Genomic DNA, 144,179 nt, shown 5'->3' on the forward strand with positions numbered 1-144,179 from the left:
TTTCCTGAGAACCAGCCTAATTTAGCAGGGCCTTTTGTCCCTGTGTTTAGCTAAAATTCACTTCCTTTTATATTACAGTGCTATGTAGCATAGAAGCTGTAGGGAGTATATAGAAATGAAGTAAAGAATTTTAATAGCTGTTTTCACACTAAATGGGCTTCAGTACTGGCATTCTCATTTCTCTATAGAAGCTGAGGAATTGGAATGACAGAATCTCTTGTATTGTAGTTGTTTAATGTTTCAGAACTCTAGCAAAAGAGTAAGATTAAAAGGCAACAAGTCAAAACTCTCTGTGAGAGAAATTATGGTGCCAGAAATGGCTGACATTTGTACTGATTTTAAATTAACATATGGCCAGAAAGAATGGATCTTTTTTGCAAAAGGAACATGATTTGGTCCCTGGAAAAATATGAAATTGTACTTCGTCTATATTAAACTGTTCTAAACCAGATGACTTAGTCATTAATATAATATTACTTAATGTTATAAACTAATGTGGATAAAATACTTTGATGCCAAAATTTCTGCTGTAATGAGTGGGAAAGGAGTTTAGAAAAGCTTACAAGGAATTAGTCCACAGGTTGTTAATGAAGCACTTCCTCACACACACCTGTGCATTTAGCACCTGATTTTTATTATCCTCTTTGGTAAAGCTCTTATTTGACTAGGAGTAAATCTTATTATGTAAAATACTTTATTGAATACTTGTTTTCTTTTTTATGTGCTTTGTTGACTTCGTAGAACCTTTAGGTGGGGAATAAGGGAACATCATGAAATAGAAAAATCAAGGAAAAAATAGCAATAAGATCACAAACAAGAAATATGTTTATGTTAAAAAGAAATATAATTCAGTATTTTTAAAGAAATAATGTTTCAGTAATATTAAATAGATCAACAGGAGTAAATATGTTGTTATTTATATACCAAAAATTGCAAGCAAAATCAGAACAGCTCTGTTGTTGTTATGACAAGTGCTCTGTTTTACTGTCTGCCCCATGTTTTCTTTTCCTAACCACCAAAATCACTCAAGCTTATTACCTTCCTAGCTTCTGAGACAGCCATTCTTGAAACCACTTCATCTCACTGAATGAGTCTTCCTATTTTCTTATGTCTAACCCTACATAATTTACTAATGGGGCTTGTTCTTACAGAAATAGGATTTTACAAATGGAACCCAGTTTTAAATAGGTGCCATACAGAAACTGTGAAAGAATTTTTTTTTAGTTGCCTTTTGATGGATTTTTAATTAGTGAATATATTTCTGGAATTAGGAGGGAGATAGAATAAGATCCAGGGTAATTTCTGGAACTGTGAAAAGTTATGATAATCCTTTGGGATTTGGTGACTGAGTCAAAAGGCAGGCAATCATACTACTTTGATACACTTTTTCTTTTAAAAAATTTCAATAGACATAGCAGATGTTTTCTAATGCAATTTGAGTGCCCCAATTAGTCGTAGGTAGTGGGTTGCTTTTTTTAAAGTGAGGAGCTGGATGGGCAAATGAAAGAAACTATATCTCAGCTGACAATCTGTAACTGAAGGAAAACAAATGGAGTAAGTGAAGAGAAAAAAAATTAAATGAAATTAGATCTTCCTGTGAAAAGTGTTCTTTTTTTCTTCTCAGAGTGGAAAAATGGTCATTAGAAAGGTGTTTTTCTTGTTTGAGATTGTAGCATTGATAATTAGTGGTGATTCTAAAGTGTCTGATTTTGTATCACCTGTCCAAGGAAAAGACATGGTTTCTGTTGCCTAAGCCTTGAAAATAAGGAAATTATGTGTTTCTCACCTCCTAAATAGGTTTTATATTCAGTAGATTTAAAATATATTTTTAAATTCTGTTCCCTGTTTTTGATCCAATAAACCTTTAGGTGCTGCTTCAGGAGCTCTTTCAGCTCTAGAAAAACAGTTAAAAATATAGTCTGGATTTGGTTACTTATTAGTTTCCTGAGGGGAAGGACAAATCTTGTGACTTTTGCGTCTCGGGTACATGACCACAACTCTCCATATATTGATGTGCTTAATATGGCTGCAGCACACCTAAATGTTTGTTCACTGCCAGTCTTCTAACAGCCTAAATCACACACCAAGCATTAAAACAGAAGGAAAAAAAAGGAAAATTTTTACCCTAGCTCATTCTTTCTATTTTGAGTAAAGTGCTACTGAGTCATGGGCACTGGCCCTGTGACTTCATTCTCTGTATCCCTCTCAAAGTACAGTACTGGATATTGACATATCTCTTAATTCCTTTAAGGTGTTTCCTAAAGAAACTGAAGTGAAGGAGAAATTAATAAGAGATAATGCAACTTAAAGGGTCATCCTTCCAATAGGAAGCATCCCATTTCTCATTCTAACATCTATTGAAACATAACATATTGAAACATAACAGGGATGCATGTCATTAGTTGGAGAAAAGTGAAATAATTAGAGCATCTGTGCCTTTCTTCTGGTGGAACTAGTGTGGGCTTCTAGTTGTCCCTTAAAACATTTTTTGTTTGTTTGTTTGTTTTTGGTTTTGGTTTTTGTTGTTGTTTTTAGGTTCTGAATACATAAACTAAGAGAAGGTATGGAACTCACTGGCAAGAATTGGGCATACCTAGACAAACTGCCAGTCTAATTTGCATTTTTCTCCTCTTTCCATATGATGTTTTTATTTATGCACCTATTACAGAAAACAGTTAAGTACTGAATTCATCTAAAGGAAAAATTATTCAAGCAAATTAGAGATTAATAATGGATGTATTTTCCTTTTCATCTACTGTGTAATATTACTAATTGAAAAAAAAAGAATCTGAATTTAATATTTATGCTGACTCATACCAGCTATGCTCCTAAAATAGCAAAGCAGCATTATTATCTACAATTCTAAAACTAAGTTGCCATGCCATTGATCAGGCATTATTTAAAAGGCTTAAGCAGACTTCCCAGGGAGGCTCATTTCCATCCAAATCAAACCTATAGCGAGTGTAACTTCACCTTATTTGTAATGCCTGGTGGGACACGCAGGGCTCCTGTTGTTTATGAAGTATTGCAGTGTAAGTAATTTGCCTGCGTAAGAGATCTATAGCTGGAAGGTCAAAGGTCTTGATGGCCTGTGACCCAGAAACAAGAAATGTTTAGCCTTTCTGTGTACATAAAGTTTGGCCACTTCAAAACCTTTTGAATGTGCCTGTGCTGTGCTGTGCCCCTGCAGCTTTATGTGACTTTTCTCTCAACGGTATTTGTTTCAAAAATTCCTTTAAAAATCATACCTTGCAGGAACTGCTTGGCCTCACAGAGGGTGAATAAAAAAGACATTCACTGCCACGTTTGAGCTCTTGGGAGTGAATGATATACTTGCCTAAATATTTGTGGCCTTATGTTACGGTGAAAACAGTACCTTAAATTGTGATTTCAAAGACAGTATTTATCTCCGTGGTTTTAATTACCTGTGCAGCTTTGGTATGGTAGATGGCCTTGTTGGTTTTTTCATCTTCTGTAAAATCTCAGTTTACAATAAATGCATTATGTATAAATAACTTGTTACCTACAAAAATAACTTGGTTTGGTCAATTTCAGGTATCTCTCAGATGAAGAAAGGATTTTGCCAAACAGTCTGGAATTTATCCCTGCAGCTGCTGGATCAGGCAAGCAAGGGAAGTTAATCCAAAGATATGATAAAAATTTGGACAAAACCAGGGATTTTAGTGCAGTCTCTTTCCCAGTCTTGAGTGTGATCTCAGCAACATTTTAACTCTTTTTATTTAAAATTAGCTAACCATAGTGTGATGATCTCTCAAGGTTCTTGACAATGAGATTTTTATAGTGAGTTGAATGTCTCTCCTGCCTTCAGAGGGGCTGAGTGTTTTCAAAACATTCCTTTTTTTTTGGTAGGGTATGGTTATGCCACTAGGGAGCCTGTTAGAAATAACCTAAATCCATTTTGGGGCAAAATGGTTCTGAAAATGGTCAATCAAATATCCATAGGACTCCGCTTTGTAGATCTTTTCACTGATGAATAGAGGCTGGCAAAAAAATAGGGGTTTAAGAGGAAAACCTGATTAATCTGTAGGGCAGCAAATTGTGGGTTAATAGCAAGAGCGAGGCTCTTTATTCAACTGTTGTTCAGGATACAAATTCACATTCAATGCTGAGTAGAAAAGTTCTCCCTGAAATTACCTCAGCAAAGAGCTTCTCTTACACAGCTGTGCTGGTCTCTCGAGCTGTGTACAGGTGAAACATCAGGACGTGCAGTAGGCAGGTGATGGTGGAGTGCAATCAGGATAAGAGTTTACACATGAGAGCTTGTAGCAATTCTAAATTAAGTCACCCAGACTTGTTTTTTAATGGATATTTTGCTGGGATAAAGTATCTGTATTGCCACAGTTACATACTTATTTAGCTGATTTAAGGTATAAACCAATGAAATTATTCAATTTGACTTAAGTTTTTATGTAGGTTTAATCTCTGAGCCACTGCCTTCTCAAATTTTCCCAAGGTTCCTTTTTTTTTCTACAACCTTTTCTTATGGAAATGGTGACTAGAGAAAAACATGTTTTGACTATTTAAGCTTTTAAATTTTCTTCTCAACATTTGGGGAAAGAGTAGAGAGAAAAACCATCATTATAAAATTTGACTGTAAACAATTAACAGTAGAATATGTAAAGCAAATATGTTGAATTCTTGACTGCATCTTGTTATAAATTAGTTATTAATGATTCAGTTCTTTTTTGCTCCAATTACCTCAAGCAAACATTAGAAAAATATTCCAAATAATTTCATTATTCTAATTATCTTTTTGTGTAAAGCCCTGTGATTGGACAGATGTTTATGAAGTTAAGCAACTAATTCAAATGGTGGGGATGAATGTATTTTTTCATGGTGTTTTAAAAGGTCTCTGTCCCCTTGAAGCTTTTGTTAGGTCTGAGCTGGTTAAAGGTAGGATGACAACAGAAAACTGGATGGACAGACAAACGAGTATACAGTTCTGTATGCAGTTTATAAATGATTCACATTGCTATTTCATTTGTTTTCATGATATCTTTAGGAAAACTGCTGAAAATAGGAACATAATATGTTTTTCTAACTACATCTTTTTGCATAGCATACCACATTTTGGCAGTGGATACTAGTGTAGTCTTACATGGAAAATGTAAGTTACTTAGGATGAGCAGGTTTATTGTAATTCTGAGACAGACAAGGCATTTCTGCCTTTACTGATTGTCACAGCTTAACTTTAATTTTTATAGCTGACAATGTTTTATCTCTTTTGTACATGCATCTCAGTCCCTCATAGATTATAGCCAACTATTAATTTTCTTTGAAGGGATGGGGACTTACAGGTCAGTGCTGACTTTAAATTACCATTTATTTTTAAAGAAACTCAAGTAGTCAGCAGACCACATGGACTGCTTTTCACTTTGGAAGATACCCATAATTGTAATGCTATTTGTCATTTTAGGACTAGGAATATGACCTAGGTTCCCAAGCCCACATAGCAAATAAACACTCCATGTCTCTTGGGAGCAGTACTACCACGCCACTACTAACTTTGGCTCATTATACTGAGTTTGTTGAACATTTAGCCCTTTCAATGCACTGTGTATGTGATATATGAGAATGAGTGAGTGGGTGTTGCTTGCAAATGTCCTCTGTTCATCCATAATATAAACAGGCCATCCTAACTGGTCCCTAGGTAACCAGTTTCTGGATCAGTGTTTAAGCTGCAGTCTCCTGGAAAGATTGTGTGTTGGACCTGGTTCTGTTTGTATTAGAAAGTTATCTAGGGTTTGTAGAAATTCTAATGATTTACTGTACATGATTCTAGCATATATAACTTAATTTGGATGCCCTGATAACTCCTTTACCCTATATATCATTGATGCTTAAGCAATAAATCATTCTAATCCTGGGGTTTGACCCCTACAACATCTTTTCTTTGTCTTTTGGAGGCTACAGCCAGCAAACTGAAGTTCATTAACTCATGGCCTAACAGTATGGTACTTTGTTGCTTTTCCCTGAACGCCTTCTCCTTAATGTTGTTACCATCACTTTTTAAAATATTTATTGATGATTCATGTAGAGTAAATAAGCTCACTATAGTATTTGAAAAATGTTTCTTCCCATTTTAAGTTCTTATCTGAGTCTCCTTGCATTAGAAAACAGCAAATGAGAACGGGGTGTGGGAGAGTCTGTGCGTTACCAATTGTATTTTTGTCATTATGCTTACATGTAATGCACTTACCACCTCTTGCACTGAGGTTGTGATTTTTTTCTAGCTGTTCTGCTTTGTATCCAAATGACAAATTATCAATCTTAGCATAATGGAGCCTTCATCTTACATTTGATTTTCCGTTAGAACTTGGAAAAAATGATCAGGCACTCAGTATAAACTAATTCAAATTTGATTGGGATTTTTTTTGTTTGGTTTGGGGTTTTTTTGGCATTTGCAGAAAGAGGACTTTGAAGGTGAATTTTAGGACTTCCCCCTTACACTAAGTTCTCAAGGTGTCCTCATCTTCACAAGGTGAAGTCCCTGTAGCTGATGTGTGTGATGTGTTCCAACATGTATTACTGCCTGCAGAGTTGTGGCAGGAAACTTCACTCTCAAAGTCTTGTACACACTTGTAGTCAGTCCTCTCTTCTACTCTGTTTACTGCAGACCATGCACTATCCAGCTCTTGTAATGTTTATCAAACAAAAGCATTCTTTTCACCACAGACTCAACCATGATCGTTGCTTTCCTCTCTCATGATTTCTGTATTGTCTTTAGTATTAGACCTGTGCTTCATCCATAAAAAACAGTACCATAATTTCCTATCCCGCTCTAGCACAGATCGATCCCTAAGTAGATGATATCCTGAATATAATTTTGTAATGTTTCCTTATGTTTAGTAGGAGTGAACACCTCCTGTTTCTCTGCACCCCAGTCACCCCTTGAGCACCACGTTGCACCAGCAATCATGTCTGTGTAACTCAGGCATTCCTCTGGAGCAACACTTAAAATGTGCAAGCAGAATGCAATATACTGTAATCTGGGAATTGGTTATGACATGGATTTTTGGAAGACCACACTACTTGAGCATTTTCATTCTATAGCAGCTGCTAGTTACTCTTAAATGGTTATATTAGAATAAATGAATGGAAAAAAATCTTAATGAATTTCAGCCATGACCACAGATGTAATTTGCATCATAAAACATTTTACATAGTGGTCAATGTGGCATAATATATTGTTCAACATATGTTGACATGTACTAGCAACTTATGTCAGAGTATTCCAAAAAGCTAGTAGAACTTCTTGACTCCTCTTATTAATTATATTTCACTTCTATAAAGTTCACAATTTTAGTATTAATTTCAGAACTCTTCTTGTTAGGTAGTACCTCAGAGGCACTTCAAATATTAACCAAGAAGTAAAAAAGTTGCAAAAATGAGGCTTATGACCTTATGCTTTGTGGTTGCTATTCATTTGGACAAATCAGCTTGTGAGTTCACCAGTGCATATGGATCCATTTATGTCATTTGAACTGCACTCCTATGGATATTCCATGCTGTGCAACTGAAAAGGAGAAGCAGGGAAGTGGAAGTACAGGAAGCCACAACTGGCAGTTTGATAATTTGTATCACAAGAGCTCTTACCTGAGTTGCACAGGACTTGTACAATGAACACAGTTAAAATTGTACTGATATTTCAGAGACCATATTACTTATAAATTTTGGTGCTGTGAGCTTCAAGAGTAACACATATTTTCTGGTTTACAGCCAGTATTTCCAAGTATTTTTGATGCCAAAAAAATACAAATAAATATTACATATAACCTATACCTTCTGAGAAAGGTTAATAGGCCTTTCAGATCCTTGTCACACATTTTGTATTTTGTGGGCTAGGAGAACAAGGTAATCTCATTAAAAAATGCACATAGCACTGATGTGTAAATACTCTGTTTTCCTAGGAAACATTACAGGGAGTTGGAAGAGGGAAAGCAATAAAATAATTATTTTGATTTTACAGATTTAAAGCTGATCAGAGCAGCCTAACACCATATGTAAGAATTTGTTATCTTGACTTTTGTAACCTAGAACTTTCATTCAAAATATCTAATATTCAAAAATAGCTATATCTAACTGGAGGACTTGTGGTAATGGTTTGTTTCAATGAGTGCTGCACTCACTGATTACAAATCAATCTCTTCTTTTTATTAGTACTTGCTTTGGTTTGTTGGTTGTCTTATATTTCTACAACATTAAATGCTGTCATTTCTACCATTGATTTTTCATTTTTTTAAGCTTCCTGAAGCCAAATATCTGAAGTAAAGGCAACATAGGGATTGCAACAAGCTCCATTTTACTTAGTCTGTTAAGATTTTCTGCTCTTTAACTAACCTGAAATTCAAAGTAAAGATCACTTAAAATTATGAGTTTGTATAATAGAAAACTCAAACTGAAAACTGTAAATCTTTTGGGAGCTGGCAGCAGGAAACATCTTGACCACAACCCAACTGAATATTTTATCTCCTGTATGCACATCGCTTCCTATGAATGTAATTTTCCAGAAATGACCATCAGTTGAATGACTGTGACAGATGTCACCATCAGTTGCTCATTGGGCAAAACGGCCTCTGATACAACATCAGCAGCTCTTGCAGAAGATCACTCTGCTGCTGCAAGCCTTGGTTCACACAGGGCATTAATATAAATTACTCTCCATTACACAGGAAAATGCTATGGGGTTTATGTAGCGTGACAGTAACAGAGTGCCTGATCTTATTCTAGCTACAATTACACCGGTAGTCCCTTTCAGGTGCTACAGTGTGTTGTTGAGCCACTTCTTGTCTACAGAATGAAGTCCTAAAGCATTAGTGCGTCTTTATTGCTGAAGAAGATTCTGGATGGTCTGTATGAGTCAGGGTAAAATTTAGGAAGAACAAGTTATTGCAGCATCAGTATGCTGTCCTGGAAACTCTAACAGTATTTCTTAGCAAGGGCTGGTTGTGTGATATTAGCAAACTGAGCACTTTTTTGCAAATATTGCTTGATTTCTACTTTAGATATTTAGGAAAGCATCTTTAACTTTAAAATTGAGTCATAGGCTTGGCACAAAAAATTGTATGACTTGCAATATGAAAGCAAACATTTGTTTATTTAGATTTCTCTTCAGGAGCAAATTTTTGTAACTATATAGGGAATATTTCTTGACTTAATGATTAGTAATAAAGGAAGAAACCAATGTTAAAAATTATTAGGAATGTAATAAAGAAATTAAATAGAAAACACCTCTGTGATTACTTTTATCTGCAACAAACATACAAGAACTGTATACAATTCTTTTTTACTAATTTCAGTTATGCATAAAAAAAGTTTGGAGAAGGATGACATAATCAAACATAGAAAACAATCATCTTCATGAGCAAAAAGCATACTGGCTAGGATCCTTCACAAAAAAGAAAACTAAAGAATTTAGGGAAAGAAGCTTGCAAAATGAAGTGTGGAGGAAAGGTGGATAGGGATTTATTTCAGTTCTGTCATAAGAATGAGAGGCATAAAATAAAACTGGTAGTATTCAGAGCAAACCAAGGAAGATGTTTCTTCACACAACTTATTGAGCTGCCACATGGTGTTATGGATAGTGAAAATCTATGTGATCTCAAAGTGTGACAGTTCAGATTCCTGGAAGAAAAATAAGAACTGCTACATAGAAAAATAGATAATTTTTTGGCTCAAGAAGTTTGTAAGCTGCCTCTTGCTGAGGTTTAGATAATATTCTGAGAAAGTATAGCTATGTGCTTTCCTCTTCCTGAGGTTCCTGCTGTTGGTCCCTGTAAGGGTCAAGATAGCAGACTAGAGAGACCCTTTCCCTCCAGTATTTCCACTCAACATACAAGCCGCATCTATTCTAGAAATAGTAATATCTAACAAGAAAACAGAAAGTAGGAAAGTCTTTTGCATAATATGTCAGAGTTTACCTCTAGAAAAAAAAGTCTTACTTCCCTGAAAAAGAACCATTTCTGTGAGGATACAGCTGTCTGAAAAAGGCCTTAAAATGTTCATGTTTATTGCTCCTCAGTCACTTTTGGTTCAAAGAAGTTATTATTTCTCACTTGACCTATATAAGCAATATCATCTGCGAAGACAGTTATATGTTGATTTGATCACTTTTAAAATGACTAATGCATTGCATCAGAGAGAATTTTGCATCTTCTGAAAAATATGCGTTCAAATTCTTTCATGTCCTTACTGCTTTCCTTTATCAATATTTTACACAGTTTTCATACTTATTCTGATTGGACCACAATATATTCATATTCACTTTTTTGAAGTAGAAAATAAAAACCAAAATTCTAGTACTGTCTGTTACATACGAGCAAAAGAATTAATCTAGTTTGATACATGCTGCCTAATTTAGTACTGTTATTATTCTTGTCTCTTCTCTTGATTACTTATTTCTTATTCTATAGTTTTTTAAGTTAAAAAGAGTTAAAGAGAGGTAAAATAGTTTCTTTATTTATTTTAAATGGAGAAAGATAAATTCATCTGTTAACTGCTTGGGCTTTTCTTTCTATTTTTTTTTGTGTTAACTGAGATCACTCATTATTTGTTTACTAGTTTATTAGGTCTCTTTATTCAGAGGAATGCTTTTGTTTGTTTGTTTGTTGGTGTTTTTGGCATTTTCCCTATTTTTTTGCAGCCAAAGGTTTGGGATTTTTGTCTCAAATGCAAATTCCTTTCAAAGAATTCAATTTCAGAGGCACACAAAAAAGTTCTTGGCTAGGATTGCATTTTCTTTGCAACACTAAATTATACATTTCACAATTTTTCTCTGCCTGGTCAAAGCAGTGTCATTAAAATTACTTAATATGCAACCTTAAAACTAAATGTTCAATCTTATAAACTCCGGTACCTTCAGTCTATGGGCTGAGGTAATGCACTGTCCATTACCCCAGAAAATAATAGGCTCCCCTCTTTCTCAATTTGTACTTATTATATTTTATGTGATACCAAGGAAAAGAAACTTGGTAATATGTGGTTTTGGTTTTTGGCTCATGCTCTATGGTGGTTTGCTGTGGGTTCCCAGTAGTCATCTTTAACTGTATGATTGGAGTTTTACAGAGGCTGGCAAGAATTCCCTGCTTCTGATGGACTTGTATAGCTTTGCAAACCCTGCAAAATGACCTTTACAAATTTTTATTCATACAAAATTCAAGAAGGAACTATTCCATTTCTTTTAACAGAAAAAAAATCTGATGCTTGGTATCTGAAGAGAAAAATCCTGGGGTTTTAGCAAATTTCCCATATTGTATAGCGTTTGTTTTCATTATTCCTCTTCTTCAAAGTTGCAAAACATTATTTTACATGTTTTATTTAAGGGAGGAGGAATATTTTGATGGTTTTCTTGTTTTGCTTTCAGAGCTAGGTATAAATACTTCCAGAGGCATACAGTGGTATGTGAGGTTTTCCCTGTTCCATCAGTTGTGATTAAAGGGAAGAAAATATAGGAAAAAAAAAAAGTTTTTTAACAAAGGGAAAGCAAACAGTTAAGGCTTGCCCTCCACTTCTGAACGTACATACCTGTAAGTTTCCACAGTTTAAAGAGAAGTATTCTTGTAGGAGCTGTTTGTTAAAATAGTACAAACTGTCAAGATTCTTGGCTTCTTTTCTTCTATTCAAAATAAGCACTAATTTTTAAAAGGAAAATAAAGCACTTTTGTAATGACAGAATCAGCTTAGTGAAAACCTCATCTTGTCCTTAAATTACATTTTCATTCCTATAGAATGAAGAAATAGAAAGATATGTTGCTGAGTATGCCAAGCTGGCAAAGGAATGCTTCCCTTGCTTTCAATGCAGGACTGAACATGACGGAGAATTAGTGATTGGTTTTGCAACACAAAACACTGATGCTATGTTGCCATCAGTTTTGCCAAGATCAATGCATTTGTAAACCCAAAATGTCTCTAGATTTCTTCATGTTCTGCCTAAAGAGCAAAGCTCTAGGCATGAAGCTTTCACACTGAGGATAGTGGAAAATTTTGTTGTTAATTTTCAGTAAATTTTGGATTTCATTACTATCGGAATATCGCCTTCCCTCTCATCCCCATCCCCAAGGCAAATAATGAGCACAAGGCTCTAAATTATATGCAAAGTGTAACTTATAAACAGTGTGAGATTTACAGGTAAATACTTGGTAAATTTTTCTGCTAATTCAATACAATGTAGGTGTTACTTCATTTTAACACTTGGTTTTTGTATCAAAAATAAAATCCTACCCAAGAGAAATGGGAAAAAATCACAGAAATGAAGATGGAAAATCTTTAGAGTAGGACAAAGCAATTCTGTCAGAGTTAAATATTGGATGCCAAAAGAGGAAATTACCTTTAAAATCCCATATTTGCAGGATCCTTAGAGTTTTTCTGTAGGTAACCAATCTTGAGGAACATTTTGGCTACATGGTTTATTCATCTCATTTTAACTATTAGGGTAGCATGCATTTGACTGAGCAGCAGGATATCTTTCATGTACAAAACACTAAGAATTAGTACATTGCATTCCTGTCAATCTATTATTTAAACAAAAGCAAAAAGAACTTAAAGGCCCTAGGAAAACCTACTAAAGGTTTGTGTTGCTTCCTACCAATACAGGATGATTACAAGTGTGGGAAGATATCATGCTGAAAATTTCTGATATGCAAGTATAAATAAGTATTTTAATAAAATATAAATGTACTGTAAGAATGTCAGTGACATGCTTTCTACTTTCCATAGATGTCTTGTGTCCCTCTGCCTGATCTTTGGAAACAATAACTGTGACACTGATGTATTCAGCGCTATTGTGCCTGTTGTATTAGGAAAAAAAAAGACACTTCAGAATAAGATATTCTGCTTAAGACACATTTGGATGAACCTGGGGTAAATCTGCCTGGGAAAATGGGATTTAAGTGTCTAGAAAACAAGATTAGCCTTTTCCATTTGATCTTTGGTGAAATCACGTTGAACTGAGATGTTTTAGAGTTGACAGCTCCTAGTGAATTCGCTTTTTCTTCACATTACAGAATTGGAGAGCAGAGGCCACAGGCCCTGCTGCCCTTTTATTGTCTTATAGCTCTGTTGTGTCAATTCTCATGCAAGAACTTGTGCTGCACATATTGAGTAGCTAAAGCTTCACTAATAGTATTTGACGTTATAATAGATGTCTAGCCAAAATTATAGAAAAAGATTAGATGGATTCAAATCTCTGTGATTAATAGGATATGTTACTTCACGCCTTTTTTTCTTCTTTGAAGTAAGAATACATAATAAATGTCATAGTGTAATTATAATTTTTGCAACTTCCTAGAATTGTTATCTCAAATAGGTGGCGAGAAAGGTAAAGACAGCTACCTCTTGCTTGTTTTAATAAAAGTCAAGCAGAAACCTCTGTAGTTAATAAAAAAGTTAAGTGTTACTTTATTTTCCTAATTATGTAATGCTGATGGCTACATACATGGTACCATTAAAAAAAATCACGTGGCAGACCAGCAAGATTCATGAGAAAAAATTGCAGTGGAAATATTATCTTTTCATAATTTTGTAAAAGACAATCAGCACTCAATATATGAGATAAAAAGTACAGTGCTTCTGAAGAACACATATCTCATGTGGAAATTGTACTTTGGCTGGTGCTCTCTTCCTAGCCTGTTGTTGGTTCAGTTGAGCTGTTTGGATTTACTGCACAAGAAGCTTGCAGTGAGTAAGTATGGAATTTCTTCATTCCCAGGTAGGCATTTACCATTTGCAATAAGAATACCTATAGAGAAATTAGACACAATTTTCTGAGTCTCAAATATTAGAGAAATCAATTGTTGCTCTCAGATAAACTAAATTTAGTGGCCCATAAAACATGATACTTGTGAAAATCAGACCACTTATATGGTACAATTGAGATTTAGCTATAAATGAAAGAATACATGAATACCTGGAACACAGCTGTCTCATTTCCGTTTAATTCTTGTGACACGCACAAAGAAAAAACAGTGCTGTTTAAATTATAACCATAAACATGGTTCCTACAGAAGGAATGAATCAACTTGTGTGTAGTTTTCACATCTGGTTTGCTAAAAAAGCCATCTTATAATACATTCAGAGTTTGAGGACTACTGCAGTGATGTGTGAGTAAGGGAACTCTGCGTGCTTCACTGGTTTGTGAAAATCTGAGACTCTTATTGAAATCACTATTCCACGACACTCTTTGAAAACCTGATCTGGACATACAATCACTCCTTCATAACTGCATAACTGTTTTTTGGTCTACCTCAACTTTCTAAACTTTTTCCACACCTGCTGTGTCTCAAATGCTATTTCCTTAATTTAATCTGTTTACTTTTACAGTCTGTAGATCACACAGCTTTTTTAATGGCTTATTTCCCAACAGATGACTGCATCCCAAAACTCAATCAGAATGTCAGATCATCTAGCAATATCCTATTTCTATATGGCTTGATTTTGACAGTCCAAACATCTCAGATAGAAATCAAAGTACTTTAATAAAAATCACTCCGTAGGCAAGATGACAATATTAAGGACCTAACAAATTTTTAGTCTGACTTAATCAATTGCAATGTGATTTTTTTTCATTCACTCATTTGATAATTCTCCAGTAAAACCTACTGACATGTCCCATCATCTTTTGTCACAACTTTCAATTTTTGTTCAATAGAGAGCTAAAAGGATGAGCAATACACCAATTTTAATATGAAATCTTTATCAGTCAACAGTCAAATACTCCCCGTATTTTATCATATATGCCACTATAATAATTGCTCCATTTTGATAATCAAATGGCCATGCTGGAGACTAAGTTCCTCTAAGTCCCTCTTTCCACCTGTATTTATTGGGCATCCCCTTACAGCATTGGATCTCCCCAGGGACAGATATTCTAATGTAGATTCTCAGCATGAGACTTCTTTTCTGTAACTTTAGGGATCTCAAAGTTAGCATATAGTCTCCTTCTGTTACTAACTGAGAGAAAACATATTTTACCACATGTCCTAAAGTGCCAAAGAAATAAAACTACTTCCTCTTTGGAAGGAGCCTGTTTTGTTTTTCATTGACTGTAATGAGCCATCAGACACTTGGCTTTAGACTGGAGCCTTAATTCTGGGATGACAGAAGGGAGGTGACGTCCTCTCCTATTTGTTTTACTCTTTCTGTTGTTCAGTTAGTTTTGATGAATATCTGCCCACACATGACTACTGTTGAAAACAATTGTAGTTCTCCATTTGGATTTCATATTCTTTGGTCACTAAATGTTGGCATAATGCAATAGGAATATCAAGGCAACAATTCCCTTGAGGCATCCTGGCATTTGCTTGTATTTGAGGATTTCTATGTATTCTAAAGGCTGGAACAAATACAGTTCAACTGATGACCTTAAGAAAATGTCAAGAAAGCAGAAACATTTTTTTTTAATCTTTGCATGGTAAAAATTAGTAGAAATAGCCTGTAAATGTCTATTTAAAGATAAACTATCTTTTTAATGAAAGAAAGTATTTAAACATGCTTTGAAATGTCAAACTGACAGCTCTGTTTTGTTAAAAGCAAATGGTTTGGCTTTGCATCTTAGGAAGGGTGAAAAAAGGAGTTTGCTTATAAGGTCAAGTGTTCAAGCCAACCTGAAAAAATGAGTTGTGTTATAATTACTCCCACTGCTGTGCCAGCATGAAGTTGACTGATGAAATGAGTCTTCTTAATTATGAACTTTGATATTGTATATTTAGGGTAAGCTTTTGAAAACTAACCGAGTTTGATGGCAGCTTTTTTTGACCTTGACTGAGAGTAGATTGAGCTCAAAAAGTTGTTTTATTCCTACTGGCACACAGCATTATAATTTAACAAGGGATCCATTACACAGTATTACTAAACAATAGGTCACACAATGTGCAGAAAATCCTTTGAATCTACTGTACATCTAGACTGTGAAGTTCTGTTTTAAAAAAAGGGAACCAAATCAAATGACTTTTCAAGATCTCTTATGAATATTAACAGCCTTGCTGTGAGTATTTCTGCTCGAATACCCCTCTTTCTCATTTGAGTCTTACCCCTTTTGGTTTAGGTGATCAACATATAGGGAAAAGGGCAAGATAAGGAATAGGGACGTAGAAAACTAGATGTGATTTGAAAGAAGGCTATTACAATGTAAAAGGATATTATTACAATTAATTATGGCTCCATATTCCCTCCAGTTGCCTTAAAGGTTTCAGTGTAAAACTGTGGGCTATAAATATTAGCCTGTCAGATGAACAGTTTCAGAATTGTGTGGAAACAAATATTTCTTTGGACTATTTTGATTTTTGTGTAGTTTTATCAACTAGAATACTAGAACTCCATAGATCCACTAGAAAACACCTATTTTCATTTTAAAATCTTAGAAACTTACTAGGAGTAACCCAAGAGCAAAAGTGTGTGGTGAAGCCATCTGCTATCTGCAATGCCTTAGAAGCAGAAAAATGCTTTTAAAACTATAGCATAACTTGTCTCATCTCTCTTGTAGCTGCCTTTGTAGTCTCAGCAGCAGCACCACATAGTTAGGGTTCCCTGAACTTCACCAGGTTGCATACCTACTATGGCCTGGTCCCAGAAAAAAAAAAAAAATCCTGTCTCGTTTCTTCTCTTTGCACATAGCTGAGCTCATGGGCTTGGAGAGGTTGTCCTTGACTGTATACTAGTCTACAAAACAGATTAAAGTAAGTTACCATCAGGTAGTCTGACAGAGCGACCTCAGCTGGGGCAACTCAGAACCCAGCAACACACTGGCCTGTTCCCTCATCCCAGAGCCCTTCCATGGCAGAGGTGCTGCTCCTGACTGGTAACATCTCAAGGGAGCAGAGAAATGTGATGGAAGGATGACTCGGACTTTGCTCTATTCTGCTTAAGCGAGATATCTATGAGTGGCCATACAGTTACATAAAAGGTAATTTTTTATCACTCAGAATTATATGGCAGAAAAGTAAGCAAAGGTAATGTCTGTGCATATCTGAAAATTATTTTAATGTAATGATCCACAGTTTGGAACCTATCATTTTTACTTTTTGTAATAAAATATTTGCAATTTCTAGCTTTTAAAAATATACATGCTTGTCTCTCTGCCTCCTCCTCCCCTCTCCAGATTAGCTGGTTACCCTGGGAAGATGCCATCACTGCAGGGAGTCTTACTAAGAAGCTGGGGTTAGTTTTAGTTTTGAATACACTCAGGCTTATGTTCATTATCAATAGAGAAGATTAGGTTGAGTTCCACAGCTGGAACCTGCTCCTGAAAGTGGTCTGTTGATCTACCCTTTGCACTTAAGAATTTTATACTGGGACAGATTAGTTGAAGTGTCCCTGTGGAGTATATCTGTAGGTTTGTGATGGGATAGGAATTCAAAAAATAGATTAGGCCCAGCATGCTACCTGCTTTTTACGTCAGTAGTAGCTGCTTGAATTCAAGTTAGAAAGAGATAAAGAAGCAGAAGGACGATGGATGTGCTCTACTTTGTGCCTGCTTTGCCCAGTGATGGTCTCATACCAGTTGCATGCATCAGTTGCCCAGTTTAGCCTGAATTGTTGAACATCAAGACTCAAGACAGATTAACAGGTTGTGCTGAAAGTAGGAAGCAGTCAAGAACTGGTCTAAGCATGTCTCTTATCGCATAAATTCATTACTGATAATAGGGGAAACTAGCATGGCTGAACTAGGACCTCTGCCACCCAGTGTTAAGTGTGTAGGAAAATGAAATTTTCTGGCCAGACAGTGAAGGAAGGAATTATTTGGGGCCTTTGATGCAATCTCCATATCAGTGCACCTTTGTTCTTTAATTTGTTGTCATTGCTTTTGCTTGTTTGTTTTTTCTTAGCAGCTTTTGAAAAGTGAAAAGGTTAGGATTGAATTTTGAATTCTTAGGGATGTTAGTTCCTCATCTTTCTAGGTCTGTATCCAGGATGTATCCTGAGGTCTAAAAACAACAATAATGCTCTTGACTCAGCACAAAACATACAGCTTTTTCAAGGGAACATGTCATGGTTTTTATTAAGCAATTGTTTAGCAGAGAACAAAACCTTCTTAGTAACCAAGTTAAGCATGCTGCAAATTCAAACTTAGTAACTTGCTGACTGAAAGTTGGTATGCAGGTTTCTCATTTTGCTTTTTCTTACTTATTATTGTGAAAAAAAAAAAGAGGAAATAAAATAACTGAAACTGCTGTTTTACTGCTTTTCTGTGAGATATATCCAAAAAGCTGGTACATGCAGTTTGGTTTAGGTTTTTTCTTTCTTGACTGAATGATTAAATCTAGTTTCAATGAGGATGGCAGTAGCACTCTTCATTAATTTCATTGAAAATTATGAAGACTATTTTACAGATTTGATTTCCTGTGTACTTCCTTTCAACCATATCTGTTGGACTGACTTTTGGAGTAATAATGATGTGTAAAAATAAATATTTTTGTTATGACTAAGCATAGTGGTCTGAACATGAGACTGTAAGACAAGAACAAATTTAGTCTGTGGTTTGGACCTGAATCAATGAGAAATGGATTCAGTTTCCCTCATATATAAGATATGTCCTATGGGCTTAGATAAACCATCTGTCTAGACTGTTTATCTATTTTTTTTCTTTGTCTCCAACAGTTACAATTGAATATGCTACTTAAGAAGAGCACAGTGAGTGTCTGCTACTACAGTCAATTTCCTTCATGCTTTCCCAGCATCTGTATTCATTGAATAAAGTATCCAACATTGGACTACTCCTCCCTTTCACCCCTTCAGCTCCCTTTTACTTAAAAATCATTTTATGGTCCTCATGTCCAAAACTATGTCTGATGCATTTTTAAACCTCACAGTTTAAACCTCTCATAACAACAAATTCCAGAGGTTCACTACCTGGCATATCAAGGAAAACAAAAGAAAAACCCAACAAACCCAAACCAGTATCCAACCCAAACCACAAATCTCTCTTTCATAATTTTTATCTCCAACTATTTTTAGCCATGTGAAAAATGAAGTTGGACCTAAGAAAGAACCTCAGACCTGAATGTCCCCACATTTTGGTATTTATGGTTTCTGAATCAGTATGATGGGCTGAAGCAAACCCTACAGTTTGGATCAGAAAGTCAGGAGGGAGTTTTCAACCTTTAAACTTTGCAATAGGTCAATAACAACATTTTTTCTGACCACAAGGAACCAATGGCACTACAGGGGAAATACACCTCTACTTTGTTATATGTAAAGATGGGACCTAGGGAGCAAGGACAGCAAAGACTGACTTAAAATTGGAAGTAATTTTAATGAAGTATAAAAATGACTAGAGAAAAAAAAAAAAAAAGGAGGTAGTTCCCTTTCTCTTGAGAAATGAGAGTGTTCCAATCTGGAAAGAGTCAGATCTACAGCTACAGGAAAGGGAACATCTGGCTGGATAGAAAATCCTCAAAAAACATACAAGAATTACATCCCATTGCAAGCTTAAAATGAATCTGCCTAAAAAGCAAATACCACATGGGAATGTACATGCAGAAGAATGTTTTGGGGTGTTTTGTTCTGCCCAAAACAGTCAGTTTTGAAGTACATTTTTTCAGTGTTGAGCATCAGCATTCAGTGAAGTCCTGGATAAATGTTACTCAAATGTCAGTTATAAGCGTAACTTTGGAAAACAAAAATTTATGAAGACTTTGAAAACACTGATCTTATTTTGCTTAAAAATACAAGATTAGGTAAGGAAGGCTAAGTGCTCCCATCTGTAAAAGGCTATTTTATATAGGAGAAAATAATTGACTTTTGTAAAAAAACCCCATTAAGAAAAAATGAGGATCATTAAAATAATGCATTTACACTACTTTGGGTTGGGAAGTGATCTGGTCTCAATACTGTTTGACAATATTTTTAAGGTTTTAATAATTCAGCATTTTACATTTGTAGGGTTTAGCATATTCCTAATTTCTAGGATAGGCAATATATTGAACAGAAGGTTAGAAGCACTGAGTAAAAAGAGAAGGAATGAATCAGATATCCTAGCGAAGAGGAGGTATACAGGAGCAAAATCAGGGGACACTGCATCTCTTTAAGGAAACAATTATTTCTGCAATTGTTTTAGAAATTACTTAGAAATGTCTCTTGAATTGATTTGGTACCATCTTGCCCCGCTATACTACCAAATTTTGTAAGTATAACTGGGAAGAAGAAAAGTTTTGAATAAGCTATCTCATAGTTTGTCACTTGGAAAACTACTGCAGGAAGGTATGTATCATGCTAAGTGTTTGTATGTTTAGTGGTCATGTGCTGTTAGCTCCTAATATTTCTGTTGAATCTAAGACTGTTTATTTAGTGACATGGCTTCAGCTATACACAGTTTAGATTGTGCACAGCTTTCAGTTAAGAGGCAGCATAAATTTGCAATCAGTCATTTTATTGTTTATGGTCAGAGGTTATAACAATGAACATCATCAGTCTACAGGATGTTAAATTAATATTCTATGGATACTTGTTGTGTGAGACCTTACATCACAAGAGGGAAGAAAAACTATGGTAAAAAGAAAAATCATAATGTTAGTCAGCCGAATAAAATGTGTGCTATAGCTTTCTCCATTCTAAGCTTTAGACATATGTAATTTGCTTTGGCTAATTCAAACACTTTTCTTGAGATGCAGCCTGGTGCTGTCCATTTTTGCATCATATTACCCCTTTTTTATAGCAAGGGTTGGAAGAGTTTTACACTATTGCAGTCTTTTAGTCTGTAACACAGAGAAATTCTGATGTTAGATGCCAATGGTTTTGATTTTAACAGTTTAAAAAGGGAATCCCTGAGAACAAAGAAATCCCAATAATCCTGTAATCCTTGAATATCAACCAGTGTCAAAAAGCTGAATTCTAAGGATTCTTGTCTTGTTAATTAATTTTCCAAAGGGACCAATTTTTATACTAAACAAAACAAAATTCTACATAACAAAGTTCAGGCTGCTAGGTCAACCATTGCAGAAAATGATCTTGCAGCAACGATGTCTTTTCTCATTGAACTGAAGTTATTTGGCCTGGAAATAATGTGAATGAATGGATAAAACTACATTTCAGGAGTTCTAGCTGGAAGCTTGGTGTAGAATAGTTTCCCATGGGGTTTTACATCAGAGAGAGGATGTCTGATCAAAGCCAAGGAAAATATTTCAGTAGCTATTGATGATCTCCAAGCCACCATGCTTAGATCCTTTTCTAGGATTATATAAGGAAATACTGAATGAGGGCCCATACCAAGAAAAAGATAGAGCTTTAAATGTGCTTTTGATGAGTGAGGAAGGACATTACTCTCACAATCAGTAAAAGTGGCGGTACTCCTAAATATTTTCATTAAATTATGTTTTATGCAAATAAGAAATGTAGAGAAGCAAACTGCAGCCTCAAATCCACAGTATCCCCCTTTTTCAGTAGCTAAGTCTTCTGTAAAGCTGGTTACTCTGAGTAGATAAGCAATATGAAAAGAAATGTGTAATAAAACTTTGGATTGCATGATTCAATGGCTGAAAATGTGTCAGTTGTTGTGTCTAGTTTGGCACTGAATTGGAATTACCTTTCCTTTTTTTTTTTTCCCCTAAACATTTACAGCTAATTTATGGTATTTACACCAGACATTGATATTTTAGACACTGATCAATACCCGATTTTTTTTAAGCATGAGAGGAAGGATGGTGGAGTCCCATCTGTAAAGGAACTAAAGAAGCTCACTTAGTGCCTTCATCTTTTGGGATGACTCCAGAATGGCACTTCCACAGTCTTTTGAATTGCTGCACACAGGGAGCAATGTTTTCTACCTTTGAGATGTACACTAAACATAAATTCCATGGAAACTTACCAGTAAGACTGATGTGTATTAAAACAAAAACAAACCATGGTATCTGATTTTAACTCTTGGGTATGCCTCCGTCTGACTGTTTAATAGGAGAATGAAAAGGAGATCGTTTTAACCGAACACAATAATTTAAAGATAATGGAAATCACTTTCTGTGAAAATATTTGTTAGCATTTATTTCTACATTAAGCAAGTAAACCTCATTATGAAAGCATGCTACTGTTTTTTCTTGCTGCTCTTAACCCTCTTGTATTTCACACTCTCTTCTCACATTTCTTGTAGTGAGTTTTCACACTGCTAACAAATGGATAGGAAACAGGCATTGAAATACATCTGTGTTTCAGAAGCGAAATGTATCTGAAAGGAACACATCAGGTATTTCTAGGCACAGGATAGGTGCGTTCTTGGCAGACATATGTTACACTAACTTGATCAAGGGAGTGGGGCCTGGATTTTTAAATCTCATTCTTAATATTAAAAGAATTCATTTGAAAGAATCTTACTTCTGACATAGAAATTGTGGTTATATTTTTCAACAGTAGCTATTGTTGTCATTGAAGCATATAGGACAGTCAGATCTACATTTTTAGGATATCTCTTTCGTCATCTGTGTTGATAAGGTCAGCTCAGTGTTAGTGTACACAGTGTCACTTAGAATTTTAAATTTATTGTCCTGAAGGCTGATTTCTACTTAATTTGAAAAAAAAAGAGGAGAAATATTAACCATTAGGTGGTGGAGAAAGTATGAAATATATTTTAATTTGTAAACCTTCAAATTAGCCATCTTTTATGGGATCGAGAGAAATACGATCTAGTATTAATCTAGTCTAGATTAAGAAAAACCTTAGTGTCCCACAGCCAATGGAGTATTTATATGTTTGTGCACAGAACATATAAACTATCATAGATTTCAACCACTTTCTTGTTAAAACTTTGATTAGACTGAGACTTGAGCCACCATGACTGCTAGCTTTCAATTATGACACTTGAAACTGGCTATACAGGGCAGTTGGTGGAAATGCTCTATTACATAAAAGCCTTTGATCCCATGATGGATGTTCCATGAATTGTGGGGGGAAGAATGAAAGTGCTGGAGAACTGGGGAAATAAATAATGAAGCCAGCTGATATTATGATGGCACAGCAGGAGTGGTATGTTTCATTCTGTTTTGTGATTTAGTTACGCGGCTTCTCCTTGCACAGCACTCACTTATTGAAATAATATTATCTGTGCTTGATTTGTCAGGCAGATTTTAATAAACTTCTGCAAAAGAACTTCCTCTCTATACCAGTCTGTGGTACTTTTGAGAGATTTTAATATGTTTACACTCAAATCAGTAATGTTGTATTTCTATTTAGATGGATTTTGCATCCTGGACTATGCTCTCTTTGGGCTTTAATCCTATGCTTTGATCTAAAGCGCCATAAGGGTCCAGTGAAGAACAATGGTTTTCTTAATTTATGGATGCTATTTTGTATCTTCATAGCTGTTCTGCTTAACTTCTACCCCAGTCTTTATTTCATTGCTTTACTCCGTCTTGAAAGTATTTAGAAAAATGGTAGTGCTTCAAAAATTTCCTAATGACTGTACAACCTCTTAAAATATAGCCCTATTTAAATGTTAGGTTTCATTCTGATTGCAAATGAAGTCATTACTTTCTAGCATCAAAATATTTGTGTAGCAACATGTTCAAATACCATCTTGAAAATTATAACAAATAAATTAAAAAAAAACAAACAAGAGATACCTGAGAGCCTCTCAGAGACACCTTTATGTATAACTCCCAGAATGTTGCTCCCAAAATAATAACATAATGGGATTCCCAAAGAATAAGAGCAGTGTAACATGAGCAGACTGCCAGCATCTAGTCAAGGCAGTCAGGAATCTGCCACCACAGTTGGTTCCCATACAGTCTAATCACCAAAAGATGTACACAAGGGATGCAGAAAACAAATTAAAAGCTTTTAAAATATTTACACAAGGGTCAATAATCAAGCAAAAAGAAAAAAAAAAAGAGAGTATAGGGAATGTAACATTTTCTTTTTGCGTAGTTGAGATCTGAGCATGCTGTAGAGTGTTACTCTGATAGCAATATGCATTCTTTTTAAACTTTTAATCACAACATAATTGGAACACAGGATCTATGCTCGGTTTTATTTAGGGCTCTGAATGGGGTGTTACTTCTCTTCGAAGACGGCTTCAAAACGTCATTGATAGGAAGGCTACAAATAATTATGGTGCTCTTTGGATAACTGTTTCTAACACGGCAAAATCCTTTATTCTGCAGCCAAAACTAGCTGCATACTGTCTTAAGTGAAGCTGCCAACACTGCTCAACAAGTAACTGATTAGGATTCAGAAAAATTTTCTTGGATGATTTCTCTGTGTGAGTTTTACCGAACTTCACCCCTTGGCTTCCAAATGAAGCGAGCCAAATGAAACGAGCCGGGCACTTTGGTTTTTCCTCGGGACTGGGACCTGCCGCGGGCTTCATCTTCGCGGAGCCGAAGCTCGTGGCTGGAGGAGCCCAGCTCTGCGGGACCGGGCGCGCTCGCCTTCCCTTCCCGGCAGAGCCGCGGCGCGCCCCGGGCGGCCTCCTGCCCGCGCTGCGGGGCGATCGCTCCCCGGGGCGCCAGCGGCCGGCGGCGCCGCCGCGGCAGCAGCAGCAGCGGCGGGAGGAGGAGGCGGAGGTGGCGGAGGAGGAGGAGGAAGGCGGCCGCCGGCCCCTCTCGGCGCGCAGAGGCGCAGGCAGAGGGCGCTTTCGCCATGCGCGGCCGCCGCCGCCGCCGCTCAGCCCCGGGCGCCGCGCACCCCCCGGCCGCGCCGCCGCTGACAGGCGTCCGCACAGCGCGGCGGGCGGAGCGCAGCGCAGCGCAGCGGGGCCCCTCGGCACCGAGCCCCCGGCCCGGCCCGGCCCGCGAGAAGGGGTCTCCCCGGGTGCGACCGGCCGCTCGGTCCCGCTCTGCTGCTCCCTGGCTCTCTCTCTCCCTCCTTCTCTTCCCTCCTCCTCCTCCTCCTCCTCTCTGCGCTTTCCACCTCCCCTGCTCCTGAGTGAGCGCAGCCTCGGATGTCCGGTTTCCTGGTGGGTTTTTTACCTGGCAAACTCTGGATAACTTTGGTGAGAATTTGCAAAGCGGCTGGGAAAGTTGAGAACTCCCCTGCAGGCGCATAGGAGCTGCTGCTACCGCATCTTCTCCATCCCACGGATTTTACTGCCTTGGATATTGCGAGGGGAGGGAGGGGGGAGAGGACAGCGAAAGAAGGGGGGGAGAGGAAAAGAAGGAGCCTCATAATTTCGGCTGCATTCCTCCGACTGCCCCGCGGCCCCGCTCCGCGCCCTCTCTGCCATCCCTGCACCATGCACTTGCTGGAGGTGCTCTCCCTGAGCTGCTGCCTGGCTGCCGGCGCCGTGCTCCTGGGACCCCGGCAGCCGGCCGCTGCCGCCGCCTACGAGTCCGGCCAGGGCTACTACGAGGAGGAGCCCGACGCGGGGGACGCGAAGGTAAGCCCGTGCCCCCGCTGTAGATGCCAGTTCCTCTGGGCATGTGGCTGCGAGTGCCTGTGAACGGCCGGCTTGAGAATTCCACTAAGGAAAAGATGTGGGAGAAGCCTTTTGAAGTCTGGGGGGGGGGGGGGGGGTGGGGGTCCTTAAAAGTGAGGGAAGGAATATTTTTGAAAGTGTCTGAGTTTTCGGGATTGCTGGAGGGCGGGCTGCACGGGGAACCACTGCGTTTACAGAGATGCGAAACACCTGATGAGCAGAGGCAGCCCGCGGGCTGCGCTCCTGCCGTGGAGCGGGGACTGCCCGGCGGGGAGCGATCCCGATCCCGATCCTGGCCCCGGCACCGCCGCGGGCAGCGGCCCTTGGGCTGCGGCTGATGCCGGCCCTGGCAGCTGGGGCGCGCCCCGCAGGCTCCTCCGAGCGGGGTCTTGCGCTGGGGAGCGCGGAGGGAGGGCGGGCTGAGAAGCGCTCCGGGGAGCAGCTGGGCACAAGAACGGAGCGGCCCGGGAGGCGTGGGAGGACGATGACAGCAAAACCCTAGACTTTCCATTTGTTGAGAAGTCTCTTGGAGTTACTGACGCTTTGGGTGAGCTGCTGCTGCTGTGTGACAGAGTTGACGGGAGGTGTAAGGTGACACTCCAGTCTGAAAACCTTAGTTCTGCCCAGACACATGGTGAAGGTTGGGCTTAAATTCTCGGATTCCAGACACAAATACTTAGAATTCTCGGTTAATTTTTGTTTGCATATTAAGTTTCGTAACATAAAGCTCAAGTACCTTTGGTGCTTGTGGTTATGCAGTTCCTGGTATGCTGATGCATAAAAACGATGCGTAGTATGTGGTTGTATAAGCATGTGGCATTGTTAGGGAGACCTTTGATGTCTGTCTTACCCTCGTCTCATTGTTTTGAAGATTTCTGACATACTTATTGGAAGCAATCATGACCTAGCTTATTCATTATTCATTTCAGTATGGGGCAGGGAGGGAGTTATGTGGATTAAAATTTAAACTAATATTCTGATTTTTTTTCTCCCCCTACGCTGTTTGCTTTACTGGTTGAAAGTTTGGGACATTTTACTGTAGCTACCTAGGAAATCAAGTTTTGATAGTATACATTAGCTGCACTTCAGGTATGCAAACTGTTGTACACCATACGTTGTACATAGAAGTCATACTTTTATACTTTTCAAATAGTAATCTGCATGGGGAAGTTTACTGATTATACTGTAGTCCCTCTTAAAATATTTTAACTACAGCTGAATGCTTACATTGCAATATTCTGAGTGCTAATGTGCTGTCAGTGATCATATTGCTTAAAAGTGTATAAAGTGTTTTTCACACTTTTTAGTGTTTCAAAGTAGGAACACAAAATCAATTCAGTAAGCCGCTCTTGCCACTTAGACTATTTATAAAAATTAGGGAAAAAAAAGAATGTCAAAACTTAGTGGAGGGTAAAAATACCTCAACTCCTTCCAACCCATGACTGTAAGTCAGTTATTTACTGGGTGAAACTGGCATTTGAGTTGTAAAGCCTTGGAATAGCTTATGCTGAAAAGGTAGAAAGACTCCAAACTGGAGCGTAGCACATACTTTGTGTACTTAGACTGCTGAGGTAGAACAGCTGATAGTGAAGGTACTCTCCTCAGTGATGCTTTTGTGTTCCCATGCGTATGGTGCGGAAAGTTACTCTGTTTCTTGAAGAAACCTCGAAGTCTTTGGGAGCTGCCACTGCAGTGCATTGTGTATAAGTGCAAGTGCTCCCTGGAAAAAGAGGAACTGTCAGCAAAGCAAAGGAAGGAAAGGTCAAGAGACCAGGGAGTGGGATAGCATGTGTTAAGCGATTACGTTAATAGGAAAACGTTTTTGTGCCTGACTACTGCTGAGTAGTAAGTAGAGAAAGATTCTGGATCCAAGCAGACTTAGTCATGTTGGAAGTCTTTAGTTATGAGTTTGTTGCTATTGCTGGAAGTGTTTGAGTGAGTGAGTACTGCACATATTTGTTTCTGTGAATGTTGAGGTACCTTAGGTAATTATGAAGGGATTAAATAAGTAAACTGCAAATAATTGTTTCAAGGAAAATATGATTGTATTGTCAGTATAAAGCCAATTGCATAAACTTTGTTAACTTCAAAGAAGTTCATAGATGTTATGTTTTTACTTCCCATCAAGATGCCATGTTGCTGCATGTTAAACTGTAGCCTAAGTGCAGGTCATACAGGCCACTGCTCTTCATACAATATATTTATTTCTCTTCACTCCTATTTTAAGAGCTTTAGCTTTAGAAAGCACTTCAAAAAGTGTGAATGAGTTGAGGCTCCTCCAACATAGGAGGAAAAGCTGGCCAGAAAATAGGGGTATTGTGTTTTTAAGCAGATAATTTTCATGTATTAAACTAGTCTGGAGATTTGCAGCAACTTGGAAGTGTTACAGATATAAATAGTAGTAGTTCTTCATACACAGCTCTTGCAAGGGCATGTTCTGCAGCAAGTGGGCACTGATAAGCTCGTGCAACACTACCTCATCCCTCTCCACTCCTACCTCCCACCCCGACTTTTTTTTTTCTTTTTTTTTCTTTTTTTTTTTTTTTTTTTTTTTTTTTTTTTTTTTTTTTAATTCAGCCTAAGGGTAAGGTTCCTTAAGCTTTCAGGGCCCAGATTAATACTTTTCAGCTGAACTGTCAGCTCAGTGGGATGGGAATGAGCCCTGCCCCTAAATCACCTCTCGCGGATTTCCTGCAGCACAGGGGGTTGTCCCGAGTGCTGACCCCCTCGCAGACACACCCCGCCCCTCTCGGCGGGGCAGGAGGGCGGCCCTGGCCCCTCTCCCCGCCTGGGTGGCTTGTTGTGGAAGGCAGCCTGTGGAAGCAGTGGAAGGTGCTTCAGTTCGCTCTCTGCTCAAGGCGGGCCTGGGGGAATCAGCCCTCCTGCCCCGGATTTCACGCCGTTTGGCAGGGACCGCCGCCCCGCAGGGATGCTCGGAGCAGCTGCAACAAGGGGAGGGTGAGCTGTTTTGCAACTTTAGCTCCTCGTACTGTTTTTGAGTGTTTTAATAACTTTTATAATGTGTTTAGACTCTGGCTTGTGTTCTTTAGCTAGTTTTGTATAGGGAACGTGGGTGAGTCTACCTGGGAGAGTATTATTTTAAAGAAATAAATAATGCCTTATTGTTTGTTTGCTGAAAGTTTAAAAATGAACTGAAGGAACTACGTGGAATCCCTACTGTGCAGGAATTGAACTTAAGTCATTGAAGTAAAGGTGTGGCAGTAGCACGTACCTAGACTTTATTAATGGCAATGAGGTAACAATAGCAGGAATAGGTTATTATGGTAACAAAAAAAATACCTGGAATGAAACTACACAGCTGGCGGGGTTTGCCATAGCTGCACCATCGTTTTGTTGCATAGTCTTTAGAATTATGTGACTATGTAAAAGCAATATTGGTCAATTGTCCCATGTCGTTTGAAAAGGTTTAAAGCTATATTTATGCAAAAAATTTTGAGTTTTGTATTAGAATGGGAATAGCAAATGAAAATGTGTTTTTTTCTGTTCTAAAGCACATCCCTGAAAATTTCACTGGGACCTCTTTACACAGACAGCAATAAAGTACAGAGCAGTTTGTGCTGTGATTCAGTGATTTAGAGTTTTTTGCAATATAAGTACATGTGCTTACTTGAGCTGCATTTTTCTTGGATGCTACCTGAGATGTACCTTTTTAATTTGATTATTATAAAATTATTTCAAATCTGACCTAATCATATAGTGCTGCTCATTGAGGGCTAACAGAGTTTAAATGATGTTAGCGGGAGAGTGAGGGAAAGCAGCGTGTCTGTTTCCTGCTGTCACTTTATCTCCATGGTACAGTCTCAGATCCATCAGTTTAGTGCCTTACTTGTGTTCCGTGCCCAGGTGAGAGATGAGGCTGCCTTGTCTGTTCTGAAAACAACCACACACCTCACTCCCTGTACTTAAGCAGTGCTAATTTGAGCATGTAGGGAGAATGATATTTTTTCCTGCTGCTGCTGTTTAGTCTGCTGCAAATTTTCTTGTGTCTATGCGTGTAGCCACTCTGTTTTCAGACACATGAACACAAAAAGATGCTGGTTTTTTTTAGCACCATTATTTGTAGCAGATGCAATGGGATGAACATTGGTAGTAGTAATTATTTTCAAGACTAAGCAATGCTTCTGCAAACATAGATAATAAACTTTGGTCTGGCCTTTTGTGTGAGTAAAGTACAGTACTAAGCTCAAAGAGCTCGCTGCACTTTCTTGTTCTTGGAGAGCATTCCTGTCTAGTGTAAGCACGCTAGTGTGCCTGGGAGGGACTTCAGCTGTTTGTCAGCAGCAATCCCGTGCATTTATGAAGGTTATAAAAAACTGTGGAGGTCATTTTAACTGCAATGTTTAGAGGCATACAGAAGCATCCTATCAAAAGTATTATTTTTATGCTCACTTAGGTTGTGTGTATTCAAAGTCTTGCCTGTTTTTCAAGGGTGTGTATCCACTTATTTTAGTAAAAATAAACCAGAACTTGGACTTCAGACTGTTGTAGCTGAGGGTGATGGTAATAATATTCTCCCACTGTTACCCTGCATCCAGGATAGAAGTCTGTTGAGAACCTTCTGCTACTGCTTTTTTAAATGAGTTCAGTGATTCATGAAAATAAAAATCCTTAGAAAAAAATGGAATCCAACTAAAGTCACACTGGTTTCCTATCAAATGCAATATCCTGTTTAATGTAAAAAAAAAAAGTGTTAGAGCTGTTTGTAGAGTGAGTTATAAGAAATTCCAAACAAGATTGTCCCTGAAAGTGAAGACTAAGTTGCTTCTTAGGAGTTTTGTTTGGTAAAGTACTAAATTTTGCTTAGTAAGTAGGATAGGTGTGATTGTTTTCAGTATCTATTATAAATGTTTATTACTTTTTAAATTTCACCTTGACTCTATTCAGAGTGATAATGTAATACCGAATTCCCCTCCATTTAAATGTGTTATCTACTTCAAAGAAACTAATGGCTGCATAAATTGCACCAGAATTTTAATTTAAAACATTGATAACCCATGGCAGCATGGATGATTGTTTGTTGAATTTGTTAACTTGTCAATTTGTCTGGTGTCAGGTGTGATATCACCTGTGTTACTTCTCCTACCTTCTTGTGGCAGCACTGAGAAAGCACTAAGTCATTCCAGGAATTGTGAAGAACAAAATTCTTTACACAATTATATGATTTAATTCTTTGGCTTTGCTTACTCAATAGTTATGTTCTGTTGAGAAAGAGAGGAATTAAGCAGAAGGGATAGTTTCTGAGAGCAGATGCAACAATTGGCTGTTTCCTAATGTTTTTCCCGGAAGATGACCCCATAGTAAGTCCCCCAACACCCCACAAGCATGTGTGGAAACTTCTAATATTTCTACAGATTTTTAGAAACAGTAGATACCCTGCTGTCCTGCATTGTTGTGGCCTCACCCTGAGTTCTATGTGCAGTTCTGAGCCCCAGAATTCAAGAAGGATGTGAAAGTCCTTGGATGCAGCCAGAGGGCAACAAAGCTGGTGACAAGGCTGAAAGGAATGTCCTGTAAAGAGCAGCTGACAACTCTGTCCATCTAGCTTGGAGAGAAGGAGTCTGAGGAGTGGCCTCACTGCTCTCTCAGCTTTCTGGGGAGAGAAAGTTGAGAGAGCTGCTGATCTCTTGTCCCTCAGGTGCAGTGGTTGGATGCATGGGAGTAGTTGATCTGCACCAGTGGAAGTTTAGACTGGGCATTAGGAAGCATTTCTTTACTGACAGGATGATCAAACACTGGAACAATCTTCTTAGAGAGGTGGTTGATGCCCTGAGCCTGTTAGTGTTTTGGAGGCATTTGGACAATGCGTGTAACTACATGCTCTAGCTTTTGGTCAGCCCTGAAGTGGTCAGGCAGCTGGACTCGATGATCGGTGTAGGTGTTTTCCAACTGAAGTATTCTATTCTATTTGAGATTTTTTAAAAGAAGCGAAACTACTGTTGTTGTCCTTCAACTTACTTCAACTGCTAAATTCAGCTGGCCAAATGCATTTGTGGTGAACTGCTCCAGCTGTCCAGAATGTACTTGTGGCGTCAGTTTCAATATTGAGAGCCAGGAGAAAAACTGGACAAGTGAAGCTTTACACCTTATCTGCTCTTGACTTACTCGTGTTTGTGTAGACAATCAAATGTTTGGAGGGCTAGTTAGTTTGTTTCATGGGTGTATTTGTTTCAGAGGGAGAGAGAGAAAGTTACAGCTGGTGGGTAAACTCTCCAGTCTGCTTAAGGAAAAGTCTCTTTGGTTTTCTTTGTTCCCTAAGGAAAAAAAAAAAAAAGGAAAAGCATTTCTTACTCAAGTGCTGGAAGTAATTCTGAGAAGGTTTTGGTGGGTTTTTTTGGTGCTCTTGTTTGTTTGTTTTGTTTTGTTGATTTTTTAAAGAATTTTTTTTAAATGTTGCCTTTGGTGCCCTGTGAATTTACCAGTCTTGACCTATCTATCTTCTTGCTGAGCAGCTGCGAGGTGTTGCACATTATGTGACAGCTTTGTGACTGCTGTGAGGTGGAAACTATGGGGATGTCATAATAGAAGACCATAGACAATGCTTGTATTTTGTGCCCCTAAAAGGATAATTCTTTATTTGGTGTGCTGCTGAGGAGAGAATGCACCACTCCTATTTCTTCTTAGAAATAAGAAACTTCAATCAGTCCAGTTCCACCTGTTTGTAACTACCCACAGATACACTTTACAGAAACACAATTTGCATGTAAAAGTAATAATATCAATAGTCTAGGTGGAGATAACAGTATAATTTTTATAGAATTGCTACTTATGATTAAATCAGCACTGCAATTAACTGGTAAAGGAAAATACAAAATAAACTTGTGAGTTGATGCCTTATTGACGTTTGTCCCTTCCCTAGGGACAGATGTTTCCAAATTAAAACAGAGCCTAGGACTTCCTCTCCACCCCACCCTCTCTCCAGCACATCTTGCATAATGGGCAGAGTGCTGCTGCAGTACAGATACAACAATTTACTTTGTTTCATTTGACTTATAAATGTCAAATTTTTCATGTTAAGCATTCAATATCACTTTGCCGCAAGGATATTTTATAAATTTACCTCCTTTCATTCATTACTATTGAAATATTCTGTGATTTGGAGGAAATGAGACAATCTTGTTAATAAGCCGGCTTGCACAGTAGATTTGGTCAATATGGAGAATTTTTTTTTTCCAGGAAGGACAATTACTTTGACTTTCCAGTTGGATGTTTTTCTGGCTGGTTAGAGAAGGGCAAAATGTTGGCTCATTTAAAAATACCAAGAATCTTGTTGTGCAGCCCACAGGGCACAGCTTTCAGGAGAACATTAATAGCTGCAAAAATCCCACAGATGTGAGGCCCAATATGGTGGGTATTGGCATGTCTCCTTTGTAAAGTTTAATTTCATCTAAACTGCCAGACAACAAAAGCAAGAGGCTTAAAATCAAATTCTCTGAGGGTTTCCTTGCTTGCTGGAGTGGCAGTGATGCTGAGTTTGTGCTTTCTGCCTTGTATTCCCAGGCACACCCTGAGGTATGAAAACTTTTTTGAGCACATGGTTTGGAGTGGTCTGGGCTGCTTTTGTGGCTCAGCAGAGCCCAGCAGGTGGGCAGCTCCTGGCTACCTCGGTGCAATTTGTTCCAGCTGCCAGGAATGCCACGTTAATAGTACTGGACATGTGAGAATGTTCCCTCTTGGGAGGGGTTCAATGTTTGTGTGCTGAGGGAGGTAGTTTAAATTAACAGCTGGACTCAGACTGAGATCAGACCACCTCAGAGTGGCAAATTGGTTGATGAAGGGCTGCCTACAGTTATGATTCTCTTCAAGATTGCGGCATTTAAGTCTGATGAAAGGCAGCCCGTACAACTAAAGCGTTTTGTGATAAAACGCTTTTATTTTTCTTATCCAGGAAGAGCTGCCAATTTCTCTCTGAGTATCATTTATGAAAATCATGAAGAAAGATTCATGATTTTTTTTTTCCCCATGTGGCTGGGCCAGCAGGTGATCAAATCACTAAAAACAAATAAAGGAGTAAAAATCTGTGGAGGAGCTCTGAAGTACTTTCCTTTTTGAAATGTCTGTGGATGGGCTGTAAAGCAGTAAAAGCACAATGAACCATGAATTTGGAACAGGAAGTAGGGAAAGGAGCAGAGAAGAATTTTCAGAGGGCAGGGCCATGCTTCAAAGGAAGGAAAAATTAGGCTGTTCTATTGCATCAGGTAGAACTAAAGATTTAGGCAAACTCTAAATTGAACAGTCACTACTAATCTGGATTAACAGCATAAAAAGGCTCTTTGTAGTAATGAAACTCTTTGGATATCTTAGCTAGCAGTTTCAGAAAATAATTGAAATTTTCAAATCCTCATTTCATGTGACAGATGGATGATCTGTTTTTACTTTGAGCCTGTAAGTTGCTGCTTTACTCCACGATTCGTTGGCTTATGCTATATATATGGAGTATTGAAGTCATGTAAGAGTGGAAGAATATCTGTAGCTGGTCAGACAAAATGCCCGATTAGTCCTATATGCCATTCTCAACAATCTCATTGGAGAGCCCATGCTGCCTAGCCACTGAACTTGCACCCTGTGCCCCACCGATGTGGCAGAGGATGATTGGAGAGTGATGTTGGAAACCTCACACACAGTACATGAAGAGAAATGATCTGTCCATCTTCCCCCTGACACACCCTTCTCCCCAGTTCCTTCCAGGTGAAGGCTTCCCTTTAGCCATGGCCATGTCTATTCCTGCAAGAAGACAGTACCCAGTGAGTCCTGCCCCTAAAAGTTTCTTTTTTTATCCTTCATGTGAGGATCATGCGAGCTGCCCTGATTGATTCACCTGTAGGGAGCATAATGCACAACATCCAGCTGATCTGTCCTCAAACCACCTCATGGAAATGGCTTGGGAAACTTCTATTCCACTTTGTTCCTTCACCTTTGCACCCCACAGACCAGGTTCAGGAGAAATATCTGGTGTGTCAGCATGTACCTGCTGCTCACTCCTTGGCCACCTGGGGACTTCAGTTAGAAAACTCAGCGGCAGACATTTGCAGTATCCCCAGACTCCTCGTGTTTGTGAAAGGGCAGCCATGGCAACATGCACCTGGCTGCAGGCACTCTTCTGGTCTCAAAAACCTCTCAGTTTTTTTGGCCGGTGGTCTTTTCTTTTTATTTATGCCCTTACCATCCAAAGCCTTGCCAGATTACAGGATCTGCTTGACAACCTCCTTCTGAGCAAAGAAATGGAAAGTGTCAGTGCATGCTGACAGGCTGTTGGCTGCAGCTTGTGAACTTCCTTGCCTTAAATGATGGGGTGTGTGTGTTATTTCGTTTTCTTTAATAGCTTTCAGTTGACTTTTCTCCAGGTGTTCATTGAGCCTACAGAAGCTTTTCACATCAACGCTTTTCTGTATCAACAAGGATGCCTTCTAAGTGGCTGTTCGGTTTACTATACATAATAGTAAATTTAAAAACAACTAAAGGCTCAAGACAAGCAAGAGGATTGGTTCTGACACCTGCTGATTAAATATGGAACTTCCAGAGTCTCTCCTCTGAACAAGGCAGGGGGCAGTTCTGTTCATGCAATTTGTGGTTTTTTATTGAGTTCCCTCCTCCACTGCTCTTTTTTCATACTAAAGTTCTTTCACTTATGTAACTTGCTTTTTTGAAATGAAACTGTTCTTTACCTTTGATCACCTGAATTCATGCCTTCTTAATTCTCTGTAAGACTGCAGAACAAGGAGAGGGGAGAGCCAGGAGTGCACACAAGATTCCATATGTGGGACACAACAGATGTGTGAGGGGACACAATGATGTTTTGTTCCCTTTCCTAATAATTCCACTTGTGCATTTGTTTTAAAAGTGTGTCTTGATGTGGCAGTATTTTGTAACATGTCAGACGTGAGTACGATTAAAACACCTCCTTTAAAGAACTACCCATATTTATATTGAAGAACAGGATGGGGGAAGGCATTTCATAGTTATTAGTACTTCCTCAAAATTCACATAAAAGTTGTTCTTAGGGGCCTGTTTCAAGATGATGTATGATTATTTAGACTTTTGTGTTCATTATGCTTTTAATGTGTTTTTCTGCCTGCCACATGTGCACAGTAAGAGATTTAATGGAACTAGCTATCTTTTGAGTTATAAACAATGAGCTGTACATTTAATAGCCTTAATGATTTTCTGTAAAAATGAGATGTGGTCTCAGTGTGATCTGTGAAATATGTCAGCAGTCTTGCAAAGACTCTTTATACCTGCTAACAATAAGATGTTACTGTCAGGCAAGATTTGTGAGGGCTTGGTTATGTGCACTAATTAGGTACATATGACCAAGCAAATTTTAAAACCTGCTCATGCTTGCAAGTTTTTAGATACATGTCAAGCCTAGCCTAAAGCATAAGAATATAGGAAATACCCCAGTGGGGCAAGCTAATGATTTGCAAGCGGTCTTTGTCGTGTCAGCAGCATGTGCTGTTCTGTTTAAGGAGAATATTTGGACTTAAAGAGTTTCTCCAGTGCCCTCCCCTCCTCCTCACCTAACATGCACAGTTGCTGGATTGAGGATATTAGAAGACATGCCTCTGCCTCTTCAGTATCTCTTTAAGGATGTCTTGTCCATGGGTTTGGTCTGTTTTCATACTGAAGATTCTATTAGCAGTTGGTAGATTCTGAGCTACTTCATACCATGATGGTGCTGCTTTGGGGGCAGCAGAGTTTCTTAGATTTTGTTGACTTGCAATATATGTAAAGACTGGTTCTACAGTTAAGTTTTATTAATTTTATCAAGATTTATAACTTGAACTTTGTGTTACACAGGCACGAAAGTTATTTTCAGCACTTGGGAGAAAAAAGGCATTTAATTTGAGGATCTGGGATCTGTGTCCTTAAATTTTTGAAGACCAAAATAAAGAAGAAACATAAATATGTAATTTAATTATTTTATTCTGCATTTCAATCAAATACAAATTTCATTAGCTCATATATTTTTGGCCAGTCAGAGCGACTGGGTGCATTGTCAGATTTCTCTCACCCTCTTGATTGAGAGACTGATTTTATTTTCATCTGTAGACCTTTATTGTATCTGTGGCGCCTCTTTAGTTGCTGTCTGCCTGTGGCTTTGCCAGCTTGGGGAAATATTTTCCCACCAAGTCAGAATTAAAATCTATGGCTATTTTGAAGTGTTTATGGTGCCTGAAACCCCTGTTATGGATTTATTTGTAGGAAATTCCATCTTCCAAATGCAATTTGATGAACAGTGGGGCAGTGCTGAGTACAGGGCAGTCCAGGAGATCCTTTGCTTCTCTTGATGCCCTACTCCATAGAAAAGTACAGGAACAGTTTCAAGGGTATTTAGAGGAAGGAGGTAGAATTGAGTCACAAATTTCCCTTAATTCCCTATTCTCATCTTCTAGGAGGAGGGTGAAGATAAGGGAATTAAGAGAAGCCCTTCAGATAAAGATTATATAATGTGAGCTTTAGCAGTCATTGAGTGTTACCCTCTTAGAAATGTGTGTAGCCCTCTGAAGAAGACTAAGTCATCTAGAGTTAGGATTTTTTTTAAATTTATCCTTGCATTGTTGTTCCTTTTGCTTTGTGGTATTTGGGCATTTTTCTACTGTCTCACTAGAAAAGTACCATGTTCTGCTCTATTTGAGGAATTAATGCATCTTGCCAAAGGTCCCATTGAGGCATATTTGTTTAAATAATTTTTGTTATAATAGAAATATTATCTAACAAGTCATATATTGAATAAAATTGAAGTTCTTCTGGATGATAACAGTTTTGAATTCTAAATATTTTTTCATGCTTGTGCCAACCTATTGATTTCTGCTATTGTTCTGCACATATTTATTACAATTGTGAAAACAATTATAATTGTATTTAGCTTTGATTTTGTTCTTTCCTTCCTCAAAAACCGTGGTATGTGCATTATCAAAAAGCCCCTAACTTCAACTATTTAACATGTATTCTTGTAAAGACTTAGATTTTTGTCATCACTGTGCATATATTTTTTTTACCTTCAAACTGCCTAATGAGGAAGCTATTAAAAAAGCTTTTTCTGAGCCCTAGTGGGTTATGTTCATTAGCTAATTAGTTTAATCAGAATTGGAATTTCCTTTTCACTTTGAGTTAGTGCAGTATTGAAGAATTTAAAGTAAATGCAAAGTCTTACTAAGATGTGAAATTAATTGCTTTTCTTACAAAACTTGCACTGATACCTCAGTAGCAATCTTAAAAGAAAAATTGAAATAATAAATGAAAGAAAATTTGAATTAATGATTTTGGTAATCATTAAAGTAACTGAATTTCATGCAGAACTACTCTAATCCACTACTTTCCAGTTTTCCCATCTGCTTTCATAAAATCAGAATTAGTTTGCAACTAGCATTCTGATACTCTGATGTGTAAGTGCTTTAGCTGGGCTGCAAAAATGGCTTCAAAGTCTTCTAGGAGATTTGAAAGAAAACAAAGAAGAAAACCACACAACCTCTCTGACTCTAGTCAGTGAAGATCACCACAGTTTGAGAAGTTTCTAGCCCCCTCTTTGAGGTCACTGTATTTCATGCCAAGCTCTGACAGAGCTGTACCTTGGAAGGACAAATTGTATTATTTAATTATTTTTTTCTTACTGAGTTTGAAGTGGTTTTACTAGATTTGTCTAAAATACATTAATTTTCTAGTAGAATTATGCTCTGTAAGCAAAACTAATAGAAAGGTGTAATTGATCCTACCTGTCTGGGTCCAGCCCTAGTAGTTGAAGAAGGCAGTATTTGTGAGTAACAAGTAACTGTATTGCATATGAGTTATGGTAAATAAGACTGTACTTAGTTTGACAGAAGAGATGCTCCAGCCAGAAGCCTGTCCCTGTTCTCTTAGTTCTTTCTCCTTCCTCTCCATGTGTTGGGAAGCTTGTAGTGGGGAGGAAAGTTCTCCTTTTGGTAGCAGCATGGATTTCTGCTGGATTTACAGTAACTGTGCAGCAGTTTACTTATGAGTACTTCAGACAAATAACTCCTGGTGGTTGATCTTGCTTTACTGTGTAGCAAAATTGAGTAGTTGTGTAGCTGGATGCAGTATTTCACAAACACATCCTCATGACCTGTGACTACCAATGTGAGCAGATTATTCTAAAAAAAATATTTTTAATCTTTGTAGATAATAAGGTTCTTATTAGACAAACTAATTTTGCTGATTTTATTTTGTTGGGTTTTTTTGTCTTCCTTACATACATACAAGATAAGAATAAGCAATATTGAAGTGGAGGGCTGGTAATACTGAACTGATTGCTAATTTAACTAGTCAGCTGTGCTTCCTGCAGAACATGGCTCAGGAACAACTATGAAGCTCCAACTCAGGTTTGTCCATGATTAGATAGTACTGTGGTTGTGTTCTGTGTAGTGATAAAGCGATCTGGTTAATGATGTAATTGTAAACAGGGTAGTTTTTGCAACAAATTCCATGTAGTTCATGAGCAGCTAAACTTGCACTGGCAATTTACAAGACTGTCCATTGGTTATTTATGTTGAGTGAAGGTAGTTGTCCAAAATTATTTCTGTAGAAATAACTAAACTACCAGAAGGACATATAAATATTATTTGTCTTCTACTTTGTACTTGGACTTTCAGTGACACAAGTGTGGAGTCTGGGAATCTTTCTCTTGCTGTGATATGAAGATTTATTATCAATGTCTTGCTGTCATTCCACATAAATAATATGCTTGACTAGAGCCAAGATAAATCTGGTAGTGCTGACAAGCATTGCAACCACAAATATATGAAGGATATGAATATATATATACACTACAGCTTGCTACTTCAGTAAAAATAAAGTGTTCAGAATTTGGATAATGCTAGTGTTAAAAGCTTTTTTCCCCATGTACTTCTGATACTCTTTGGAGTTACCTGATGTTTAGGGACTTTGAAAAAATAAACAAAAATGCCTGCAGCTGTATTGTCCAAATCTAGAGGACAGTCCTCTACAGAATGGGGCTCTCTATGGGGAACTGGGAAGCAGCACCAGCCAAAGTGCTTGCACTTACCTCCCTCACTGCAGCCTGTGAATTACATGCTGAACTTAATTTGAGGACTGTGAATCGATGCATAAACTGATACAGCTGAAGAGATAGACAAGGTGGCCTTGAATGACCAAAAAACATTCCAAGGTGTTAAGACACACAGGCTTCTAAGTAGTAAAATAGCCGAGGGGGCAGCAGGCTTGTGTCCTTCAGGCTTCTGTCTTTCACTTGCTTCTTGAGCAGTTCCTGTGTTTTAAATCTATCTCTAGTTTCTCACTGTGTTTTCTCTACATCTTCCTTCTTCATCAAACTGTGAAATAATCTGATCTCTCCTTTCCCATCTTTGTACCTATAATCATATTTTTTAATTGCCCTTTCTCATGGCAATGAGGTTACACTAGGCTGTCATGGCTCTTTGATTCCTTATCCCTTTTTCTTCAGCAAATAGCAAATTAGTGCCAATTTATGTCCCTCATTGGAGTGTGTGTCTCTTCCCCCATCTCCCTCAGCAGCTTCAGATCACGGCTTTCTTTTCCTCTTTCTCTCACTCTTCTGAGATCCAGGTTTCAGCTGCAGACTCCACTCTGTTCCCTTGCTGTGTCTTTTCTTTTTCTCATTTTATTCTTAGGGCTAAATGAGCCTTTTTCTGCTTTGTGTTTCTTTACACTGAAGTTTATTCTTCTCACTGCTGTTGCTTCATGACCTGCTGCAGACCGAAGCTGTACCTGCACAGCAGGTCTTGTTTAGCAGCTGCAGGGAATATACAGTGATTGTTCCTTAAAACTTTTTGTGTTTTAGCAGAGCAATCTGGAAGTCTACCAGAAATTCATAAGCTGTGAGGCTTATTTCTTGGCTAAATTTTGCTGGAGATTTTAAAAGTATGCCCCTGAGGCACCCTCCACTTTTTCTTTCTCATCACTCCATATCATACCTCCCTGTCAATTTAAGGTGCTGCAAATCTTCATGAGGAGGCTCCACGATATAAATGTGGACAAGAAACAGACATTAGGACAGTTCCTCAGTGGAAAATCAAGCTTCAGGTTAAAGTCTGTCAAAACCTTTGAATAAACAGCTAGAAACAATGTATTACAAGTGGACAAACTGGAGAAGTTCCAGCTGAAGTTGACTGCCAGAACCTGTGTAGTTTGGTGCTGCCAGCCCAAATGGTATTGCCATTGCCCACTTGCTTGCTTGTCACCTGCACTGTCCCTTCCTGAGTGCCAGTGGGAGATGGGGGGGCCTGGATTTGGAACGTGATCCAAGTGGCAGCTTGCCTGGGCAGAGGTGTGAGGGTTAAGGAGTCCTCAGTTGAGTTATTTTGGGTTATTTTAGTGTGGTTTACTTCTTGGCTTCATGTGTGCCTGTGTCTACCCAGGAGACAAGAATTTGCGGGAGGGCGTGAATAAGCAGTTGGGAATAGAAAGAGTTGGTATGGGGTTTTTTTGGGATAGTCTAGGACATTTGTTGATCAATAACTTAAAACACAGTGGTACTGTTAACCCAGCTGTGAGGGCCTGTTTTCTTTTCACTTTGCAATGTCCTATGAAAAAATAGCCCTAGAGCAGAAAATGTTTTGAAGGAGGTAGTCATTCTTTAAAAAACATCTGTGATTATTGTGCCTTAACTGCTTAAAGTTTAAGCAACTGAGTCACACTGTCTAGTATTGTGTTTTAGCTACAAGACAGAGACTGGCAGCTATGAGGAATACATGGCATGGCCTCAGTAACCACAGTTTCGAGGTATATTCACAAATTTCAGTTTTCAAAAGTTACCTCATTTTAATTGGCAGGCTGATTGAGGGGGGGGTTAAATAAGTGTACACTTGCACATTTGTCCTGTGTCACTAGAGCAACTTTTTTCAGTTGCATTTCATGTTTTCCATAGCCTCTTTGGTGAAATTGTTGAGGGATTTTTTTGGAGCATATGAAACTTTTGTCCTCAGATCAAGCTCAGGTTTCTGCAGTATTGAACATGTGCTTGGTGTTTAAATCCTGTTGGTAGGTGCTGAGTTATACATAGCAAGTAGCTGAAGGAGACGGTGAAAGAGATAAAACAAAGCAGCAGTGAAGAGATGGGAACTGCTATCCAGTTTATTCCTACTGCTCCAGTAATGTGTATGCAGAGGCTAAGGTTAGTAGGAGCATTATATAGCATACTCTCTGCTGAGAGAATCTAAAGCACATTTGGTTTTTTTTAAAGAATAAAACTCTATATAGATCACTGCATCTGGCTGCTAGCACCAGCTGTTGTCTTGATTCCCATTCAGTGCTAATACACTGGAATTGAAGGAGAGATAATTTTAGTATGGAATTTCCTGAGATCATATAGTTTTATTTTAAGGTATTGTTCTGTATCCGGATGCTGTTGCTTAGTTTAGATCTAGCTATAGAATATAATCATGCTGTTCCCACCCTTTTATGTATAGGCACACAAACACACATGCACATTCACAATATGTGTCTCTATCTATATATACACATAGATTCTTTAGATAACTTGAAAATAAGAATACAAATGTGTGTTTAAAACTGTCACATTACAATTCTGCTATAGCTGGGGTAAAATTACTCACATTTTTTCCATGAATTAATCTCTGCTAGTTTTATTGTTTTGTTTCCAGTAGGTGAGTTTCAGTTTAGAAAATACAGAATCACAAAACAAATTTAAAATTAAAATAGTCTGGAAAACAGGTATTTATGGCCAGATTTTAGATTTTTTTAACTCCTTTTTTTTACAATGCCTAAAAATTTCATACTGAATGTCGTGGTTTAACCCCAGCTGCCAAGTACCCCACAGCTACTTGCTCCCCACTGCCCCCAACTCCTAGTGGGATGGGGAGGAGAATCTGAAAAAAGGTAAAACTCATGGGTTGAGATAAGAACAGTTTAATAATTGAATTGTTGAATTATAATAGCAATAATAATGCTAATGGAAAGGAGAAAGAGAGAACTAAAATCAAAGACAAGTGATGCACAACACAATTGCTTCCCACCTGCTGCCCAGCCCATCCTTGGGCAGTGATGGGCTCCTCCCAGTTTCCATACTGTTGGTGATGTTTTTTGGTATGGAATATGCCTTTGGCCACTTTGGGTCAGCTGTTGTGGCAGCGCTCCCTCCCAGCCTCTTGTGCCCCTGTTTGTTGGCAGAGCAAAGGAAGCCAGAAAGTCCTTGGCTTAGGCTGAGCACTGCCCAACAACACATCGTGTTTTCTGTGTCAGTCTCATACCAAATCCAAAACACAACCCCGTACCAGGTACTAAGAAGAAATGAGCTCTTTCCCAACTGAGAGTAGGATGCTGACTCTGTTAAATGGTGAGGAGAGACTCAAATTGCAGATCAGTAAGCTGTTTTTCAGGACCTTGTGTTTAAACTTGTTGCAGTCTTGGTGTATCTTACCTAGGTGTATGTTAAGACTCTAGGATATTTAATTCTTATGCTTGTTCATACTTTATTGCCATAAGATTTGACATCTCTATACTCATTGACAGTTTGAATATCAGGGTAGTAGAATGCAACAAATCTGCATTATCAGGAGAGATGTTCGTATTTAAGGCGAAACATATTTTCACACCAAAATCATGTCTTCATTTAGAAAAGATTTTGTAATTGTTAGCTGCCTGACTCATCATACAGTCAAATCACAGTGTGCATGCTCTCTGATGTGGGTGAGTAGAAGGCTGACTGCTTTCATTTAAAGTATTATATTATGTTCTGTATCACTCCATATTATAAAAGGTGATGAAGGTGTGCACAAGACAGAAGCCACTGAGTTAGTAATTTTCCTTTTACTAATGAGATACTTGTAAGTAGTTTTACAGGTCTTTATTCCCGGATCAGTGTGAAGTACACGCGTGACTGTAACTTGTTTCATATCTAAATGTGACTGTCCACAAATGTGCCTTTACATAAACTCAGAAGCCCTTGTGGCAGTGCCAATGAAATATCTGCCTGTGCTCTCAGATGCCAAAGGTGGGGTCTCTTTCACTCCTCCTCCTGCCTTCTTACTTCATCTTCATCCTTCTTTAATAATTATATTCTGAGTGGGGAAGTGAAACCCAAGTCACCTCTCTCATACTCATTTCATCTGAGTCAAAAGTATTTTATAGTTACCTAATTTTTTTGGTCGTATTTTCCCCAAACTGTAAAGTGTAATATAATGCATCTTTCTGCTTTAAATAGAAAAAGTTGTTTTCAGTAGATTGTGATTTCAATAAGACCCAGGTGACTTGTAGGTGAAGTGCAGTTCTTGCCTCAGTACTCCAAGTGATAGTTTGATAGAAAATATGGCAAATGAGGACCACTGAATGCAGTCCCCTATATTTCCCATTCATGTTTTTATGGCAGAAGGCTGCTTAGTTTCGTTAGAAAGGAAAGCGAAAATGAATCAATTAAAACCCTTACCTCAAATCCAGTGCAGTACCTTGATTTTTTTCAACTTGATAATCCTGACCCTGTCAGTCTCATATTTATGACTGCTAATGCACATTGACAGAAAAAAAGCATTGGAGAAAACATATTCTTGAATGCCTGGAAACTATAATTGGAAGAATGGTTCAACTGTCCTGCCATGCTAGTTTAAATTGCCTTACTAATAAATTGCAAGAGTTTTATATGGTCTGTAAAACAACAACCTGTAAAGATAAGGAGAGCAATAAACTAATGTACATTACTGCTGCAGAAATGCTTCCTATGTAATTGTTATCTGCTGTGTCACGTGGAGAACCTTTTTTACCTGCTGCAGGAAAATGCCAGGACTCCCAAATATGAAAAATCGTGATTCCAGCAAAGCAAAATAATGAGACTTTAAACTCCTGATAGTTGAAATAAAACTGTGATTTACCTTCTAGTATTTAACATGGAATATACTTGTTGCATAGAAGACTAAATGTGAAATAGTACTGGAAGATTGATTTAAATGCCAGAGTAAGTAATTTCTACATTCCAGTGTTGTCAGTGGGACAGCATGTTAAGAATCTCATACATATAAAAGGGAGCAGCAGTGAATTGTACCCCCTTTTCCTCTCCTGCATGTGGTACTAGTAAGGCAGGTACTGAGCTACTGTCTCCAGTTTCAATGTCTACAGATGAACTTGTATTGAAGGACCAGGGTGGGGGAAAGAGATGCATAAGAATAGAGAGGGAAATAACTTATAGTAAGAGCTTGAGGAGATTCAAATCAAAAGGTTACTGGGGAAACCATGTAGAAATCTTCGGAAAAGAGAAAAATGTAACGTGTAGAAGGCATCAAACTAAAGTCAAAGACATTGGTGTGGGGTATTTTGTTCTGAACTGTGAGAATGACTAATCTTTGGAAAAACTGTCAAGGGAAAGGGTAATTTTGACATCTATTCTTGAGTTTAGATGCTCTAAGTTAGGAGCCTTTCTGTTTTAAGACATTTGGTTCAGTGCTCAGATAATAGATGAAAACGGCCATTGCAGTCTAGAGGCTGGAGACTTCCTTTAGTGTCTCCGGCTCTCCAAGCAGAAGACCTTTGTACCAACATGTGTAATATGGCATGCCAAAAGCCCCTTTGGTGTTATGACAAGTACAAAAAAGCCCAGGAAATACCCTGATGAAGTTTGTCTGAGTTAATATTTCATCTGCTTGTGATGATTATACTGGAAGATGGCATCTGAAGTGGAGATGAGTTTTTTCCAGTTTTATCCTTTGGCTTCCACCAGGTAGCAGATAAGACTTGAGCCAGGGTAATTAGCCCACCAAGTCTGTTATCCAGTTATATATACATCCCCCCAAGTTTGTTGAATTCCTTTGTTGTGGCTGCTTGTAGCTGTTGCTTCCAGAGCAATGAGTTTGTTACATCGTGTAATTGAGTCTCAGAAGGGAGGTGGAAGTCTCTTCTCCACCCCTTTTACTCTCTTATTTGAGTGCTTTTCTAGATTTCAAACAGTTCTGGTTTTGTAATAAATAGTGTATAATTATTTTTGTGCTGCCATTCACGATATTATTTTATTTTACAGCTCTCCTACAGAAACAGCAGGGTGGTGGCTTGTTTTTCTTGTCTTTTACTGTTCGCTTGTCAGACCCTCTTTGCATTTTGAAGTGGGGTGATCTGATTAGTGCAATTTGTGAAGAGAAAGTGGGCAATTAATGAGGTATGATCATACAAGACCAAAATGTAGTTATTTCTTGTTGAAACAGCTGGTAATAGTGTTCTGTTTTATTCAAGTGATGCATCCAAACATCATTTCAGCCCTATGTGCTAATCAGTAACATGTAATCATTGTAATGATTATATATCTCATCATGTGATTGGAGGTTGTGTGCTGCCTCTTACATGTCCTTCTTGTCCTTAATTGTCCTCTCAACAAGCACACATGCTGCTTTTATGTGAGTGTATATTCATCCATCATAGATCAGTAAACCAGAGTAGGTATCTTCATGGCTTGTCTGTTTCTAGTTAAGTGAAAAGAGAAGAGCTGTGATCTTTCCATAAATGTTATGACAGGGAGCAAGCTGTGTGAGTAATTCATGTAGCCCCAGCTTGCCCTTATTTACATCTTGAGGTATCTGAAAAAGAGCACTGGAGGAAGCTGTAGCTACGTGCAGAAGGAATTATTCTAGTAAGCCAAATCCAGTTAATAATTTTGGGCATCTCAGTCCAAATGACCTTTCTGGCTTTGGAAGAAATTTTTTTTGAGCTTTTTGTCATTGCTGGGCTTTGTATGGAAACATATGTGGAAGTTTGAATTGTGCCTCCAAGAGTTTAAATAAAACAGTAACAGTTCTGTTTGAAGATGGAAATATTTGGCAATATTGCTAACAGGAAAAGAAAAGCTTTCAAGCAGTGTATTTAGGGAACAAATATAATTTTTTAATAATTAAATGCACTTTTCCTCAACTGAGCACGCTAAACCTGAAATACACTTTGCATATTAAAAATATGGAGCTGTTCTGATCTGTTAAAGAGTATAAAAATCATAAACTAAAAAAGTGAAATATGTAAATCTAAGAGGTATTTTGGCTTAAGTTCTCTTATTTACTCAGTTTTATATTCCAAATAAGTGTATTAGGTCAGTAGTTACTCTGAGCTTGCACTTATGTGGAAACAGAATGCAATCCATGTTTTTGTCCCAATCTGCAGATTTATGTCAGACCCACACATAGAATGAACAAAATATAGAGCCAACATCCTCAGTAGAAATCTCAAGTCTTTACTCTTAGCTACACTTTTGGGTAAAATATCAAGGTTCTGATCTTTGTGGCAACAAAGTGGGGAAAAGGGGCAACAAGCTGCAAAGGGTGAGATTCTGTGATCCAGTGTGACTGCACTCAGGGTATCCATGGCTGGCTTGTTGGCACTGAGGTGCTGGGTAGCTGCCCAGAGTGAAGCAAGACACCCTGATGGTTGGGCAGCTGCTAAGACTCACTGGGTGGTTTTGAATTTTTGATAAAAACTTTACTGGGATAACAGATACCCATTTCCAAGGAAAGCATTCAGGATACCAGACCGTACATAAAGAGTAGTCTATGACCACTTCTTCTAAGTGTGATTTTTAGATGTAAGCACCTGTTGCACTTTGCACAAAACTCAAGCTTTCAGAGTGTGCCAAAGTGATCAGCTTCCTGGGGAGATTTTCCTTGGTGACCCTCCTCTGTGAGTCCCAAATAACTTCATGTGTGCATATGGCGCTTGGACATGCTATTGTTTCAAACTGCTAAGCAGGTGTGGGTAAGTGTGGTGAAACAGCGAAACAGCTTTGGGTATTGAGCATGATTAGATAGCACTTGCAACTTCAGTTTATTTTGTTGTCCCTGCAAATATGGCCAGATGGAATGCTATTCTGTGTGGCACGTGATAGAAGTGCATTAGGTGCATCTTTGGTGTACATCATTTTCTATCATAGGCCAGAAAAAAATTGTAAGGAGGGATTTTTAGTTTTCAGCTTCTGAGAAATACAGGTGTGTGTAGGGTAATGGCCAGGTCCTCTACCTCTAATTCTAAGGTAATTTGAGCTGCTTCAAAATTTCAGGCCACAGCAAATATGGCATGGAAGTTCTTCTGTGGGCATTTGTCCTCCTCCTTTCATTCCCTCACTAAGAGGCTCTACTAAGAAAAACCTGTAGCACTTCATATGAAACACTTCTGCTCGAGAAAATGCTCCTTAGAGCCATTGAGTCCCCTTCTGAGACTGTGAATGCAGCTGCAGTGTCATGTACAGAGGGCAGACCAGGTCAGACTAATTCCCTCTTTGGGAAGCATGGGCACCAGCCAGAGACTTGAAATATGAAAGAAGCTTGTTTTGGAGAAGTCATGGACTTGGTAGTGAGAGTTGGTGTAATTCTCTTCTTATTTATGGAAAACAAACAAAAAACCACAAACCCCAAAACTGCTGCGTTGCTCAATGTGTATATATATAAAGCCATAATAATTGCTACAGAAAGTGGAGACCCAAAGAAACTCCTTTTTGTTTTACTTCTGTAATTTCCAACAACCTTTTATTAAGGATTACAGTGGGAAGGGAAGTTTAGAAAGCAGTATCTTGAATTTGAGAGGACACCTGTACTTGAACCACAGTTTAAGATAACTGGGGTATAACATATAATATATAGAATATACATAATATATTATTTAATATATGAAAATATATATTATGTGTGTTTTTTATATCTATATATATATACATAGTAATGGGGTATTTCTAGGCATAGCTGGGGCAGGGTGCATCTCTTGGAGACCCTGCATAACATTTCTTGGAAGAATTTTATCCATGCTTAGTTCTGTGTGTTGCAACAGCCACTTCACTGTTAGTGCTTCACCTGTTAGTGCCTTCACCAGGTAACTAATTTGCTGTTACAAATTTGCTGTTACAAGCTTGCACATTGTCACAAACGACCCTCATTTTCTGTTCAAACTTGAAATAAGTGCTGTGATTGAATGTATGGTAGATACCATGAAGGCAGTGACAGGCTGCCTCAATGCAGGTTTGTCGCTACTGGTTTGAAGACCTGCCTTGGATATTCAGGTGTTGAATAACAGCTGTGGTATATGCTTGGAATTCTAGTTCCTAAAAAAAACCAAAAAAGCATAAATGTGGAAGTGTACTTCTTATGTCTATGTACATAGCATTGGCTTTGCAAACTGCAAATTGACAATGTCAGGATTTTTTCTGCTAGTAGTTGTAATTTTGATATCTATATCCCCAGTTTGAATTTACTAGCTACATTTCTGTGTTAAATATTTTTGAACTGATGTCTCTGTACATGAAGATTAAGAGCTCCCTGGTAGTTATGAGGATAGTTCAGGATTTGATTCAGTTTCTGAAGTTGGAAGAAGACAATGGATTATTAGGCTGTGATTTAGTCCAAGTGCACATAAATAGTTATTTTAGTGGGAATAAAGTGTGTACTTCAAGATCTTATAAAAATTAAAAATTACTGCCAAGAAGTTCTTTTACCATTACTTACCAGACCCAGTTAGAGATTGAAGTACATTTATGTTATTAGACAACTACATAGGGATATGTGAAAATATGTTAAGCTACTTGTTTTCTTTTTAGTGTCCTTTCTTTAAAAGGCCATATAGAGTAATTTCTAGTGAGTGGTGTCAACTTTTTTCCACAGTCTAAAAAACCTCAGTAATCTTTGGCAAATAAGGGATTTGCAAGTTCCTGAGCAAAGGAGTAGTAATTACCACTGGAGGACTTTAGTGTGCTTGTTAACTGAATTGCATTTTGAACACAGTCCAGCATCTATGGGCATTTAGCCATGTGCTGTCTTAGAAACTTGGTCACCCAGAGCTGTTGTGAGAGATCAGGGAGAGGGAACAGTTTCAAAGAATAAACCCATGCAAATTCTAAATTAGCCCCTGAAAGTTCTCTCTGCACGGACTAAGGCATTGGCAAACTTGAGATATCTAGAGCCTGAAGTAGAATGTACGTATATGTTGGATTTTATTTTTTTTAAAGTTGTTACAAAATGTTCTCTTTTTTTGATAATAAAGGTCAATTTTATTTCCTACATTGCTTCTATGGAGGCAGATTTTTAAATATTGAACTTTTAGGTTCATGACTTGCATACATTTTTTATTTGTTTGGATTTGCAGAGGTTTGGAGGTTTCTTTGATTATTTTTTTGTTTAAGAATCCTCTACTCACGGGTTTGCTGTACCTGGATCTCACTAGGATGAGTCTGAATAAGTTTCTGTTTATCAAGGTAGGTTGAAGGAGCACTTCATCTTGCCTTGATATACCTCTCATCTCTTACAGCGGGACTTTCAGACACCCTGGGCATCCAGTAGCTTAAGCTTCTGCTTTCACAGGCATTTCTTAAACTTCTGCTTTCACAGGCATTTCTTCACTTCAGCTGAGATAGATGCGTCAATGGACAGCTTGGGGCTTTACAGAGGTTTCTAAGAACTTTGGGTTCCAAAAAAACCTAAAATGATAAGTTGAGACACTAGTGGAGAGCCCTCGCCAAGTTCTTTTCTGCTTCAGTTCTTTCCCACTACATAAGCTTTAGAGGGCAGCCAAGATTTCTCTGCTTCCAGGTGGCTGCTGAGATGGAAGGTCCTTCTTCCTCAGGTGGAGCTGTAGTAGTCAAAAATACCATTCTGCTATGAAGATATGTTCCTTCACTCTTCTCTGTTCCATGATGACATCCTGAGAAGTGGGTAAACCAGGCTGCAATATGTACTTATTGTGCTATATCTAATGCAACCATTCATTTGACCTTAGTATTTCATGAAACCGGCTTTAGTTAACGCATTTTATCAGCTTTTTGTCCAGATACTTGTTTCTGAGATTCTAATCACTATTCTTTTGAGATTTCTTTTTTGTAGATAGATAGCTGATCCAACCACATTTTGTGTACTTCTAAATTCTCATATTTTTACTTTTATTTGAAAAAAAATCTTTATAAGCTTAAATCTTCTGAGAGCTCATTGCCCCTACAATCTCAGTCATACCATATTGTGGGTTATGTAAGAAATTTCAGCTTCTCCAAAGTCAAAACAATTATATCAGGAATTATTGTAAAAATTAGTATGTATGCCAAGTAAATGTCCGCAAACAACTGATACACATCACACATTTTAATTGACTTAATTTTCTTTTCTTTCTAACAAAGCTTTTCTTTCTGCTTAGTTAAAACCTAGTAGGTTTTTATGAGTAGAATTAATAGAAAGGAAAGTAGCTGTTGCTCAGCTGTTGGAGTATGCACCTTGAAAGAAGAGGAGTTTGAAACTTTTTGCAGTGAAATTTTTCACATGCAGAAAATTAGATTAGTCTTTGGAACGTCATATTTTAATTTGTTGAGAAATTAGCTCAAGTTAAGATTCAACATGGAGCTGTTCCAGAGATAGTTAAAAATTATGTCTTTAAGCGTTTGGGGGAGGTTAAAAATTTTCAGCAATTGCATAAAATTAAAATTTAATTGTATTTAAAGTGGGACCAATAGTAATTTTCTTTTTTATTCTCCCTAAAACTAAGTAGTTTAAAACAGAAACATATTTCAGCTGAGTTACATAAATGTAACCTCAATCAAAGCTTCAGTGCTAATGTCTTTATTATAGGGGGAAGTTCTTTCTGCAAAGCCAAATGTTGCAGCTTTTTTTATGATTTCACGATTATAAAAGATTGTAACTGTAAGTTGTCATGCAATTCAAATAAAGTGATGGTTTTATTTCCATAGCTGTCCTTTAGATTAAATACATAATATGATCCTGAGTAGGTTTTGATGGGATTAATTCATAGTTTTAGGGCTTTAAAACGGTTTTTCTGATTAGAAAATTATGGTTTAAAATCAACGATGTCAAGTAAATCAAGTGTCTCTTACACAAATGATTGGCTTCTGGTGAACATCTGCATGAAACACCCTACAAAGGAGGGTCATTTTGTAGCTAAACCATAGATCCATTTTTATATAGAGCCAGTGCATGGATGGATGCTTATATCTGAATTCATTAATGGGAAAGGTAGTCAGCAATGTAAGTGTGTTCTGCTCTCTGAAAGATTACATTTCACTGTTGTGGCTCCCCTTGTGTTTTGTCTTTTTAAAGCCTAATTAGGGTTCTGCCTTTTTTCATGTTTGCTTTTATATACACTTATATATGTGGCCTTACAAGATTGAAGTGTATTTTCTCTTGAAAGTCATTGCAAATTTTGCACAACTACTAAGAAAGCAAAAGAAAAAAGAGCCTCCTGCATTTCAAAGTTTTTGGAATTGATCCATTAGTCAGAAAAAAGATTTGTTTCCCTTTTACTCCCTTCCTCTCCTCCATCCTCTTAAACTGCTGGATGGCAATATGGTAGAGTCCTGATTTTGGAACAGGTGTCCAAATAACATTTGTTGGACTGTTTTGTAACTGCAACACAAAGTAATAGTCTAGAAGTACTTAATGTATTTTCAGAAAGCGATTTTGTTGGCTGGTTATATCCAACACCTTTAAGGAAAAATCACTCTATTGGATTATTTCTTGGGCATTTTTAACCAACTGTGTTTTCCTTCTAATATATAATTACAAGAAAGGACACTTTTCACATTCACTTGTACAGCTGTCCACATGAATTTTGAAGGAGTTACTTGGTGCACTGGATCTAGCTGAAGCTTCACAGTAAAAGAAATTTTGAATCAACGTGTCCTTATTTTGTTGCATATTCTTGGACTATTTACAACAATTGCTAATGAGATATGTTCATCTAGTTCCATCAAAGAAGTTTGTCTTGATTGCTTTCCTGACATCAGCTCCAGCAGTACTGTTTTACAATAAGACTGGCAGAAAGCAAGATGCTGGCTAGATTCAAAGCAAACAAAAAAACCCTCAAAAATAGTCTTTGTGTGGCACAGCAAAGGGAGACTATTAACAGACAAAAGGAGGATTTGGTTAATATAGCTTCCCATATAGATCTCTAGGAAAAAAGTTGATTCAGAAGAAGAAGAAGATTACTTTTTCCTAATATCCAGTGTAAATAGCGTGTGCTCGAAGTATAAATCTGTTACTCTTTGTCTAAGATAATGTGGATATGGAACATTACTTATTTCCTATTTCCTTGTATTTAGCTCTTAACTTCCCTCAAACTCCTCTCCTTTAGACTAAACACTGGTCTCTTGAATGTGTTCTTTTTAGTTTTTAACTCATGTTCAGGTTGTGACTCATAGATGGTTTTACTGGAGAGCTGCTATAAAGTTAGAACTTCTTCAGTTGTATTTCTCCAGTTGAGTATTCCTGCTTGAAGGACTGAGTGTGAAAGATTCTGAAGAGTAGAAGTGTCCTAAAAAATCTCATAACCTTTTTTCCTCTGTATTTCTTATATTGACAGAGTTTCTTTTGAAATCTGGTCCTGTCATCCAAACTTTTTACAGCCTACCACTAAGCAGTCAGAAGCATATTTTGGTAAGCATCTCCCTCTTCAGCTACCCACGTTCAGAATGAGTTTGTTCAACTGCACAGCAACAAGTGTGTTAACTTTGAGAGTGAACACAGCTGTGTTCACTTTGACAGTGAAACATTGACAAACAATGTAGGGCACAGTTTTCCAGCAGTTTTGCTTCCCTCTTTGTAGTAACTTCCTCTAGACCACATTTCCTGTGTCTTAGAATATCAAGGAAAAAGCCTTACTAAAGTCAAAATAAATTACAGAGTGGACAAGATGATGCTTTTAATTTGCACTGAGGTCACAAGCTTTCCAAGAAAACTGAGCTGGCAGAAAAAATTACACAGCTTTTTTTTTCTCAAGAATAATTGTAAGAGGAAGTGCAGCTCCATGACAACTGTTTGTATTTCTTGTAGTCCTTAACCAGTGCAACACCTTGGATAAAGGGCCAAGTTTGCTAATCAGTATCTTTTAGTGGATCCCTTTGACCGCAGGACCTCTCAATACCTTTCACAGAGCAAGATCATGGGGCAGGGGTTGGGGAAACTGTTCTACAGAAATCGTGTGCAGCCATGTCAGGTCTTGGTTTCTGACTTTATTTAGGCTGCAGAAATAGTGAGTTTAAAAGTATGTGTGATCTCTTTTGCAGCAGAGGCTGTCTGGATCTGACTTGTGGCCACATATGCACGCAGAGATGGTGCAAGGTTGGGAGAAGAGTGTTAGGAGCAGTGAGGCTGGGCTGCAGACAAGCAGAGGGAAGGTTTGGCTCTTCCCCATTTGACAATGTGACAGTGCTGCTTATTACCATGTAGAAGTTTATCCTAACTCATCTAATCCATATTGCTCCTTCCTTATCAGGAAACCTTTCCCTGCCGTAACAGGAAAAGCTAATGATATTATTTTGATGTGATTAGTGCATTATGCACAGCTGTAACAGATGTTTACAGTCTCTTGGGGTGTAAGGAATAAGGATGATTCTTCATTTTCCTCCCTAAGAACTTGCAAATAACTTGTTGTTTATCATTTGCTCTAATGTTTGTGCAATTGGAATTGAGCCTGGGCTAGGAACTCTGGTTTTCTTTCATAGTCTCCGGAAACCAGCAGTCCTCCAGAATGGTTATTCTCAAGGATGGCAAGCAATAGCTCTGTTGTTCCTTCTGACAAAATTGAAAGTATCTTAGAGAAAACTAGACAAAGTAATTTGATTTTAAAGCATCCAGATTAACACAATGCTTTCCCCATTTTAGTTGAATCTTTTGTTACTTAGTTATCCATGTCAGCTGGCTGGTTACCACTGACCTTTTTTAAACCTGAATGTAAAGACTGAAAGACATAAATGTCTTCTCGTCACCATCTGTCCATAAGTTGCTCCTCTGCTGATTAGGTAGAAGATCAACTTTCCTTTGAAAATTAATGCTCTATTTAATGAAAAACTATTTCCTTCTTCACAGTCTGGATGTAGTTTGAGTAGACTTCAGAAATGTTTGCTCTCTAGTGGTTTGCTATATCCTCTGCACTGAAAATTGTGATAAGCCCTTAACAGAAGCTTGCTGGACAATCTGTTCTGCTTCATTCTTTCTTCGTCAGATGGGAGAGTTAAAGCACGTTTGTTGCTCAGCACTAATGTCCCATACGTTGGGTGGTCGGATCGTGAGAGGCCAAGTCCTACTCATCTTTCTGTGGTTACGTTCTTTCCACTGCCTTTATTCTTTTTATTCTTGTCACTATCCAGTTGCAGTGGATTGTCTGTTTAAAAACAACACATGCTCTAGTGGAGATAATGATGCACAAATTGGCATCTATTGCATATAGAGCTTTGAAAAAAATCCAGTAGTAATTGCTGATACTGTGATTTACTGGTGCCATGTCTTATGTTCTCTGTGGAAGTCAATCACTTGGTTAAAAAAAAAGGGAAACAAACAAAAACCCCCATAAAACAACAACAACAAGACCAAAATCCACCCCCATCTGTAAAAGCTAAACTAGATAAATTTGTGTCTGGTACATAATTTGAACTGATTAGAAGATAGAGTGCTGGATTTAGAGCTGTACCACTTTTCATAAGCTAGCAATCTGGTCTAGGAGAGGAAAAACAGCTTTGTATTTATAAGTACATAAGGTAGATTTATTGGAGTTTGTGTTTTTGGTGATTGATGTAGTACATAGACGTAATAAGTGCCAGCTGTTACTTCTCTGTAAATCAGAAACAATAATATTTCCTTTTATTTCAGTGTGAACTATCTGACTTGCTTAAATTCCTTTTTGATTCAAAAGACTTTGTATTTGCAGTTACAAATTAGAAATATATCTACACAAACAAATTAGAAACATTGCACTATAATATTATAATGGAACCTGAGAGCAGCATCCCAAATGTGTATTGTCAGGGTTTATTATCCTTCATGAGCTAGATCAAAAGCATTTTCCATTTCTGCCCATGCTTCAGAAATACGTATTTCTGTCTTTCTGCATTAAAACTGATGTGGTTTTGGCTGCTCACATCCCTTGGTACTCCAGCTGTATATGGAAGCATCGTGTTTTTGTTAATGGAACTCAAACAGACTTAAGTATTCTATTCCTTTTTATCTCCACTTTGAAAGTTCCTGCTTTGTTAGCAACTGTTAAATAACAGATTTACATATTTGGCGTGAAAAAATCCAGAGTTTTGATGTGCTGTCAGATAAATCTAATGAACTACATGCTACAAGTAGTTGTTGTAAACTCATGGTTATCTGGTCTCTTTAGCCCTTAAGGAGACTGCATTTCCATACCCTTTCTTTTCAGTTTTCTGTAACTAATTGACATGTTGATAAATGTCATGTGTGACACAACAGCATCTAAAAATAAAATGTTGTGTTTGCATAGTGTAAAGGGTTGTGAACTGTGTAAAATGGAAGAAAGTAAAACTGAAATAAAACAATTGTTCAATATGCATAGTCATGTAATGCAACAAGCACATTCCTGCAGCTTGTTAATAAATTCAATAAATGAGAGTTATCAACGGCTGGTATCTGCCTCTGTTGTTATCCAAATGAACAAATGGTCCATGGTGACCTTTGATAGTTCATTTTAATTATATTTTAGTGGCTGTTTAGGGTTCTCAGACAGGTATGGTTAATTGAAAAAATATTCTCCTTGACATTCTTATAGATAATGAATGTCTCACAGTGTTTCTCAACCTTCAGGTTTTGCCTTTTTTAATGAAACCATGCTGCTGCTTGTAAAAGACACTGCTCCTTGGTTCATGTGTACGACAAGTGGCATCAGTTTCCTTAAACAGCTAGCTGTGGTCCTCTGATGTTTAATGTTTAGGCCCAATCCTGCTTACTTGTGTGTGCTTCATATGGTGCAAGTTTTACTGAACCTTAATCTTCAGATGGGGAGAGGTTACAGATAGCAAAAAGTGGTTACTTTTTGTTTGCACCTGAATTTTTCTGGTTTAGAACATATGAAAAAAATTCAAACTTTTGTGGTTATTTGTATCTTTATAATGTTCTGAAGTTTAAATAGAAATTAACTAAAGCATTTTTATTTCTGGAAACACACAAAACTATAATTTGCTTTTAAATTTGACAGTCCAGCATTTCAGATGTATTTTATTCTTTCATTTGCATCTGTTTACTCTTTAAAAATATTATTAGAAGTCAAAATACAGGGGTGCTACCACTTAGAGATGTCAGATGAAACTTTGTTATTTTAGGACCTGTGCTTTTCAAAAATGTGTTTCCCTAATTTGACCCTCAGTAACCCTTGAAAGACTTAAGCACAAGTTACAAACTAATTACATTAATAGCTTTACTGGAACTTGCTAGGCATTTTCTGTTTATACATTAATGTAATATATTTATATCTCAGGCAACAAAAGCCCTTGGGGCAAATTTATGTCCCGAGTAACCCTGTTCTAGTGACCTCAACAGAATTACTCAAAGTCAAGACAGAATTTAAATTGGAAGACCAGATCTTCAGCTGCTGCTAATAGTCTCAACTCCACTAAAATCAGTGTAGCTCTGGTCACAACAGCCAGAAATGGCTCCTTCAAGTATGTTTTTTGATTTGCAGGCACTTCTAGCAAGTGGGTTGGGCTGCCTTTTTATTCCAGGTTTAAAAATGAGAAGAACTTAACTATAGACACAATTTTGATTTTAGTCTAGCAATTTTATAATGTACACAACCTTCTTTTGTCTGCATTTTGGAAAAAGCCTTCATGGAATAGTGAGGAACACAGCCTCTTTTGGTCCTGCATTTTTGGTTTTTCTATGCCATTTTCTCTGCTATGATCTTGCTTCTAAAAACAGTTTGTCTAACCAAGCAATATATAGGAAGTTATATTTAAAAGCTACATGGTGTTGTTTAAGAGTCTGTATAAATATAGGAATAGTCACCTAGTCATAGAAAGCTTTTTTCAACAATAAATTTAAAATGAAAGCTAATCTGTACTCCAGCCCTACAAATGTTTATATCACTTTATTTTTACCTTGGGGATTATCTTCTTGGTATAATTCAAAAAAGATGTGCTCAGAATTAAGTCTGGATGAAAGAAGATTCTCAACTGGAAATTTGGATTGTGAGTATTTTGTTTAGGAGGAACTGCAAGTGATCTACATTTTTTTACAATATTATAGCAGTAACCCATCAGTGAGAGTTGTTTGATAGAGTTTTCATTCAGTAATCAGCATTAACACTTTTTTTTTTTTCCAGCACACTGAATTGTGTGTCAATTCCTCCTCTCAGAGGTTTTTTTGTACTAACTGTGTAGGGGTCAATAACATCTTGTTTTTTAAGTGACCTCCATTTGCTAAACAAATATTAAGTTACCATCAGTCAATTGACTTGCTGGAAGAGAAACTGCGTACACTTCTTATAAATGGTAGCCTGTAATGAGCCTGTATTGTGTTCTCTAAAGCTGTTCTGCAGACTTAGCCAAGGAAGTGGAATTGTAGTTCAAGATGCGAGGCTGGTGATCCTGGCTGTTGATTAATGTTTCAATGTCTTGCTGGTCAGTATCCTCAGCAGAACTGAGGCCCTGCTGATTTTTTCGTCTTAGGAAATGTTTTCTGTCAAGGCCTCTTGTCCATCAAGAGAGTCAACTGCACTTCCCAGCTAGGGTGCCTGCATTCTGAGCCAGAGTGCATCCTGTACCAAATGAAATGGAGTTAGGCTGTCTCAGTACTGCAATCTGGAGATATTCCTAGGGTAACTTTTAAAGGAGGTAGTTGGAGTACCAGTGCAGGATAGCTGTACTTATGTTGTTGTTTGCTCATATCCAGATAATGTTTTCAGGATTCAGTTCTGGTCTCTAAACTCACTGTGTTCAATGAGATTTTTATCCTTGTTTGGCTAGGATAAAACCTTTCCTCCCATTGCCTACATATGTGATTCTGATTGAACATGTTATTGCATAGACTTCTACAGGTTTTTCATAATTTTAATTTACAGCAGTACAGCTTCTCCCAAAGTAGCAGTGCTAATTTGAAAGTGTGACAGCTGACAAACAAACTTTGTGAGATTGTCTGTATGCACTTTTTAATTAATGTTTTGTTACTGGAGTTGAGAGGGATGGGCACAGATTTTAAAGAGAAGGAAAAAATGGTTGGAGGAAAACAAGCAAAATTTGGATGACAGACAGAAAAGTACTATCAGCAGATGGTCAAATCTGAGGAAGAAAAACTCCAAAGCAAAACATAAATCTTCTGGTTTATAGACTGTCAGGAAAGAATTGCCTGCAGAGAGATGCACACAGCATAGGAATCAATCAGGAGGAGACAGACCTTTGCATGCAGACCCATCAATAAGGCATTGTTGGAACAGCTGTGATGGATGGATGTAGGAAGACTGGCAGGGAGGAAGGGAATGGGGGTTTTCCTTTGCAAATAGAAGCAGTTTGTGTGGATGGGTTTCTTGTTGATCAGGGTTGGAGGAGGGGCAGGTATGGGTGACATAATAATGAGCATATTTTAGGGATCACTTGCTTAGTATGGGAATAGGATAGTGTCATATTTAAGCAACTCTGAGACCCTTGTTCTTGGGATAGACTTCAGCCTCCCTCCTGCCTGCTGGAAGGGCAATGCATAAAAGCAGCCCAGGATGTTTCTGGAGACTGTCAAAACGACGCTAATGAGGGTGCAATGTATCTGAGTGAGAGAGTCCTCACAAATTAAGATCTGGCCAAGAAGGCGATAATCAAAGACAGCCTTGGCTTGTAGCAACCATGAATTACTGAAGCTCATGTGAGGAATTCAAGTAGCTGAGTATCATTCTGCCCTTGAAAAGACCCAACTTTGGGTTTAATTAGAGAACTGGTAAATGGGATATTTTTGGAGTCAGACTGTGAATGCCAAAGGTAAATCATGCTTGACAAATCTGATCACATTTTCTGATGAAATTATTAGGTTTGTGGATGAGAGCCCTCTCCTGGGATTTGTCCTGTTTTACTACAATCACAGATTCACATATTATTCTGAGTTGGAAGGGACCCACAAGGGTTGTTGAGTCCAGCTCTTAAGTGAATGATCCATACAGGGATCAAACCCATGACCTTGGTGTTACTGTGCTCTAACGGTGTTTTTATATCTTAGAGAGTTACAGGAGAAGAGGGTACATGCTGGTGAGACAGGGCACACCTTCATATGGTTTTTGTGTAGCAACAAACTGGAGGTGTGGAAGCAGTGAAGCTGAAACCTTCCTTGCAGGTTTGCTGTTCAGAATGACTGAGGTACAGTGGAAAAATGGACTGACTGGAATCTGATGAGATTCAATAAAGACAAATGCAAGTCTTTAACCTGGGATGGAAGGGCTCCTTGCAATGATAGGAGCTCCTTGCAATGATAGAGGCTGAGGCTCAGGGGTTGAGAACCAGCTGTGGGAAGGGACTTAGGGTTCCTGGTGGAAGAAGAACATCAGCCAGTATTATGCCCAGCTGTGCAGGCTGACAGTGTCCTGGGCTCCCTCAAGAGTGTGGCCAGTAAATTGAGCAAAGTGGTTGTCCTCTACTTGGCTGTTAAACCACATGTGGAATATTGCGCTTGGTTTTCAGCAAGAAGAAAAAGAAAACAAAACAACAAGATGTTAACAAACTTGACTGAGTCTAGCAGTGAGCCACCAAGATGGGCTGAAACATCTGCCCTATGAGAAGGGTCTGAGAGGACTGGACCAAATAGTGGTCTTCCACTTACAGGTTACTTCAGATATGGAACCACAGGCTTTTCACTGAGGTGCACAGGCTTAGGACAAGAGACAATGATTGTATTTTGAAGTAGGAGAGGCTTCCAAAGGATATAAGAAGGAAAATATATTTTCTATGGAGATGATTAAGCAATAGAACTAGTTTTGTAGAGGCACTGTGAATTTTTTGTCTTTGGAAGTTTGATTGGATGTTGACTAGATGGCTACTGGGGACCTTTCCAATCTGTTATTCTAGGAGGATTAGAAAGAAACAAGTACTGGTCAACCATAAGAAAGCAAACAAATCGAGAAAAAAAGAAATAACACCCCCCAAAAAAAACCCAAAAAAACCCACAAAAAAAAACCCCACCAAAAAGCCCCAAACCAAAACAAAAAAAAAAAAACCCAAAAAAGCAAACAAAAAATTCACACACATTCCCCCCTCCTGACCAGGCTCATAAATCTGGGAGATTTTTAAATGAAAATTACATTTCCAAGTTTTTAACTCTTCCCTTACTTATCAAAAATGCTTCCATGTGACCCAGTAATATATCTAAATCATGAAATTTGGAGTCACTAATATACCTGTGATAAATCTGAAGTCTTCAAAGAACACACATAGGCCATTTCTACCTTTGCTGGATTTGACTATATTGCATTGTCTTTTTTTAATTTTTATTTGAAAAAAATCAAAAGCCTTTTTTTAGAATAATGTGCCATATTTTCTGTCTGACAATGCATTTTCTGACATCTGTTTCTGTCTAGAATATCTCATGCTTTCTGAAAACCAGATTAAGTATAAATCCTGAGGCAATCACTTCAAATATAATGACAAATCAACATCTTTTTTGATATAGTGTACCTTCTGATTCAGGATATGATACCAAGTGTAACTTCTACCTTTTATTAGCAGGCCTTTTGTCAGGAATATTGCTATAGTCAGTTAAAGACTGCTTTCTGTTTGTTTTTCCCAGAAGTTCTTTGGCTTTAAATTTGGAGGTGCTGCTAAATAGGTATAATTCTGCCTGCTAGCAGTGTTTGCCTGACGTGGCTATATCAATGAATTCACATGGGGCTTTAGTGTGTACTGGCACTGGGCAAAGCTCTAGGAACTGAAGACTTACTGCTCCCTTTTCCATGTGTCTGCTGCAGTTTCTCTGTGATTTTGTACTAAATGTGATTACTGTGTGCTTTTTGTACTAATTTTGTGTGGGGAGAGTATCGTGAAATGTTGCTGTTCATATAAGGAACGTCTGCGTGCTCTTCAAAACTACCTTCAAGTGGTTTTAGCCCTAAGAAGGATCACTTAGCCTTACCTTAAGAAGGGTGCTGAGTCTGGCAGCACTGGAGTCTATCTGTGGGCAAAAATCAGTAAGCGCAAATAGCTTTGACAGTCAGAACTAGGAGACTTCAGTGCATGTGTCATTTGGTCTTAAAGATGGTGGGGAGAAGTTTTAGGCAACTCATGTAAGGAATGCTCTAAGGAGATGTTGGCATTGAGCTCAGGAAGCCAGCCACATGTTGCAGAGAACAGGAATCCATCCTTAAATGCTGAGTATTTGTTGGAAATCTGAAAAAGGCCAAGAATGGAAAGTATGTATCTGGACACTTCAGAGAATTATTTTCTGTTCTGAGTGCAGACTGCAAAGTACCATGACTTAGTGCAGGCTTTACTGAAAGAAGTCAAAATAAGATACAAGTATTTCAATTCACTGAAAAGACATGGTTTTGAGTTCAGTTTAAAAACATGCACTTATTGGCTGGGTAACATGAAATTTGTTACCTTCCAAAATCTGGGTTGTCCAGTTCTAATTCATACTCACCATGTTTGTGCTTCATGTTGCTTACAGAGAGGATAATGAGAAAACACATCTTTTGTTTCAATACAACACTCTAGACTTTGAACTGCATCTCTCTGCTGGGTTATCCAGCCTTCCTTATTTGATGGGACAGAGTATTATGACACTAAAGAAGACTAAGAAGTCCTTATGCAAAGCCCACAAGCTGATCTGTACTGATCTGTACCTCATCTGGAAATTAGCTTTACTGCAGCTGTATATGCCAGGGCAAAAAGAGTACAATGGTCAGGCTGGTGCTCGAGCCCCAGAAGTTAGCTACTGTTTCTGCATATGAGGCTAGCACCTGGTGGCTGTAGCAGTGTCCTAAACTTACCGAGTTTGCATCCCTTTTTTGTCTGTGGGAGTTAAGTGCTCTTTTGCATTTCAAGTAAAGAGCTGATAAAATCTTTTGACTAGCATGTGCCTTTCAAGCATGAAAAATACCAGTTTGTATGTCATTTGGCAGTGACTGCTTCGAACTCTGTTGGAACATAAGGTAACCTTGAAAGTGGACCCCATTAAATAGTATTCTTATCACTCCTATAGTGATGTCACAGAAACTGCAAACCTTGAGCAGCAATTATATATTTGCTGCTGCTTGCAGCTCACTAGAGACTTTTTAACTAAATGAATACACTTTACCCAGTGTGTCACTTTAGTTTATGCTTCTGATCCTCATGTAAGCAATTCTTCATATTTTACCTGCTACTCAAGAAATTTTGTTCAAATTACAGCAAAATGCTGTTAAAAGCATGTTGGAGTACTGGCCTCTCATAAGACAAAAATCAGTGAACTCAGTTTCTCAGTCTGTGGCTCACAGTTGACATACTGCTCGGAAGTCAGAAATTAATATTTAGAATTGAGGCTAGCAGAAACATTTGAAGTTACCCAAAGACCCACATGAGCTAAAGACCAAGGGCCTGGGTAGGAACAAAGTCTTTAGGTTTAAAAATTTAAAGGTTTAACATAATAAAAATATTGAGTGCTCACCAGCACAATTTTCTAATCAATAGAAATTGTTAAGTTTTCCTTGACAATGTATTCTCTAACATAAGATTTTCTTTTTCTACATCTCTACCAAAAGTATTGTGCTGCAAAAATGGAGACAATATCACTGAGAACATGAGTATAAATAGCATGACCCAAGGTAGGAGTACAAGTGTGAGGGAGTTCAGAGGATGTGAGACAGCCAAGTAATGGTTTCCTATGGTAAAACCAGTAAGTACTTGACTTTCTACCTGGACAGCTTTGCTTGGGTTGTTTTTGGTATTTTGCTTGAAGTGTTTGCAAAGATGGAGGCTAAGTTTGCGACATATAAAGTCTTCCAGAATTAATGCTTTTTTCTTAAATCCAGCAGATAGTTTGGAATCCAGGGGTCAGAGAGCTTGAGGTGCTGCATTTCCACAAAGACCTTGCATGGGGAGGGATATGGAGAAAAGCCCATTTCCTAATAAAACTTTGTTTGGTAAATACACAAAATGCAACAAGGATTTAACATGTATCAATAAATTTGATTAGACTGAACTGTAGCCTCTGAAGCTGCTTGGCTTCCTTGTGATGTGACTTGCATTGGGAGGTTACTAAACTGTAAATTATATGTGCTGTCCTGTATTTTCACTGATCTGTTTTCACTTTCCAGGGAGTCCATGTGCCCGGCTTTACTTTGGGAGGTGTTAGGAGTTAATTAAGGTTTTGACAAGGGTTGCACCAGATGTATCTCATGTTCATGGCATTTCTTAAGGAAAGAAAGGCTGCCTCTGGGTGAGCTTTGTGGATTGTAGTAGAGAGCAAACTTGAGCCCTCAGGCCCCTTGGTTATGGGTCCACCCAATGTCAATGCTGCCCAGAGCAGGATGAACACGCACAACTTGTCAAAGCATTTTTTCAGTGCCCTCAGCTCCTGTTTAATGTTTCTGAGACATAATTACTATTTTTGTTGCTTTGGTGGGTCCATCAGTTCAGAGAAACTTGGTTTCTTTGGGGGTTTTGAGTATATTTTTGATTTTTAAATTGTCAAAGAATGTGCTTCCGCCCCTTGGAAATGATGGAAAAATGTTTCATGAACATATGTCGTGGGGTAAACTAGGAAGACTGCAAGGCAACCTGACGTAAGCATGTAAAGAAATGGAATTGGGAATTAATAATACAAACATGCTGTGGCAAGCAAAAATGTTTAGAGAAGTCAACAAAAGCCATTATGAGCATTGGTAAGATCATATAAAAATCACCAGATTGCTTTAATAAGGACCTGAAATGTAACCGAGTAGGAAACATACTGTCTTTGCGTTTTAGCAGAATGGCTGATATAGTAGTTATGTGAGTAGGTTTAGAAAGCAAATTAGAATGTTTGAAATGAAAATTATAGCAGCAGTAAGACAAAGATGGGCTTCCAGGTAACTATTATTTAAAGTCCAATAGTGTTGACTGTGGAAGAGCCAAAAAAAGAAAAGGATTAAAAACAGAAACTGCATTTTAGGGCTTTGGAATGGTAAAAGTCTTTAAAAGCTCAACATGATATTTTGGGCTAGTAAAACTACAGATACTGTAACTGTAGGGACTGAAGCATATAACACACAGTGATGTATAGATGCAGTAGTTAAGCTAGGAGGCTGAATCCTGTAATCCTCACTAAACAAAAATCCCATTGAACTCAGTAGAAGATTTGCGTGAACAAGGAATGTATAACCAGGCAATTAGAGACAAAGTTGCAGCCTGACCTTGACTGGGCCTTTGTGCCTGTGATTAGCTGTACCCAGAGCATCTGGGCACGTTTGTTTAAAGGCACAGTCAATTTTAATGACAGCTCAAAAAAGAAATACAATTATGCCATAGTTTAAGTTCTTATGGATCCAAATGACGGATGCAGATAATTGCAAAGAGACATATTAAGGCAATACTTCTATAATCTAAGTCTTTTGAAACAGCAAGTTCTGTGTTCTTTGTTCCTTTCCTTCTCAGGAAAAACAAGAATTTAATAGATACTGCTCAAGTTTTGGCACTTATAATTAAGAGGCAGCTATTTGATTTTCTTAAATGTAAGAGAGTGTGGGAGATTATTGTGTGAGGTATCAGAAATAGCCTCTAGTTAAATTAATACAAATATCTAATAGCATTTGCCATGCATCCATTTACATTTTTCCTTCTTTTGCAATCCTAGTTCAAATAAATTTGAAAATCAACGAAACACTTTCTTTTGAAGCAAAATTTAATTCAGCATACCAGAAATGTCATTTTCACTGCCAGTTACTCTAATGAGACATGTGTTCTTGTGTCTGAATCTACTTTGTTTGAAAAGAGCAGCTCTTAAAGCATTGAGGAAATTGCAGTTCTCAGTAAAAGAAATGTTAGAAACATACAAGAACAAACAGAAGTTGTTTCATGGTCTGGTCCTGTAAATGGTGACCTCAGTGACTACAATGGGCTCTTGGTATTACTAAGTGTGTGTCCAAAATTCCGGTGTCCAGGACTGCAATCCTGTAAATACATGTGTGTGCTTTGTGGTATGTGCAATAAGCTATTGAGGAAAAAAAGTCAAAGGAATTCTTCTACTGCATTATTTTTGTGTGCACATCATTCCATCATGGTTTTATATGAAAACCATTATAAGTAATCTCTCCAGATTGTCTTTAGGAAGTAGTTTCATATGCTTTGAAAAGCAATTCCTGAAAGGTTGCCAGTAGTGCTAGAGAATTTGTAATTTCTCTCTGCATAAGTTTTCCTGTTTTGACACTTTCTCCTGCTAAAATCTAAGAAAACCTCTAGAACCTTTGATTTTGAAGATTATGAAAATGATAGGATCTATTTGTTTTTCAGAAAGTTGAGAGCCTTTTGTTGGTTTTTTTTCCTACTTTTTGTATCAGAATATGTCAACTCAAGATATGTACCTTTACTGCTGGAGAATAAAATCTCAGGGTGCTCCAAGTTGGAGACTGGGTGTTACACAGTCATAGTACTAACTCACTTTTACTCCCTTATTTCTTCTCCCATTTCTGTTTTCACGTCACAAATCTGATGGGTTTCTTTACCTAAAGTTCTTCTGTTCAAGACTCTGTGATGGAGTAACTACAAAATGCAATGACACAAACCCATTTTTTTTAAATTAAAAAATTGTTTATTTCTATGAGCAGATAAAAAGATTAACCTTAGTAAATATTTCACTATAACAGTAAGGTTTATGCCTATGCTTAGCTTGATTTTAAACATCTTCCTGACATCTTTCCACAGACTTGTAATAACTAGAGCCTCTTTCTCCCTTTCTTCTGCTCTCTGTAGGCCTCCTTTTAATATATATAATCCATATAAATCTGTTTTATTTTTCATTAGTTTCTGGGCCTGGATAAGAATGGAGGCAGCTCAGCAAGGTGGTATAGGACAAGTTTCAACTAATGGCAATTATGATGGATTTCAAGATGCAATGTTGTTTCTTCCATCAGGGGTTATATGTTGTCTCACCATTCAATGGAAGTTGATTCCTCAGGGCATACTTCTTGCAATAACTTCATTCTGCAGTCAAGCCTCATTCAAAAACTCTTCTGATAGCATACTCTGTTCAGCATTGGATTACTCTATGTCCTGTCAGTGTAAATTAGGATCTCTTTTAATACTGCTGATGTTCCCTGATCCTTTTTAAGTAACATTGCTGTACAATACGCTATTCAGAATAATTTAAGCCAAAAGTAATGGGCAACATACATTTCTCCTGATTTAGTTGCATGAAAGGAAATTGTGACCAAGTCTCAATTTAGTTCTTGGATTTGCCATTCTCAAGGTTTCATTTGCCTTTCCCTATCTCTCATGCCTTGCTGGCAAATCTCTTAATACCTGTCAGGTTTTACATGGTACAGTAAGCTTTCTCCTTTAGTGATACAAAAGCCTGACTTCTCTTCTTGTGATCAAAGACCCTTGTTGTTTCTTTTTTTTTTTTCCTTCCCCATCACTCAGAACAGGTATGACAGCTCTAAAGAACTACTGATTTTTTTATACTGTAGTTTACTATGAAGTTAGCCAATCAGGAAAAGCAAAAAGGGGGAAAAAAGTATTACAGGCTCAATGTCTAAACAAATGGGTCTGTCTCTGCATAACTTACCTGTAACAGGTGTTAAATTGTGGTCCAAAGGATGTTTCACACAGAATTCAGAGTAGAACAAATTTCCAACACAAATTACCAAGTTAGGCACAAACAGGTTGTGGGTAGCTGGTCCTCTGAACTGTATTAATTACTCGGGCTAAAAAATGTTCTCATTCTTTTTGCCTGTATTAGCAAAGCTCCTTTTCATAAAATATTTAAGTAATAGCTTGATAACAAAAATAAAAGCTTCTTCTGGTACTTTTTTTATTGATGAAATCACACAATTTAATACCTTTGTTTCCCAAACCTGTCTGATATGTTAGTCTGGTGTGTTACTTTGACTTATTAAATAGACTTGTGTCAAATTACTGAAAAAACATGATGCTAAATAGCGTAAACCAATAATAATGTAATTTTAATGGCATATATTTAGAAACCCTAAAATGAAGTAAAATGCACAGGTTTCTGAGCTCTTTTATTTGTTTCCTCTTTCATATATAGAAAACCTGTTTGTAATAATTTAAAACTAAGACTTTTAAAATAGAATTACTGTGTTATTACTTCCTCACTTTTCTTTAGATTTTGTTGAATTTTAGTAGTGTTGTTTTTATGGCTGGAATACTTTTTTTAAATAGTGACAGAGTAGGTGGTCTTGTAATTAATATTTCTGTACGGATCTGTAAACTGTGCAAGATTTGTTTAACAAAACAGAAATCATGTTCTTTTAGATTAAGACATTTGTTTAGGAATAAAGTTCAAGTTTGTCTTTGAAATGCAAAGATGTTGTTTCATGGCCTGTGAAATTATTTGTTTTATGAACCATTTTTAAAGTATAACTAATTCAAGAAATTTCTGTGACCTGTTGATAACTATTTAGACTATGGATTAATTATATTTTCTCATTGTTTCAAATAGTGATTTTAAAAACTTGGTGAAAAGGCAAGTTACTTAGTAGTGAGAGAAGTTATTCAACAATAAGACACAATGTGTTCATGTAGTCTTTCCTGCTATAAATGACTGACTGCATTTTCTAAAATTCAAGGATAAGCAAAGGTGTTGAATTGAAAATGAAATACTCTCATCACAGTGAGAACCCATGTGTTCAGCATAACTCAGAAATGTTCTTACAAATTTATTATTCCTGTCCTTAGTGAAATCTTCTTTTATGAACTATGGACCTGCAGAATAGAAAACATGACATAAAAACTACGTACTGCCTTCTTGAAGCCAGTCCCTTGATACACAGCCAGAACTCCTACTCACTGACTAATTAGGATCTGGGATGTATTCATGTAGTGCAGGTATTGTGCTCAGGCAGTGTCTCAGAATGTGCTGGCATTCAAATTAAAATTAATTTTAATTAATTTAAAATGAATTTACCCCTTATCTCTCCACTTAGTAACTCTCCATTTGCTACTGTGGAAGTTTTTAATTCTCACTGCCAGTTTTACACTTGCTCAAGATTGCAGTTCATTGCAGTGCTACCATGTTAATAATTTTCTTCAAAAAAAGACTCTACATTTGTTTGTTTTTCTTTGACAAAGCTAATGATAGTTGTTAATAAAAGCAATGCCAGTGAAAGCCAAGCAAAGACTGAGAATAGGCAGCCTTCTTTGAGAGGCCTGATAGTTTATTCTGTTGTACTGATTTTGATGGAATACATGTGACTGTTGAAAGGAAAACAAGAGGTTACAGAATACTTCTGGTCAAATACTGGAATCATCTGCCCAGGGAGGTGGTGGAGTCACCATCCCTGGATGTGTTTAAAATAAGACTGGATGTGGCACTTGGTGCCATGATCTAGTTGAGGTGTTAGAACATGGGTTGGACTCGATGATCTTAAAGGTCTCTTCCAACCTAGAAATTCTGTAATTCTGTGATACTTTGAAAAAACAGCAATATTCAGACCATATTAAAAAAAAAAAAAAGCTTAACTGGCGTTTTATCTTCTTCTGAGAGAGTAAGATATTTTAATGAGGAGGATTTCTAGTAGGAGTGCAAGTTTTTCTTTTCAGAATTGTGTGCTTTGCTTTTCTCAATGTTAGTTAAAAGTTGCTTAAGTGTTCAAAATGAACATATTGTTTTTATAATGTGTCAAATTCTACAGAGCTGCCATGTGACAGCCACCCAGATGTCTTGTAGACACAGCGCACGCAATCAGCAACAGAACCTTGCTGGCTGCAGTGCAGAATGAGCTGGCATTCTCATTCCTATCTGTGTCCTTCCTGGCAGGGGTCTGTGCCTGTTAATCACCTTGATATTCCAGCAATCATCACAGCGTTGTCCTTTGTTTTCACTTTACAAATGTTTTTTACTTACAAAGGGCTTCCCCTTCTAGTTGTGCATCTGGTCATTCATGGCGCTGTGCACATTTGTCACCACTGGTCACTGGAGCTGCTGATGACCAAGAGAATAATGCACAAATCTCATCTGGTACAGATTGCGCTGCCTGATGCCGCCAAGATTTAATCAGATGTAAGCCTTTCAGCAGCAATAATCCAAATCCTTATTGATTCCAAATCTATCTGTAATGCTAGCTGGAAGCTTCAGTGCAAGCCTTAGAATCAATTAAACAATCCAGATGAAGCTGCACTCAGACAGCGAAGGGTTATCCCACATATTTGCAGCCTTTGACCTTTTTTGAAAGATCAGGCTGAAGTGTGTGAGAACAAAACCTTTCCTGTTACTATAATCTAGTTGTGAAATTTCATCCAAAAAAAGAGTCTAGCTAAGGTGTCACAATTCCTTGGTCTGAAAACTGCCCTTTGTTATAGTCAGGAATGGTATTGATTGCCCAAGTGTGTAGAAACCTGTGAGAACAATCTGTCCGAAATGAGTTTCTAAAGCAATCAGGCAGCAGCCTACAGAGCTGCTCTAGAAAGCAACTAGAATTTTTTTTTCTTTTCTCTCTACTTCCCAGAGAACTCAGATTAAAAAAAAAAAAACGTATTTTCGTAAGTAATTCTCATTGAATATATGAAAGTACCTGCGTTTTTTTAGTGAAGGTTGAGAACCACTGAGGAATGCAGGTACTTGAAGAATAAGTACCAGCCAAGAAGCATGTGTCAAAACCTCAGCAGCAGCTAAATATTTGACTAAAGGACTTAATGTAAGTACCTTTGTACAAATCTGTAACCTTAGATATTGTTCCAGCATTGTCTAAGGATATATAAATAAAATATTGCCCTAAAAATGCTGACATGCATAAAATTTAATTTCCCTTAACATGGAAATTTTACATTACTGACTACCTTAGCCTAAATACTTGTACTTTTAAACTGGTGGAGCAATATTAAGTAGTATAAGCCTAGGATGATTTTCTAGCAGTTTATGCTAGAAATGGCATCTCAAAACAAATGGTCAAAATAGGAGAAAAAGGAAATGATACATAATATAGAAGTGACACTTCTGTAGTCTTAAGTTTATCCTTATAGCCAATGTCTTTTTCTTCCTTCTTAGCAAATTCTTTTGAATTTCTTCCCAAACTCATTTTCCCTCGCCAATCTTTGTACATTCCTCATTCTTCCCATTTATTCATTTTCTCTCCCTGATGCTATTCTTAATATTTAAAATGCCATAGTGCATAGAAGTCACTTCAAGCAAAATATAGTTCAGACTGATTTATTTATTTATTTTGTACTTTGAGTCTTACTTTTTATGTTTGTTTGATGTGCTTTGTAAGCTCTTTGGAGCAGAGACTGATTCTAATCTCTCTGCTCTTGTCATGATGTTTTGATTTAGTTCATATTAACTGCAGTGGTCTGTCTACTTATTTGAAGTGATGTGAAATTAAATTTATGTTCACTGTTACTCTTTGGCTTCTGTAAGACTTGTTACTGTATTGAATGGTAACTTAAAGTTTGCAACTACAGTCATCCAAGTTTGCTGGTGACAAATGAGTTCATGGGAGATCAAAATCAGGGCTTTTCTAGTGATACAGTAGAAGTTGAATTTAATTCTAACTATAGCTACAATTTTTAATTAAAATATTTTTATTGGCATGAACGTCTAAAAATACTAGCTCTGAAATACATGAAAACTGCAATAAATGATTATGCAAGTGAAGTGTTTATAAATACTTTTGCAATATTTCCATTTGCTTACAAGTAATTTCCACATTCAGATTTAAATACTTGATTTTAATCCATTTCAGTCAATCAATAAATACAGAATATAAGCATCTTAAAACAGAGGGGTTTATAGTCAGCATTTTCCTATTCAGAATTGTCCACAAAATCCTTGAAAATGAAATGAGCTGACAACTGTAGTCAGAACAGATACATAAGGTACCATTATAGCATATTACACCATCAATTATGTGTCAAGCATGCTGCCAAATATTAAGTGTTCTGACCTTTGTTATTAATAATAGAGGCAAGCACTGGGGACATTTGAAAGATTAGTAATGTAATGCATGGAAAATCTATTATACATTTGACTTTGTTAATAGATATAGAGCCTATTTGGTATCCTGCCCTTTCCCTTGCAAGCAACAACTTCATGAAAAACTGGACATACCATGTAATAGAAAGTCACATTGTGAGAAGCATACTTTGACAGAACGAAATATTCTGAAGTTAAATAATAGAAAGAGAGCACTTGTCATCAAGGTTTGCACCTTTATTTATATGTATTTGTCACTTCCCCTATTCCTCATGAAAAATGAAATTAATGAAATGGATAAGTGTATCTTTATTGTATTCTCCATTCACACTTGTATTTTTAGGTTGTTATTTTGCTTAATATCACCTAGCATCTTGTAGAGTTTGGCTAGCCAAAAGTTTAATCAGTGTCTTTCTCTAGAATACACCTTCTAGCATTTTCAGATGTTTATGCAGGACAACACTGATAATAGGTAAAAATTATAAAAAATAGTAGAATGGTCAACCAGAAGATAGAGATAAACACCTATGAAGGGAGTGGTGGTGATTAAAAAAAAAAAAAAGTTCAAACCCCAATCCCTTAACTGACTTGAAAATGCCAAGAATATAGAAAGCATGATAGAGAAAACTCCTTCCTGTTCAATCACTCTTGGCACTATTTCCTGCTTCCTTCTTATTGTAGAACATAGATTCCAGAATGCATTACCAGTAAAACATTAAGCTGTTGGTCCACAATTTCATCAGGAGCACTCTGTAATTGTATGAAAATCAACTGTCTGTTTGAATTTATCAAAAAGTGTTCTTCAGTCCTAAAAGTCTCTTATTACAACCTGTGCTAATGTTCTATTACTTTTTTTTCCTCCCTTTGAACTTCACATTTGGGAGTAACTAACTTGGTGACAGTAGTTGCAGCTACACGCCATATTTCTTTCTGAACTTCACTAATCCGCACTTGCATAAGAAGAATGAAAAATAAGCGCTTCTCTAATCTCTAGTACGTTTTTGTTGATGTTGCTTTCTTTGTGTTGTCATATAGTCTAAATGTGTTTAAGTCTCAAATTGTTTTGCAATGGAAATACAGTGTCCTACACAAGCCAATGCATAATCAAGAAAGAGCAAAGAATAAAAGATATGGACCAAGACAGTATATTTTTGTGAAATTACCAAAATTTGCACAAAATCAAAATGTTGCCAGACTATTATTATATTTACAGAAGCAGATTCATTCTTCCCTTAAAAAATAGGAAAATCTTTATGATGATCCTTAATGATTTGATGCTTATTCTGTATGCAGGACACACTCTTGTAAGCATCTAGAACTTCAGATTTCATTTGATGTTCATGTCAACAAGATGTTTGGCTGTTTTACAAAATTAAATCACAAGTTCCTTAAACAAGTGTTCCTCTAAAAAGTTTTCCGCAGATGAGAATAATTTGCTGCAGTTAAAAAATACATAGATGTACATGATGAGATCGTTGATCTGTATCTCAAGGTAACACTAAACATATTGAAAAATCAACATATATTTTCTATTTTGCTCCCTAGCTCTGGGCACTAGGTGCATTATATTTAGTACATATATATGAATTTCCTTCTCCTTTTCTTTCTAAATTGGAAGTGGGGAGAGAACAAAAGTCTTCTAGTGATCAGATTGTTTTTCCATTGTATAAATTTGAATTGAAGCCATCTTTACAAGTGAATTAAGCTAAGCAGAAAATATTTCAGATGCAATAATTAGGATTTTTTAAAAGTAATTTTATATATCTGCTCCATAAGTTGTTTTCCTTTTGTTTATATTAAGGGAGTACTCGGAGAATCATAGAATAAGCTGGGCTGCAAGGGACCCATCGGGATCATTGAAGTACAGCTCCTGGCCTGCACACAGCAGCTCCAAGAGTCACATTATGTACCTGAGAGCATTGTCCAAACACTCCTAGAATTCAGACAGGCTTAGTGCTGTGGCCACTTCCCTAGGGAGCCTGTTCCAGTGCCCAACTACTCTCTGGGTGAAGAAGCTTTCCCTGAGACCCAAACTAAACCTCCCTCAACTCAGCTTCATTCCATTTCCTTTCACTGGCTTTGTGATGAAATCAATGTCTGCCCCTCTGCTTCTCCTCGTGAGGATGTTGAAGACCACAGTGAGGTCTCCCCTCAGTCTCCTTTAGAGTGAACAAACCAAGTGTTCTCAATCACTTCAGACCCTTCACCAACCTTGTGGTCCTCCTTTGGATGCTAATAGCTTGATTTTTTTTTTTTTTTTTTTTTTTTTTTTTTTTTTTTTTTTTTTTTATTCAGGAACCAAAAACTGCACACAATATTCAAGGTGAGGCTGCCCCAGTGCTGAGCAGAGAGGGAAAATCCCCTCCCTTGCCCATCTTTGCCTGATGTCCCTCAGGACATGGTTGGCCCTCCTGGCTGCCAGGGCACTGCTGACTTAACTTGACATCAACCAGGACCTCCAGGTCCCTTTCCAGAGCGCTGCTCTCCAGCCTCTCCTTCCTTAATCTGGACATATAGCTAGACTTCCCTGTCTCAGGCTGTAGGCACATTGCACTATGGTCCATGGAATATCCAGGGTAAAATAAGACTTTATTACATTTGATACAATGCACAATAAAAACCATTAATTTCTTCACATTTTGAGTTTTATTCATATGTATTTAATATATGTATAAAAAATTTTGTGTCCAGCTGAAAAGACATGACTTGATTGCCTGACCAAAGAGGAATTAGTCATCATTATTTCTAATAATTATTTCCAATTATTATTTCTAATAATTTCACTTTCCTGCTTCATGCCTGATCTATTATCAACAAAGTAATGTTGAGTTTCATTACTTATTTTCCTGATGCTCTAGGCTGTACTCTGAATATCTGCAACATCAGTAGCCACCGTTTTGTCTACTATGGGCTGTATAGGCTTTTAAGTATTCACCAAAGGTGGCAAAGCTTTGGTTGAATTCGCTTTCCATGTTACCCCCATGATCTGCTAGGACTTCCTAGGATCAGCTACTGGATGGCCAACCATGGGTTTTATTCCTCTGCCTTTTACATAACAGCGTGGCTTCCAGCCTTGTGACAGGATATACACGCTGTGCCATGCGTATTCCCATCACGTGGCAGACGTGCATCTGCAACGCTGGCATTGTGCTGGTGCAGCAACTTGCTTCCTATTACTCAAGGGCCATGTGCTGCAGCACCCTCAGGAAACAGTTTGGCAGGAGTGAGGCTGCTCAAACCCTGCGCTTCTCACCTCTCAGGAGGTGCAAGCAGCAAGTCGCCAAATTAGTTGTTTGTTAAGCTTGGATTTTTTGTTTGTGGCCCACTGATTGAGACCTTGAGTGGCATCCTGCAAGGAGAGCAGGGGGAGTGAAATTCTCTGTGTTACCATTAAATTTGAAATCAAAGCTCTCAGAAACTGCTGGATGCATGGCTTGGGTCAGGGATGGCCCTTCCTATGGTGACAAGGAAAGAGATGAAATCCTGCATGGGCACATTTCTGAGACAATGGCTTGGTTGTTGAAACCTCCCAGGACAGTCGTCTGCAAGGGCACTGTGGTTAGTGAGGCTTAAGTGAAAACTTTTCTTTTTAACTTCATAACACTTTGTCAAATTAAACAAATTTACAATTGGTGTTAGAATAATAGAATCACAGAATGGCCTAAGTTGGAAGGGACCTTAAAGATCATTTAACTCTAGGCCCCTTGCCATGGACAGGTACATCTTTCACTACACCAGGTTACTCAGAGTTACATCCAGCCTGCCCTTGAACAATTCCAGGGATTGGACATCTACAGCTTCTCTGGGTGACCTGGTCCAGTGCCTCATCCTGTTCACAGTTCTGTATATAACTGTGTTTACACAGAAATTAAGTCTGTGAATTTCCCTTGTCCTGAGGTGTTTCTGCTGTATTTGACTCTGGATAAGGGAGTAGATGAAACCGTACATGCCATTTTATACCCTCACAGTTGTTTGTGAGACAAGGAGCAGTTTTGCTTCAGCTGGGCTAGTTCTGAGCTACCTGTAATGTTCAAAATCATTGAACTGAAAGTTTATTTTTTGTTAGTGGTAGAGTCGGATAAGAAGTTGTAAATTTCAGTTTATATAGCTTTGCATTTCTGCATTTAGATGTTTTGCACTCTTACAGGTTTTTGGAGTAGAGCAACAATTTTGTAGTAAACTACAGAGAGTCTCCAGCCAGTTGATGCATTTTGTACTAGTGTACCTCTGTATTTTGTGTCTCATACTGCCATCTAAGGGCCATCTCTAAGGGCTGAGAAGGTGGCTAAAGGTTCTTCAATACTCTTCTTTCTCCATATTTCCCTTCCCTTTGAGAAGTCAGCAATCCTTGGATGAGAAAGGTGAGAAGGGGTAAACACCAGTCTTTTGATGCAGTATGTTTCATCTAAGAAAAAAAGAGGAATCTTCCTGATAAGTGATAAACTGGAATGTAAATCTCAGTCATTCAGAAAGCTACAGTTGCAATGAGTTTGTGTAAAGGCCAGAGAATAAGAAAGCAGGAATACAGGATTTGAGACTACTTCTGAAACAGCAAGGGAGTGTGAGGTTTAGACCCTTCAAGGTACCTTAATCCTCGTGTCCTACTGATTTAGGAAGTAGTGCTTAACAGAATTCGTTTATTAAGATTTTCCCTAGAAAGGTACTCAATAACATGATTTGTTTCTTTGTTCAGTATTTTGTTTGGTTTTTTTGGGTTTATTTTATCTGGTTTTGCATTTCTGGGTGTTTTGATTTTCCGGGACTAAGGGATTAAATGGGAAAAACTTGGTGTTACTTTAGGAGTATATGATATTAAATAATATGAACATCATTTAAATATTTTGGGGTTCAGGAATTCAGAATTTTATCACAAAAACTTATCTTCCCAGGATAAAAATGCTTTTTTAAAAATATAATCTACAAACTGTGTTTGTGTAGGCTTAATTCTATAGCTCCTTTCTCACACAGATATTTTGAACTACAAGAGTGATAAAGAAGTGGTGGAAGAAGCAAAACATTTCATTGTTTGTCAATATAGTAATGTTGGCATTGACTGACAGAAGCAGTTTTTATAATGAGGACCCCTTTATTTTACAATGCATGACTTGCTTTTCAGGGTAGTTTCCAGCAAACTTTGTGTACCAGAGAAAGTAATTAATCTTGCGTGTTACTTTGGCAGGCTCATGGAAGCAAAGACCTGGAAGAGCAATTGCGGTCTGTGTCCAGTGTGGATGAGCTCATGACAGTACTTTACCCAGAATACTGGAAAATATTCAAATGTCAGTTGAGGAGAGGAGGTTGGCAACACAACAGGGAGCACTCCAGCTTTGACACAAGATCAGACGATTCCCTGAAATTTGCTGCAGCACACTATAATGCAGAGATCCTGAAAAGTAAGTACAGGACACAATCCATGTTCCAGCACACAAAAAATGAAATTCTGAAGGCTTGTCAATTGTGTTAAAAACACTCTAAAAGCTAAGCATTGTCATTAAACCAACCTCAACAGTTTGATAGGATGTGTTTTCTATAATAGAAAATACTTGATAGTCAGCCTTTCATAATGAAGCAAATCACTCTGCAGACATATTTTAGGTATTTCCATTGTATAAAAGTGCTTTCTTGGCTCAGTAGAGAAAGTGAAGTGCTTGTCTTCAAGTATAAGGAATCCTGATTTGTAGAGGCTGTAACAGTTTTGCAGAAATCAAAGAGGATGCTAATAGTTGGGTTCATTGAAGTATTTCTTCTCATTTTCTGCAGTTGCATCACAGCTGGTTATGCTTTCTTCTCTTATGCATTATGGCTTTGAAACACCAAATAATCCTCTTGTAACTTTTTCATGTTACAAGAGGATAGTTGTAATGATCACAGAATCACAGAATAATGAGGTTGGAAGGGACCTCTAAGATCATCAAGTCCAACCTATGCCCTAACACCTCAACTAGACTATAGCACCAAGTGCCATGTCCAGTCTTTTTTTAAACACATCCAGAGATGGTGATTCTACCACCTCTCTGGGAAGACAATTCCAGTACTTTATTATTCTTTCAGTGAATTTTTTTTTCCTAATATCCAATCTGTACCTTCCCTGACGTTGCTTGAGACTGTGTCCTCTTGTTCTGTCAGTTGCTGCCCGGTGGAAGAGACCAACCCCCACCTGTCTACAACCTCCCTTCAGGAAGTTGTAGAGAGCAATAAGGTCACCTCCAAGCCTCCTCTTCTCCAGGCTAAACAACTCCAGCTCCTTCAAACATTCCTCATAGGGCTTGTGTTCCAAGCCCTTCACCAGCTTTGTTGCCCTCCTGAGGACATGCTCAAGCATCTCAATGTCCCTCCTAAACTGAGGGGCCCAGAACTGGACACAGTGCTCAAGATGCAGTCTCACCAGCACCAAGTACAGGAGAAGAATTGCCTCCCTTCTCCTGCTGGTCACACAATTCTTAATGCAGGCCAGGATGCCATTTGCCTTCTTGGCCACCAAGGCACCAATGATGTTGTGCTAAAACAAGCGAAACAGTTTTCAAACCAATATGTTTGAATACCTTTCAGTGTTTCAGATAGCTTGGATGAAAATATATTAATTTACAGTTTAAGCCAGTGCTTGTAGGCAGAGAATGAAGGATTTATAGCAGGAGGTGTATTTTTGGACATGATATTGGAAATAATGTATCTTAATGGGGAGTTGAAAGTACACACAAGGCAAAATTTCCATTTTTGTTGAATAGCTCACCAAAATCTAGTGCCAAAAGGGAATAAACTTACTTACAGCTGTAAGTCTTAGGGCTGTTTAGTGTAAGATTATATTTAGTAAAAGGCTGTAAAACATGATACAAACTCTTTGCCCAAATTTGTGTGGGTAATCTGAGCACAAAAATCATTCATCAGATTAAATCACATGCTGTGCATAATTGCTAAATAGTGAGCTTTACTTTAAATTATACCCTTCTAGTTAACAAGCTAAACATGTATTTAAATTAATTTCATACTAAGTGTATAAAATTAAAAAATCCTAATATATTAAATCCAGGTAAAGTATTGTGTGGGGCTGGTTAGAATTACTTTGCAGAAGTGTGCAGAACTAAAGTGCAGACTTCACTCAAGATGAGACTTGCCCCAGGTGAAGAAAGGACACGTGCAGCTTTAGCTGCTGGCCAACAGTTTGAGGGAGGTGGTTCTGGCCCTCCCTCTGCTCTAGTGAGACCCATCAGCAGTACTGTGCCCACAGTGTCCAGCTCAGGGGCCCCCAACACAAGAAGGCTATGGAGCTGTTGGAGCAGGTCCAGAAGAAGGCTGTGAGGATGTTCAGAGGGCTGGAGCACCTCTCCTATGGGCTGAGAGAGCTGGAGCTGCTCAGCCTGGAGAAGAGAAGACTCCCAGGAGTTCTGGGAGCAGCAGCCTTCCAGAACCTAAAGGGGGTCTATAAGAAAGATGAGGAGAGATGTTTTAGCAGGTCCTATCCTGATAGGACAAGGGTAATAATTTAAAACTAAAGAAAGTAGATCCATACTATATAAAGGGAAGAAAACTTTTACTATAAGGATGGTGAATTACTGGAAGAAGTTGCCCACTGGGATGGTAGATGCCCCATCCCTGAAAACATTCAAGGTCATTCAAGTTTGGATGGGGCTCTGAGCAACCTGGTTTGCTTGAAGATGTCCTTGGTCATTACAAGAGGGTTGGACTAGGTGGCAGGTGACCTTTAAAGGTCCTTTCCCACACAAGCCAGGCTATGATTCTGTGCTTTAAGGTCTCCCATGCCTGTTAGGTCTCCTTTTAGTTCCACTGTGACTTTTCATCTGCTCCATGGTGATATGTCACATCCCTATCGAAGGAGAAAAATCAGCTAGAAGGTACCATAGAGAGATATGTGTTTCACTGACTAAAGAGTGTGACTCTAGAATTTCATATTCTGGTTTTGAGGTTTAAAAAGGAATCCTAATTTACTGCAGGATAGTTTTGATTTTAACAGTTACTTTATAACATGAAATTCCCTGTAACTTGGCAGGTATCGATACTGAATGGAGAAAAACTCAGTGCACTCCACGTGAAGTGTGTGTGGATGTGGGAAAAGAGTTTGGAGCAACTACAAACACCTTCTTTAAACCCCCATGTGTATCCATCTACAGATGTGGAGGTTGCTGCAATAGTGAAGGACTTCAGTGTATGAATATCAGCACAAATTACATCAGCAAGACAGTAAGTTCTCACCCTTTTACAGTTCTTGTAAATACAAGAACTGTAATACATTTATGTTCATGCATAATTTAAACTTTCTTATTGCTACTATGACAAAGGAAATAGTTGATTCCAAAATACACAGGAAAAACAGCTGAAGACATGACTACCTGGAAAAAACCCCATATTTAACACTCTTTTCACCAAAATATTTTTATTTTTCAGGGGAAAAAATAAATGATTATGTCCCATTCTCAATTTTGAGATTATCTGTGAAACTTGATTCTCTCTTTTTTTTTTTTTTTTTTTCATCTACCTTATGCCTGTATGGGGCAAGCACTTCGTGGAAAACTAGCCTCTAATTTTATTGGTGTAGACTGCTGCAGGACATGTGCAGGCAGGATACATGTTTCAAATAAAGACTTTTAGGAAGGGTGTTTTGCTATATTAAGACATACTAGCAGTATGTACCTGTTTTGTTGTAATGCATCTTCTTCCAGTTTTGTTCTTCAAGTTCAGGGTTAGTGATCAGGTAGGAGTGTGCAGTGATCATGCGCTGAGCCTGAGAGCTGCCTTTAAGGCAGCATATTCTATGTTATTCTAAGTAGATATAGGAATTATCACAATTATCTTTCAACATTTCCCTCAAAAATCATGTAAAAATAGTCATACTTAAAAGCATTTCCTAGGGTATTTTCCTGTTACTAAAGTATTTGGTAGGGGTTTTGTTGGTCGTGGGCTTTTTCACTTTTTAGTGTAAATCTTGCTTCCTTTTTCAAGAGGATTCATCTAGCTGAAGATGCAGTACATATTTATAATGAAGACCAAAAACTGCATGGCCAGTTATAAAATTGAAGCCCTTATACATGTCACCCCTTTATCAAAAAACTTGTTAGTGCTCTGAGCCTTTTCTCAGAGAAATGGGGGGAATTAGGGAATTTTCTTTACATCCCCTTATAAAGGGAATGTAAAGAAAACAGCAAAACCCACTAATTCTGTAGAGTGCGTTTTCTGCCCTCATTTCTCACCAAATCTGTCTGAATTGGTATATCCTTCCAAGAATTTTCAATCCTAAATTCAGGCTACTGGTAGATAGCCACGCAGCACAGCAGTAATATAGCTTAAATGAGGACAGCTACAACACTGACTTTGTTCAAGTCTTACCATTATTTCATTGTTAGGATAAATCATTGTCTCAATTCCACTTGCTTGAAAGGTGCAAATTAAATTTCATTTTAAAACCCAAGAAGTGAGAGGGTTTTTTTTTCCTTTTTTTTAACTTATTGGTAAAGTTTAGCTTACCAAAATAAAGAATTGTCTAATCACAGAGAGAGCTGTTCCACATAACACAGATTTCCTGGTTTTTGACCACTATGTCAGTTTGGGCTAAATCATATATTTCTCTTCATCTTACTGTTCATATCTGTTGAGTGAAGTAATTTTTTACCCAGTAGAAAATGTTTAGCACTGAGTTTCTTTTTGAAGTTCTTGATGTTATTTGTGACAATATGATGTAGTTAAAGATTTGAGAGACTCTGAAAAGGAAAATGTTAAAGGTCTTACTAGAAAGAAGAGGCAATAACACTGTTTTGTTTTCTTACTTATTCTGTAAAAGCAAGCAATTGTATCTATGAGTTTTCTGTCTTGCTTCCAATTTCCAGTTTTATCTGGTCCTTGACAGAATGCAGTTTTAAAAGAACCCTTAATAAAGGAACAGACCTATAGCTATATATCTTCATTTGTCACCTTCTCAATTTTTTTAAAATTATGTGACCACAGTTTAACCCATATCAGAGGAGAATTACAAAGAAAAAAAGTATTGGATTCAAGACCTTCTGGGGTATTCAGGTGCCCTACACGTTTTCACCAGTTTCTCTTATTTCCTGAAAGAAATGAGTACAAATAGTTTTCTCATAATTCACTAATTTTTAGCTTTATTTTTTGTGCATAAACTCCATAAGATAACTTCATGCTGTTCACCCTGCAGAAAAAGTGCTTAATGGGAAACTAATTTTTTTAGCTGGAGTTTTTACTGTGAGGGCAAGCTCTAGCATTGGTTCCAGACATTAAAATGCAAAGAAAGATTATATCAGCTTTCATCAAAATTAATTAAAATTTAATTTTTAGAAAGAACTAAGCACATAATTTATTTTTATAGGGAGCAAATAGTTGATTTCCAGAAGAATGGACCAGATCAGATGTTGCCAGATTGCCTTGGTGGTAATGGTCTAGAGCAAGGTCAATAGTTTGTAGTTCAGGCTGTTACTCCTTTCTAGCTACTTAACTTTATTGAGAGAAAAGTAGAAACTTCTTCTGTTTTGTTTTTAGTACTATTTTTTCACAAAACCTGTTTTTGAAGTTGCTAAGGGCTATTTATTCAAGCAGCATTGAGATATGAGACAACTTCTTAATTAAGACACAGTACAAGATCTGTGACAATATTTGAAGACTCCCTAGGCTAATTCACAAATTTCAATAGGCCCTTTCCTGCCTGCAGTAGCCCAGTTTTTAAATGGTGCCTTGTTTAGTAAGGATCTGTGGGAAATGTGACTGGTTGGGTTTTCATTTTGTCGTGCGGTTGTTTGGTTTTTTTCTCTGGTTTGTTATCGAGCAGCTGTTCTCTGTTTCCATGGCACAAATAATTCAACAGTGGCTTCAAAGATTGTGGAACTACCTGGTGCAGTTATAGCCTGTCCCTCAGCAGCACTTTTTAATGTCCCACCTACAGGCACTTGCTGAGATGTTGAAGGGAAGCAGAGAGCAGATGTCAAAGAGCTGTTTCATCCCATTTTCCCTCTTGGCTGTCAGGAAGGACATTTTTTTGGCTTCTTTCAGATCACTTGTTGTAAAGGTCCTAAATCATCTTGTTTCATGGTTACAGTTATAGTCCCTCCAGGGAAAACATCTATCCAAGCAGATCAAAATTAGAGGAGATTTTCTCACAGGCAGCAAGTTAACAGCTTGAAATTGTTTGCCCAGTTTGGGATGTATGTGTTGTTCTTTTTCATAGCTCAGAGATATGCCACAAAAATACTCACTTGTTTTCAACATTACTATGTCTACCTTTTCCCCTGCATTTTTCTGTTAGACTAATTATTGTAGTGATATAATAGATACTTTTAATAGTGGGAGAGATATGAGTTCCAAATGTTTTTTGTTAATATTTCTGGGAAAAGAAAGGGATTAAAATAGAAAATGTAGAATAAGGAACCCGAGCATATTAAACAAATATTCATTTATTATATCAAATACCTGTTGTTATATCACATAAGCCTTGAAATAGTTTTTCAAGAAAGTTCAACAGTAAAATAATGATGATGTGCCATTACTCAAATAGTTTATTTTCATTCTTTTCAATGTAGAGATGTTTAGTTTTGAAATTGGTCTTATGTACTTAGTTTAAAAGTCTCTAGACACATTGTACTGTGTTACACTGGTTATATTTGGCTGGCCTTACTGACACTTTAGAAAGTGCAAAGATCACAAGTGATGGAAACTTAGACTCAATCAATTTAAGGGAAACTTGCCAAAATAAACCACAGGCCATCTGAAGAACACGGGGTAGTTAATGTAAATCTTGGGGAAAAAACATACATAAATCCTGTGTTTGAAAAGTATCTAGAATGATGGTCTTCCCACACAATAACAGTTTTGATATATTTTAGGAGTCAGTGAGCATATTAATAATTTTATGTGTGCTGATACAATGGATATGGACACATATGATGATAGTGCTGAATAAATTAATTTAGCCACTGAAGCAAAGAAATACTTTGTATGAAAAGCCTCAGTTTTTCTGGTAAGTACACTCTGAAGTCCTTCTAGTGTAAAGAAGAAGCCATCAAGGACATGGATTAAAATTGCATGCCTTTTGGGGCTTTGAGTAACCTGATCTATTGAAAGGTGTCCCTACCCATGGCAGAGACGTTCTAATTAGAAGATCTCTAAGGTCCTTTCCAAACGAAACCATTTTATTATTCTAAAGATAAGTGAGAAAGAATATATGGAAAATTGCTTTCTCAGGAGTTCTGATAGCACTTTTTGTAAACATATTCAGAGATTCCCATCTTCTGTTAGATTTTTTTCTTTTTTTCTTTTTTTCCAAGTTTAAAATCATAAGTTCTGGGTTGTGGACAGTACTTGGAAGAGAAGCCCTAGAAATGGTGTGAAAGACTGGAAGACCTGCCATCTGGCTTTCTGTGATAAAACAGCCTTAGACTGGCTGAATGACAGGTGTTGAATTCTTATTAAATGTATTTAATTATTAATGGCCTCGAATTGTTTCTCAATTACACAGAGCTTCTGTTAGTATGTGCTGTACTCTGAGATTAACTATGTGTAACTGATTTATGTTTACAATTAGCAGCTTTTCTGGAGGAGGACAGGGCTTTGTGATTATGTGGGGGGTTTTTTGGGTCTGTTTGGTTTTTGGTTGGGTTTTTTTTTTTGTTATATATATATTACTCTTTAGTTATACAATCGCTTATTGCTTCTGTTCTTGCTTTCCACGGGTTTCTTGAAAATGCAGTGTTGGTGGCAAAAAGGTACAGGACAGCATGGGCAAGTTGAGTCTATTTTTTTTCTTTTATTTGCCTCTGACTGGAGTAATACTCATAAATTACTGTTTTATTTATTATAACTACTAACATTTTTCAGAGCAATAAAAGCTCTCCACTTTTCAAAGACTTCTCTAATCTCTACTGCTATCAGGTTTCATGTTTTTCTGGGGACTGAAGCTCATTCGTTGTAGTCTTTGGTACTGAATATCTGTCTTTATGGTTTGGTACCTGAAGGAAATGGTTTTTCCCTTTAGAGTGAATTAGTATGGTTTTTATTCTAATTTAAAGTTGGAAAGGAAGAGAAGATTTGGGCTTCTAAGAATGCAGTAAATCCAGACATGATTTAAATTTAGACAGGGAGGGATCAAACAGAAATATAAGCCATTTGGTCTCCAAGAAGAATTACCCATTTGAGTCATGTGGAGAGCAGCAATAGTAGCCACAGCCAACAGTGGTACCAGAAAAAGAATTGAGAACCAGCCTCATACATAGATGTCATGAGGCATTTTTCATAGAAATATCCTTTCTATGTATTGACATTTGGTTGGTAAATGTTGCCAGACATGCCCTATAGTGACAGCAGATGTTGAGCTTATTGTTTTGTTGAATGGGGAAGGGGAGCAAAAACATAAATTGTAGATGTTATCAAAACCTTAAAGCATTGTTTATGGCCAGGTTTTACATAATCTGAAATGTTTTACTTAGATGAAGATTCAAACATAACTGATGCATGTTGAGAGTTTATTCACTTAAATAGTTTCACTGAATAAATAGTAGCAGCTATTGGGTGAGGTAAAATACATTACTATTAAGAGAATTTATTTGAACGAACTGAGGGTAATTTGAGGAGGTCAAGGAAGCTAGTCTACCTTTATGTTCTTTAACTAAACTTTTTTCCTCACTGCACCACTGAAGTGGTGATGGGAATAGTTGTTAGCAATATTCATCTCCAAACTGATACCTTTCACAGTGGAAGGATAGATGTAAATTAAGATTAATTCACATTCACCATCATTGCCATTTCCATTACCATGATTGATATGTCTCAGCTGTTTTTGTGAAATTTCTCTGAGTGATCTCCCAAAGCCAAATAGGACAGTTGGGCAGGGACCTACCTCTCTTAGGTGCTTTGGAAATGTAGCAGTCATCCTATGCTGCCATCTCCAGTGGTCCGGAGTCTGCTATGCTTTGCAGCATGGCAAATTGATGTACTGCAAGAATACAGGAAGAACATGCACTTGTTTTCCAGCTGCACCTAGGTCCATTCACAGACTCATGCTTATTTCATTTTCTAAGATTTATCCATTCTCTCTGTAGTGGATTTTTATTTCAGCTTCAGAAAAGCAAGGTCATACTTTCATGAGAGAACAGAAAAAACAAGATTCTCCTTACATGTGTTACATTGTAATTAAGTTCATACTCTTTGTTCCGCCCATCAATTCATACATACATTCTAAGAATCAGCTTTCTACGCAGGTTAATGGTGTATTTTATATTTTGAAGCATTAAAAATTACCAGTATTCTGATTATATTTGCATGCTGCGTATATGACATACTCTAAAGTTACAGATTTGTAAAGAGCATTGCAAATATATCTCAGCTAAAAATTAGTCCTTTTATACAATCTTACCAACTGGAACTGGAATAAAAAAAACAATGAACATTTTTAAAGGTAGTAAAGTCCCCAGAAGATGCAGAAATGTTCTTAAATGCATTTGGAAAAATGACTGAACACCTAAAAGGAAACAGTACACTGTTGCCCTTCTTAAACACTATCAAAAACCAGCTTTTAAGACTTTGATCTAGTGTATTTGTCTTAGTTTTTCAGGAGATTATTGAGACTTGAGTTTTACAGCAAAGTCTACTTAATTTGATAAAGTAGATGTCCTGAACTGAAAACTGAAGTGAGTCTCTCTGTTCTTCTTTTATCACTTGGTCAGTTTTACTACAAGGCATCACTGAAGTTGTCATCTTTCACCAGTTGAACTATAATTCCCACTAAAATGAAGATTTTGTTAATTCACTTACAGATTATTTTATCAGTAGTGGATATTTCTTAATACTTTGGGAAAAAAAAAAGAATAGTTAAAGATCTATTTCATCAGAATAGGCATAAAACTTACACAGACACAAATACTAAAAAATTTTTACCATGCAGTATGCTGTAGTTCAAACATTATTCATCCAGAACTGGTGTGATCAAAGTCCGCTATATTGCTGTTTTACATAGGCTTTTGTATTTGTACAACTGATGTATTAGGTGGTAATTTACTGTGTTCTTTATATTATTCTTCAGCTTTTCAAAGCACCTTCCAAAGGTTTCATTTTGGATTTTTTAAAAATGTTGCCAATTTGAAGTCATCTCCTCTAGAAAAATGAGTTCTTTGTACATTTTCCTCTCATGTATTAAATGTTATAGTAAGCAAACTGACGCGTAACAGGGTTTAACACTGAAAATGTTAGTTGTCACGCCATAGCTCCTATATTCATTTTGCACATAATAATTATTTAGCAATATCATTGAATGCTGGAAGACAACAAAAAAATCTCAACCTAAATTCATGATAGGTTTTTTGTAGGTCCTTACATTAGTTTTAGCTGGATCTGTATCAGAAGTTTTTTGCTTTGCTTTGCCTTTCGTAGCTGTTTGAGATCACAGTGCCGCTGTCCCACGGTCCCAAGCCCGTCACCGTCAGTTTCGCCAACCACACGTCCTGCCGGTGCATGTCCAAGCTGGATGTGTATAGACAAGTCCACTCCATCATAAGACGTTCCTTGCCAGCAGCACAAACTCAGTAAGTATGAGGCTTGTCTTTTCTTTCATGTTATGAGCAAACCTATATAATTCAGATTTAAAATACTGCTGGGGAGTTTTCACAGTTGGGATAGGCGAGCTGTGCATGACAGTAGCAGACTGCATTCTGCAAGGGAGCTGCCATTATTTTACACAAAGACGATTTTACTAAATTAACATCACCTTTTTACCCAGTAGATAAACTGGAGCAAGATGATTTAAAACTGAAGAATAATGTATGTGGGATTTGCTTGATGAAAGTGCTACAGTCCAATTGAGACTTTAAAAAAAAAATCAGCAAAATAAATTTATTTTCTAAAGAAAAGCTGAAAACATCTTGTAAATAATTAGGAGACAATATTTCTCTCAATCTGTATTTTCATATTTTAAATGCTTTTTTTTAAAGGATTGTTTTTTTAGGTAATCTTTAACTCACAAATCTTTCTTTACATCTTGACATGCCAGAGGTGCATATAAAATAGAATGGAAGGGGGAAATAAAGGATTAATTGGCATTCCATAGAAGTAGCATATTGATTTTTTTGTGTGTGTGATTTTCAATGAAAAATGTCACAGAACAATCTGGCACCACAAATCTCACTTTAAGTTATTAAAACACTTGAAGATCTCCTTCCTTAATTTAGAGGTTTGAGTGATGATTTTATGATGTATAAATATTTAGGCGGTCAAAAACACATACTAGACTAACTGTTGCTTTGAGGAAGAGTCAATAACTAGAAGCCAAATTGGAATGAATTGACATTTTTAATAAGGTGGGTGAGTAGAACAAATTTCTCAGAGGTGTTAAGCATTTTCCTCAGTGGTTTCAATCTGTTTAAGTCTGGATGTTTTCTGACACATTCCTAAACACAGGTTATATTCTATTTGAGTTTAATTTATTTAATTTGTTCATCAAAACATGGATCATAAACAGTAACTTGGAAATAAATCTATTAATAATTAATTTAATTGCATAATCAAGAGGTTATTTAAAAAAAAACAAATCCAAGAGTCATTAAGTCAAATTATGTTAACTCTCTCCAGCCTCTCAGTGTTTCTACATTAGTGCAAGAGTTTATTCTAGCCAGGAAACAGCTAAGTGTAGTTGAGGGAGGTGAGAGTGCAGATACCGGACTTGGACCAGCACTCACAGGTAGCAAGTGTGAGTTGATTACAGGTAGCAGTTTGTCCTGTAATTAAGGAATCATGCTTCAACAGAGGTAAGACAACACAGTACTAGATCAAAATGTATAAAGGTCTTCTCTGCTGTTACTTGTTGTCTTTAGGTTTATAAACTCTGGCTTTGTGCAATGGAACAGGCAGGAGGGTTTGGTTTTTTTGTTGTTGATGTTGTTTAATTTGATTTGGTTGGTTTGGTTTGGTTTTTTTTTAACAGAATACAATAATACCTCTGTAGATTATCCTTACTATTTCTCAAGTAGAATTGGAAGGCAGGCTAAAGGAAATGTATGCCAAGTGAGGCAGCAAGAGTGAGATCATTATTGGGATGAAATCAGGAGACACCAATTTGATAAAATGTGAGGTGAAGCTGGGTGATGTTAAACCACAGCAGTCTTTACAAATGGAGTGATTTAGTGTGTTGAAGAGGAGTGGTTTACTTGAATGATGATCACGGAAGAATATCCCAGCACCTGCATTTTTGAATGTGTGAGTAATGGTGCTCAGGGGAATGAAAAGTGCATCAAATCTGTAATATAGGTGTTGTCTTAAAAGATTAGTAGGATTTTAGAAATACTGCAGAAACAATGAATAAATTACATAGCCCGGATACACGAAGTTAGGCTTGACTTGTTCAAAGATGTAATGTCAGCTGTAGTGATAAAGAAATTGCAAGCAAGGAAGATGAGATAATACACATAAATATTCTATCAGTGATTCACCAGACAGTTCAGTTCACTCATTCTTTAAAAAGGCAACAGCTGCTGTTTGGAATTTTTGCTTTCTTTGGTACCACTGTCTTGGCTGCAAACTGTAGCAGGAAAAGAGAACTAAAGTGTTAACTTGTTTATTGTCTTTATTTTTAAAGTGAAGAGGCATCACTGCTGGAAGCCTTATTCTTTAGGTACAAGAAGGCTGGCCAGAATGAGTGACTGATGAGAAAGCTTATGGCACATAACTTTCACATAAAGTGGAATGGAATCTCATAAACTGATTTTATTTTTTAAAGTTTTGCCTAGAGAATTCATTCTGAAACTATTATTGCTGTCTTTTGACATCTTAAATTTGAAAACATTTTTGTACTCCGAAACACTGCATGGAAAATGAAGCCTGTTACTGTGCAGTATTTGGCATGCAAAAGAATTTTTATACGAGTCTATATGAGGTTTATGTTCTAGGGTTAGGTTTGTTTCAAAACAACATCAGCAAAGTGAAAATACCAGCTAAAACTTGAAAGTTTTTAAAAAATTGAAATATGAAAAGGTTTCTTCAACAAATGGTTAAAAATCTCTGTAATGGGGAGAACCTTTGGTAGCATATTTGACAGGAATGAAAAATAAAATTATAAATGAGCTGACACTCATGAAGATATTCAGAAAGATATATGCGATGATCAGAAAGATATGTGAATATCAAAAAGATATTTGCAGTGGTGAGAAACTAAAGCAATCAACAACTGAAATAGATTTTTTTCTCCTTGAGTTCTAATGGTAGTAAATCAACAACATTTTTAATTTTGCAGATGTCATGTGGCAAACAAGACCTGTCCGAAAAATCATATTTGGAATAATCAAATTTGCAGATGTTTGTCACAGCATGATTTTGGTTTCTCTTCTCACCTTGGAGATTCTGGTAAGCACTTTCCCTTAAAGCATCAAATGTCCTTCTAAAGGCAAGAAGTTGTAGTAATTATTCATATCTTTTTCTGTATCGTTGCTACTGTTGGTTGTTGCCTGTCTTTTGACATATGCTTGTTTTTGAAACACCATGAAGAAGGTATGGATTTGCTCATTTCTTCACATAAAAATAGGTGAAAGAGTAGACACAAAATTCTGGTACTAGTGGGACTTCTCTACTGCTTTTCCAGACACATCTGAAGGATTCCATATCTGTGGACCAAACAAGGAGCTGGATGAAGAAACCTGTCAGTGTGTCTGCAAAGGAGGCGTGCGGCCCTCGAGCTGTGGACCTCACAAAGAATTAGACCGATCATCGTGTCAGTGCACATGCAAAAACAAACTTATCCCTGCATCCTGCGGGCCCAACAAGGAATTTGATGAAGAAAAGTGCCAATGTGTTTGTAAAAAGACCTGTCCTAGACATCAGCCGCTAAATCCTGCAAAATGCACCTGCGAATGTATAGAATCTCCCAATAAATGCTTCTTGAAAGGAAAAAGGTTCCATCACCAGACATGCAGGTAAAACCGCAGTTTTTAGTCCTTTTATGGTGTTCAAGGCCTAAAATTTTGGGTTGTGGCATTAGCTGTCTTGTTGAACTGCTTTGTAGTCTGAAGTAAACTGTAAGCCTGTTGTCAGTTCAGTTTTATCTTCTATGACTTCTGTAATCTCTAAGAGGAAGCTACTAGACTTAATAAGATTCTAAAGCATATTTAGTTTCTAGTGCTCTTAGACTGCTCCTGGAACTTTTCCTCCTTTTCCTTTTTGTTTTCTGGTGAAAATGAAAACTGTAACTAGTTAGAATAAATATATTGCTCTCTATGTATGTATTTGTTCATCTTCATAAAGGAAAAATGTCAAATATAAGTAGTCACACTTGTGTTGAAGTCTCTAAAATGAGGGAAAATATTATTAACTGGAATTACGTGTTTACAAATATTTGACCTTTTAAGTGACAGAGAAGAGTTGTTAGAAACATCAGAAATTCTCTCTTCTCTATAATTCAATTTTATGTTTGCAGAGAGAAAGAAACAAGCCTGGTTACATAAGCTTTACACGTTACAAAACCTTTGCACTATAGGTTTCATTTCCAGCAGTGCTACGAACATAAACCACCTACATTTTAAAAGAACATTCACAACTAGAGAAGTCAGGCACTTAAGAAGCTAAGAAATGCCATAGTAAATATCTGATGTAGATTTCAATATCTCTGTTGATTTAAAGACTTAGTAGTTGAGGGAGGAAATTAAGTTCAGCCTTTCTCTGTTGTGTTGTGGTTGAACACGATAGAGTTTGAATAATTTTCTCAATTCCAAGGACCGTATGATATAGGATGATTTTACCTTTTTTCTGAGCTGTTTTTCTTTTGTCTTTGAGTGCAGAAAGCAAGGTTTATATATGTCGTTACTATATACCTGTAGAACCAATAGCCCCGTAGATATTAGCACTGTTAGAGGGGACAATCTCTCCTCCTTAAGAAACAACTTAGGATAGTTTTCTCACATTTTGGCTCTGTCCAGCGCAAGCTGTCTCTAAAAGGAATAAAAATCCTGCAACATCCTTTTTATCTCTGAAAGATCCCTTGCTTGTTTAAAACAGCATCAATGATACAATTTAATTTATATTATAAACATGTAAAATATATTAACGATACAAATTTATTAAAAAAATAGAAGTACCATTCTATTTAGCTTTGTGCTAGATGTGTGAGCCCTAGCCATGAGCATAATTGTGTAGTCATGTCCTAGACAGCTCCCTGTCCCACAGGTAGTGCTTGTAGCTTCTGGTTTTGAAGCACTAATATTTGTATGCACTGTCCCTAAAATGCTTCTGCCTCTCGTGTTACACCCTGCTTCAGATGAAAGGAATACAAAATCATCTACAAAGCACAGGATGGGAAAGGAAAAAAGCTCTCAGCATACTGCTTTTTAAGGTGATTATGCTGTTTATCAGCCCAAGAAGTAGCATTTTCTCTTGTCTTATCTGTGGAGTTGCCAGAGTGTCCACAGTAACAATCTGGGCATTCTGCGCAGCAAAAATTCACAATTATTTACCATAAAGAGAAAGTTGCTGCTGCTTTGCCCAGCTCTATGAATAGTGACTAAACATCTATCTTAGCTCCTGCATGCTCAGATTATCCTCATTGAAACAGATTTCTGTCACATGAAACCACTCTGTAAACAGCATTCAGACCAAATCTCTTGAAAGACCTGGTCTATTGTTCAGCAGTTTCCTAAGGAAACCACATTTATGTAGTTACAATGACTCTGCTGCTATTCACCCTGTGCTACCACCTCTAAAATTTATTTTGGTCAGTTTTGGTTGGGCCAGATAACTAGGAACTTCATCTGTTAAGCACTTTAGAGGAGGAGAGGGACTTTCTTGCTGTGTTGAAATGTCCCAAATAAGAATAAGACTGAAGTAACCTGACCTTGACTGCTGCTAGACAGAAACTCACAAGGGAGAGGTGCTGTATAGCACTCCCAGCTGCAAGTTGAAGTTCACAAGGAGGCATGAATCCTAAAAAAAGTGAACTCCTCATGCTTAATGCTTTCACGAGTGCATTTCATTGTGTACAGTCATGGGTGTGTGGAAGAGCTTGACTTTGCCTCATTTTCTTCTTATTTTATTTAATTTTACTGTCATTCAATACATTAAATAGTCTGAACTTTCATGGCAGAGACAGCAAAAAAGTGAGTTCAGTGTTTCATCCACTGCATCTCTGTGGAGTACCTTTTTCCCAGAACAGATCCCTTGATGGTTGCTTGTTCACTTACAGTATTAGATCCTTCCACGAATCTTTTCGTTGCCTTTTACCACAATTTCCAAACTTTCGAGGGAATAGATCAGTCGGGGTTTGAGAGATTCCCATGAGCTGCTCTATTAAGTGGCACAAAATAATGTTACTCCCTTAGTTACAGAGACCGCAGTGGTGAACTAATCTATGATAAATGACATTGAAATCATTGAACATAATGTGACTAGTTAATAAATGTCCCATTTGCAGTCTTCCTCATTCCTTATCGTTTTCCTCATAGCCAGATTCATTGGTTGAGCCGCATACTGTGAATTAATGTGACTGTAGTGCAGACCTCATATCATAAACAAATTATTGCAAAGTAGTAACTTAGTATTCAAAACAAGCACACAACATACTAACTTATTTGCAACAACAGTAAGAGTAGCCACAAGCCTGAAACAAGAATTACCCAGGGAAGAGGAGAGTGACATTGCCGAATTTAGCGTGCTGTATATATGCAAGTAAGAGTTATTGTAATGGATCATAATATCAGTGTTTCACAAACAGGCACACATGATTTAAATACAAGTTTCAAGTATAACTGTGCTGAAATTCAAGACATATACTTTTGTCTTTTGACTCATTGCCAGTGTCTGAAATAATCACAGACTTGTACTTTGTCTCTATTATACACCAGAAAGTATTTAGCATTGTTATTGCAAGGTTATTTTGGGTCAAGTTCTTGTTTTAATAGAAAAATTAAATAGGAAAAGGAAGGGTTCAGGGACAACCAGAGATATTATCTTTGTATAAGTTCTATTTTTCAGTTGAGGAGTGGGTGAGGAACACTTCTGCCACTGCATAGGGAGATGTGATTTGTGGTTCAATGCTCTATTACTGTTAAACTTATTTTAATCAGGTAGACATTAATTCTGTTCTTTCTCCGTTAAGATTTATCAGAAACATGATAAATAGGATCCGATTTTTCTTCAGAATGCACACAGATGCAATATGAATGCAGATACATTCCCACTGGCTCAGAGACTGGCTGTGGGAATTTGCAACTTGAAAGGAAGTATGTTCTCACTTTCAAGATCAGAGTCACAGTGTAACGTATGTAGACAAACCTCTCTCAGGTTTACTGAAGTAGTCAATAAGATGAGTAACAGTTCCTGGTAGGAGGGTGAGAGATTTGGTTATCACCTGATTCTGGATTACCACCTCTGATTTGCAGCATGCAGTAGGTTACAACGAACCAATCTGAGTACAGAAATATATCCTATTTTCAAACTAAAACTTTAAAAATAGTACTCAAGATTAGAATGCAACTATGACCAGCAGTGTGATAAAAAAGATCCATATGTTTCTTTCACAATAGAATAATTTCTCTTTAGCATAATTCATTATTGTTTCATTGTCTTTTGTGAAGAATAGTTCAACTAAAATTGTTGCACGAAAATAACTTAGAATATATGTATTTGTAGGAATTAAATATTCCATTGAGAAATGGCAATGTGAAGGCACACAGCCTTCTGCTCCAGTTAACTATAAATGATGGTGTTATATTAATGCCCACTTTTTTTTCCCCTTTCTTCAGTTGTTACAGACCTCCGTGTACAGTGCGGACGAAACGCTGCGACACTGGGTTTTACTTCAGTGAAGAAGTGTGCCGTTGCGTACCTACATATTGGAAAAGACCACTTATGAATTAGCCAAGAGAGCACTACTTGCTACGTTGGTGTACATTTTTCCATTAGAACAAAAGAACAACAGAAACTTTGCCAATATTTGGAATTAAATGTTCACCAGAGACCCTGTGGGGCTTTCAGAGACAGACTCATGCTTTTCTCAAGACGTGGAAAGCAAATGTAGAAAACAACTGGGGTTCATGTTTTGTAAAGAACTCAATAAGGACTTGTTTTCTGTCAATGACCAAATGCCTAGGTTCTCCTTCTTGTGATTTTTTTTAAGAGATAATGACTATATAATTTATTTCCACTAAAACCATTGTGCAGCATTTCTGTTTATAGCAGTAACAATTGTTAAAGCTCACTGTGATCAATATTTTTATATCATGCAAAGTATGTTTAAAATAAAATGGAAATCATATTATATAATGGTGAGAATGTTTAATCATCTGCCTGAAAAAGAACTCAGATTCAGCTCTATTTTCTGGATTCTTAACAGGGAAAGTAGCAGTAAGGAAAAAGCACTTTTGTGAAAGAAGACTGCAGACATTTTCTTGTACCTGTTGTGTTTGCCATTTGGTAGAGTTACACTGAGGGTTTTGTGAGCCAATGTGTCTCTAGAATGAAGCCATTCTGTCACTAGAATGAAAGTAGCAAAGAAGGCACAAGGAGAACATTGGAGATTCTGTACATTGCCCAAGTATGAGGACTATATTTAAAGCACAGCAGCAACTACTCGCATTCCAATATAGTTATCTCCTATTTTCTTTCTTGGGATCATTCCCAAGGAAAAGTATAAAATTACGTCTGGTCAAGATTACTGGCATGCAAGTTGAAATACCAAGATTGGTTTTTATTTAGTGTTACAGGCTACATTATAAATTTTACAGCTAAATCTTTCAAAATGCTTTGATGAGTTTACCCTTACATAGTCAATCTGATCTCTTGATCAATGTATACAGATGCAAATATATTTTGAAGGGCAAAAAATTTATTCCAATGGGGACATGAAAGGACTTATACCAGTCTGCTGTGGATTGACACAGTCTCTACATTAAAAAAGTCTCTTTCAGAAAATATGAAATCAAACATCTACAATTTCAAAACAAGGTAAGATTTTTAACTTGTGTGGGAAGGGCAATCTACTCAAAATTAAAATATATCAGAACTTGAAAGGAAGTTCTTTACTTACAGAAACTTTGTTGGGTGCAGAGTGAAGCAAACAAAGCTGCAAAGCAAAATTTTGTTTACAGGAATGGTCAGAGCTCTAAAAATAATTCTGCTGGGTCTAAGTAGCTGTTTTTAAAAGAGTTATTGATGAAATAGTATTATATTCTAGGATGTTGGCCAGGAGGGGTTGCTTTTCTAGAGTCTTTGTATTTCATAGTTCTTAAAACTAAGTTTTAATTACTTAATCTCTATCGTGAGTTGAAGCAGTGTAACAGGATGAGAGATACTTTGAGACTTCACCACTTTCCACTGTCTGCCTGCTATGCTCAGTGTTCTTCTTAATAGGCCAGCTATTTATTATCCAAATAGGATAATAAGGTGAAGTTTAGGTATGGAAATACTGAACAATGTCTTTATTACCATATTGCTTCAGCAATCAAATGCAGGTAAAAATGTGGATGACAATTGAACATTGATGTACAACTTCAGCTGTTCTAACAACTCACACTTCCCATCAGTAGCATTAGTAGTTGCGCAAGTCATCAGTGTCTAAATTGGCAATGTTGACATAATAGCTGGAGGTTAATGATCAAATTTGATTCAGTATTCAAAAAAAAATCAAACATCCACTTCTGTAGGTTAGCTGCTGGAAGGAAGCCTAAAATACCTTAAGAAACAATTAAATAACAATTGGGATTATTGCCGCGACTCCTACTGGCAAACCAAAACCACTACACTTTTATAAAGACATGAGGGAAAAAAAAACCTACTGTAGAAGTTTTTAAATTTCTGTCCCAGCCCTGTACAGAAGAGAGGCAGGGAAGAGAAAGACAAACCAAATTGGTACCAGGAACAGAGCCTAAGTAAGCAGGTATCTAACTAACATGAAAAATGTACTTCTGGTTATAAAACAGAAGGGCACAAGTGAAGGCAGAACAAAATCTACATTCCATCAAGTAATTCCACAGAGATTATAAAAAGTGCATGTTAAAACAATATACAAATTAACCAAACCCTACTAAACTGAGCAAGGATCAAATGTCTAAATCTTTTTTAAAGGTTCATGAAAACAGTTAATAAACCCATTTTGGCTAAGCAGGTACTTGCATTTCTACTGAGTGAGCATACCACACTTAAAAATGGTAAAATCCATCTGAGTAGGGAAGGAAAGACAGGAAGTTTAAAAATGAGACTGGTGAACAAGAAGCTTCAATATTATCACGAACGCTAGCATTCAATAAGAATTGCTTTTTTGAATGCACATTTTTCTGGTTCTTAACTTGCCAAGTATTGAGACTTTTGGGCATAAATTATGCCAATCTAAGTAAAATAAGATTCATAGAAAGCAAATTCCTGACTTGTAAAAGTTACCACAAAATCAGGTTTGTGTCTGATCAAACTGAATAATTAACTATTCACAAAATTATGTACATACATAGAATAATATATACAAGCAGTTGGTAACATTTTCTGATAGTCAGAATCTCCAGTTCTACTTTCCATGAGCATAGTTTTATAAAACTGCATTATACTTAACACAAACATCAGAATTATTATCATTACTACTGGATAGACTCTACAGATTCTATGTGATAAATGTGATTCCATTTATCTCCATACTGTCATGAAACAATCTGTAGAGCAGGTCTTCCTTGCATTTATTACATAAAGTAGCTTATAGGTCTACACCATTTTCAGTTTTGAAGTGATACTCGATTATGATCTCTTTGAAATTTTCATCTTCACTTCCAACCTTGATATTCTTAAAAAAATATAAAAATAGGTTATACAGCTTAAAAGGAGATTTGAAAGATAGATGATAATTCTGTATGCAAGTTATTCTGCGCTAACTCCAAATAAAAAGCTTTTATTGGTATTTTTTCTAAAATGCTTGTACCTTGTACAAAAATTACAAGGTGGTTGGGAAAGGGAGAGTGCATGTAACTGCAGTAAATCACATTTAATAGTAAACAGACTTATGCTTGCATTTCATCGGGAATTTACAGCAGTTTCTGTACTCTTTCAGTATTGTACTCTAGGGAGACCATAAATTCTGCAGGGTAAGCCCCCTTTACCTGCATGGCCAGAGGGACATGCTATTTACAGTGTGAGTGTTGTTAGTCAGCTGACATGTTTGTTTAATTCATGCTGAAGAAGTTGATAGTAAATCAGGCCTCTCAGCTCTATTTGAAAGACCAGCATGAAATCTTGCATATGTACTGTATCATCTTGAAAGGCTTAGTGTGAGGATTGCTTTCAGTATTCTCATTCTTTAGATCTCAGTTACAACTCCAGCTGCCCTTGAATTTTAGCATATCTCCCATTTCTTTTAAGCATAACCACCTACCACATCTATGCCAAAAGACAGGAATGGAATAATTTATGCCGTCAGTAAGCTCATCAACAGATTAGCCTGAGGAACAGACTGTGTTCTTTTAAATATTATTTATTTTATATTTAATTTAAGGATGTATTCTTAAAAGATTGTGATATAAATATAGTTAATTTTGCATCATTTGGCGGTACCAATGGTTGTTGTCAGGTAGAAAAGTTTGAAAGTGGTCAATTCACAATTTTCACAACTTTTTAATTTAGAAAATATGACATAGGATAAATTCTTTATATTGCAGAGTTTTTTGCTTCCTCAAGGAAAATAAAAATAATAGTTGATTAGTTAATAGCTTACTTTTGTTCACTTTCTCTTTTCCTTTTTCATTGCAGGTAAAACTATTGGGAAAGAATGCAGGGCAACCTTCTAATTGAGTGATGAAATAATAAGATCAAATGGACCAGGTATTTATTTATTTTTTTTAATTTTATAATTAATGGCTAATAAGAACTAATGAAAATAGGCTACTTAAATACAGGTTTAAGACTCCACAATACCCTAGAGGTCTCAAAAGCTCTGGAGAGATGAAAACCTTTTTATAGAACACATATCTGGACTCATTTTATCTATACTTTCTTGTCCAAATGTTGTAATGGAATGTGGACAGTAGAAAACATTAGGACGTCACCAATTTTGCAATTAAAAGTTCAAAAATTTTAGTTATTTATTATTTAAAAACTATATCCGTAGTCTGGATCTGTGAATTAGCGGACCTTATTTCAGCTTGAGAATGTACTGAATTACAAGTAGCACATTCCAGAAAAAATAAAAATCTTAAAACACAATGCTTTGCTCTTTTGTATAAGCATTTCCACTTCTGGAAAACAATGACAGAAACCTCTGGTAATTGTATATTACCATTTATTGCCTTTTCTTCTCAGCAAAACCCTGTCATGAAAATAATATCCTGTGGATTCAGGTATTTTTCCTGATCCTGAATAAGGATATCATATCCATTCATGACAGTCACTGCCCTTTCAACTGTGTTTCAGCAAACTCTTTATCCCTTTTCTACATTTGTAATCAGCTGTATGTGATCACTGAACTCTTCCCCTTCGCTTTCTTTCTCAAATTACTTCTCTTAGATTTCTGGACCATATCTCAGTCTCCCCATAAGAATATCTGTATTTCCCTGTTAGCCTTTTCCACATATCACTGTTAACTCTAACCGTTCTATTTCCCTTTTTTATCCAATCTCTCCCTAAAAATAGCATTGCTTTCTTCTCTGTTATCATTAACACCACTTTCTTTTGTTTCTTGAATAATCATGCCAACATTGGATTAATCTTGTTTTAGATACCTGGAGTTGCTCTTCACTACACATACATGAAAGCAAGTGTTAAAAGAAAAGTCTGAAATTTCACATTCCAAGTCTGCAAATGCAATCTGTCCAAGCAAATAATGATAATATTAAATATAACTACAGTTGAGAGCTCCCCAAAGCAAACTTGCAAAAAAAAAAGATAACAGATACATTGATCACCCTAGCAGATACCACTTGAAATAGAAAGGATAATTTACAAACAAAAAACCAATTTATAATATCACTCTCCCAGTAAAAAAAAAAAAAAAAAAAAAAAAAAGCTTTAATTCTGCTGCATTCTGCAGTCTAACAGTGCACTCACCCAGTCCTTGGTGTCCAGCGCAGCATTTGGAACTAAATTCAGCCATGTTAGTGAGTTGTGTTCACATCTCATTGATGCTGTGAGGAGAATAAAATCTTGGGTTCAAGGGCAGGTAAGGAGATTCCTCATATACCCCACAAAAACCCTGAGGTCTGCGCTCTTCCTTAGGACAGATGTACCCACCCCCTGCTTTACAGCACTGTGAAGACAGATGAAATGGGGTTATGGAATCTTTCCTAGAAGTATAATGCCATTTTTAAGGATAGATACTATTTGTAAGCTCAAATCCTATGGATGTGCTTTTCACTAGCCTGCGCCCTGTCCAGTAATTTGGATGAAGAACACTTTCGGGTCAATGTCATCCATGGGTTACAATCAGAGTAGATACTATTGGTTTCAGCTTATCCAATCAGCTTTTGTAAACCATTTAAGAGACACTTATTTTAAAGTGCAGCAAATAACCTCTAACTGAGGCACAAAAATACCTTGGACTTGTATTGCTTTCAGAAAGAAAAAAAAAACACAAAAAAATCCCTTAATCATATGAGCAGACACACTGCCTGGAGGCTTAGTTTGAAATAAACGCTGACTAGTACTAAGATCTAAGTTCACTTCCAAACTATGAACAAAATACAAATATATGTTTTATGTAGAGAATAATCTTTTATCAAATGTAATTTCCAAAAATAAGAGAGTGAGCTTTCAAATACATATTGGTGTTAACTGTCAGGAAACTATAAGGCTGTGTGACAGCACACTCGTACATTTATTTGAAAGAACAGGCTGTGCAACAATGAGATGTCTTGATATTGCTGCAAGTATTATGTATAAAAGATCAGTATTCTTTTGAAAGATTAATAATAGTAGCTTACGCTTTAGAGAATCCAAGTGGTAGAAGTTTATCAGTTCATTCAGTACATTACTGCAATAAGTTTAAAAACATTCAAGCTTTCATAATCATAGGTCTTTATGTTTCAAAGATCTATGAGTTGACATTTCCTTTTATTATGTCATTGTTTTCTTTGAAACGTGTAAGAAGTATATCTTATATTCTTTAACTGTAACTTAATATGAAAAGCAGTACTAAAATAACTACTTTTATTTTAGTAATTCTGACAATGATAAACAACCAGTGGGTGAAGAAAACTTCACCTTTTGTAGCCTACAGTCTCAGTTCAGTTATTCACTCTATCTCCAGTCAGAGTCCTACAGAACTGTGCACATGGATTCCTAAACCAGCATCTTCTCTCTGAGAGGTTTCAAATTGGGAATGCAGCTGCAGCCACCAGCGCTGACAGATTCTGGCTTCTTCTGTGACTTACCCATCAGGCAGCTACTAGGGCCAGCTTGGAATTAAGATCAGCTGTATTAGGGGCTTCCTCAAACTCCCAGGAAGAAGAATTGATACTCAAAAAAGTAAAACTAAATTAATTAATTACTAAATAAATAATAATCTCGGCCACTGAGAAGAACACCAAGAAGAGGTTAGCTGAAGGGAAGTCAATACCATACATCTGCAGGATGATGCTTGTTGCTGACATCACTGATTATTTGTTCTGATCTGAATAGCATTTTTCATTTCAGGGGCTTCATTTTAACACTGATGTCTCTTCAGAGTAACAAGGCCTAGTAAATGTCATCAAGCACTCTTGTTCTTTACAGGTTGTTCTATCATTGATTACTGAAGAAGGGAAGAGCTATGTTTACTCAGGAGTATTTTACCTGAAAACTCCAGGTTTCAAAGAGTGGTAACTATAGCTGTTGCAACTCCCTAGCTTGAGAAGACATCATCTATAAGTTTTGTTCCTTTTCCATGCAAAATGAAGCAGCAGATATCTACTGGGATTTCTTGCTTGCTCTCCCAGAGAGAGCCAGAAACACTGTGAACTTCAAAGCATGCTTCATGGAAAAAAGACTCAAAAAATAAGACAGAGAAAACTGAAAATCTCAAAATTTATGAAGCGTTAATTAAGATTAGGAGCATTTGAAACAACTTCTACTGACAGCAAAACCATTTATGTGAGGTTTGGGAAGTTGTGAAACAGACAGCTTAAACCAAATTGTGGTCTCCACTGTTTTGTCCCTGCCATGAGAGTTTGCAACACAGTGAAATGCCACACCAAAACATATCTAAACCTTAAGCATACTCACCATTCAGTGTTGAAAAGCTCCTTCTCACTGAAGAATCTGTAAAAAGAAAGATGAAAGGATACATAAAGGAAAAAAACCACAATGAATTAGATTCACAACTAAGGTAGGTATCTCTCACAGATAATCACTATGAGAGATACCTAAATGCTAAATTTAGACCTAAAGGATTCCTCTTTAATTTGCTCCCAATTCATACAAGGTGATTTTTGAAGTAATTTTCCCTAACCTGAAGATGCGCTTTGGCAAATGCCTAAAATGCAGGGTATATACCTAAACTCTATCAAGACATGTAAACTGATGACTTTTCTATTTAATCTGTTCAGTAAAATTCAGTAGATGCTCAAAGTTCTAACAGCTTTATGTCCAAAATTCAAGTGAAAGATTCTTAGTTCTGTTTAAGTTAATATACTTCATATAAAATAAGTAAGGAAGGTTCAAGTCAGAAATGGAGAACACAATATTCTAAACTAGTTGACTTGACCAGGATTCCAGTGCTATTTGTTTGACCATCATATTTTTGTAAGAGAACACCAGATGTTAGAGAAGGGGCTGAACTGTCCTGGAGGTTACCACCTGCTGTAAGCCAGTAGTTCTGGAAATTTTACGAGTATGAGAATAAATCCTTTTCATCTATTTCATATGACTATTTCCCATTTCTCATGGGAAATGCTTTTGTCATGCTTTTCTTCTGTAGGATATGACATGCTTAGCTCTCTTTGAGTAAGTGAGATGCAATGGTTCTTCAATGTGCAAAGAAATTCCACATGTTTTTGTATTTTTGCTGTGATTTCATTAATTTGTAGGGTAAACTGACACAGTTAGAACTTGTTTATACTTAAATTTTCAGCTGCCTTGCCAGGTGTGCTCTTGATTATTTTGGAGTATTTCTTGGTTTACAATGCTTATTTAATGATTATTTAATACTTTATACATACCTCGATGAAAGCAATACATTTCCATTTCATAAACTGTTATCTTCACCTGTAGTAAGGTATAACCACTAAAACAATTCAAAAAAGAAAACCATTTTGAATCAAAAAGCCTCTTTACATAAACTTCAATTGTTTAAAATCTATTAAAGAGTTAAAATAAGTAGTAAATTCACTTATGCCAGTTATAAAAGTCTGAAATACTTCAAACCATCAAGGAAAATCTGAGATCTGAAAGGCAAAATACTACATTAATTATATACATGAAAAGTCTGTCAAACATTCATCCTCAATATTGGCAGTAATTTCGTGGCAAAGACTTGGGGCTAAAGTCAGGGCAAGTTTCAATTTGAAGTGAGTGGAGGAGCACACATTCCCCTTTGGCTGGCTATGGTGACCTGCCCATGAGTCCTGCAGAGCTCAGGGCTGCAGCTGCTGTGTTCTGGGCATTTTGGCCAATTCCTATGGTGAGCTCTGTATCTTCCACTCACTTTACAAAAGATGTTTCTCCAGATAACTTCTGTAAGGCTTTAGGGATGCTCATGCAAACCAAGAACATATTTTAGTGTAGTGCTTGGCATGAAGGAATGAAATGCACTTGTGTATTCACAGTGCTTAGCAGCAATACCAGGTCATTGATCCATGACATTCTGGTGGGACGATTTCAGGTGATGAAAGTTTAACTTGTTTTACAGATCAGAGAAAAAAGGTGGAAAATCCATCTTTTTACTTCCCATCACACTCTTTGAATACTAAATAATATATCGGACTCTAAGGAAAGGACTGGATTCACAAATCTAGTAATTCTCTTAGTGGACTTCAAGACTACTTAATCTGAATTTATGTGAGATAGAGATCTACATATTGACCATGAAACTGTGTTATATCTTACTTGCATTGTTTCTGATGAAGCTGTCTACTAAATGAGGAAACTTTTAATTTGACATTTTTTTGCAGTAAAAAATTGTCATTGAAGAATTAGATAATGTTCTGCTTGCCTGTGTTCATGACCCAAATGTCTAAATTGATACTTAACACTCACATGTCCAAATTTATCTTAGCAGAAATGAAAAAACAGAAGTAATTGCCTTTCAAAGACAAAAACAACATTCAGGAATTGATGAGAGCCTATAAAACCTTGAAAGTTTGTTTTTCCCCATTGATAACGTTAATTTATCCTTATTATTTGCATTGCCTACATTTTCTTTTGTCTTTACACCAAACAAAACAATCATTGACCTAAACTGTCATCTGCTGAGTAGAAAACTATAAGCAGAGAAGCTGCTTAGAAGCTCAGCTGGATCATTCTATCTGCTAAGACACACTGTGTATGAGAAAAGCATCAAATATGCCCCTAATGCACTGAACAATAATGTTACAAAAGCTAATTTATTTCTTTAGTTAGAATTCTGATGCATTCTCTTTTACTTCCAGAATACACCAAGCAGTAAGCATTTCTAACAGATCTAATCCCCCTCTCATGCCAAAATACAGAAAAAAATGTTAAACATACTCTCTAGAGGTACTTAACTACAAATTACACAGAGAGCACTGCAAGATTTTCATAGCTCCATAAAAACATCATTACAGTACTATTCATCTATTTTGTACATTTTCAACAGATGAAAAAGTGTATTTAATTGAAAAATAAACACAATAGAAATAGTTTTCTCTTGCATAAGCCATTTCAGAGCAGAATTAGGCTGTTTTCTAAACAGTCCATAAACAGCAGACTAATTCTCATGACAAGATGCAAACAAGACACATCCTCTATTTCACTACAAACTTTGAAGAGAATTAAAAATTCTTCAAGTTCTGCACAACCAGGTACTAAAATCTGGTATCCAGAACTAGTGAGACATGCTGTCTCACTATATTATATCTGATTCATAAGACAGAATATATGCAGTTTATATACAGTCTGATCCTCTATAATGTTTACCATACAGCCACTGGCCAGCTTTTCTGATCCATTGCTATCCTTTTCCTGCAGGTACTGTTTGTGTGAGAAACACCAGTATCTTCACAAGAGCAGAGCAACAATCTCCCTTCTGGCTCAGTTGGCTTCATGAATCCTTCTCTATGGAATCTCATAACCCCACATCTGTACACATCTTGCTAAAAAGTATCCAAAAAAATCTGTATTGTGATCCAGAAAAGGGGAGCTGATTGCCTTTGAACAACAGGACGAGAGACAGTGAGGAAAAATATTGCATAACAGTTCTGGATCTGTAATAAAACCATCTGTCCCCATTCCCCCAAGGGTGCTAGAATTGTAGCTCAGTAAGGCTATTTGTTTTCTTCCCATTGCTTTCTATTGAAATTAATTATTTCGGTCAATTTATATGAAGAAATAAGTCTTGAATTCTAACATGCTTTAATTGGGAAATGATTCCCAGGCAGAATTTAAATACTTACATCCAAGTCAAGCAAAAAGATGCTTAAACTATGGCATAGCTCTTGGTGACCTCTCACAATTATGTCCTTTTTTCAATGACTGATCAAGAGAGTATCTATGTTCTTGGTTTTTCTTTTTTAAGAAATGGAATATTAGCATAAAAGTATAGAATATAGCTGTTTTTTCTAAATATTAACAACGGTTGCTAAATCCTACAGATGTATTCCAATAACTGCTTATAAATAAAGCTTATATAATGTATCTCCATATAAATAAATAAATAAATAAATAAATATGAAGTATATATACAGTTAACTAGAGTGAAAATAATCAGAGAGATTGTGGAGGGTGGTCTGGGGTAAAACTGTTGTTTTGAACACCTTCCTATTTTGCTAGATAAAATACCATTACAGATACATACAAAAATAAAATTGCAAGGAATAAAAAATCTCTTTCCAGGTACCATAGTGCCCTTACAATTAAGAATGATAATTTTAACCTAAGAAAATAAATGATCCCTCTGCTAGGTCTTAGAGAAGTTAATTTCAGAGACTGCAGCAGTTTGCAAACCTTTTCAAGTGTGTCCCATGACACATGATCTCCTCAGTACATATTATGAATGACTTACAGACAATAGGGGTTTTTCCCTATTGTTATATAATGGGCAAGAGAACATATGTTTAGCTTTTTATAAGAAATTATATTTTAAGTAGTATTACTTGAAATGAATTTTATGTAAAATGGTACATCAAGTCTCTCTGAATTCCTCTCACTTTTTTGCTTCACCACTTAATTTCTCATGCAATCTCTCTGTAGGGATTTCTCTCCCAGCATTGTTTCTGTAGTTGTTTGTTAATTCCCTATTCATCTCCTCACTTCTGAAACTGAGACCAACTGCTGTTTGCCCCTGGATCGCACCACAGCCAGTTTTGGAGCATCCAGCATCTTGGATACTTTCTCTGTCTACAGTGATAGATAGCTGTGAATGTGGCATCACATAGTTTCTCTCCTAATGAAGCAGCTCAGACCCAAAATTGAGCACAGTGATTTTAAACTTCAGATGTTTACACTGCAGGACATTTAGCATCTCCTCTAATAAGACTCACCTTCTCTTTCATAAGATGTGGTAATGAAAATATCAGTCTTCTCACTATTCTACATACAGCTTCTCCTACAGCACTTTGAATTAGTTATTGAGCAAGGGAGATGAAACTCTTAATTCTGGTCTCTGTAGCAAATTTCCAAATTTGTGCAGGTGGATAAGAAAAGTGCTCTGCTGAAGGCAGTTTTGCCTTTCCAATTCATTTTATGTGCTAGCTGCACACCAGTTACAACTGAAGGCTGAATGTTATGCCACTGGGCATAAAATTCTGATTAAAATGACATGATTGAAATGATTATATAGGCATAGATACACTGACAAATTAGTAAGTAATTTTGGTTCTGTTAAGCAAATGCACAAATATTTCTGAGCTCATTTACTTCCCGAGTACAAACTTGTATAGTAGTTGCTTACACTAGGTGTGTAATTCCAGCTGCTTTTCCACACAGCGTGGTGAAACTGTAAAACTTGTGGATGCAAACAGGAAAAATGATTACTTTGGATCAAAGCCCTCCACATTTTTTTTCTGTGGTAGGAACATTGGAAAATTATGTGATGTTATACTCCATTCATTAGTATCACGTTTGCTCAGTAGTCAAGTAACCACTTGTTCCTAAGTGGATGACTGTGCCAGCAGCATTTCTGGACATAAATTAAATGTATATTTGACACTTAGTTCTGCATCACTTAGAATGCTTTCCAGAAATATTTTAAATAGTAAGTCTAGGAATGCTAATTATGCATCATTCAGCATTACAAAACATATTTTTCAGCAATTACTGTCTTTAAATATTTAATCCAGTTTTCCCCAATATTTAGAATAGGAAATAACTGAACAATCTCATTTCCAGCTTCAAAGTATTGGCAAAAATAAATTTAAAAAAAAAAGCTGCCTCCAAGATATTATAGGGCAATATCAGTCCAACCCAGATATGTGCCCAGTTGGCTCCAGAGAAACCTTCTAATTGGTTAAAGCACTTCAAAAGTCAGTAGGAATCCAAATCAGACATCCAAAAACTCGTAAAATATGATGGGATTGCTAGTTTAACTGAAGTACATCTGCACCAATGCATGCCACTCGGACAACAACCAAGAGGAGTTGGAAGTCATTGTGCATATGTTCTCATCAGAGAAACAGTTCTGGGCTTCTCAGTGCAAGGGAGACATTGAGGGGCTGGAGCAAGTCAAGAGAAGGGCAACAAAGCTGGTGAAGGGCCTGGAGAACAAGTTTTATGAGGAGCAGCTGAAGGAGCTGGGGAAATTTAACCTGGAGAAAAGGAGGCTCAAGGGACATGATCTGGCTCTCTACAAGAGAGGTTTAGTGAGGTGGAGATAGAGCTCCCAAGTAACAACCTGAGAGGAAATGGCCTCAAATTGCACCAGAGGAGGTTTACATTGGATATTATGAAAAAAATTCTTCACTAAAAGGGTTTTCAAGCACTGGAACAGGCTGACACAGGAAAGTGGTTAGGTCACCTTTGCTGGGGATATTTAAAAGACATGTAGATGTGGCACTAGAGGACATGGTTTAGTGATGAACTTGGCATCTCTAGCTTTAGTTTGGACTTGATGATTTTAGAGGTTTTTCCCAACCTAAATGGTTCTATGATTCCTTGGATACAGTCATCTTCCCAAACATTTCACACAGAAGAGTTTGACACAGAAGAGAAATCATATCCAGCTATGGCCAAAAGTGCTTAAGAAAAAAAGAGTGGAATTAAATCTCAGATGTTTAACTATTCTGTTGAACCATCCAGAAGTGATCTTATTCATTCTGTTACATTAACTACTGACCAGAATACACTAATACTATTGAATAGTTAGTAGAATACTAAAAGGTGACCTCAGAGACTAAACATAGCAAGAGTCTTGTTTCAGGCACCAAGCATAGCTGACACTTCAAGGCTGTCAGGTATAAATGCAAGGCCTAGAGAAGATCAGCATTCGCTTGGATTTTCAAGATGCCACTGGACAGCTCTTTCATTAAGCATTTAGATTAAACATTGAACTTTTACTTTCTCAGTTAATTCATTTTATGATGTAATTTCTTTTGTTGTTTCTGTCTAAGATACTTAATTATTCAATTGTATTACTTAACTAATTTAGGTATTATTAAAATTTTACTATGTTCTTATCCTAAATGGATTCAGTAGTTTTAATATTGTTTCATCTCCACAGTACTTGAAATACTTCCCAAATGCCAAGTAGTCTATTTAACCATGTCAGTATTTTTATGCATATACAAAGACACCCCTTGTGAGAAACACTTATTCTAGGAATATTATGTCATACAACTTTTATATTAACAACCTTCTCTGCTACTGACTCTAATCCCACTAATAACATTTTGAATAGATTCCATCATTGTCTGTGTCTCTTGCTACACCTGAGAAGGCATTTGATCTCATACAATATGTAGCACTTGCTATTGTTCTAAAAATTCCCTCTATTGGGTTTTCTGTGTGAACGGTTTCTGAAAATTATGATGGTTGAATTTGTCGTCAAGTCAGTCATTCTGAGAAAGCTCATAAAATCCCAAGAGACTTGCAAAGAACAATCAATCCCTACATCAGGAAGCAAAAAGGAAGTGCCAACCCAGTGGAAATTTATTTATGACATGTTTGAAGTCTGTTGAAATAACAAAACGCTGGACTTAACCATCAAACAGGGCATATACAAAGGCAATGAAATTAAATCTTATTTTCAACAAGGGAATGGTATTCAAGTAACTATTAAAAACTTGATTTTTTTTTTTAAGTCACTCCTGGAAAAGGTAAAACAAAAAGGTAAAAGTGATCATCTATGTTACATTAGGCATCAGTGAGAAATTTTCCTTGAACTATATCCTTGCAGGAAATTGGCTAAATGTAGCCCCTTGGCGCCAAGGAGGTCATGAGCTCTGCGTCAGTGCTAATTCATTTTTTCTGACCGCATTGTGTTGGGAAATCCTGATTCCCAGTGCTGAAGTGTAAAAGAAAACTTTGAACTCTATGGGATTATGCATATAATATGCCAAACATTAATGAAATTTCATTTCCTTATACATGCAAGGAGTGTATTTACGCAGAAAATGTTCCACATATCAGTAATTATTTTCTTTTGCAAAAGTTTCAGACAGTTTTCTCTTCTGAAATGAAAATTGTATTTGGAATTAATATACTTAATAAAATGCAGGTTTTTTCTGTTATTTTTTTGTCTCTGGAGATTTAACCGTAATTACCCAAATTAAAACATTCTTAAAGCAAAAATAGCCTGTAACCACCTTTCAAGAATCTGTCAATGGCAAACAGATATTCAAGATATTCAAGAGAAAAAAAAAAAAAAAAGGCAGCAAGATAATTCTTCTTTACAAGAAGACCACAAAAATAATTAATCCAAGTGTGAACAGAGTAGAGACCAAAGCCACCACACCAACAGGTTTTGCCTCCAAGTCAAACTTGCATTTTAAGCCCTAGCTTCTGCTTAATAGAAGACAGTCTGGAACATAAGTCCTCAGAAGCTGAAAAACATACCACAGCAATTAAACACTACAGTTAAAAACCTGCAAATTGTATTATCCAGATAAATCAGTAGATGAACAAAAGTGACAAAGATTAAGGTAAAATATTCTCAAAGTTAAAGGTTCACCATGCTTACAGCACACATCCCTCAACAGACCACTCTACTGACGCTGGCTCCAAGTATGCCAAGCTTTAGGTTATACAGTGAATGGTGTGGCTGTGTTTAATGAAAGTGGGGATAATTCTGGAATGTTCCACTTCGGAGAGGAAAGATAATGCTCTCTTCACCCAATATACAACTACTATGCATGTGTAGAAAATGGCTAGAATTCAGGACTCTGTAAACCTGCTTGAAAAATATTCAAATCTTTGTAGACCCTCCTTGAAGACTCCCAACTGCTCTTGCACTGCTTCACCTGCTCCATGCATCAGTGTTCATTGTTTGTCTAGCCAGAGCTGTGCTGAACTACTTCTAATCTATGCTCAGATTCCTCTATAAAAGGGAATAGGAAGGACAGGCCACAAGTAGCCCTAAACAAGTAATGAGAGTCATTTTTTTCTCTGCACTGCAAGTAGTGAGCTTTGGAGAGTCACACCTGCAATGGCATACCAGGCACACTCCTCCTGCATCCACTGCCACCCACGAAGCAGCCTTCTGAAATGGCTCTTGCAGAATCTGGGAAAAATAATGGTGTCTTCAGCAACAGAACACAGAGATTTAGATAAGGCAGAATATCTTTTCCTAGTGCTGAAATGCTGTGGCAGGGTGTACAAAGGACACATAGGAGTTCTAAAGGTTAGGATATATATCAATCAACAGCAAGGAGGAGGGTCAATCCCATCAGAACATGTATTAACTGTAAATTTATTCTAGGAGAACAAAGTATATTTCTCCACCATGGCAAGAATTATGAGTTTAGATAATGTTAGGGAGCAAGTTGGCTGCTAATCACATATAGGAGGTGATTTCTTTCTCGCCCTTGTGTGGCACTTCCACATTGGCGGGCAGATAATAGTTGTCAAAAATAAAATAAACAAAAATTTGCAGGCACCCCAGCCCTTGCTGAAAATGTAATGAAAGCTTTTGTTGTCAAGTTGTCTATCCTGAATAGACAATTCTGAATACAGAGTATTCTGAATACAGTAGTTAATACCTCTTGGAAAAAAAATTCTAATAAAATTTGTCTCCAGTTGCTTGTGAAAAGGCAACAGTAGTTCAGAGCTGTTGGCTCTTTTCCACAGTGTCTTAAATTCTGCCTTTGGAAAGCAGATTTTCTCCAGGCTCTTTGGAGAGCAATAGTTTCTCACTAAAGTCAGTGCAGCAACTTCTGTTAATAAACAGTGTCCAGAACACAGCCTTTAAATCCCTCCCAGGCATCATTGCTTAGTTCTTGCAAGTGAGAAACCATTTACTATTATTTTGTATCCATGAGCTGTCCAAGAAGGACATTCAGGAAACATTGGGCCACAGTAACAAAGGCAAGGCTAGCTGCTTATATATTTCTACATAGAATCATTTAGGTTGGAACACACTTTTGAAATCATTGAGTCCAACCATTAACAGCACTGCCATATTCACTACTAAATCACATTCCCAGCACCAAGTGCACAGGTTTGTGAACACTTCCAAGGACAGGGATTCTCCCACTTCCCTGAGCATCCTGTTCCAATGCTTGACTACCTTTTTAGTAAAGAAACTTTTCCTAATATCCAATACCTATACCTTCCTTGGCACAATATGATGCCATTTCCTCTTGTCCTATTGCTTGTCACCTGGGATAAAAGATGCACACCCAGACCTTGAACATACATAGGACATGTTTTTTTGGTTGGAGGAAAATAGAGGAGTTTATGTAGCACCCTATCTAAGCATCAGATTTCATTCCCAGAATCAAACTGACCCAGCAAAAAGAAGTTTCTGAGACCATGGAACAAGTTTTAACTCTCAGCACAAAACAAGCCATAAAACACTCCACTGCTCCACAGCATGTTTAGAATGTTTAATACAAAACACAAAGCACAACGTCCTTAGCTGACACAGAATGCCTTATGCTTGAACTGAGTTAGGGATATTAGAAAAATAACTTTTATTTCTGCTAATGTGATCAGGTATCCTATCTAAGCTTATATTACTGTAGGAAGATACGTAATTGAAAAACACAAATTATACTTCATTCTACTTTTTTTTCCCCCTTTACTTCTCATCCCATTTTACTAAATAGCTGCTACCAGATTGAAATGGCAAAACTCTTGAGAGCACTTATCCAATTCCTACCCATAATCCATTTAGCATATGTTACATACTGAGCTTATTGTATTATCATTAGGGAGGTGGTTTCCATTGCCACATGTCCATAATCATTAGCCATCTGACTTGTGCAGACTCTTAGCATCATTATTTAAAAGTGATTCGAAATACTACTCTTATTTGGGGCCAATACAGGTTACCTCGTGCAAACAGATCTTGTTCTCCTCCTTATCTAAAGAATCTTTTTGTTTATTTGTTTTAATTTCCTTGCAAAGGTCCCTTCAGCTTGACTTCTGGCAGTTATAACCTCTTCCTACTTTCTCTGACCTACAAGATAAAGCTCTCTTTCATGCTGTCTTTAGGGCAGGAGGGAAGAGGTTCTTTCTTGGGTCAGGATTCATCCAGATAAGCCTGGAAATCTTTCTTTGAAGGGTGATGGGTTTGGGGTGTTTTGCATTTTGACCTGCAACTGTTTTCTGCATTTGAGCCCTTGACCTATTTAGTTCAAGGTAATTAAATTAGTATATTGGGAAAAAAATTTCTCTTAAACATAATTTTGCTTTTTTCATACTTATATTTTCTACTGATATTTTTGTCTGTTTTAGCATCTGGAAATATTTTTTTAAAACACATACTTAGTAATTCTTATAGTTTCTCACTACGCATTAAATAGCTTTGTATCTAAGCCAAATAAATATTTTATAAAGATGAGCATTATTAGACATATCCACATCCAGACACTGAAGAAATAACACACACACACACGTTAAAAGGGGAATTTAAGCACGTGTCAGTATTGCAATGCATCTCTCCACAAATTCAGGGTTTGTTTTGGTCCCCACACTTACAGTATAATGTTTATTCTCCTTTAAGTAGTATATACAATTTGGGACCTAAGCATAATGTCCCTCTTCAAGTTAATGACTATGCACAAGGGCTGCCACTCACACATCTTGTAGGTCAGACTAAACGCACGTTAGGTGTTGTCCCACATCCCGAGGATGTTATTTGATGTGTCAACATTACAGTTTTTCTTTTTATTAGTCCCAGGAGTTGCACTAATTTTGACAGCTGCTAAACTCGTTTCCCTGCATTTTAAATTTTCTAAGACAATCATCATAAAGGGACAAATCCTGCTTGGCTTTGCATGGGAAAAAGGCTTTGCGCAAGCCTTTTAAAACGTGATGAAAGCGAAATGATTGTTAAGACTTTATGGTTTGTTTGGGTTTTTCTTTCCATTCAAAGCAAGGCAAAGTACCCAAGCAGTGATCTTTGTTCCTCTTTTTCCCTCCCTACTACATTAATAAGGAAACTACCTAAGCCCTGACCTTTAAAAATACATATTCTGACAGTTCCTAAACTAAAGGTAAGTATTTGTTTAATTAAATAACTTCTGAAGACAATTACAGAATCAAATCACTCATGTAAGTATTTAAGCAAATCTCTTTTGAGGAAATCTCTTACCCTTAAACTTTAATTTACAATTAAAGTGAATAAAAATATATTTTTAAATGGAAATAGGAGCCATGTTTTATGCTGCTGCTTCTCCAGAACGTGTATTATCTAAGCTTTTTCATATATCTCATACCTACTATGTGACAGATGTTGGAAAAGCCCCCAAAATAATATAAAAAACACAGTAGTAGACCTTTTGCCTTGAAAGTGAATAAAATGGGAAAAGCAGGAAGAATTACCTCAAAGGATGCTGCCACTGCAAGAAAAGGAGCAGTACATTTAGCCGAGGAGATTTGTGATGTGCATTTCAAAGGAGGAACTGAAGATGTTCATCCTTCCAGAGGATCCACCATCCTTTCAGATAAAGCAGCAAGTAGAGAACATAGTTTAAAATGTTAATGAAATTAAGCATCCGAGCCACTATCATAAGCTAAGCTCTACGCTGCATTCATTTCTTGCAGGTAAAGGATTCATTCCAATGATTTTCCAAAAGCAAGTCTAGAAGTGAGTTTAAAGGCCAGAATGACATCGTATATGCTGTCAGAGATCTTACTTCCCCTCTCATTTTCACCCCATGGAGCTATTCAAAATCCTGATATTCATATGTGAACCCAACCAACAGGCTGGCTTCACAGACATGTACAATCCTACTTACAACCAGTCCTACACGTTTTATTTCTCATTATCCTATGTTGATTTGATTGGTAACAAATTCAACGAATTCCCCCAAGCCAAGCCTGTTTTGCTCATGAGGGAACCTGCTGAATGATCTCTGCCTGTCCTTATCTCAGCCCACAAGCTTTTTGTTATATTTTCTCTCTCCTGTCCAGAGAAAGGATCAACCAACTACACCTATTGGTTTGCAGTACATGAAACTTCAATTGCTTTCTAAACTGTAAGAAATGCATCAAATTCCTTCCTTTGGCTTGTAACAATCTGTTCTTTGAGAAACAAAGAAAGACTCAAAAATCACCTCAGAGGGGAGAAATGAAATATGGTAAATCTCCCAAATCTTTGCTTGTACATATTCCACTGAGTAAAGACAGTAAGTGCATTTATTATTTAAAGCTTCCCAGTAGAGACGAAGAAGGAGTTAACAAAAATTATGGTCAAAAGGTGATAGGTGGCAATACTGGTTGCACACAGTCTGATGAGAAATGTTGTTCAGTTCTGATAAAAGCTGGCGGAGTTTCTAAAATTTAATTTAATACCTTTTTCTTAAAGAAGTTATTTAATTTAACAACTTTTCAAAATTTACATAAATTATCATTATGCTTGCCTATGAAGTAAATTATATTTTCAGTTACATAGTGATATATTGTGATGACATCAAGATAGTGTCACTAGACAGCAGTGTGCAGAAGTTATCTGCAGGTGACAGACTCATGCCAACAGCTGTATGAGGTTAACAGGAGTAGATGCCTACAACATGGGTTGCTCTGATTAGGCAAATTTCTTACCCCATAGCTGACTTCCTTTGAAACCAAATCTCAAGGCAAATATTTGATTTTATTTTACCTATTGGTACCCATAGGAAAATGGACTAGATTTTCCCTCTTCATGTCTATGACTTCATGAAGAAATAGTTCATGCTCCTTTGCAATCTCAAGTTGCACCATAGCCTTATTCAACATTCACCCACAAAGCTCCTCAACACCACCATTACAGTCCTGTCCTGAGATACTTATGGCCGAACTGAAGGCAGAGTCAAAAAAGTCTTAAGGGCTATTTTAAAAAGCTTTTCTTTAACAGTTGCCTTGAAGGCATTTCCTTCCATTGTCTTTTGAAAGCTATGTCAGCTGTCCATTGTTCTTCATGGAGGGGGCTGACAGCAAGATTTTTATATGTGCCTAAATTTCAGCGTTATTTTCCATTTTCAATGACATTTAACTTCCAAACTATTCAAATACATAACTTTCAGGACTGGGATTTCAACACGTGTATGACTTCAAAACTGGTTTTATGGAGTGCTACATGGATACAAATCATAAGCCAGTGCTGAAGAACACCTGTTTTCCAAGAGTCAGCAACCTAGTGCAGCATTTTAGTGAGTTCAGATCATTTTTCCCAGCTCCATGCACATGTATTTTTCACAACAAATACATCGTCTCTTCAATATTTGTATTCAGCTAGACTAGTATCTTTACAAATTTTGATTATTTTGCCATAGTTTCTAATTAAGTTAATGTATTTCAGATTCAATGTTTCTACTAATTTTTTCCTTCTATTACACATTTCTGAAATATTTTCATGTTTTTTGAAAAACATCATAATCTCTCACCCTCTATGCTTTATTACTTCCTTCTAGGTCATTGTTATCTGAAAATATCCTACATATTCCTTTTATTCTGTTATTCAAGACAATAATTAATACTAAGTAGTAGCAGTTTTAAGTTAGATGATTGAGGAATACTATTTAATAAATTAACATTGAAGCAGTAATCTATTTCATCTCATAATGGTGGGAAATACAAACATTGATTTTATTATTAACTTTTTTTCACCCTCTCCACTGCATATTTTGAAATGTTACTCATGATTCCAAGTGATTGCAAGTGATAAATCTGAGACAATCTAATGTGATTTTGGAAAAAAATGTTAAAATTGTGTGTGTCTGCCATTATTCATTATTCTTTTCCTTATTTTTGTTTTAAGATTTAAATTTCTATTCTGTATCCTGTAAGAAGAGACTATGGAAATTTGAAGAATCACCACAGGCACACAACCTGAAACAGCAAACACACTGAAAGATTCAATATGATCCTTATGGTTCATTGCTAACCCAAGATATTCTATGATAATTATATTGTATCTTGTAAAAATAATTTGCCTTCATTGCTCAGATCCAAGGTATAAGGAAAATAAAGAACAAAAATTTTAAATGAGATTATGCATTTATCACATTTTGTCACACAGTTAAATCTATGTCAGAAAAAACTATCCAAGAATAGACATGCTCCAAATCTCTTCACACATTCAGAAATTTTAAAATTTTAGTTCAGATACTGAAATCATCTAAAATACTTTTCTCACAACATATAAAATTACCTACCTTTATTTTACAGTTCTGACTTAATATGACAGCTAGGTCATTTTATATAAGATTCCTACGGCCTCCAGCCTGTCCTCTCCACCTCAAACAACCTGGTTTCCTCAGTGGATTGCATCAGAGATGGAATAACAAACAAGTAATGCATGTGTACTTCGATTTTCACTTTATAATTTCCTTAGTTAATATAAAAGCTAACTTTCAGTTTTGAGAAACCAAGGAAAAAAATCATAATATTGAGGATATAATGAGAGTTAGGTATTTCCTACAATGCAATGGAGTAATTGAGCAGATTTGTTTACAAAAGGAGTTTTTTTTCCCTCACAATCCAAGTCCCCTCTATTTGATTCTGCAGGAGAAAGTACAGACTTTTTTTTTTAATGGTCAGATCTGTGAGTGGAGAGAACTGCTCTATCCTAAATTCATCACTGGGGGAGACAATTTTGCTGCAGGAATGTGAGAGATGACATATCAGGAGAAGTCAGCCTTGGTGGTGTGCCACAGAGTTGTGAACTGATGAATAAACTTAAGAGGAAAAAAAATACAGCCAAGTGAAGAATTGTTTTAAGGAGTAAAATATATCATTAGACACATAGGATTACATTCCAGAACAATCTAAGAAAAAGACAAACTACTACCATTGAGTCTTATGGATTGTGGGGTGAAAATTGTAAAAAAAATGTGTGCTGCTGTCACCTTCTTGTTTACTGAAGACTTTCCAAAAATACTAGATCCCACTAAATGCAAGTAGTAAACATAAAAAGTAAATCTGGAACAGCCCCATTAAGGTCATTTTTGGGCTCCAAAACTGGGGTAAGTGACAACAAATCTAAAGCCTTCATAAATGCCCAGAAATAATCCTCTAGAAAGGCACATGCTTTCTTCCAAACTAAGTTCTAAGACCAAGTGAAACGGAGTCCTAAAAAAAGTTAAACTTCCCCCCCTTTTCATGGAAGTCCAAAAAAAAAGAGGGAAAAAAAAAAAAGCCGTCGGAAATCATGCACACAACTTTGTTGAAAGCAGACCACTGCTAAGTAAACCTTCAGAGCCGCTTTGTAAACAGCCAGAAACATCCAGTCAGTTTTCTGTAAACAGCTAAGTCACGCACCAGCAGAACACAGCAGCCTTCTGTGGAAGGCTTTGGTTGATGTTTAACAGGGTTACATTTCAAGCCAGCTAATAGTCACAGCTATTATCATTGCAGTTCGGTTGCACAAACCAGAAAACTCCTCAAAAAGTGGGCCACAGACTCTTCTGCTGTGGCCATGCTGTTAGGAAATAAATCAAAGAGAAAATCAATAGATCTCCTAAAATACAGCACACCAATTTATACAAGGTCCATTCTTAATCTTCATGAATAAGCAGAAGCGACTTAGTTCACCTTGAGTTTACAAGTTTCAACCCAGTGCAACAGACATATATACAAGTATTTATTCTATCCTTGTTTGCTTCTTTCTACTCTATGCTTACACCCCATTAACATATTTTGAGAAGGAATTAAAATGATCATGTGAGTTATTTCCTGATCTTCAGAACTTGAAATATTTAAAATTTGTATTTATTCAAAGCAATATTATGTGCTTTATTTGAATAAATTATCTTCTTAGTTTTAGTGATCCTTCTTAGTTTTCTTTATAAAGTGAATGCATAACCACCACTCCCACAGAAATAAAATTTAGTTTAACAGCTTAAGTATTTTCATCCTGTGTCTTTCATGGCACCATAAAATAAACTAAATTACTGTAAAACACTCAAAGTGTCACAGCAATGAAGACCTGGAAAGTTGACCACAACTCAGCTCTTACAAATTGCCTTGTGAAAGTTTTAAAACTTCCAAGCTTTTCTAGGTTGAAAGGCAAATGAAAATTGTTAACAGAATGAGTATACTTGCGTATTTCCTGTACATCATACGTTTTCTGCAGAAATAAATTCCCTATGGCCCATTCTCCACGTCAGTGATATAAATGAAAAGTGACACTGTAGCACTTCTACACTAAGGGCTTTTGAATGTTCATTTTTATTCTCTACAGATGTAAGAGTAATAAATATTACACAGCCTGATTATCAATTGTTATTTTGCAGTAATGATGACTATTTTTGATGGTGTATATAACTGAGCTTAAGGCTGAGTTTAAGTACCCAAATTCTTCTCTTTTTTTAAGAATTTGAAGTGGTTCTAGCTTTTCAAAACTTGAGAACTGGTAAAGAAATTTTAAAACTTTTAAATATATATACATAAATTACTGCAATCCTGCATTACTAATGCAAGTTTCTAAGTGACTTCAATAAAGTATGGACCTAAAAAGAGGAAACTAGTACTTTCAAATAATTGTAAGCTGGAGGATAAGCCTGACTAATGTATTTAGGGCACCTTGATATCTGTGATTAGCATGCAAAATATGTTAGGAATTTTGTTATGGCATCGATTCTGAACACTGTTTCCCAGCCCAAAATTTGACAGATTTCTATAAAGCTGCAGATTTGTTCTCAGAGTTGTCTGCTTTTTTAAAAATCTTACTATTATTTTGTAATAAGTCTAAATTGAAAAGAGGCAAAGTCACCAGGCAACTTGACAAAACTCCCTGAACAGATGAGTTAATTAAAAACTATTCTCAGATAGAAATAATATTGTTTGCATATCTGGATTGCTACTAGTCAAGCTAACAATTGATTTGTTATAGAATCATAGAATCACAGAATATGTAGAGTTGGAAGGGAAACCCAACTCCTGGCTCTGAACAGGACATCCCCAAGAGTCAGACCATGTGCCCAAGAGCATTGTGCGAACACTCCTTGAACTCTGTCAGGCTTGGTGCTGTGACTTCTTCTCTAGGGAGGCTGTTCCAGTGCCCAACCACCCTCTGGGTGAAGATCCTTTTTCTAATATCCCACCTAAACACCTTTAGGCCATTCCTTCAGGTCCTGTCACTAGTCAACAAGAAGAAGAGATCAGTTCCTGCTCCTCCTCTGCTCCTCACAAGAAAGTTGCAGACTGCCCTGAGGTCTCCCCTCAGTCTCTTCCAGGCTGAACAGACCAAGTGACCTCAGCTGCTCCTTTTATGGCTTCCCTGCTCAGGGTCTCCATGTCTTTGTAGACTGTCTTTGAATAGACAGTAGACTCTCTCTCTAATAGCTTGATGTATTTTTATATTGAGGCACCAAAAACTGCGCACAATATTCAAGGTGAGGCTCCCCAGTGCAGAACAAAGCAGGACAATCCCCTCCCTTGCCTGATGCTCCCCAGGACAGAGCTGGCCCTCCTGGCTGCCAGGCACTGCTGACTCGAGTTCAACTTGCCATCAGCCAGGACGCCCAGGTCCCTTTGCGCATCAATGCTCTCTAGCACCTCATTTCCCAGTCTGTAGGTATATCCAGGGTTGCCCCCTCCCTGGTGCAGAATCTGGCACTTGTCTTTCTTAAGCTTCGTACAGCCAGTGATTGCCAGACCTCTGATTTGTTTACATTAAGTTTTTGCTTAGTTTATGCTAAGTTGTAATTTATAAATAATAATATCTTAATGTTTTTATTTGCTTTAAAAGGCAGCATTAGAAGAACATAACTAAAATAAACTTCTCCTTACCTGAGCATTCTCAAAATCTTTTGTGTCTTAGAGTCACAAAAGTCATCTTTTTTTTTTTTAATCTTATATAATCCTGGGGAAAAGGGGCAGAGGCAGACAGAGGAGGTGAAAACCAGGCTGCACCTAATTTTTCTGGTTTTGCTTCCCTGCACCCTTAGGTTTTCCTTGATGTACACTAAAAAAATAAACAAAAGCACACATAGTAGTTTTTACTGAAGGCTGGCAATGACTGAATATCATCATCTTTTGCACAAAGAATTCTATAAATGTGGTCAAACTCTTCTAAATATTAGGTATTCTCAAATATTAGTGGATTGGCATAGATTTTTTTCTAGCAGAATATTAGTATCACGAGAGATAGCAAAGGGAGATGCACAGAAGAGAATGAAGTCTGATTGACCCTTTGACCTTTAGTGATATGTTTATGACAGTGTGTGTTCAGCCTTTGCTTTAAAGACAAAATATTAGAGAAAAACCCTATAGTGGCCAAACTCTTGTCCAGTCTGGATTTAAAAGGAGCATAACTATGGATGTGTTTTACTTCTTAAGCCAAGAGAAAAAGCTTTCACCTTTTGTCAACTGAGTGAAGACAACACAGAGGATATGAAACTAAGGCTAAAAAGGTTTTGGCAAAAATTTGCAGGAACAGTTATGGAACAAGGAAGGATGCAATATGAACTTTTCCAAAGTGCTCACAGAAGTTTTTGAACATTGCTTCATTAAGCTGTTAGAAGAGTACCAGTAAAAAGCACTATCTACAAGAGACTGTTCTATCTTTAATCATATTTATTGTGTAATCATAAAATTATGAGATATGATGAGCTTTTGTCTACATAAGCTGATAGCATCTTTCTCATCTCAAAATAGGTGTTCATTGTTTCAACTTCCTATGGGAAAATAGCATTTCCTTACTTTGGCATGCTATATTTCATGATGTAACAATCCATCTCATTCCACTTACTACAAGTTATCTAATTTTCCTCATCTACTGAAATTAGCCTGAAATGTGATAAAAAATAAACTTTCATAGCTACTGGATACTACTTAGTGAGCCACAGAGCTCAGATAGCCTAGAGGAGCAACCTGGCAGACAGACAGTGAAAGCAAGAGATACATGAGCTCAACTCTCATGGAGCTCCACAATACTTTAAGGAACCCAATTTCAGGCTGATGCAAAAAGAATAATGACAGGTTTGTTGTACATTGAAAGTAAACATTTCGCTTCAGAGACACTGATGTAAAGATTTTAGTTTCAAGCAGAAGCAGCTTTGCAGGTAGGAAAGAGAATTCTGGGAAAAACATTTACTTTCCATTGATTCATTAATAGACAATATATATCTTCTCCTTTCCTCTGTAGAATGAAAAAATAATAGGCCTTTACACATTGCTGAAACTCTTAAAAAAATAGTGGAATTCAGCATACTCAGATTCTTATGGCTAGGGGTGTCATGGTTAGATGTTCAGGTGTCTACTGAGTTGAGGTTTATCCCACAGATGAATCTACTCATGGGTCTCACTAACCTTATACCACAGCATTTTACTCAGGAAGCATCACCTGTACCCAATTTTCAGGTTAATTTTCATGAGTCTGTATGAACTTTATAGCCTTGAGGCTTCTATTAGTCTTTCAAAATCAGTTGAAGCAAGCCAACTGATTCTAAGTTTTTCAGAAAAAGAGAGCATGATTGACTAGAAATTTTTTTTACATGAAGTTTGAAATAACAGAAAAGATAGTGCTGCATGATTACTTTCTGATTAGAATGGAAAACAATAATAAAATGGGATACATTGCTCCACTGTTAGTTCAATTTGGAAAGCAGACATTTATTTTAACTGCACATAATTTTGTGTTTCAAACATAAAAAACAATACTTTCTCCAGAAATTAGATATTTTACAAGCTGAAAGTACCATTACAAGGGTGAAATGCCCCTTAATAAATAAGGTTAATAGATAAATCAAGTTTTCAGACAGAAAACTGAAAGGCAAAAGTAGGAGCAAAGAGTTTCCTAACACAGTTGGCATTTTTTGCGCTTTAAACAATTTAGAAAACTCAAAAATAATCAGCGCTGACAGCATACAAAATATTTTAAAAGGTATTCTCCTAAATCTTCACTATTTTTAGATTTAATTGAGCCAAGATAATTTCTGCAATATTTGCCTACCCAAAGCAAAGTCCTTCTGATGTGATAGGAAACATCTGATGAAATCTTTCCTTCTTAATGAATGTCAACATGGAACTATAGTTTAATACTTGACAAGACAAGGGCTCTATTTAAATAACCTGAACAAACTCTGATACAGTAAAGTAATATATGGCTTGTGTAAAACTAAAAATTATATATGACATTTGATTTGTTCCTAGGGTATGGGTTCAAACTGTCTAAAATTGTTAATCTAAATGTTGAACTGGAATGCTCTCACATCTTCCCACATGATTCCTAATTCACATCAAGGCTGGAGAGTATTTCCAGCTGTTACTGGATATGTTAATAGGATATGATGATATGTTAATAGGACCACTGTGAATGCGTATCATTTTTTAAAGCCATACATATAAGAAGTATGGGTAATATTTCCAAAATAATTTCATCCAGCCCTGCTGTGTCTTTTTTTTTCTGCTTTGAAAGTTGTAGTCAATTTCCATTCTTCTTACTAACAATGAAATTAGTCACATTAGGTATGCCAATGGTAGCCTATGAATATTTGCTTAAATACACTTGGAGCTCCACTTGGAGCACAGAAGAGTGAGAAAGTGCTGTGGAAGAGTTCCTAATCATCTGTAAACATACATTCATAGTAGGTATGAAGTCTCAATCACTCACACTTCCACTTGAAATTATTGTCTTTATCTTCTTTCCCTGGCTCATGCAATGATCTTCAAGAGGGGGAAGCAAAACACAGTACTATCAAAATGCTGAAGATGTTGCTTCCAGATCACAATCTAAGCTGCTCATCAGGTTGTTGAGTTACAACTTGTACAGTTTGCATGGGATAAAAAAAAACCTTATGGGTTAAAAACTCATTTTTGTAAATCTTAAATCGTAACAGTCTATTCAAGGAATTATTATTACTCCAGGGATTCTTATTACAGGAAAAAAAAAAGAGAATAATCAAAGAAAAAATATTATTATAGAAAAGTCTCCCAAAGGAGTAGTTAAAATTGAATCCACCCAGTTACTAGTATTTACACCTTATTCTTGGTATTAGCACACCCTTCGTTTGGTTAAGACTGTAGGTTGATGACTGCTTTCTTGTCTTCTCAAGGAGAAGTGTGATGTTGGTTTTCTTCTTCCCCTCTAAGGTCTCTATAGCACTATTTTGATGTACTTTCTAACATGCTCTACACATCGCTTGTTCCACTGGTTTACAATCCCATAGTACAACCAAATTCTCTGTACACAGTATATTTTAATGTATTGGATATTTCTCCCCTGTTCTGCTTGCAATCCCTAACACTGGTTTTGACCAGTCCCAAGGCTGCATTTCTGTGGTGACCAGTGCCTGACCACACAGAGTGGTTTATAGAACAGGGGCCACTAGTATAATTTGAAAGGCTTTACTGTCATTCCCTGTCCCCTCTACCCTACATTTTATTTCAGGGTCACTCATAGTTCATTCTATATAGAATAGCTTTATTATATTATTGCCTATTATTGGGCACTTTACGTAACAAGGAGCACTATACCACAAAATTGCACAAAGCTAAGCAAAAGATGGAACGAGCTGTTCATGGTCATCTTCTCATTAGGCAATTGCTGTAGCAGCTAAACAATCTAAAACAAACTTCCAGGAAGATCAAGACAAGGTCCAGGCAGAGCCAGATAAACCTGAAGATCTGCTGCCAGCTTAACACAAAGACCAGTGGCATTTTTCAAGCAGTAGCAACTCCTATATATGAGGTCACAAGGCTACCTATCTGTAATATGGATAGTAGTGCGAACCTAAACCAACATGTTCTCCTTCTTCTGACAGACCTATTCCAGACAATGCACAGTGTGATTCACTTCTACAGATGTTGGTAAAGTTGTGGTACCAATGCAGGCACAGATTATACGAGTCTCCAGTAGAACTTTTTGAGCATGACATCTAGGATTTTCCCAAAAATATCCAACAGAAGGAAAACCCATGTCTGAAACCTTAAGCCTAAGTAAAATAGGGATAAAAAGTCTTTGGACTTTATTTTACCATACCATTAATCAAAATATGAAAAATAGATGTTTCAGTGTTGTTCCTACCATATAAAAGATCAGTTAGAGCATCATAAAAGTACACTGCAAACATTTAACATTTCAAAATTATTAGAATTCTATAAAAAGCTCCGTGCAACAAATTATATTTTTACAGGAAAGCAGAAGGAATAAAGTACATTCAGCAATTGCTGTTGGAAATACAGCACCACCTAGTGTGCTCTGGAAATGCTCTTAAGGGGTGACTTTTTAATTTCGATTTATGTTTGCCTTTGGAATTGAAATCAAGTCGTTATCATTTTGTTTTTCATAATTCCTGCAATTTGTTTTATAAAGTTGCAGTCTGAGTTTCATTCAATTAATGGATTTTGGCTCTATCAAAACACCACCAGAGGAAGTGTTACATAATATTAAACTAATTCCCACTCCAGATGCCAAGAAAGTAGTTATTTCATTTCCTAATTAAACGATCTATGAGACCTTCTTTTCCTCTAACCCTCTTTTTAAGGAAATGAACATATTTCTTCAGGCATGGAAGGAGAAGCCTGTCTGCAGAAACTGAGATGGTCCAGCAGTAGGACTGAGTACCTCATCAACACCCAAACTTGGGCTCTCCAGGTTTTCAGACTTCTCAAGAAGTGCCAGGTCACCCTCTTGTCTCTAGAGATCCTGAGCATTGTGAGACACTACAGAATAAACCTTGCACCAAGCAATAACTTGTTGGGGGTTTTTTTTCTACCCTGCAGAACAGAATATTCCTAGTTAACCCTGGACACAATTTGATAATCATACTTGATAATGACAAATTACCTTTCATAGTCTTTTTCTCTGTTTGCTATGCATATGCAAGGGAGAACAGTGAAAGGTCTGGATAGGGAAGGTAGGTTATTTATTTACATACTTATAAAGATGGAAAAACAGTGCTAGAATTAAAAAGGAAGAACAGACACAGTGTCTGAGCAAGCCTCTGAATTTTCACATATTTGTGATGTCACAGCTCACTTTTACCACCTGATTACTTTCAAATTTCAAATGAAATTGGTGGGGGGTTCTTGTCTGCTTTTCATGAGAATGATAAGTAAAACTGGAAAAGCTCAGTCTTTGCACACACAGAATCACCAGGTGGGAAGAGACCTTCAAGATCATCGAATCCAATCCAGCCCTTACACCTGAACTAACCACGGCACCAAGTGCCACATCCAGTCTTTTTTTTAAACACATCTAGGGATGGTGACTCCACCACCTCCCCGGACAGACCATTCCAGCATTCCATAATGTATTTGTTCATGTACTAATATTTAGACATATTTAAAACTTGGATGTTGAAGAGACCCACTAAAATCTAATATGCAGATGCAAATTTGAAGTGGTCTAGACTAATCTCTGCCATTGCTTAAATGGAGTAGGCATATGCCTGCACAAGGCATTGCACTACTCTCTCATACAGTGAATTTACAGCTAAACAGAACTGACTGCTGCTCAAAAAAAGACTAAGAATAAAGAGTCATTACGTAGAACTTTGCTGCTGCTGTACATTGTTCAAACCCAAAGTTGAAGACAAAGCCAGTCAAGTTTCTAGATTAGGGGGCTTGCCTTGAAGAAGGACAAAACCAGTTGCAAATGGTAGGAACTACCTATCTCTGAGCAACCATCTTCTGATAAGAGCACCTTTCCAGGAAACAACATATCCCCGTAACTGATAAGCTGTGAGTGGGCCATAAAGGGACCAGTCTCCTTCCCCTCTCTGGTAAATGCATATCTGTGCTGAAAAGATTCAAGTATTTAATACGCAAGTGACAGCATGATTGTGTGACCTAACAAGAAAGACATTTCCCATGGGAAGCTCTGAGATCTTGTTTTTGTTCACTGTGTCCCTTGTGCACTCGTTTTCAATGTCTCTGAGTAAATTGCTCCCAAGAATGGCTTATGGAGGAATAAGAAATGCAGTCACCTCTGTTCAATGGAATTTACTTCATCCCAAAGATGAAGATCTTCAACTTTCTCAAGAATAAACATAAGTCATTTCTCAAATCTTAAATAAATGAAGACCAAAGACAGCCCAAATATATAAGGGGGAAATTGCAAACCTGACTGTAATTGCATTCATCATAATCAGCTTTACCTAAATTACTTAGTTTTCATCACTGATCATAAATTTCTGGAGCAACACTATTCCACTACACAGTTAGATGCTTTAATGCAAAACTTTTTATACATATCCAAAATTTATATTGGCAAGTCAGAATGATCCTGAACTTCATAACCTAGCAGGAACACAGAATGAGAATTATAATAGTACTTGTAATTCAAATTTAAGAAAGGATTTTAAGAAGTTCATAAAAAGTTGCTCTTGAGGTTTTTTATTGGACAAGAAGTCCAGCAGGTCAAAGAGATATAATAAAATAAAAAACCAAAATCTAATTAAATTTTATTCTTAGCAACAAAATAGAAGCATGTGTTAGACATAAAGAGTATTGTGTACTCACATCTGGCTTCAATTCCACACTGTATGTAGGGGAGCTGGCTGGAGATGTCTCCCAGCTCTGTAGACAATGATGTGACAGCTTGGCTTTACCTGAGCTACCTCTGTGTCCCTCCACACACAGTGGAGAGCACTGAAAGTATGTGGTTTGTCTTACCCATTTCAGAATGAGATTAGCTGTGCCATAGAATGTCTATTTCTCCATTCTGCCTGTAAATGAACCCAGGTGACTGATTCTGATTATGATATTTGTATTGTGGTTGTCAGTATTTGGTCAGTTGTATCCCAAACCAACTGTCTTTACTAATTCTTACCATGCTTACAGCAGAAATACCAATTTTTGTATCTTGAATATATGCCTGACCACATCAGTGACTTGGGTGCAAAATATCTTAATGACAACTTCTACCTTATACATTTAGTGCGGCTTAGGAAAGGAAAACAGGAAAAACACATCCCAACAGCACAAAATCAACATATTTTGGGAAATGGAAAGAAAATCTTTTGTATGTTTAAAACCTGACAAATACAAGGGTTCAGAACAGCAATATTTCAAAAATAGTGATGCTTAGGAAAAATGGCTTAGAAGATAGAAATTATTTAATTTTTAAGATATAATTTTTATCTGTATTGATATCCAAATTTTACTTCAGTTTAGGATTTGGAGAAAAGGAATTGCCTGAAGTACTAAGTAGATGAAGAAGGCCAGCTGTTCAGAAGCTGATAGGCAACAATTCATAAATAATAAGAAAATATCTTTCACACAATACATGAAGTAGGACTTGTTGAGGTGTAGGAAGGATGGAGCAATAAAAAAAATACAGTTATACCCATTTGGAAATAGTTACTTAAATTAACATGTCTGGAGAGTATACAATCATATAGAAGGGTGGAACAAGACCATTGCCTAATCATATACTAGAACTTTTTTCTTTTGAGTTACACTAATATTTGACTCATGGCAAAGCACCAAATAAAGAAAAGCGATCAAAGGAAATTGAAGTAAAGACTGAAAACGGTTGTACAATCAAAATTAAATCTAGCCACAATTTTTATCTTGCAGAAAGGAGATGCATGCAGACAATAACCCCTGAAAAACATATTCATCAAAAAAGACAGAAGACAAAAACAAAGAAACAGACTTGAAGTGCAAGATAACATTTAGAATTATTTGTGATGATAAAATATTTGTGATGATAAAATATTCTCTCAAGTAAAAAGAAAATTATATCCTCCAAGGAAACAGGCCTTCCTATTTATATGTCACCATATGGCATGAAATCAATTTTTTTTCCATGAAGCCATGAGTGCAAAGACCATGTGACAGTTCAGAAACTGGGCAATATTCAACAGTAGTACAGTACAGTGGCATATTTTAAGAACAATTTTAAGCTAAGGCCCCATTTTTTTCTATTGTATTCATTAAAGATAAATTAACCATGAAATGTAATTTAAAAACCCCTTTTTCTGTGAGCCTTTTTCCACTAGAAGGTGTGCCTTGTCTTTGACTTTCAGCTAAAATTTTCTAGAGGAAAAAATAAAGCTTCAGGAGAGACCAGTTTTTCTTCGTATACTATTGAAGATGTTTGAATTAAAAACTTAAACTATTCCTCAGTTCCTCACAGATATGAGAGTCAGGAATGCAACCTTCTCAAACAGAAAGAGCATTGACTGAATTGCACTGAAATATAATTACGACATTGCAGCAGCATTCGTTGCCAAATAATTTGTTTGTCCAGTCATTATTCAATGATTTTCCTAACAATTGCTATAACTATTAACACTGCTTTATCAGTCCCCATAGGAAATTCAGTATGTGAAATTCTTACAGTTGCTTAACAGAGAAGTTTAATAACACATTTTCCTGATGGCACAGATTTCTGCAGGAAAGTTGCATCAAGACAGCTTCACCCAGTCTGCAAATTTACCATTCTCCAATTTACCAGCACCCAACAACCCAGAAAACGTTTTTTTTTTTTTTTGAAGATAACATGAATAAAATTAAAAATCCAAACTCTAGCATAGTTAAAGACTTGATGCTCCTTCTCCTCATTTTCTCTTCTAGCAGAAAATGCTAGGGAAGCTCCCTGATGTAAATGCCTACAACAAATGCCCTTGCTTTGCATATGTGTGATAAAGCAAAGTCAGCTATGTAATACTACAAGCAAAAAGTTAAATTCTAAATGAACTCATATCATACAATCATTTACAATCATATTGAATTGACCGTTGCTAAAAGAGGCCTTAAAATTACAATACACCACTTGTTCACCTAAATTTTCCATCTTAGCACCAGGTTTTTGCTGATGCCTTTGAAGTTTGAGATTTTTCTGATTTACCAACAAGACATTTTCTTTAGTTAGTACTTGGTCTGTCTTGATTCGACCTCAGGGTGATCTTAGTCAAATTCTGAGAGCTTTAAGTTACCCAGTGTAGAGTATTTAAAATCCCTGCTCCATTTCACCTTCCATCCCTTGCATACCTTTCTGTTGAATCATTTGATAAAGTCTTCATTCTTATGATTAATATGTTCATCCAGGTGAGATCTACAAGAATGGACCCCACAAATAAATAAGGAGAATCAGACAGTAGCAGAGGAATGAAAAGTCTGTGGGTAGTATTTAAATTCTTTACAGATGTCTCTTTTTCTAGTGTAGCCGTATATGTGTCTTATGACTTCCTCTCTTAGAAGACAAAAAGCCAGCCTGGTTGCCTTAGAGACAGCTGAGGTATAGTGTCAATTAAAATGGAAAAAGCTACAGGGAACTTACAGGAAAAACACACTTAATAAAAGAGTTTATTGCCAATAGCCCACCCAGTCTAAACATATGCTGGCAACTGAAGATGTAATTGTCTTTACAATACAACCTATTTTTAACCTGAAGCCCTCTTTTTTTTTTTTTCCAACTGTGTGGCTGCATTGCTGAAAGATGGATCATCTGTGAAGATGTGCTAAGTACCTGCTGAAACATGCTTTTCCTTGACATTGTGGTCATTATTGTGTAAAAGAAGCTAAATATTGATTTGTTCATAAAGCCTGAAAATGGTGGGAGGTGTATTTGACTTTCTGGATCTGTGAACTACTGTGAAAAGTTTCTGTAAGCATATGACAGAAAACAAGAAAATTAAAAAAATTCTGAAGTACTATTGCAATCAAGTACTACAAGAATAACACTCAAATCAAGTTTACTAAAAATGAAATCAAGAAGCAGTAAAAAAACCCAGACCAAAATATTAAAACACCAATACAATAATGAGTCAAAACTGAGTGGGTTCTCATGAAACACTAAGCTCATAAATATGAGGAACACAGCTTTATTCCAAGACCTTGAGTGAATTCCCTAAGGGATGCTATTTACCGAATTATTTATTCTTGAGAATAAATATATCAAGAAGTTCAGTCCTTTTCTAGTTGTTGTTTGCCCTCCAAAAGTTTTCAGAGAACTGACCTAAGGCATCTCTCTTACAGCCACTTTATTAATAAGGAGTCAAAAATCCCCATAGGACTTAAAAAAGAAGAAAAGGTGTATCTCAAGTAAGAAGAAAATATGACAGTGAAAAATGTTAAACTACTGTAAGATAATTTGACCAGCTTGCAGGAAGACTCACAGCGGTGGGAGAAGCTACAGATTTTGCCATTTGCTCAAAAGATTCTGCCTTGCCAAACTCATCTGGGTTGCAACTGAGTCAGATGGCTTTTGTCCACGGCTTCTAATCAGCCAAATGTAAAGGAAGGCAACGGTTCCAGCTGAAGAAGAAATAAAACCAAACTTTAGAAATACAAATGACAACCTGCGGTAGCTTCAGCCCACATTCACCCATAGATCTGCTGTAGTAATTGAAAATATTTTTTAAAAGTGGATAAAAATAAACTAAACACTCCAATGAAACAAATTATGTCTGTTATTCTGAGTATTTCAGAGGTTAAGGCTTTTGAAAGGCAAAAGGTAACTGCCTATAAATCAACTTCTGTAATGTCTCAAAGAAGAATGAATGGAACTATGTTATAGTCTTTCCTTCTGTACCAAGACTGCAAAAATTGCAGTGAGAGCTGTTTCTGGCTAGTAAGATTGCCATAAGCAAGAAAACACCTTCCAGCTTAAAAAATGCTGACTAAGAGGAGAGGAATGAGGGGGAAAAATATATTCTAATCTAAACTTAATTCAAGATGTAACATTTCAGTGCAGCTTTTGTTATAATTTTTTCCCCTTTTCTTCCTTTATTTTTAGTGTTAGTTGACGCCTAAATTGGAAATGGACATTTCAAAATGAAAAAAAACATACTGTTTTAATCCAAGAATAAATGAAAAGAAACATATGCATTTTAGCTTTTACTCCCCTTCTTTAAAATGGTCACATCACTTAATTTAAATTTTCCTGACAAAATGTTAAAGAGCAACCCTTTTTAGATAGTTCTACATGCTAGAGATAGTTCTACATGCAATGGGATTTAATTTAATAAAAATTAAATCCCATTGCAAATTTAAATAGATTTAATTTTGATATAAATATTCAACTATTTTTTTGCCATTAAATGAAGTCTAGTTATTAAGCAACTGATATTTACCAGCAATGGCCTGAACTTATTTAAGGATATTTACTGTTTAATTTTCCCCTCAAGAAAATATCTAAACTTGGTAGAAAGAATGGGCCCAGCTACTTTTCCTCATTTTTCCACACCCACATAAGGGATGAAAGCTGATTAATATTTGGTAATGCCCATTTTTACAAAGAGGATCTAGAACATTCAACAATCAAAGAATTTTTTTTGCTGTTTCCTTCTACCCTGATAAACTACCACAGGATTCATTTCAAATGATACCTGCATACTTATCTGTCAGACTCGGACATATTGTCATTTAAAAAAATTTAGAATACTAAAAAAAGTGGAAATACATCTTTGATTCATACTGCTACTGCTGAAAATGTAGGAAGAATACTTCTGAAAGTCTTGCAGATCGCTTTTCATTAATTCTAATCCCACAAAAATCAATGGATTTTTTTCACAAAGTTCGATTCTTGCTGAATTGCAAGCTTGCTATTATGCAAGCTCAGATTTGCATTCCTAAGTGCATCTGATATTACAGCTGTAACAAAAAAAATGCTTTTCTCTGCATCTCAGAAGGAAGTAACATGACGAAAAAAACAAACCAGTCTTTGCAAAGTTTTTGCAAAGAAGTTTTTGTATAAAAGATTTTAAAATTGATATATAGTTTTATGATCCATAAAACAATTTTTAATGACAATTTTTCTCAATTTTTAGCTTAGACTGTAACCCTACTTCTGATGTGTGCCTGACCACACAGAATCTCCCTGGCAGCCTTGCCTATTTATCTACCGAGCCATCATTTGCTTTATCTCTTCTTCAAATGAGCCTCAGCATCAGACTGCCAAACAAGCCAAAGAGAATCTCTCCATTCCACATGGAGATATCAACAACATTGACATTCCAGGCTGGAATTGGGTAGAATGTCTTCAGTGCTGTAATAAGCATCAGTAATGGAAATCATCACTTTGTACTTTCCCCGAGTGTAAGTATCTGCTCCTGGGTGTGCTGTAAAAAGGTTAACAGAAGTTCACATCTTTCTACTGTTCAATGCAGAATTCAATGAGAGACTGTCCCAAGTGTTATTACCACTGATATACGTATATTTAAACAGAATGCACATTACACCCTGCAAGATCAAGATCTTATGGGAAAATTTCCAGTCAGGCATGAAGTATTTAGCATTTCCCATAACTGTACACATCTAGTCAATCCATTGCAAACATCCAAGTGAAAAAAGGTCCCAATTTACCCACCTGGGCTTGCAATTGACTGAGGAACAGCACGTCCATTTCCTTTCTTATTTATTTATTTTTGAAGCACTAAACACCCCACCCTCTAATTCCCAGAAAAACAATTTGACAATAGACTTTCAAACTCCATAGATATTTTACAGATACATAGAGCCAGCAGTGTGCATTTATCATTACCTATACTTTCTCAATTTATTTATGGATAAAGTTGGTTAACACCCTAATGGGGATTCAGCAGCACAATTCAAATGTTACAATAGCCAGAGAAAGCTGCCAAGTTCCAATACAGTATTCTAGAGCCAAGATTATTCTAAAATTATTTTCTATTATAGTGCAAGCTAATTAGACAGATATATTAAGCATATTCAATTTCAATGTAAAAATTCATGTATTCCCTGAATCTGAAGCTTTTAAATTGCTTGAGTATTTGAATCAAGTCAATATATAAAAACTCATAATTTTTTTCCTATTATCATTCTGATGCCTCTCTGCAGGTTTGATCCCCATAAGGGCCATTCAGTTCAGAGCTGGATTCAGTGATCTTCTGGTCCCTTGTAACTCAGAATATTCTATAACTTCTGTAGTTAATAGGAGGTTTTGTCTATTAAATAAATTTTTTTATCATCTCTGTTGAAAAATTTTCTGAAACAACACACAATATTTCAGCATTGTAATGCTTTGTAATTATTATAATGTTATTATTAAAGAAAGAAAATTAGTTGAATAGAATAGTTGGTGATCAATTTACTTTTCTTGCTCAGCCATGAGGATAGGCATAAAAAAAGCAAGCAGTACTTTTGTCAATCAGAATTGCTTTTCTTGCCTCTGATTAGAGGTTTCATAAAAATAGTAAGAGGACATAAGTATTATTTTTTGTTCAGACCCAAGAAAGAAGAAGAAATGCTGACCGAAAATGTGTATCAAAACAAGCTCGCGTTCGGAAGCTTTGCTTCGACGCTGTTGATATGGAGATATGTGTGTACATGTGTTTGAGACATGTGAGGAGGAAAAAAAACCCTTCAGCTTTAGCCTGACAGCCCCTCAAACCCTGGGAGACATCCACGCAAAGAGTCCTTTATCAGTACATCTGGAAGGGAGCAGGAAGTACCAGCCCACTGGACCTCCACCTACTACTTGTTTGACAGCCGTGGGTTAATGTATGGCCAAGCAGACAATGGGCAAACATGATGGGGTCATCCTTAATGCAGATAAATGAAATCTGATAAAGCACAGGATTTTACGAGGCTGCTAATGAAGGCTCTCAGGAAGCAATGGGAGGAAGAGAGTCACTATACAGTGTTCTTTCTCGACTTCAAAATGTCTTGCAATGGGTCTTGAAATTTTAGGCCAAACAATTTGCAGGTGAACTCCCTTCAGCCGCTGATGACAAGAGAACATGACATACTATTTCCTCCTACTCTTACAAGTAAAACCCACAGCTCAGTTCCTGAGGACAGAGGTCTTGAGGGGTACAAAGGAAATAAAAGTAGATCTCAGCCAATTTAGGTACTAAGTCCTAGTTCTCCATACCAGTGCAGTGTTCTCTGGAACTGTCTCATTCAGAAACACAGCCTTAAAAAACCCAATCAGAATCCTCCCCTGCCCCAGCCCCCACAACGACACACAAAACACCCAACCAAACAAAAACAAAAACCAAAGAACCCATCCAAAACCAACCAACCAACCCCAAATTCCACTAAACTCTTACTTTCTCACTGTTTCAGGAGCCATCATGTTACCAGATTAGCTTGTCTAACTTCAGTGACAAGTGACTTTAAGTAGCTGCTCCAATATTGCTCAGTGGGAAAACGGCAACAAAAAATTGTCAGGAAAAACATAAGCTGTTCAATAAATCACTTTCAAATACCCAGGATGAAGGGCATTTAATTATCTGCATACATATTAATCAAAGAATACTTGGCATGTGAGTTGGACTTCTAGGTACTTCAAGAAAAGATCATAAGCCAGTCAAGTGCAGTCAATGATTTCCAATGATACCAACATATTCTACAGCAACAGCATTTTTGTATGGGGGCTTTTTTATGAAAATAATAGTGTATATAAGATTAAAAAAAAAATAAAACCTCCAAATAGTGCAAAACATGACTAAGGATTTTTCTATCTAAAAATCACCGGAACCAGCATAGAGCTTTTTGTATGTTTGAGATGGGTTAAAAAATATTGTAGAATACACAGAATAAATGTGAAGAAATATTTACTCATATGTTGAAGTACATATATTAATATGTACTATACATTCATTTATTGTATACATGTACTTACCTAAGTACATTAACTCAATTTTTATTATTTTAATAGCACATTGGTTTTGCTTTTACATTTGCAAAACCAAAGTAACTAGGGAAATCAAACATTATGAACTACTTCAGTATACTGAAGGTCTTACAGTGAAGGACCCTAATGAAATAAAGACGACCAAGGTGAATCTGAGCAGAAATTAGAAATTAGTTACTGTGGTTAACATCTCGTTCTTGGTGTCCTGGTTTAGGGCAAATCTGGGAGAAAACTACTATATTTTCTATGAAAACCTACAAGATAAGAAAATACTAACAGAAAAAGTAGAAAATTGTCAGTTTTAACACCATATACATATGACCCTAAGTACAAATACTATGCCTTGCACATACACTATATAAAATATTTTTTATGTATAGAAGAGCAATTTCAGAAAGGGTGCACAAACAAAGTAGAGAGAGAGTGTTGGTAAGAGTCCACTAATTAATAAAAAGCTGAATTTTTTTAAAGCAAAATGAAGTTAGGAAGACTATAATGAACCAATCTGAACCCACAACTTCATTTCTGTTGAACAAACGAAGTCTAAATCAACACTTAGGCAACATTACATGTAGGTATTTTGGTTCTATGCAATTTCCAGATTTTTCTTCCCCAAAATTGATTATTTTTCTTGTAATCTGTCATTTCATAATTGTTTTATTGGTATGCTTTTATTTTCATTTATATACAATTGACTACTGTTCTTTGTTGACCTAGAAAAATAACAAATTACATGCCACTTCAGAGCTGTAACTGATTAAATATTTATTTTCTCTAGAAAAATGTTGAAGACTGAGTTTTATTGTAATCTGACATAGCCTTGCAAGCATGCATAGACTCTTTTAGAGTGTTTGATTTTTCTGTACATTCATATTTGATTATATTCAAGTTTTAGCTTTCATCTATTAGTCTCTGCCTGATCGGGCCTTGGAAGATGCAGATGGTTTTGATTAAATGATTACTTAAAAAATAAACCTGATTTATACTGAAACTTTATAGAAACTTATTGCTTTCATATTTTACGTAATAAATTCAGCCTTGATAAATGCCAACTCACAGCTGGTTGTAAAGCAGAAAGATCAAGACAAAAATATATATGTCTTATACAAAGCTCTAAGGGTGGGGTTTTGTGTGAGGGTATCTTTTTTATACAAATCTAACACTTCTGTGAAAATCAATAGTTTTTTTCTCAAAGAGATTATAAAAAAAATAATTTATATAGAAATAAGTTTGAGTGAAAAAACATCAAAGTAAAAAAGTTTTCATATGAAAACATCTGGAAGGATACATCAAACATAATTTTATACTTCTACCAACCTATATTTTTGCTGCTTCTTTACCAAAAGAAGTGACTCAACAAGAAAGTCTCTCTCCTATAGAAAGCCACAAGACAAACCTACAGTAATTGACTCTGCCAACTGAGAAGTACCAGTGGTGTTCTCAAATAAAATCAGGTTTCTCAATTACAAATATAAGCCACAAAATTATTCAAATTGCTGCAGGAAACTGTTTAGAACAGACTGATGAGCTGGACCTGTCTCTCTTTCAACAGCTGCCACTATTTGCTGCTGGTGGCATGACAGTTACTAAAACTGAGTGCAATTCTACAAAGTAACTTTTGTAATTTCCAGTTTACAAAGAAGTTCAGCAACATTGCTACAGATGAGGTTGGGTAAGGGACAACATAAAAAAAAAAAGTAATTAAAAAATAAAAAAGGAAAAAAACCCCAACATATTATGTGAAGACAGAGAGCTCAGTCTTCAAAGGAGAATGAGAGGAAACACCAGTGCTAATGGATTGAGACAAAACATCTCCAAAAAATGACACTCAGTCCAAATCCTTTGACAAGTTCAGTTATGTTCAGTTTCATAATATTATTCTTAAGCACTGGTAAGGATCCCAGTATTGAGTCCAAATAAAATAAAAGCTAGATATCTAAACAGATACCTAAGCTACCAGGGAAGTAGTGTTTGATTGCTGTTGTAGGTGACAAGTGTTTCTCAGGCACATATGAGAAACTTGCATAAAAAAAATTTAAGGTTTAAAACTGTCTTCACAAGTTTGCCTTAAAAGCTGTGTCTGACCAATATTTACTCACTGGTTCATTGATTTTGGAAAGAAAAATTCTTTCTATGTTCTGAGAATGCAATATATTAACAATTATCTCCATGCATCTTTTCAGGGCTACTCAGACATTTCTTAAGTTTAGCTAACTTAATTAGCTAGCTAGCTCAGCTAATTTATCTTCTTATTTTGAAAGGCCAATAGGATAAGAAAATAAATTGTTAAATTACTGTTCATTCATTCTGCTATTAACATAGAATTATATTTTTCCATTTTGGAAACTTCAGGCCCACGTTTATTGGTTTTGGGGCTCCTGCATTCAGGACCACTAATTTCCATCTCAGTTTATGAGCAATTCTCTACTCTGCTCTGGTCCATTCACAATTTATGCTGCCCTCTCCTAAATGCAGGTTCTGGCTGCCACTGGGCAGCAGAAGAAAATGCCAATACAATACAGCACTATCACTCAGATATTACTAATCTCTAAAAAGGACACCTAGATTCACAAATAATTATTCATGCAGGCAGGCATTGCTCTCTGTTGGAACAAGTCTCTGCTTTGTGGCTGAGGCATTGCCACCTACACAGTGTCCAGGAAACGGGACACAGATTCTGTGTCTCTGTGCTGATCTGGGGAGTGGTGAGATCCTAAACTCCAGAGTGATTTCTGAGCACTCTTGCCATTCTCTGCTCTGCAATCGAGAGGAAGCTCCAGGTAATTTCAGCCAGCTTTCTCATCTGTGACCATAGAAACCAAGGCCCTCTATGCCATAAATAGGGGTTTAATGTCACAATCAACTATGCTGGAAGTCTATTTGAGCTGAGATCACAAAAAGGGTAGCACAGCTATAATGCATGTTTTGGAGCAGACAGCCAAGTCTTCCAGATTTCTGTATGCAGTTAGGACTAATTAGAACAAGAGTTAGAAAAAAAACCCAGAGAAAGCCTTTTTCATTTCATCACGATTCAAATTATTGCATTTAAGAAAAAGGTCTATGTATACTCCTCTTCAATCTAGGTGGGTCTTTACAATACAGACAAACTATATGATTTTAGACTGTGTAAAGAGTACCAACAGCTTAGGTGGTTATTTGCACAAAGGAAAAAAAGTGCACACAAAATGTTGATTAGGGTTCATAATTATAGAGGAAAAAATTATGATGATTGGGATATCCTGCCTCCACCCTATCACGTAACTCTGCTTGCCTACCCAAACAAATAAAGTGTTTTATGATTTACAGTTCCCAATGCTAATTAGCCTTCTCTTCATGTTTCCTTTCAAACTCTAAAAATGGTTTTAAAACATTTTAAAATTTGTTATTGTTTCCTTCTCTAGAGATACAGAGTGAAACAACACTGTGTAAACTTTGGAAGTAGGAAAATGTGTCAGTGATTTAAAATGCTTTATCAGCCAGAGACTTGTTGAATATTCAAATATTCTTTCAAGGGTATAGACAAATGTTTCATATAAACTGTGTTGAAATGTTTACAAGTGACATCTCATCTAGTCAAAATACAATGAAAGGCATTTGTATGGGTGTGTATGAAAGAGATAGGGAGTTATAAAAATGCAGTTCTTAAATAAATTATATTTTAATTGATGTGAATTTGGCAATACTTACTATACTTATGACATCTAAAACTTTTTTAACTGGTCTGATTTAAGATCAGATTCCCAGACTGTCTGGGTTGTGAGGAGAGAAAATAAAACAATTACTTTACCATGAAGCTTTAGGGACAAGGGTTGATAAAAAGTTTCTCTGCAGTTGAATCAGTTGGGTTTCTGGCTTTATCATCAACTGCCCTAAGAGCCAGAATATTCATGGTGATTTTTAGAAGCAGGCTGAAGAGACAGGTTTTTTGCTTCATGTTATGCTTCAAAAGTTTCTCAAAAATGTTTTCTTGGTAACTAGTGACAACATGGGCAGGAATATGTGTCCACCAAAACATCACCTCTTCTATTTGTTAGTGGTGATTTGGTAGTAAATTCTTTGTAAAACAACATTTAGCTGCTCCCCAGGATGAATAAAGTTATCACCTATTCCTGCAGAAGAGTGAAAGAAATTCCACAGAAAACTCATGCAATTTTCACTTTGTTGAACCAATTTCTGTTCCTTACAAAAAGTAGTAATTTGAAAAGGTTAAGGTCAGAAGCAAATCAAATAAATTGAAAATTTAACCCTGGCTAGAGATTTTACTGTTCTCTTCACAATTATTTTGGTCATTTGCTACACAGGTTCAATGTGCAGAGAAGATTTAACAGACCCAACTGTCCCCAGCATCAAATTTAGACTATATAGTATCATATATAGCTTGGCTTCCAAGCTTCTGTTTGGATAGAAAAGAAAGGAAGGTAATTTTCAGCATCTGTTCAAGTGCAAGATGTTAACAAATTTAAGTACTAGGTAGAAGAACATTAGTGATTGATGTTGTAAGTATTCTGATGTCCTGACCAAAAAAAATATCTTTCAAACAGCACTTCATAGCCTGAATAGCAGCTTATTTCACACAGAAGTGATGGCAGTTCTCAGATGCAGAAGATATAAATCTTTATCTTTACAAGCTCCAGTTCAATTTCAGGCTGCTGAAAAACCACCCAGCTGTAATTGCTACAATGATTTCCCATTACATAATTCTTGAATTCCTGAAAGAATCTCCTGTGAACCCAAACACTTTTAGTCCAGTAACATACAAGTTCAATTTTTTACTTGGAGGCAGTTTAACCTGCTATTTCAGGGCTGCTAAATTTAGATCCAGTATCTGAAGTTAAAATTTCAAACCAAAACCTTATATTTATCACTTTATAGGAACTCTACTTTGAACATTCTAGGGGGTTTTTTTGGCATTTGAAAAAGCAAACTGTTCTAGAAACCCATCCAGCTTCATCAGTGAAAAATGATAGAAAATTAAATTAATCTTTCTGTGTCTCAAAACATATCTGCCTTTGTTATATTTTTGAAGAGGATTGCAGCGTCTTTCTTGGTATGATATAAAAACAATCTTACATTTTACCTGCAGTATCTCTAGCATCATTATATGTGCTTGTGGAATCTTCAGAGAGCAATATAGCATCATATAAGTTGGTCTTTTACTACTACACTGATAAGATTTTTGACTTGTTATCTTAACTGAAAAAGAACTAACTGGCTGAATATCAAAACTACCAAGCACTTCCTAACCTGCAAAGACAGCTGATTGCAATCATGTTGTGCATAAACCAAAACTAATTACTGGATTGAATATTTAAGGAAACGACTACTGAAGAGTGATTAAGTAGAAATAATGTTTAGCTCTTCCTGTGTTTTTATCTTTATGGCTTTCCAAGTCATCATGTAAGCAGGGCACTGCCAAAGCCTTTAATAGTGCAGGTGCATCTTAATCAAAGACATAGTGTGAATGAAACATTAAAAGACATTAAAATTATTTAACCACTAAAATGAGAGTTTCTGTCCAATAGAGCAATGTAGATATTTCAGGTCTGGTGATTTGATTATCTTTACTGTCTTTCTGGCCTTAATTCAAAAATTTGTTATTTCAGTATTTGTTATTTCAGAAATAAATCTAAAGGGGAATAGACATACTCTTCAACTTAGTTTGTTTTGGTATAGTATTCAATAAAAGACTTTAAGTATCATGTGATTTGATAAAACAAGTTGCAACTACTGCACAAAACATGCCATCATTCTCACTCATTAAATCCAGGCAATAATCCTTGCTTTTCGTATACCCACAGATTCTTTTCCTTCCCTGTGAATTTGCTTCCTAATCATTTATATATTAATGAAAATAAAATTACTATAGAAATCACAGTTTCTGGACACCTCTAATTTAGCATCTATTAGGCATTTTATTTTACAAAAAGCAGGAAGAAATTTTAGTTCAGATTGTTTTTAGTTCAGACTGTTTTTAAAACAAAAGCTAATTACAGAAAAATTACATTTTAAAGTGCTATAATATAGTTAGCTAATAATTTTAAAAAATACCTATTTCAAAAAACAGTAGGAAACCATTTAATTTAGATATAGTCTAGGACATCTAATAAAATAAATGTTTTAAGATCAAGGGCTGAACATGTCCACGATGAGTAGATAACCTACAAAAAACTGTATTGACACATCGTTTTCTGAAACTTTTCTAATAAAACAATTGCAAATGAATTTATGGAAAGTCTTACTACAAAGAACAAAAGAGATACCGGTCTACCTCTCTGTTGATGCAAAAGGAGAATCCAGGGGGAAAAAAAGCTTTTTTTTTTTTTTCCTACTATTTTATCCAAACAATGAATTTTGACTACTTTTTCCCTTTGGAAAGCAGATTCTTATCTAAGAATGTTAACACCTTTAAAGGATCTCATCCTTTAGAACAAGAACAGTAGTCTTATAGATAACATGTTTTCTAGGGTCCTGATTTCATAATAATCCTTATAGCTTAAATCCACAGACATTATGTTGTCTGAAGCCCTATCAGTTCTACCAAGGATTGCTGTCATGGCTAGGTAGAAAATGCAATGCCATGCAGAGCAAACCAGTTTTCTGCTTCCAACACTGCAGATAACAACAAGCTTTTTTTGAAAAAAAAAAAAAAAAAAAAATCAATCTTTTTCTAGACTCTCTGCATTAATGTTTTTAAAATATTTCACTTGTGTTGAACAGTGAACAGGAACAGCCAGTATTTTAGGTTTTATGGAGCGGCATAACTTTAGCCTGTGCACTTTTCACTAGCAGCAAGAAGGATTAGAGTGAAAACGCTGTAAACCAAGACTGAAAGAACTAAAATTCTTGGGAATGAGCTGGAACAAGAAGCATTGTTTAGCCAACATAAGATTCTTCAAATACATCAGAGCAGACAACTTTGAGATTTTTATAAAATTTGGATCCTAGAGCAATTTTATAAAATCGATCCTCATATGGAAAAATAAATTGCAATATTGTCGTAATACGACACGAAAAGACGACACGGACACTGCTGCTCTCCAGGTGAACAAAAAGAGGGACCTTTATTTTCTGACTCCAACATTTATAGTTTTCCAAAAGTGACAGTGGATTGGAGGGTGACAGTGCCACCTCTCCAATGACACTGGACAGACCAAGAGTCCATCAATTCTCTCCTCCTCCATGAAAGAATGCAAAACATAAGTTGTTTACAGAACTGTGTGTGAGAAAGTTTGTTACAAGAATGCAAACATCAGAAGGCTTAGCAAAGTCTTAGAAAAATCAGGGTGACACAATATCATTTTTAAGACTGTAAAGAAGAGAAGTCAACAAGATTTCATTTTCAAAAAAGTGGTTTCTAGAAGTATGAGCAGCAGAACACTAGAACTAACTGTCTAGGGATGCTGGAATTCTGTGCTCAGACAGATCTTAAATATTCATCAGAGAAGACATACATAAATGGTACTTTGGGGTAAGAGAACACACTAAACTGCTGACATGCTTTTAAGGCCTAATTTCTACATCTTTCTATGATTTCTGTTATAGAAGAAATTCCTCTAAAAATAAAGACTGCTTCTGACTCAGTTTCAAGAAGCAGAAAAACAAGTTTTACTGGTCACCAAAGCAATAAATCTAATTTACTGCTGTAAAATTTATTTAGGTTCAGTCCTGGAAGTTTATTTATCAGATTTTTTTTGTAGTTGTTTGTATCATGTGTCCATTTGCACCATTGCTAACACAACACCATATAGCAGTACAATTTGCTGAGAGGGCCTCTAAGTCTGGCAATATTTACATATATCTTATGGTACCTTCTGGAGAATATAGACAAGAAAAAAAGTATCAAAATGTCTTGCATCTCATAGACTCCTGCTGCTGATAGATAAGCTCCCTTTCTCTCAGTGATCAGACAAGGTTCAAGACATTACTTTCAATATACTTCCATTTATTCTGATATCTTCTCTGAAACAATATTTCACAGACAAAAATTCAAACCTTTATTTTACCTCTATTAATTATTGACTGCAAATTTAAACAGCATTGAAACAATACAGCAACTCTCCTATGATTGAAAATAATCAGGATAGATTCTTTTGTGAGAAAATATTAAGTTTAACAGTGTGCATCAACAAGTTGCAATTACAAGAGGAATAAAAATATTGTATGGATGTGAAATTACTTCCAAGTTTTATACTACAAAACCAGAAAATTCAAAGGAAAATTTACCCTGAAAAGAAATCTAAGTATATAAAGGAAAAGAAAAACACGGTAGAGCACTGAAATAACTCCTAGATCATGTTTACACAACTTTTCCATACTGCACATACATTACAGTGTACTTTTACTTTGTTTTCTATTGTCTAAAGATATTTTCTTCTTTTTGCTTTACTTTATTCTAGACAAAGCTCCTAAATGTCCATGTATCTTACAGAATATATCATAAAATAATTTGACAAAGTCAAAAAGAAACTGAAAACAGCATTTGAATCCTACAGAAAACTATATCCAATAGAAGGAGGTAATAGTTATCTCTATAAACACATATGTTGTTGAAAGAATAAAACCCTTCACATTCCAGAAGTAGAACCAGACATATTTAGAGGCTAAATGCCATTGGCAGAACACAGTAAAGCTCAAAAAGAGCTAAGAATGGAGTTAACATTAATCTAAGTAAAAATGTTATGTATTAAAAGGCTATCCAAGTATTTCCATATGGGATCAGAAATTCAGATTAAAACAATTATTGCGTGTGATCTACAAGAGCAAGCTTCTGTATTGATATCTATTTGCCATATCATTCAATGTGATTTTTCATAATGAATGAATCATATGTAATATATATACTGTTGATATTAAGAAGTGTTACATCTTCAAATTTTCCTTAAACTACCATAATTAATTAACTGTGGTTTTGGATGCATTGACTGGAGACTCATAGTTTCATTCAAGACTTATCAGAAAACAGTGGTAAATTCTTCTTGGATTACCAATACATGCAACAGGACTACTTCCAAGATCCTCTTCCAAAATTTAAAATGAAAGCTTTAATTTTCTATCAATATTCTCAACCTTTACAATGCCACAGATGGCTTTAAAGTATCTCTCACAAGATGAAACATAGAACATCTGTTGAAAAAACTTTGAGGACATGAAAGAAAAAAATTAAAGACTTGAAAAAATAGTTAATATAGAACAGACTACCTAAAAAACCTTTAGAGATTTTCATAGGACCAAACTATACATTTTTCCCATGTTCAATACATGTTTTTTCCATTAAATCAGTGTTTGGTATTGTAATTTGTCTTTAAACAGTGCTTGCAGAGATAACATTAAAAGTTGCCATGTAACAAATGAGATTTCCTCTTATTGTGAAGAAGAAAACACTCCCTCTTAGTCACAGTTAATGGAGAAGAGGGGGGAGCACAGTTACAAGCCTGTTTCTTTATTCAGTTGAGGTTGCCAAATTGGACCACATTCACATTCATCAAGTATTTCAAGCAAGTTCCTCTCTCAAATTGTTTCAAGTGTTTCATTTTTTGAGTATAGTTTAATAACAAGAGAGGCAGATTAATGCTGAAAATTAATAGCAGCTTTGAACTGAAAGCTCCACTTTATAGTAACATCAACTTAAAAAAAATTAAAATAATCTGAAAACATGAAATTATATTAGTTTAAAAATAAACTTTTAATGATATACATAGTCCTAAAAATTCATCCAGAAGATACCACTTTTGTAATTTACACTATATTTAGATATTTTAAAAGACACCCCCATCACAGTCAAAGTTACAAACATTAACACTGGAATGTTTCACTGGTTGAAGGCAATTTGCAGCATAATATTGATTCAGCTTACAAAACT

The 144,179-nt window shown here is 36.6% G+C and overlaps 1 protein-coding gene and 1 long non-coding RNA gene across 7 annotated transcripts; one reads left to right on the forward strand and one right to left on the reverse strand.

Moving 5' to 3' along the window:
- The first annotated feature begins 25,038 nt into the window (after positions 1-25,038).
- Positions 25,039-109,002, forward strand: VEGFC (vascular endothelial growth factor C). 6 transcript variants are annotated; one of them, XM_038135284.1, is made up of 10 exons: positions 25,039-25,315; positions 76,328-76,541; positions 79,154-79,344; positions 86,527-86,678; positions 89,378-89,487; positions 89,723-90,053; positions 93,870-95,070; positions 97,852-97,923; positions 100,807-100,892; positions 104,218-108,995. In XM_038135284.1, exons 1-7 carry the CDS (start codon positions 25,172-25,174, stop codon positions 93,982-93,984), a joined length of 1,257 nt encoding a protein of 418 aa, XP_037991212.1. In that variant the 5' UTR covers positions 25,039-25,171; the 3' UTR covers positions 93,985-95,070; positions 97,852-97,923; positions 100,807-100,892; positions 104,218-108,995. The 6 variants fall into 6 exon arrangements, with proteins under 6 accessions (XP_037991212.1, XP_037991213.1, XP_037991208.1 ...); XM_038135285.1 differs by lacking the exon at positions 25,039-25,315 and adding an exon at positions 25,476-25,901 and having other exon boundaries at positions 104,218-109,001; XM_038135280.1 differs by lacking the exon at positions 25,039-25,315 and adding an exon at positions 27,939-28,312 and having other exon boundaries at positions 104,218-109,002.
- On the reverse strand, positions 99,173-116,090 carry LOC119700330. The gene is made up of 4 exons (XR_005256740.1): positions 115,980-116,090; positions 113,167-113,281; positions 101,296-101,331; positions 99,173-99,221 (listed from the first exon to the last, which is right to left on the reverse strand). It is a non-coding gene; the product is annotated as an uncharacterized LOC119700330 (long non-coding RNA).
- Positions 116,091-144,179: the final 28,089 nt, after the last annotated feature.

This window comes from Motacilla alba, chromosome 4, assembly GCF_015832195.1.
Source record: "Motacilla alba alba isolate MOTALB_02 chromosome 4, Motacilla_alba_V1.0_pri, whole genome shotgun sequence".
Taxonomy (NCBI): Eukaryota; Metazoa; Chordata; class Aves; order Passeriformes; family Motacillidae; genus Motacilla; species Motacilla alba.

Excerpts from the sequence above, each read along its gene's own strand:
- VEGFC (XM_038135280.1), top strand. The coding sequence starts at position 28,004 with ATGGGAATGAGCCCTGCCCCTAAATCACCTCTCGCGGATTTCCTGCAG. Across the intron at positions 28,313-76,327 it reads GCAGCTGCAACAAGGGGAGG|GCTCATGGAAGCAAAGACCT; the intron begins GTGAGCTGTTTT and ends TTACTTTGGCAG. Across the intron at positions 86,679-89,377 it reads TTGCCAGCAGCACAAACTCA|ATGTCATGTGGCAAACAAGA; the intron begins GTAAGTATGAGG and ends TTAATTTTGCAG.